Source organism: Sciurus vulgaris (assembly GCF_902686455.1).
Source record: "Sciurus vulgaris genome assembly, chromosome: 12".
NCBI lineage: Eukaryota > Metazoa > Chordata > Mammalia > Rodentia > Sciuridae > Sciurus > Sciurus vulgaris.
Window position 1 is genome coordinate 48,666,069 of NC_136473.1, and position 118,953 is coordinate 48,785,021.

General features: G+C 39.7%; 3 protein-coding genes, 1 long non-coding RNA gene and 5 pseudogenes across 22 annotated transcripts; 5 read left to right on the forward strand and 4 right to left on the reverse strand.

The window, feature by feature from the left end:
• Window positions 1-116: 116 nt before the first annotated feature.
• On the reverse strand, window positions 117-4,760 carry LOC306641189 (CREB-regulated transcription coactivator 3-like). The gene has a single exon (XM_079106136.1). It carries the CDS (start codon window positions 4,660-4,662, stop codon window positions 3,154-3,156), a length of 1,509 nt encoding a protein of 502 aa, XP_078962262.1. The 5' UTR covers window positions 4,663-4,760; the 3' UTR covers window positions 117-3,153.
• Window positions 4,761-28,078: 23,318 nt separating this feature from the next.
• LOC306641202 (protein downstream neighbor of Son-like) lies at window positions 28,079-106,964 on the forward strand. Of its 14 annotated transcripts, XR_013758056.1 has the most exons (10): window positions 28,081-30,367; window positions 31,025-31,096; window positions 32,065-32,268; window positions 34,983-35,079; window positions 37,071-37,181; window positions 84,070-84,677; window positions 85,222-85,405; window positions 99,907-100,102; window positions 100,304-100,361; window positions 106,831-106,964. XR_013758056.1 is itself a non-coding variant. In XM_079106164.1 (6 exons), the coding sequence occupies exons 1-5, from the start codon at window positions 29,885-29,887 to the stop codon at window positions 37,130-37,132; spliced, it is 918 nt and encodes a 305-aa protein (XP_078962290.1). In that variant the 5' UTR covers window positions 28,079-29,884; the 3' UTR covers window positions 37,133-37,181; window positions 74,003-74,202. The 14 variants fall into 14 exon arrangements, 9 of the variants coding, with proteins under 9 accessions (XP_078962290.1, XP_078962291.1, XP_078962292.1 ...); XR_013758058.1 differs by lacking the exon at window positions 34,983-35,079 and having other exon boundaries at window positions 28,342-30,367; XR_013758055.1 differs by lacking the exons at window positions 84,070-84,677; window positions 85,222-85,405 and having other exon boundaries at window positions 28,079-30,367.
• LOC306641194 (soluble calcium-activated nucleotidase 1-like) lies at window positions 41,532-45,613 on the forward strand (annotated as a pseudogene). Its single transcript has one exon. The product of its transcript is annotated as a soluble calcium-activated nucleotidase 1-like (transcript).
• Window positions 51,348-52,666, reverse strand: LOC306641219 (cytochrome c-like). Its single transcript, XM_079106196.1, has one exon. It carries the CDS (start codon window positions 51,718-51,720, stop codon window positions 51,403-51,405), a length of 318 nt encoding a protein of 105 aa, XP_078962322.1. The 5' UTR covers window positions 51,721-52,666; the 3' UTR covers window positions 51,348-51,402.
• Window positions 57,823-73,116, reverse strand: LOC306641226. The gene is made up of 2 exons (XR_013758069.1): window positions 72,677-73,116; window positions 57,823-58,664 (listed from the first exon to the last, which is right to left on the reverse strand). It is a non-coding gene; the product is annotated as an uncharacterized lncRNA (long non-coding RNA).
• Window positions 58,661-63,311, forward strand: LOC306641195 (testis-specific Y-encoded-like protein 4; annotated as a pseudogene). The gene has a single exon. The product of its transcript is annotated as a testis-specific Y-encoded-like protein 4 (transcript).
• Window positions 61,328-72,258, forward strand: LOC306641378 (eukaryotic translation initiation factor 3 subunit C-like; annotated as a pseudogene). Its single transcript has 2 exons — window positions 61,328-61,336; window positions 66,389-72,258. The product of its transcript is annotated as a eukaryotic translation initiation factor 3 subunit C-like (transcript).
• Window positions 101,055-103,630, forward strand: LOC306641214 (zinc finger matrin-type protein 2-like; annotated as a pseudogene). Its single transcript has one exon. The product of its transcript is annotated as a zinc finger matrin-type protein 2-like (transcript).
• LOC306641379 (protein CWC15 homolog) lies at window positions 106,529-107,205 on the reverse strand (annotated as a pseudogene). Its single transcript has one exon. The product of its transcript is annotated as a protein CWC15 homolog (transcript).
• Window positions 107,206-118,953: the final 11,748 nt, after the last annotated feature.

The window sequence follows — 118,953 nt, forward strand, 5'->3', positions numbered from 1 at the left end:
GAGAATTTATGTTGATCTTGATCTGACCAAGAAAATTTTCTCCTAACACCCTATGTCCTAAAAACCACAACCATACAGAAAGAAAAAAAATGGAAAGATAGGTTTTTAGTACTATGATTTTTAACTGCTAGTAAATGAGAGTATGATTGATGTCTTGTGACAAAACTAAATATTCAAATATAGTTTTGTTTGTTTGTTTGTTTGTTTGTTTTCTGAAGTTTATAGCCATTTCCAATGCTAAGGACCAAGACTGGCTTATTACAAAGGCAGCAGTGAGTACAGGCTTACACGCTGAGGGGCAGGCAACACCGTCCCCGGTGTCCCTAATACCATCTAGGCAAGGTGGGCTTTATAATGCCCAGGATCTTTTCACAAGAAAAGACCAGACTGATGGAGCTATGGGCAGATTTAATTCAGTTCTAAAACACATTGTCCTCATTATCGTCTTTCCCTGGGTGTCTACACTTCCATAGTAACCTGAAGAATGTCCCAGGGGCAGTGCAACTCATCCTGTGGGTCTTGGGGTCTCCGTTGCAAGGCAGGGCTGCTATGTAGAGTGAACTGGGACCCTGACACCATGATTCCCATGGGTAAGGCACTACGCAAGGAGTGGATTATGTTGGGACCCCCACTTTCTTCAAATAACACACTCTTATAACATCTGTGCCACTCCTGCCTGAAAGGCAAGATCTGATTTGGGGGCCTCTAACGTAGGAGCTGGCTTCTATTGGCACACTGGGTTATGGGTAGCTTTACAACTGGAAGGCTCTTTTATTGTAACAAAAAGTCACCCTTCTCTGAGATCTGCATAAAGGGATGTGAAAGTTTAATTGGGAATAAGGTTTGCCATGGGAAACCAAGAGCCCCTTCCTGAAGCAGAAATTGGACAAGGAGGACTTTGGTTGGTTTCCAACTTAACAGCAGATTCAGGGAAATGGGAGAACAAGAATTCTTGGGTTCCAGAGGAAGGTGGAATGAAGGCACTGTCAGGGTTGTTTGCAAGATCAGAGATAGGGCCAAAGATGAGGCCTGGAGAGCCATCCAGCCAGGATCCTGAAACCACAGAAGTGTCAGATTCAGACCCTCCTCATGCAGCCTCACTTCTTTGGGTGGGAGCAGTTCAAGCAAATGTTCTAGCAGCTCATCCCTCCTTCAGGGTTCTCCCCCCCACCCCATCTTCTCATTGCCTAGCTCTTCCCTTTTAGTGCTCTGTAGGCATCATCATGTTTTCTGTTTAGGAGCTAAGTCAGAGGAGGCAGGTAGAAATATGATCAAACTATTTCATGATAAGGTATTAATGAATAATGATGGTTGCATGAACCAAGCCTTCATTTACTATAAACTTATTTCTTTTACCTCAAAGCATGTTTAAAGCCATTTACAGCAAAACATGAATCTGAGAGGGAAGACCTTCTGAGGCGAAGGCCTAGTTATAATTCTTCAGGTACAAGCATTTGGGGACCTGGTTTGCTTAGCCACTCTGGATGCACCCAGGAGACAATTGCCTCTTACCTGCTATGGAACATGACCCTGAGTCTAGTGGTAGATTTGGTCACCTAGTGTTAAAAGCATATTAAAGTGCATGCTTAACTTAAGCACAGGCACAAGCATTAAAACAGCTAAACCTCTGAGACAATTTGGTAGGGAGTAGGGATAGTTACAGATTAGAATGCCTTATAGCATAGCAGATCCATTCATTCATTCATGCACACGCATACACATGCGTGTATTTAACACACAGTTATGAGGCACTTATTCCATACCAGGCACTTGTTGGGTACTAGCGGTTCGATGAGGAATAAGGCACAGCCCCTGCCCTCTAGGAGCTTATGATCTAGACCCACAGAGAAGCCACTCTGGGGAGGATAGGGAAATTCAGTTGCTGGGTGGGTGCAAAAACCTTCATCCGCTCCTTCCAGTTGGTATGTAGGGAGAACTGTGCTTGTCTGGAGTTTGTCTGGAGGTCACCCTGTGTCTGAGATACCTATAGTCCCTTCTCTTTCTTCCCCAGCCTCTAGGAAGGAACACTGTTTTACTCAGGCTCATCCATTACCAGGGACCTTTTCACAGTGACTGAATAAAATAATTGTCTTCCTTTTCCTCCTGTCCCTAAGGAAAAAGTGTATTGAAGCAGCAGAAAAGAGATTCCAAACTGGGAGAAAAACTAGCATTTGGTTTGCCAAACACAAGTCTGTCTTTGGACTTGGGGTTAAACTTCATATTATCATTAAGGCATCTGAGAGAAACATGGCTCTTGTCTAAGTCCTGGAATGTCCTCCAGCTGGAGGGTGCCTTGTCTGAACAGCCAGATCAAAGAGGACATTGTGGGGCTCTGGTACCGTTGCACGATGCTGAGCCAATGCTATGGGACCCATGGCCCCTGCCTGCCTCCCGTGTCTTCAGTCCCATGTCCTGTCTTCAGTGTTGATCGAGATCAGTGGTTCTGAGCACTACACAGTACTACTGAGGCCTCCCATTACATGATATTTTCTACTTTTACACACTGACCAACTAAATGGCCAATAAAAAGATGGAGGGGTCAGAGGATGAGCTTTCCATAATTCACTGGAAGCTCCAAAGCAGCCTGCCTGCAGCAGCACAACCTGTGCCACAGGCCTGGGAGGCAGGACATAGCTGTGTCTAGAAAAAGCCATGGAGTCTGAAACTGAACCTCAGCTGAAAGCCTGAAGCCATGGGGCTGGTTCCTTCTGTGTTGGGATAACTGAAGTCCAGGAGTGTTCACTGGCTCTTTTCTATTTCACTCTGTTTTGGTTGTTTCAGGGATTCTCCTGTCCCGTTGCTTTCTGCTCATAGTCTGTCAGCTCGAAACGTCTCTTCCACAGAGGGGTCCAGCAGGCCCATGCTGGAGTCACTCAACATGCTGAGTCCGTCCAGGCTCAGGGGTTCAGTTTGGAGCTCCTCTTCCAATGGAAATGGAGTGTCCACATTCAGGTTGACCTCAGGCATGCCTGCTAGTGCACTGCTGAGGTCTTTGAACAGGCTGGTGCTTGAATCTGTCAGGATTGTGTTTGGGAAGTTCCCACAGTTGGAATACAGGTTCGGTCTCAAATGAAATGAGTCCTGTTGTTCTCGATGACCTTGTTGCACCAGGGGCACCTGTTGAGGAAAGGCTGAGCCTGGCCTCATAGACTGCTAGTCAAAGCCCACATCTGGGAAGAAGTTGGTCAAAGACGAGCCCTGGGATGTGAGAAGCTGGAAGTCTGACTGTGGCAGGGATGAGGCTGCCTGGGGCTGCTGGGCAGGGGGCTCTTGAGTGTGGGGCTGCTGTAGGAGAGGCTGTGCGAGCTCCTGGGGCGTGGGGTAAGGGGGCGGTGGGGACACTTGAGCGTGAGCTTCGGTGGGCAGGAAGTTAAGTGGGCTTCTCTCTGAGGACACCATCTGGGAGGCAGGATATGGGTTCAGTGGGCTGGTTGAAGAGAGCTGTCTGCTGAAAACTTGATGTGCTTCAGGGTCAGGAGAAAGTGTGAGAGGGCTGACAGGTGGCTGCCTCCGCCGAGAAGGGCCACTTAGATTTGTGGTGGAAAGAGACGGGTTGCTAAGGGAAAACAGACGGAGCCAAGGGTGAAGGGCAGATGCATTCGCAACTGATGTCTGTGGGTGGCTATTTAGGGAAGAGGAAAGTGCGATCTTATTGAGCGTGGCTTGGATAGAGGGGTTACTCCGAGAACTCTGGAGACCAGAGGAGCTTCTTATCCCCAGGTGAGTCATAGCAGCTGGGAGGTTGCCCACACTATTCCCCACACTCATACTACCAAAATGGTGGTCACTGGTGTCCAGGGAGGTTGGCAGGGGCACCGAGTAATGGAGGTTGGTTAGATCTGGTAATGACCCTCCAGTGTTCAGGGTCCCCAGAAATGGTGTGAGGCCTATGTTTTGGCCATTATGTGGCAAAGCATTGCCACCTCCAACATCACAAGCTCGAGGACGCCCTGATAGGGACTGAATCTCCTTGGTCTCCCATAGTTGTTTTGGCAGTGGCTTTGGAACATTTAACAGAGTCTCTTCTTTCAATGGGCCAGGGAAAGAGGCTTCCCCGTGTCCATCATTCTCACCATCACAGAAACCGATGTATGGGACAGGCCAGGCTGACTGGCCCCCTCCTCCATAGGGGTCCTGGGGCTTGGTGCTCAGAGCACTTGTGTGAAGAGCAGAATCAGAATTGGTCCTGTTAAGTGCAGATGTTAGTCTGAACCCAGGATGCTTTTCTTCTTTCCAAGTAGGCTGCTGTTTTGGCCAACTCTCATCCAGGGGCTGTGAAGAGTAATTGGCTCCAAAAGCACTACCATCAACCTGCCGTCCTGGCTTGTCCCCAGACCTTCGGTGAAGGGGGTGGAAGCGATTCCTGGCTAGCCTGTCCACCAGCCCGTGGAGGCGGGTTCCACGAACATTATCAACTTGATGAAATGACGGCTGAAACTCCGAAGCACTGTTCCGCAGTTGGCTCACATTTGGTAAGGATCCTCCATGATACTGTGTAAGGCGCAGTTGTTGAAGCTTCTGAAATTGAACCCGCGACAGGGTGAGGTCGGTCATGAGCTGCTGGAAGGACCGTGTCTCCTCGGCCTGCCGCTGCGTGTGCAGCGCGATCTTCTCACTGAACTTCCGCGGGTTGGCGCTGCCCGAGCCCAGTGAGGCGGCCATGGCTCGGGCCCAGCGCTGGCAGGAGGCGAGATGGCAGGTGCGGGCCTGCGTCTCGACCCACCCGTCCGTCCGCAGGCCGCCCAAGCCGCCGCCCGAAGCCCGTCACCGGCGCAACCCGGCAGAGGAGCCGCCGCCAAGCTGTGCAGTCTTAAGAGCAGGTTTGACCTTTACAAATGCAGCCCTTGCTTCTGCTGTGAGCTGTCAAGGAAAGGCCAGAGAGATCTCCACACAAAATATCAAATAAAAGGCCAAAATCTGCAGTGGACAATTTTGTAGGCCAGGCTGTATCTAGTTAATATCCCCCAGCAACTTTTGAAAATCATTGAGAGTATGAAAAGCATGAGTTCTACTTATGTTCTGTGGACAAATCATGTGTCCTTCAATTAAGCTGCCTAAGTACCAAAAAGAAGACAACTTTTGTACTTTTTCAGGTTCTATGCACAAGCCCACTGTGGTAAGAGAGGTTTCCAAATATGCAAAACATTTTAAAGCATATCTGAATTAGGATGTGCCAAAAATTATGTCATCTGTGTAATGAATAAAATACGCATCAGGATCTTGCTCTTGCACCAGAGCAATGGCTTGATCTACAAAAGTCTGACCTAAGTTAGTACTACTAGCCATTCCCTGTGGCAAAACCTTCCAACAGTATCTTTTAACTGGCTGTTTAAAGTTAATGACTGGAACACTAAATGCAAAGCACTTACAATCAGTTGGATGTAAAGGTATAGTGAAAAACAGTCCCTTAAGTCCATTATGATTAAATAATAATCAAAAGGAATAGCTGTAGGAAAAGAAAGTCCAGGATGTAATGCATCCATTAATTCCATGGTCTGATTAATTGCTCAGAGATCTTGTTATAATCTCTATTTACCAGACTTTTTAATCACAAAACCATAAGTCCATAGACTTAAAGTAGATTCAATATGACCAGCTTGAAGCTGTTCTTGGACTAGTATGTGAACCACTTGAAGCTTTTCCTCTGTGAGGGACCATTGGTCAAGCCAGACCGGATCATCTGCCAGCCAATTAATTTTTTCTGCTGTCCTCTGGGTGGGAGAAGAGATCAATGCCCCAACAGAAAAGGATGATCAGGCATGTACCCTAATCCATGCTGTGCTTGTTGAGAGGATTGTGCACATGTGTACACCTTCCTTGTTGGTTTCCCCAACCCCTAGTGGGGATAAATCCTTGAATGTGTGATATCTAGTCTTTGTCAATAATTACTCTCAATATTCTTTGGTAGTGGCCCAAAACTTGACATGAACTGGTTTGTTAAGTTTGTATTGAAATGTGGAACTTCAAAATTATCAGTGAACTTCTTCAGTTCTGTTTCATTAAACCTATTGGTCTAAAATGCTTTTGATTGATTATTTTACTTAAGTCTGATTTTATAACCTCAAACATCCATTTTGTTATTGAATTGTGCAGATAGATATTCAATATATTGACTTATTTACTATACAGTATGCAAAAAATAAGTCATTAATATCACCAGAAGATTATAGATATCATTATAATAATAATAATATAATAATAATCTCATCAGAAGATTATAGATATCATTATCTTTAATGACAAGCTGTCAAATTACTGGTGGCTGTAAAAATTTTTTCAAAATTCTAATATTTTCTTGAAAGTTTGGAATTCTTATTGCATATACTGTTGGTTGCTTTCCTTGAAGTGACAAGCTCATTTTATTAAAATTTGAAGAGTTTTCTCCTAAATAAATACTCACGTTGGACTAACCAGTCTTTCTTTTAATTAAAAAGTGTTCCATGAAATACGGTGGTCAATGGTGCTCAGTTCAGTTGCACCAGTGCTTTTATCTCAAAATAGTCTTTGTGCAGCAGGAGTACTTTATGCACGCTTCTCAGTCACAGTAAATAGTAAAAGATACCTATTTGAGTTAATATTTAATAAAACTAAGAATGTTTACTGCTATACTGCTATGTAAAGATTCTCTCTCTTTCTGTCTTTCTCTCCATGGGTCTTGCTATGTTTCCCAGACTGGTCTCAAACTCCTGGGTTCAAGCAATCCTCCTACGTCAGCCTCCCAAGTAGGTGGGCCTATAGGTATATATCACCATGTCTCATTGGAGAGCATTCTTAAGTGAAAATGATGATTTCTTTTTCCTGTGATTGCCTGGCAAAAGAATATGACAACCAGCACAGTTGGATAACTACACTACCAGGGGTGCTCAGAGCCGGCAGTTTGACCCACCACTGTTTTTGTGTCATCGTGGTCAATGACACAAAAAACATCTCAGTATCATTATGAGCAGAATGTGTGTCCAGACTTCTTATGAACTAAATTGTAAGCTCCTTGATTCTTACTCTTTATTTCTCTAAGGTCTGTGTTTGGTGCACAATAGGTGGTCAAGAAATATAACGAATTGAACTAAACTGAATGAGGAAGATAACTAAGTCAAGCAATAGTTAATGTGGGAAAGTAGTGTGTAAATTAATAAGGCCAAGGCCAGAGGTGAACTCTTGAAAAACAAATAGAAATTTCTATAAGGTACTACTGTGTGTACTGCTCTTGAAACTCATTTTCCTCCTCCAACCCCACCTGCCCCAACTGGCACCATATTGGCCCACAGAATAAAATAACATAAAGCTAAGTCTTGCATGCATGCTCTGGCACCTAGCTAACACCAACATCTCTACTCACACCCCCTAAATTATTCATCTGGTCCTTTAAAATAGCTATTGATCCAATCCCCGCCCCTAGGTGGCATCTTGTCATTATTCCTTAGCCTACTTTTCACCTGCTATAACAGTCGATTAAAACCCAACATTTTCATGACCTATCTATCTCCTGGTGACCTGATTCCCTAGTGATATATTGCATTTCTGGCCAACTCTTTAAGAAAGTTTAGGTCACACTACTTAACTTTTTATAAGCAGATAATCATCAATTGTGTGATAATTGATTCACGTATGATACTCATATCTCCCTAGGTTTCAACTTTTTGGAGTGTAGAAATGATCTCTTCCATGATGAGTCTAAAGAGGAAACAAGTTCTAGGTGTAGTTTGTGAATCAGTAATTAAAATAAAATCTCATCATTTATTTTTCTTGCAGACTCTACAGTGTTTAATATGGAAGAGGCTCAGTGTTGGTCTTCAATACACCTTCAACCAATTTGTGGATTAGTTGAATGCAGAAAACAAGGAGTCTTATCTGGAAGAATGATTACTTACAACGTAGTTAGAAGACTTGAAAGTATATATCTGTTAAGTTCAAAAAAAGCAAAGCCACGAGAAGTTTGCCACATTCCAATTTTCCAACTGATTTTCATTCTTTTATTTGCCCATCATAATAGACCCAGGAGAAAGGTGCAAACAGCCTGCAGTTAAGAAAAACTTTTGGTACCACAGACAAACCTACTTCCCATTTCATAACTTTTTTAATAACATAAAATCAAATTTTCTCGGAATCATTTTTAATACCCTGAAAAGAGGATTTTATGAAAGAATACTTTGAGACACTTGCTGAAAACTGAGATTTTTGTCATTAGTTCTACAAAATAATCCTTCACTTAAGGAAAAAAAAAACCTCCCATAAGAACTTGAAATGCAAATATTTATTGTACACTTATCATTTGTCAGGCATGTTGATCGTATCACTCATTTAATCCTTCCAACAAATCGCCAGCATAGATATTAGTATCTCCATTTGAAGAAAAAGGAACTGATAATTTGAAAGAATGAAAAAGCTTATCCAAAATCACAGAGCCTCTGGGTTGTGAGTTCTGCACTGGGAACTATTGTGCTTTGAATCTCAGAGCCACTTTCTTTCCTGCCCCACTTTGCAAAGCTTCTTCTTGATTTAATAAGATGTCAGATAAATTGCTTAATGAAAAGTTGAATAATTAAATGTGTAGTGAGCTACCATGTGAATATTAAATAAAATTCTAGGCTTCTCGGTAGTTCTAAGATTCTTTACACAAAAGAAAGAAATGAAACATTCTCTGGATGAAGTGTGTGGGGCGTTGTGGTTATTTGGAAGCTAGGTGAGGCAATTACCACCTTGTTGCTGACTTGGAAATGTCCAGCAATGATAACTATAAACAGATGGTCCCAAAGCTCTATTCCTTTTGGGAACTCTATGACCTCAACTCAATCTACTGTCGTGGCATTGAATGCCCTTTTACCTTGTCGGCCTAAATTTTGAAATTACTGCAATTAAAAAAAGTCAGGATCACTCAGAAACTTTATAAGCAGTCCTGCCTCTGGGATACAATCATTCTGTACTCCCAGGGATTAGGATTCCTACGCTAACAGGTGGTGTCAGAACTCAAAACCTGATCCTCCAGGGGCTGCCTGGGGTTCAGTTTCCCCTTGCACTGTAGGTGTGATCCACACCATTAGTTTAGTATTTCTCTGTGGGAAAGACACCAAGAGACAGGATCCTGGGTAATGTCCTGGGATTTCCAGTATCTCTAGAGGAAATTATTTATATCTGACACAGGGCTTTCCTTTCAGGATTTACGCTAGAGACATTTGGGAAATTCTAGGGTTTAAGTGTGTATATGTGTTTGCATGCACAGAAACATTTCTTTTTAATTTAATGTCTCTCTACACATACACTGCACGTTGCTTAAAAATATGAAGCTTTGGTGTTTGTGGAGAACACAGTACTCCTCAGGCTAAATTTAGTGTGGATTGTCTTATGTCTGTTGCTGCATATAAAGGGTATAAAGTGAGTCAGCAAAAATCACTGTATGAACACACTCTGTAACATCAAGGCATAACAAATTGGTTCAGATAAGAACAGAATAGTTGAGGATGGAAAAAACATTTCTGTGCCCAGTTATTAATCCAAGTGTGGGATAGTGTTGCTACCTTTTGTCTGAGTTTCCCAGAATGTTATTTGAGGGGATCCATGTGAACCTTAGGTGGTCTCCATAGCAGCTGCTTAGGTGCTTGATGACTGACCAACAGTGGATAAAGTTCGCATGCCCGGGTGGACCTGGGATCCTAGGTCATTTTGCAAATCTCTGTTTAGCAGAAACAAATTTCTTGATGACATTTCTCAGTCCACCTATCCATATCTGATTGATTTGCTTCCTTTAACCTTCCTTCCTTTGTATGTTCCTGGGTTAAAACAACTTAAGGTCAGACATCACATTTTTAGCATTTAGGGCTATATTAAAGGTAAGATCTCCATGAGTACCCAGTGTTGAGGTGTTGAGAGTTACTTGTTCGGAGAAAGGTGGAGATGGGAAAATTTTCATGGTGCATGTACTTCCACCACATCCCCTCCCTTTCTTTCCTCAGAGATGGATTTGGGATAAAGCTGGTGAAGCTTAACTTCAAGGTTAATACAGTAACCTAGCAATACATTCACATGATCATATGTTTTTCTAATACCTATAAAAGTGAGGTGTATTGATTGCAATTGATTAATAATTAACATCTTTCCATTCTCATTTGCCCTACTGCACATTTTACTTTGCTTCAAGTAGAGCTCTGGGATCATGGACACATTTTGTACTTTTCATCTCTAGGGGACCTAAGTGGAGGTGCACTTGGTTTGGGTTTGGTAGAGTGTATGTATGTGGTTCAGTCAGTCTCGTTCATGGATGAGTTAGCTTTCCAGCATTAGAATGTCTATCAGGAAAACTGTGTTGACTTATTTTTTGTCAGAGTTATAGACTTGTAGTATTGGATTTTGTACCTCATAAAGGACCCCCAAATTGTATAAGTTTTAGACTCTACCAAACATGAATCTGCCCCTGACATTCTCTTATATGTTTCTTGGTATTTACCTTGTTAATATTTTATTCTGTATACCTGTCTGATTGTGAGATTTGGAGATTATCTGTATGGCATGTTTTGTCACATTCATACTTTTTAGTGGTTTTTTTGTTGTTGTTTTTTTAAGATCAAGACAAAGTTCTATTCAGGAGTTACAGATTGCCTCCATATATTCTGATCTCATAGTGTCATTCACTTATGAAATGGTAATAGCATCAAATTAGCAATATGAGTCACTAAAACTGAGAGCTCCTCAATTTGCCAATATTTGACAGTAATAATTTTGTTGTACTTTATTTTTTTCACTCACATTTTGCAAACGTAAAATGGTACAAACATTTTGGAAAACACTTGGGAAATTAAAAAAATTAAACCACCTATCAGATGATCCAGTCACTCCACTTTCAGGCATTTAACCAAGAGAGAGAATTCTCATAACAAGACTTGAACACAAGGTTTTGAAGGAAATTTATGTGTAACAATCCAGGCTTCTATCAGGAGGTAAGCGGACAAATAAATTGTAGTAGAGTCATACAAATAGAACACTACTTGGGAAAAAAATAAATAAATTATAGATACACAACAACATGAATGAATCTCAAAATAATAACCTTCAGTAAAGAAATCAGACATTCTGGATAATCTATTTGTACAAAATTCTAGAAAATGCAATTGGTTGGCAGAAGGGATAACAGGTGAAAGAGAAAACTTCTGGAGTGATGGCAACACTCACTGTCTTAATTGTGGTCACATATGTTAAAAATCATACTTTTTAACCAGAGTTTATTGTACCAATTATATATATCACCAAGGCTCCTAAAACTGCAATTGGAGCTTTTTCAATTCTATATTAGGATGTTTTTTCTTCTTGTAGGTTTCCTAGCAAGTACACAGATGTTTATTCTCCTACGTTCTTATAGTTCAGATGGAAATTCTTGTACTCTTTGGCTGCTTCAAGAGGCAGATGTACAAATGGAGACACTTGAGGTTTTCAAGATGGCGGCCTAGAGGGTGGCTGCATTTCATGTTGCTCCAGGACTCAGGATTCAAAAGAGGGGAAATAGAGAGAATTGGGACCAACTCAAAGCAGCCGGGAGAGTCTCTCCTGTTGGGGAGGCGTCCCGGATGGGACGGTAGACCCGGAATGCAGGGAACTTTGTGAAGTAGAGTTGCCCGGCGAGATACCCCTCCCCTCGCTGGAGCAGTGAACTCAGACAACTGGGAGCGTCGTAGAGGAGGCCGCTCAGCACAGCGCTGGAACTTGGAGCAACCACTGGGGCTCCGGGCGGCGGCCCAGAGGAGGGGCTGCGAGGAGAGGTGTGTGGACTCAGAACACAGGGGCCTGCCCTGAGGAGGAGGAGGAGGAGGAGCATGGCCACTTGGATTCGGAGTGACTGCACCAGAGCTACACGCGGTTGCCAGAGGAGGGGCTGCGTGGCAAGCTGTTTGGACTCAGACCACTTCTGAACACCGGGGCCTGCCTGGAGGAGTAAGAGGAGGAGGAGGAGGAGCGCAGTGGGTCGTTTGGACTCCCAGTGACTGCATTAGAGCTCCAGGCGGCTGCTCAGAGGAGAAGGCAAGTGGTGAGTAGTTTGGACTTAAAGCGACCGCTCTTGAACACAGGGGGGCTGCCTAGAGGAGAAGCGCGGTGGGTCGCTTGGTCTCGAGTGGCCGCACCAGAGCTCCGGGCGGTTGCCCAGAGCACGCATGCAGCGGGTCACATGGATTCAGAGCCACTTAGAGCAACTGCTCCTGAACACCCGGGGGGTTACCTGGAGGAGGAGGAGGAACGGGGAGGGTCATTTCGACTTGGAGTGATTAATTGCCCAGAGCTACGGGTGGTTGGTGGGAGGAGGCACACAGTGAGTTGCATGGACTCCTAGTGACCGCACCGGAATACTGGGCGGCTGTCTGGAGGAAGAGGTGTGTGGCGGGTCTCTGGGTCTCAGAGCGATTGTACGGGGTCCCCAGGTGGCTGCTCAGAGTAGGGGCTGCATTGCCAGGCAATTAGGTGCACAGCAGGGTCCCAGGATCTAGGAGGCTTCTTGGTGGAAGAGCCCCACAGAGACACACTTAGGAGCGGAGCGAAGGTTCCAGGACTGCGGGCAGATTCTCTGAGGAGGGGCAGCCTAAGGAGATTCATCTGCGAAGGGTGAGGCTCCCAGGCCCAGGAGGTAGGGCCGGGCCCCTGGGAACTTTGCAGAGGAAGGCAGCCCAGCCCAGGCAGTAGCTGTAAATTGAGGGGAACCTCTAGGAGGGAACGGACCAACGAGACCTCCCCACCGGGTGAGTCTTCCCTGCCGGGTGAGATTTCACTAGCAGGGAATATAACCCACCTGAAGGCCACCACTCCTAGAGAGGCAGCTTCCTTGTGGAGCACCACATTATCAACTTCCTCCAAGACTTCAGCCTACTGAAGGCTAAGAGGGGATATATATAGAAATCTTCAGTGACATTGTAAGTCAATAGAGGAAATCTACAATATCTCAGCGGTCCACTGATACCTGAACAATATGAGAAAACAAGGAAAGAAAATGCTGCAAACAAATCTAGATGTTACATCAATAAAACCCAATGACAGCATGGCAGAAGAAATGACAGAAAAGGAGTTCAGAATGTACATAATTAAAATGATCAGAGAAGCAAACGATGAGATGAAAGAGCAAATGCAAGCATTGAATGATCGCACCAATCGACAGTTAAAAGAGCAAATACAGGAAGCAAAAGATCATTTCAATAAAGAGTTAGAGATATTGAAAAAAAACCAAACAGAAATCCTTGACATGAAGGAAACAATAAACCAAATTAAGAACTCCATAGAAAGCATATCCAATAGGATAGAACACCTGGAAGACAGAACCTCAGTCATTGAAGACAAAATATTTAACCTTGAAAACAAAGTTGAACAAACAGAGAAGATGGTAAGAAATCATGAACAGAATCTACAAGAACTATGGGATATCATGAAAAGGCCAAATTTAAGAATTATTGGGATTAAGGAAGGCTTAGAGAAACAAACCAAAGGAATGAACAATCTATTCAATGAAATAATATCAGAAAATTTCCGAAATCTGAAGAATGAAATGGAAAATCAAGTTCAAGAGGGTTATAGGACTCCAAAAACACAAAATTACAACAGACCCAACCAAGGCACATTATAATGAAAATATCTAACATACAAAATAAAGACAGACTTTTAAAGGCTGTGAGAGAAAAGAACCAAATTACATTCAGGGCGAAACAAATACAGATATCAGATTTTTCAATCCAGACCCTAAAAGCTAGAAGGGCCTGGAACAACATTTTTCAAGCTCTGAAAGAAAATGGATGCCAACCAAGAATCTTATACCCAGCAAAACTTACCTTCAAATTTGACGATGAAATAAAATCCTTCCATGATAAACAAAAGCTAAAAGAATTTACAAAAAGAAAGCCAGCATTACAGAACATTCTCAGCAAAATATTCCATGAGGAAGAGGTTAAAAACAAAGAAGCAAATCAGCAAAGGGAGGAATTATCCTAAAGGAATTGTCAAATAAAGGAGGAACCAAGTTTTGTCAAACAAATAAATAAATAAAATTTAAAAAATGAACCAAATGACCGGGAAACGAAATCATATCTCAATAATAACCCTGAACGTTAATGGCCTGAATTCATCAATCAAAAGACATAGATTGGCAGATTGGATTAAAAAGAAAGATCCAACAATATGTTTCCTACAAGAGACTCACCTCATAGAAAAAGATACCCATAGACTAAAGGTGAAAGCATGGGGAAAAACATACCATGCACATGGACTCAGCAAAAAAGCTGGAGTGTCCATTCTCATTTCCGATAATGTGGACTTCAAGCCAAAGTTAGTCAGAAGGGATAAAGAAGGTCATTTCATACTGCTTAAGGGAAGCATAAATCAGCAAGATATAACAATCATAAACATCTATGCCCCAAACAGTGGCTCATCCATGTATGTCAAACAAATCCTTCTCAATTTCAGAAACCAAATAGACCATAACACAATAATACTAGGTGATTTTAACACGCCTCTCTCACCACTGGACAGATCTTCCAGACAAAAATTGAACAAAGAAACAATAGATCTCAATAACACAATCAATAATTTAGACCTAACAGACATTTATAGAATATACCATCCAACCAAGAGCGAATACACTTTCTTCTCAGCAGCACATGGATCCTTCTCTAAAATAGACCATATATTATGCCACAAAGCTAATGTTAGCAAATACAAGTAGAGACACTACCATGTATTCTATCAGATCATAATGGATTGAAGTTAGAAATAAATGAAAGAGTAAAACACAGAAACTATTCCAACATCTGGAGATTAAACAATATGCTATTATATGATGAATGGAAAACAGAAGATATTAGGAAGGAAAGTAAAAAATTCTTAGAGGTAAATGAGAACAAAGAGACATCATATCAAAATCTCTGGGACACTATGAAAGCAGTACTTAGAGGGAAATTTATTTCATGGAGCGCATTTAATAAAAGAAGTAAAACTCAACAAATAAATGACCTAACACTACAGCTCAAAGCCCTAGAAAAAGAAGAACAGACCAGCACCAAAAGTAGTAGAAGACAGGAAATAGTTAAACTCAGAGCTGAAATCAATGAAATTGAAACAAAAGAAACAATACAAAAAATTGACAAAATAAATAGTTGGTTCTTTGAAAAAATAAACAAATTTGATAAACCTTTAGCCACACTCACAAAGAGAAGACGAGAGAAAACCCAAATCACTAAAATTCGGAATGAACAAGGAAATATCACAACAGACAGGATTGAAATACAAAACATAATTAGAAGCTATTTTGAAAATCTATACTCCAACAAAATAGAAAATTTCGAAGACATCAACAGGTTTCTAGAGACATATGAATTGCCTAAACTGAACGAAGAGGACATACACAATTTACATAGACCAATTTCAAGTACTGAAATAGAAGAAGTCATCAAAAGCCTACCAACAAAGAAAAGTCTGGGACCACATGGGTTCTCAGCCGAGTTCTACAAAACCTTTAAAGAAGAGCTCATTCCAATACTTCTCAAAGTATTCCATAAGATAGAAGAGGAGGGAACCCTCCCAAACTCATTCTATGAAGCCAATATCACACTGATACCTAAACCAGACAGAGACTCATCAAGGAAAGAAAATTTCAGACCAATGTCCTTAATGAACATCAACGCAAAAATTCTCAACAAAATTTTAGCAAATCGCATACAAAAATATATTAAAAAGATAGTGCAGCATGATCAAGTGGGTTTCATCCCAGGGATGCAAGGTTGGTTCAACATCAGGAAATCAATAAACGTAATTCACCATATCAATAGACTTAAAGTCAAGAATCACATGATTATTTCAATAGATGCAGAAAAAGCATTTGATAAAATACAGCACCCCTTCATGCTCAAAGCACTAGAAAAAATAGGGATAGTGGGAACATTCCTTAACATTGTTAAGGCCATTTATGCTAAGCCCATGGCTAAAATCATTCTAAATGGTGAAATACTGAAAGCATTCCCCCTAAAAACTGGAACAAGGCAGGGATGCCCTCTTTCACCACTTCTATTCAACATCGTTCTTGAGACTCTGGCCAGAGCAATTAGACAAACCAAAGAAATTAAAGGGATACGAATTGGAAAAGAAGAACTCAAACTATCCCTGTTTGCTGATGACATGATTATATATTTAGAGGAACCTGGAAATTCCACCAGAAAACTCATAGAACTCATAAGTGAATTTAGTAAAGTAGCAGGTTACAAGATCAATGCTCATAAATCCAATGCATTTTTATACATAAGTGATGAATCTTCAGAAAGAGAAATTAGGACAACTACCCCATTCACAATAGTCTCGAAAAAAATAAAATACTTGGGAATCAATCTCACAAAAGAGGTGAAAGACCTCTACAACAAGAACTATACAACACTAAAGAAAGAAATTAAAGAACACCTTAGAAAATGGAAAGATCTTCCATGTTCTTGGATAGGAAGAATTAATATTGTCAAAATGGCCATACTTCCTAAAGTGCTATACATATTCAATGCAATTCCAATTAAAATCCCAATGACTTACCTTACAGAAATAGAGCAAGCAATTATGAAATTCATCTGGAAGAATAAGAAACCCAGAATAGCTAAAGCAATCCTTAGCAGGAAGAGTGAAACAGGGGGTATTGCAATACCAGATCTTCAACTCTACTACAAAGCAATAGTAACAAAAACGGCATGGTATCAGTACCAAAATAGAAAGGTAGATCAATGGTACAGAATAGAGGACACAGACACAAACCCAAATAAATACAATTTTCTCATACTAGACAAAGGTGCCAAAAATATGCAATGGAGAAAAGATAGCCTCTTCAACAAATGGTGCTGGGAGAATTGGGAATCCATATGCAGCAGAATGAAACTAAACCCATATCTCTCACCATGCATGAAACTAAACTCAAAATGGATTAAGGACCTCGGAATCAGACCAGAGACCCTGCAGATTATAGAAGAAAAAGTAGGTCCAGATCTTCAACATGTCGGCTTAGGTCCAGACTTCCTTAACAGGACTCCCATAGCAGAAGAAATAAAAGCTAGAATCAACCACTGGGATAGATTCAAACTAAAAAGCTTTCTCTCATCAAAGAAAACTATCAACAATGCGAAGAAAGAGCCTACAGAGTGGGAGAATATCTTTGCCAATCATACTTCAGATAGAGCACTAATCTCCAGAATCTATAAAGAACTCAAAAATCTCTACTCCAAGAATTCAAATAATCCAGTTGACAAATGGGCTAAGGAAATGAATAGACACTTCACAGAAGAAGATCTACAAGCAATCAACAAACATATGGAAAAATGTTCAACATCTCTAGTAATAAGAGAAATGCAAATCAAAACCACCCTAAGATTCCATCTCACCCCAATTAGAATGGCGATTATCAAGAACACAAGCAACAGTAGGTGTTGGAGATGATGTGGGGAAAAAGGTACACTCATACATTGCTGGTGGGGCTGCAAATTAGTGCAGCCACTCTGGAAAGCAGTGTGGAGATTCCTTAGAAAACTTGGAATGGACCCTCCATTTGACCCCGCTATCCCACTCCTTGGCCTATACCCAAAGGACTTAAAATCAGCATACTACAGAGATACAGCCACATCAATGTTCATAGCTGCTCAATTCACAATAGCCAGACTGTGGAACCAACGTAGATGCCCTTCAATTGACGAATAGATAAACTGTGGTATATATATACAATGGGATATTACTCAGCCATAAAGAATGATAAAATTATGGCATTTGCAGGCAAATGGATGAAATTGGAGGATAGCATGCTAAGTGAGATAAGCCAATCTCAAAAAGCCAAAGATCAAATGATATTGCTAATAAGTGGATGATGACACATAATGGGGGGAGGGAAGGGTTAGTGTTAGGGTTAGAGTTAGGGTTAGGGAGGGGGGCAAGTATGGAGGAAGGAAGGGCTGTATAGAGGAAAAAGAGGGGGGGAGGGGTGGGGGAAGGGGAAAAATAACAGAATGAATCAAACAACATTGTTCTATGTAAATTTATGATTACACAAATGGTATGCCTTTATGCCATGTACAAACAGAGAAACAATATGTATCCCATTTGTTTACAATAAAAGAAAAAAAAAAAAAACAAATGGAGACACTTAGTTGATTTTCATAGGCACCAAAATGCTTCTGCCTGAGAGTTTGGTGTTGTTAGGTCCATGCTATTATTATTGTTGTTTTTGGCAAGAGTGAAAGGAGTAGGATTTATTTAAGAGAGAAGAAAAGAGATAGAACTCTCTAAGGGCAAGCAGAGACCTGACAGGGGTTGCCCTCTATTGTCTTTTTAAAATTAATTAGAATGTGGGAAAATTGTGAACAAATTTCAGAAAGTAATGAAAACTGGCAAAGAATAAACATGACTCCTTTCAATATAAGATTGAAGACTTTTATTTTGCACATACAGCAATGCTGTGTTGATCAGACTGTTCAATAGAGTGAGTCCTTGAGGTATCATTCTGGAGAACAGGTCCTATTCAGTATAAACAGTTCTGTTTCATAATTTCACCTGTTTATTACCTCCATACAGTCATTCCCCAAAATGATGATTTTGGGTGAACATAATTTAAGTTATTGGGTATTTATAGGTCAAGTCACACATCTTTTCTGAATGAGTATATTAGCTAAATTAATATGTACCTACACATAATCATCTACATATGATAAAATCTTAAATTCCTTAAAGAAAGGTGGGGCAAGGGGATCTCATGAAAATAAAGGAAGATCAGCAGAGAAAAAGGACCAGAGAGTGGGAGAAGGGGAGGGAAGGGGGAAGTGCTGGGAAGTGACGTTGACCAAATTATAGTTATATTGTGTGCATGTATGAATATTTGACAACAAATCCCATCACCATGTACAACTCTAAGGCACCAATAAAAAAATTGTGAAAAGAAAAAAATTTTTAAATGTGAAAAGAGGAAAAAAAGTCCTTGTTTTCTTTTCATATGAAGTCACTATTCTGAGCTTGGTGATCTATTCTCTATGGGCTATAATGAACAGGAATTGACTGTGATTTATACAGGAAACAGTGCATTAAAGAACTGGAATATCCAGGTTAAATATCTATAAATCACCAATTTCAATCACATAGTATTTCAACACTTAATTTTAAGAATGTTTTTCTTTGATAAAGATGATTTTGATTATGAATTAATGTGTCTATAAAAGAAACATCCAAACTCTTTTCTCATCTAAAATTCATGTGAATATTTTTTCTAATTTGTATTAAGTACATTTTATTCCATGATTTTCTACTACATTCAACTTAACCAATAGCATTCCCTATAAGCAGGCAGAATCAAGTAGCAGAAAGAACTTGGGAACAGGAAGTTCATAGATTTGGGTTTTTTCTAAAAGTCTGAGTGATCTAGAAAATGTTTCCTCTTCTGTAAAAAGAGAACTGTTTGAATTGTCTGATTTCTAAACTTCCTCCTAATGCAAAAATATCTGATTTGAACAAATCTATAGATAAAGATTCAGATGAATTGCTCATTTGGCACACATTCATACCCTGTGATAAATGTTTTGGGAAGGATAAGTGCATCCTCAAATAGTAAAACTACTCTCTTCCCAGGTTTCAAATAGAGAAATTTGAAATTATTCACTTCATAGCAAGGAAGCATGGAAGCCAAATCTAGTACTGGGCAACCTCAATTCTCTCATTGTGAAGACATTGTGACCTACAGGACCAGCCACCTACATCAGCATGGCCGCTTGAAATTGGCTGATTCCAGAAGGGAGTCTGATTACACCCATGAGGCCCCATGAAGATTGTGGCACCTTTCTGTCCAACATGTAATTGATGCTGTACTAATGATACATAAGCATCTTCTTCTCTTTCTCTTGTCTTCTCTAGTTTTAATTGTAGCTGGAATATTCCAATGAATGTAGCAGAACCAAAGAAAGTCCAGCATTATTTTTCATATTAAAAATGTTTCCATATTTATACAATTCCTATGCTTTGCAGAAACCTACGAAAACTATGTTGCACAGTTTGTAGAAGAATTTCAAGTTGTAAACTAATTAGAAAATCCAGTTTATGCCATTGATGTGTTTCCCTCATTTCATGTCTCCAAGGTCTCTGAATCAATATTAGAACAGTATCAAAAATAGTTGACTCCGCTTGGAGGAGTGACTATTTGTATCCTTATTTTTCTGCACTCTAAGCAGTTAGACAAACCACTGGTAACTTAATTATCTTAAAAAGTGGAAAGTCTTCCCCATTTGCTGATGAATTACACTTATATGTCAAGAAAGGGAAATATGCAAATATCTAGTCCATTTTGTCTCCTGCTGGACTTTACCTTTGAACTAATAATTATAAGGAGTTAAGACTAAATTATTTTCTTTCTGTTGTAAGATATATATCTCCCCCAATTATTGTTCCTCATAGATAATTTCTGTTTTTTTCTTGGTGAATTGATTAAGAGGAAACCTTGCAGTTCAAAAAATGTGATGAAATAGCTTAAACATTTCAGGCACATAGTTGACTGAAGTAACTAGCAGGAGAGAGTCACTGGATAAAGCATTTGTTTTATCTACTTGTCATTAAGGTATATGCAAGGAAACACTCTGAAAAAGGATTATCAGTGTGACAGTGTAGTGCTAACTACACTAGTAACTAGCAGGAGAGAGTCACTGGATAAAGCATTTGTTTTATCTACTTGTCATTAAGGTATATGCAAGGAAACACTCTGAAAAAGGATTATCAGTGTGACAGTGTAGTGCTAACTGGCTCTGAACTTGTTTTATAGGTTCTATAAAATGATATCCCTCTTAACTCTTTAATTTTCTAGTCACTGGCCTTTGGAAGCAATGCTATCAAGACAGTACTAAATCTCAGATACAGCATTAATCTCTGGGATATATAAAGAACTAAAAAAAAAAAAAAAAACCTAATACCAAAAAAATAAATAAATAAATAAAACCCAATCAATAGATGGGCAAAGGAACTGAAGAGACACTTCACAGAAGAAAAAATACAATCAACAAATATATGAAAAAATGTTCAACATCTCTTGCAATTAGAGAAACTAATTATTAAAACTACACTGAGACTCCATCTCATTCCACTCAGAATGGCAATTATCAAGAATACAAGCAACAATAAATGTTGGAGAGAATGTGGGGAGAAAGGTACACTCATACATTGCTGGCAGGACTGCAAATTGGTGCAACCACTCTGAAGAACAATATGGAGATTCCTCAGAAAACTTGGAACCACCATTTGATCGAATTTAGGTGGGGCAAAGAGATACTCAGTAATCAAATAATAAATTAATATAAGAGGGAGAGAGGAAGGAAACACCAAATCAATGCAGTAAAAATTCTACAATGAGTAAAAGAGCAAAATTTTAAATGAAGATACAATCAGTATTACCCACTGATTTTTCCTTTTTTTCAGGTTTAGTATATATGGCTCCATGCAGCATTACTTCTGATGCTTTCCTAATTTAAAATTGTAATATTTTGATATTTCATTTATCATGAATTTTTTTGCTCTGTTTGATTTTAAAATATTGCCTTAAGGTTTTTGTTGTTGCTGTTGTTGTTGTTTAATCTTGATTACTTAGGTTTTGGCATCCTCATAAGTCTTGTGCCAGAGGTGTTCTGGCCTTTCTCTTGTTTCCACCCTGACTTTCTACAATCTCAGTGCCTAAAGTGAGTGTAAAATTCCAAGGTCACACAGCCTGTGGGTGGGGTGGGGTGGTTTGGGTTCAGCACAGGACTTCACTTGGCCTTCCTTTGAGGACATTTCTTACGGCGGAATCTAACAGTTCTGGGGACAGTTGTTTTGTTGCTTTCAAGTCTGGAATCTTCCATAGCCTGAGTTGGGATGGGGGTGATAACTCTGAGCTACAGATCTCAGAGTGGAAATTCATCTTTGATGGGCATTCAGGAATGAGTCAAAGGCTACAAATGAGAGAAATGTTTAAATTTTGTTTGTCCATTGTTAGATAAGATTCAACTCTACAGTGAACGGAAAAAAACTTATAATGTAAAAACATATCCTCTAAGTAGCAAATTCTGAGAAGAACCTATTCTTGTATAGCTCAACAGTGGAAAACAAGTTCTCTTACATGGTTTGAGTGCTGATCTGTTTATTTATGTGATACAATCAAAAATTGTGAGACACAAGTATAGATCTTGGAAGAGGAGCCATGTTTTCTGTCTGAGCAGGACAGTTCTGAAAAGGCAAAGGATATAGTAAGAAGGAAGATTTATTACAGAAGAGAAGAGGAGTATTGAAATCAGGTATTTGTAGGGAGGTCTAGTAAAGTTAAAAGAGCTCATGTCAATGAACCCATAACTCAGTGAAGCAGGACCCTGGGACTAGTGGTATGGTGAGGGTGGGGAAGGAAATGGCAAATACCAGTGGATGGTTTTGCAATATTCTTTGTGCTATGCTTTGGATCAGTGTCCCCCAAAGGCCCATGTACTAAAGGGTTGGTCTCCAGTCCTTAGTGCTGGCCTCCAGCACTGGAGGTGAAGCCCATTTGGAGATCTTCTGGCCATGTGTAGGCATGCCCTCCTGGCACCCTTTCCCCCCCCCCTTCCTTCCCAGCATCCATAAGGTGAGCAATTTCTTCTACCCACACCCTCCACCATGATGTGTTGCCTCAACACAGTCCCAAGCAACAGGTCAACCAACAATGGACTGAAACCTCCAGAACTGATCCAAAATAAACCTTTCCTTTCTTTAAGGTGATCCTTCTCAGGTATTTGTCACAGCAATGCAAAACTAACTAATATAGTATGTCTTATAGTCAACAAGATACAGACTCAAGAGTTCTCTAAAATATAAGATCCATCAATAGAAAAGTCAAAAATTAAAGTGATATTTTGATCACTATACTCTTACCCAACTCCTTGACCTGATTTCTGTCTTGTTTTATTTTTCTGTAACCATATTCACTCCTCTGCTTTAGTGAGGAGTCTTGGGCTCAAGATTGGTTCTACCCTCCACCTTTCTCCTTCACAGGTAAATGTTAGCCACAAATCTTGCACCTTCTGTTTCTAAAATGGAGGCTGCAAGTCAAATGATTCTGAAGAATCTGAAGGGTGCATTTGACAGGCTCGGGTGGGGCGGGTCACTGGGTTAAAGTGGAAATCTGGAAGTCAGGGACTTCCACAAAATGGGCAAAAGTGGACCTACTTTTGCCAGATCTGCTGCTGGGTGGGGAATCTTTCTGTCTGCCAAAGTATACCATCTAGAATTTTCCATGTTTTCTGATTTTTTTTTTTCTACAAAAACTGAGTTCAAGAGAACATATTCCCAATGGGAACAGATCTGAGATTGCATAGTGGGATGAATATGAATCTAAGATTTACTTAACCAAATGTCATTTTCTATAGCACACTGGGAGTTTTCTAAAGGGCAACCATTGCATTGCTGCATTTATAGTTTTAAAATTTTGTTAATTCTAAACACCATACTAGCTAGATTGTTAATTTAAAAACAAAACAAAGCAAAAAGCTTACATTGAAGGAGAATTGGGAACAACATCAGAGCTTGGGTGCTACTTGATATGCTGGAAAAAATAAAAGAGGAAAGAATCTATCCATATTTGTAAAGTCACAGAACACTGCCAATGGAAAAATCCAAGAGAAAGAATATTTGCCCAAAATAAAATGAATGATTAATCAAATCACTATATGTTCTATGAGAGTAACTTTTAAAAACATTTCTTTCAACTTCTGGTGGCAAACATTGCACATCTTGTAGGAAACGAATTTTCTGGAGAACACAGGCAACAGAGAAAGTCCATAAGCTCAGTGATGTACATCAGTTTATTTATCAAGGCAGCATAGAAGCTTAACTTAGAATTGGAATTCATAGGTAACTCAGTCTAACTTACAGGGTCCAGGAATAGAATCGTCTCTTTTCTCTGCACCTTGCTCTGTGGTTCCAGCTCCTTCCCAATGCAGCTTTTCACTAATCATGTAATTGAATCTGTCTTCGTTTTCTTCACTGATCATCCTGGTTTACCTAACTTTGGAAGTATAATGAAACCTGTTTGATAACTGGTCACATTATTACCATCAGCAGTCTATTTTCCCATTCAGATTTCAGGCAAGCCACGAACCTTTGAGAATCATAGCTTTGGTTTGGTTTGGTGACAAAACATTGAAAAAAAAAATGCAACCACACAAAAAGTCCATAGACCCAAAGGCTGCCAATAACCCTGGTTGACCTAGTTAGTACTGTAGTGGGAAAAGAGGGAGTGGGTACAGTTGAAGAACACAGTTCTAATTATTTAGAACACTGAAGTTTTAAAAATTCAACTCTTTGTTTGAAGTGAAAACAACTAATATTTGGCCCAGATAGAGACTATATCTGAAATTAAACAATTTCTTCTTTAAATTTCAGATACCCCAATTAAATTGACATTAAACTCAATGAGTTTAAACTCTATGAGTTAAGGTTTATTAAGTTCTGCCAGTTCCTTTTGCATTAGTTTATAGTATTTTATTTTTAAAACAACCACTCGTCAGTATTATAGAAAGTAGTAGACAATAAGAATTGACTTGGAAAGAGTTTTTAATTGTTTCCTATGTGTATTTTTTAGCAAAGTGCTACATGATGCTCCTTGTTCTTTTCTATTAGTTATGTAATAGGCAGATCAATGAGATTCATATTTGAAACATGTACACAAATTTTCCAAATTATTCTTTCCCTCTATTCACAGTAGATGCCAAGTAAGTCTTTGGTTCATAGTGAATCTTTGTGTTTCCTTTTATAGGGTCATGCAAAGCAAGGATCTTTTCTTTAACTGAGCTTTAAAAACATTCCTGGCAGTGTTGATATCAAAATAAATACAAGTTCCATTCCTGAAAATGAACGTGGAATTGAGTTGACTATAAAAGTGATGTTGCCCCAACTCATTTCAACAAAGAGAAGTCATAAAATGAAAAACATGTTTCTTCTGTCATGTGTCATACAAGAAAAAAAAATGGGAAAAAGAAAATTGTAAGGTGTTCCTAATGTAGATTCCTCTTCTTTACTATAAACATAACTTTCTCCAACAATGACACACACAAATATGTGTTGCCATTCTTGAGTACTGAAGATGTTTCTTTTTTCAGTTTTGGTTCTCACCACTGGACATAAAAAGAGAAATTTATGTATGCCTATATCTGAGCGATGATGGGAGATAGGTCTACTATTTACATGCATGTTTCTTGACCACAATTTTAATCCTGAAAGTAAAAGCATCAAGAAGTACATGAGATGTACTTCTGGAGGAATTAGGGTTGGAGATATTAGTCTTGGTGTCACGTTTTGGTCAATTCACAAACTGATGAATTGACTAGTTAACAATGTGAGCAATTTTCAAATCACAACTTGTGGTTACTTATATGTATATTCTGTACAAAATATTTTGTAATTTTAGCCAATAAATTTATGGAAATTCACAATGAAAATGAATCAATCTATGTGATAAAATCTACATTTTTAAAATAATGGAACTAAATTAATCACTTACTCGATAAAGACAAAATATCCAAGAATTCAGTCATCATTCCTGAGAGCAAGTCAGAAACCTCTGTGGACAAGCGGTACTGAGTTCAGGGAACAGGAAGCCTTGGGTGGAGGGGTGAGGGGAGGTGGGTTTCACTTTCTCTGCTCTCTGACCTGGCAGGGCCAGTCTTTCTCTTAGCTTGCTCATCTTAAAAATGATCTTAAGAGCACTTGCTATTCCAATATGTGGCCTCCCAGGGGCTTTCTGAACAATGTTGTTGATTAGTATGTCATATTTCCCAGTCAATTATTTTGTTTTGATTTGAGAGACTTCTCACTGAATGGACTTAAAGCCGTAGGCCTCCTTATTTATGCTTCTCTGTGTTAAGTGAATTCTCCAAGTGCAGAAATGTGTCCAGACTAAGCATGCTAGCAGAGGTTACCTAGTGCCTGACATGGTTTAAGAAAGGAAATGGAGGAAATGGACCTGGAGAGTGAGCTAGGAAAGCTACAAGAACCAGGTTCCCAACCCCAGAGGAAAAGAACAATAACCACACCCAATCTGTTCAGAGATTACAAAATTGGGACCTGTAGTATTTCATTCTTGTATCTCTGTTGCTTCTTTCACAGAGAACTGCAAAGGCATTAATGTTGCTATAAATAAGATCACTCTTACAGAATAAAGTTCAAAAGTGTTGATTTCAGTTCTTTACTCAGTTTCTGCTTAAGAAACCTCTGGCAAAGAAAATGCATAGTTGAGGGTGTGTTTACAGGGTTCTAGTCAGTCTTCTTCTTCTACCAAAAGTGAATTAAACTGGAAAAATTAGGGACTACAGCAAAATAAAAAAAAAAAAAAACTATATTTCTGGCATCAAAGCAATCAGCAGAAAACTCTTCAAAATGTGTATGTCATGTAGATATTTTTGTATTAAAGTGACTTTATTCTCAGTAAGATTATTTTATTGACCCTCCTTTGGGGTCTGATTATTTTGTCCTATTCTGAAACTGTGTTTTTTTAGTCATCCAAGTCTATTAGTAGAAAATTAGAAAATGCACATCAGCAGAAAATTAAAATCAAGGGTAAACCTATTCCCCAAAGACAAACCTTGCTAACATTTACATTGTGTATATAAATATTTTCTTCCAGATTTTTATGCATATTTACACACACCACTGTGTTCTAAAAATTTTATAACTTGTGTTTTCACTTCTGTGATCTTTTTCCATGTAAATCCTCAAATATTTTTTTTTTATTTTCTTATTTAAAAAGTTATGTCCCTAGGATAACATGAGATGAGAACAGTAGAAAACATCATACAGCTATTATGAATGATAGCCAGGCATGGTGGCATTCACCTACTCTTAGGGGCTCAGGGAGGCTATGGCTGGAGGATCACAAGTTCAAAGTCAGCCTCAGCAACTTAGGAAGACCCTAAGCAATTTAGCAAGACCTTTTCTCAAAATAAAAAATATACTGGGGATGTGGCTCTATGGTTAAGTGCCCCTGGGTTCAATTCCCAGTAACCCCCAAATTAACAAATACAATTAGTTAGCATGTTTTGAATCTTACATGTTAGAATATAGGCTGACTGTTTGTCCTGTGTTAATTCTCTCAAACCACCTCTACTCATCCCATGACAAGATGATTTTAATCTATTTGACAAATCCCTGGGTCAGGTTGAAATATGACATGTTTATATGTTATTTTATGATGCTGCCAAAGCAACATGCATTCAGTAGAAAACATACTTTGAATTTTTACCTTTTCCTGGTCTAGCCATATGCAGCACAATACTGATATTCTCTTGTAATGCTAGGCAGCAACAGTGAGATACAACTCCCAGTTAGCTGTAAGATCATGAGGAGAAATAACCAATACTCTGCAGTGTACTGTGTTGCTAAATAGGATATTTGTTTGGTAGGGTATTCAGTGCACTTTGATTTATGATATGTGTAAGGTAGAGTGCTTTTATTGGAACAAATCCCATCATAAGTCATGGATCATCTATATGTACACACATTCACAAATAGCAATTTCATTGCTTGTTTGGCAGTACTGGAGATTGCATCCAGAGACACTCTACCACTGAGCAACATCCTGCAGACTCGGTTTTTTGAGACAAGGCCTTGTTAAATTGCCCAGGTTGGCTTCAAACTTGTGATCCTCCTGCCTCAGCATCCTTAATCTCTGGCATTAAGGCATAAGCCACTGCACCCAGAGCAAATTCAGTAGCAGAAGTATAAAGAAAGTTTGCAGGGATGTGAATATGTGAATTAATGTTGTTTAGCTCATTCCTCTTTAACTTTTAAAAAGACTTATGATCGTATTTACATTTTCTGAAGTCCTGAATGAAACTTTAGTTCTCACTTGTGCAGAGGCCCCCTCACTCACTTCACACAAGCTTGATTTAACACAGACCTCTCCTTCCAATTTTTTGATTCCATGCCTTAAATAATTCTTCAGTATTAGCAATTACATAGACTGTTGATCTCAATATTATAATTTCACTTAAATTTCCAACAGATTTTTTTTTAATTTCACATAATTTTGATTCTGGTAGTGACACATATCACTTACATACTTGGGTCTGTAACCAACCAGATGTAACAGATGTAAAGTAAGTGCTAAATATGTCATTCTGTCATCATTCATTGGGTTAAAAGTGGTCATTCCTTAGTTGCTGCTCTTATCACTTGTGTTTAGAAGTTTAGGCTTAGTTATACCAACTGTCTCAAATCATTCCTGTTTTACAGGTACACTTGACAGTTTACAGAATTTCTGTAATAACAGTTTGAATCTCTGAGAGTATGAAAGTTGAAAGAAAATTGACCTGCCTAGTATCTTCTACCTATTGAGTGTTTGTAATTCTTTCTCTTTAATATTGTCACCTTAACAATCCTTCCAGCTTTGCATTTTAAAAGATGTGATGGAGAAGTTATCAGCTGGTGGTTTTAGGCATGCTAAAGTAACCAAATGATTTTTGTTTATTTTCTATTCTCAAGGAAATAATGTGGGCATTTCCATTTTTGTTTCAGTTTTTACAGTATACCTGTTGCCTCCATAGCTTATTTAGTTCAGATTAATAGCTCTTGTTTAATATTTCTCAAAGTGTATCTTTCGGTATACCACCAGAAGTGTTCTGTGAATTTCCTGCCCTCCATTCCTTTCTGTGCTTTGATCTTTGCTTTTTCTCATCTCCCCTCCCCCCAAAAAATCCATGGCTCGGAAAGAGGGGAAAATCCAATATGGTCATTACTTAGAATGGGTAAAGCAGGTATTTTTCCCCTTGAAAAATTGACCACTTTTAACAATGGAGATCCTAATGGACACATTTGACTTATTTTAAAGTAATGTGGCTGAACTATGGCAACTGTCAACTACTGCCCAGTGTGTTCTAAACATCTGTGATATTTGCAATATTTTTTTCTCTCCACATCTCAGTTGGATGAACCTATTCCACCGTATGAGGCAAAAGTTTCTGTGGAAGTTGTTCAGAAAAATCAAGGAAGAATAAAAGCAAGTTGTTCAATTTTAATCTTCTTTCTCAAACCTCAGCTGGATGAACCCTCCCACTATTTAAAGCCAGAGTTTTCCTTGGAAATTGGAAAAAAAAATCCAAAAAGATAAAAGCAAGTTCAGTTTTTAAGCATGTTTTTGACTTACAAGATGTTCAGTTATTTGACATTCAGTTATTTGAAAAATGTTTTCCAGATTACCCTGCAAATGATCAAGATAATTCTGTAATTAACATTTGAAGGGGTATTCTGAAAGCCATTTTTGTAATTTTTTTCTACACATCTGCCTCTCTTATGAAATTCTTCCCATGAGGAAAATTGCTTTCAGCAAAATCCACACCATTCTATTGATAAGTCTGTTACAGGCCTTGGTATACTGTCCAAATAATGTTATTAGTTACGTGTCAATTCCATTTTGAACATCTTAACGGTGTCTTTGCTGTCAGAATTTAAGCACTTGAATATATTTTCAGGTCCCCAAAAATCTAACTCATACACACTTAAATTTCGTTTTGAAATATCCATTTGCTTGGAGTTTCTTCAGGAACAAGGATCACGGTAACTTGTCCTGTGGGAGCTGCAGAGCATTTGCGTGAAGGGCTGGGACTGCCTGCATTGGTGAAGGGGGACTGAGCTTGAAGGGTGCTATCTTCTGAGTTCTCTCTTGGGGAAGGCGGGGTTGGGGTCGGCTCTGGCGCTGTCACCACCTCTAGATGTCACCACTGCTCCCCGAAAGCTCTATCTAAGCAGCAGTCCAGCACCGAGGCTCCAGACGCTGTACCCGCGGTGATGACATCCCTACTGCAGGCCTAGCAGCGTTCACCCATTTCGATGCCCAACGGGGTAGTGCACACCCGCCCGGGCCAAGTGCTGCCCACAGCCGCCTCGTCTCATGGCAGGATCGCGGCCAGAGCCTGGCAGGAGCGCAGGACCGCCCGGCCCCGAGGAACGCAGCCGGGGGCGGGACCTCGCGGGCCGCGTGCCCGCCACGCACGCCGCGCGGGGGCGGGGCCCTGGCGCGCGGGAAGTGCTGCGGGGCGGGCGGTCGGCCTCAGCCGCTTCGCTTCGTGGCCCTGTCGGTGGCCGGCTACTCGCCCACCTTCAAGAGGCCGCTGGACACAGTGCGGTTCCGACGGAAAAGGTCCCGGAGCCAAGAAGCCGCCGCCTCCCGGTCTCCCGAGCTGCGGAGCCGACGCCTCGCCGTGCCGCCCTGGCGGCCGTGCTGCCCCTCAGGCCCCTCCTGGCCGCCGGCGGCAGAGTGGGCGGTCCGACCGCGGCCCGCAGGAACCCCTTCGCCCGCCTGGACAAGCGGCTGCGGGTCGCCATGGACGCCCGGGACGGGCTGCCCCGCGGCCAGCAGGCGGCGCCGGGCTCGGTGAGTGTCTTCGTGCCTGCCGGGCGAAGGGCTTTCGTCCTTCATGGCGGGGCCAGCTGCGAGTTAGGGATGGAAAGTTAGGGCTCGGGGCAGGGAAATGGGCGCGAAGCGTTCCTGTCGCCGCGGCCTGAGGGAGCCCCGAGCCCTGGGGACGGCTGCTCCTGAAGGGCGGGGTTTGCCGAGGCTGCCCGGCTGCGGCTGTGCTGCCGCTGTGCGCCGCCTCCGCTCGGGAGACGTGACTGCAGGTCTGCGCGGACGTCCCTCCGCGGAAGGCATCCCGAGGGCAGCGTGGACGGACAAAGCCCCGACCGCCTTCCCCCCGTGCTTCTCGCGCAAAGCTGCGCGGAGTGGAGGAGTGTTGAGGATAAATCTGTTCAGACATTACCAGCATTTTTCTTGCCTTTTGGGTCTTTCGGCTTAAGGTTTGTATGGTCAGTTACTCAATGCGCAAAAACTGACCTTTTTCCCCTCTTAGTTTTAATATTAAAGTTCAGACCCAAAGTGAAAAACTGCTAGGATTGATTTGGGTGTGTATAAGTTTGTGTGCACTGGCATTTACTGAGAAGGTACTTTGCCAGGTGAGCCTGTCTACACATTTAAAGCAAACTTCAGCATCATTTACGTTTTAAAAGGACAATTTTCTTAACCTGTTTTTAGATACTAATCAAGAAAATGATTTGCCATGGGAAGAGACGTCATCTGAAAGAACAAGTTACTGAACTACCCCAGGTAATACTTTTTAAATATCATTAGCGTGTGTGTTCGTATGCTTCTCAGAAGCATTCTGCTTGAAAAATAGTTTTGCAGAGAAGCTTGAATCAAGTGATTCTCTTTACCAGAGTTGAATAGATGGCATCAGCCAAAATAAAGGACTTGGTATGTTACAGTAAGAATTGCTGTAATGGTCACCAGCAGGAAAGTAGGCATAGTAGGTGAGAGTCCTAGGTTGCCCTTTACCCTCATCAGTTTTTTTAACACACTTCTTTTTTGAGCTTATTACTCAGAGGAACCCCTCCATACTAAGGTACTTCTTCAACTTGATCCTTTATTAAAGCTTCAAAACAAATCCTACAGTTACCTCCACAAGTTGTGGCATAGCATCGAACCTTGCCGATCATTTGGTAAATGTATGATTGTTCCTAATGGGAACAGGCTATCAAAATGCCACAAGACTCAATCTCCCCTCTTTGCCTAAGAATACCTTGCCTAAAAGAATTCTTGTAATGTGAGTGATATTGACTTGAAAAGACGGCAAAATAAGTTAATGGCAGATTTTTGAGATCAGAAAATGTTTCTTAAATATGGCCTTTAAGGGTCCTACCTTAAGTTACCTGCAGGAAGAGCAGCTTAGCCCAAGTTCCAGTTTCAAAGGCTTTAGGTACTTTTTCAGACATTGGGAAGATTTGTACTTTGATAGCAACATCTGTAGTACTCTATAAAGTGTTAGTTCTTTTTAGTAAAACCTAAAAAGTGAAATATGCTCCATTCCAACAACATTTTTGCCTCTTAGAGGAAATTACTATTTATAGATTAATTTACCTCCTTCCAGAATTTTTCAGTATGTGCTATATTTTTAGTGATATTTAGTATACAGTTCATATAATTTTGCTATTCAGAGACTGTGACTATGTTAATAAAATCTTTAGATTGAAGGGTTTTTCTTGAAACACTGTTTTTGCATTGTTTTCTTTTGAAAGGCTTTACACCTATCCTTCTCTGAATCAGGTAGTCTGGCCTCAGAAAATACTGAGTTACTTGTGGACTGGAGTATTAAAACTGGACTCCTTGTCACCTCTTCTCAACCCTTTACCTGGGCAGATCATTTGAAAGTGCAGGAAGAGGCTCAAGGTCTTGTCCAGCATTTTAGAGCAACAGAAGTTACTTTGCCTCAAAGTATAAAGGTAATTCTGAAATAAATAAGTGTGTTTTAAAGTAGCAGATTAAGTATACAATGCTTCTGTAAAATATTAGATTTCTTTCTGTTAAGTTTTTCTTCTAATACCTAAAGACACAAAGAATTGGGGAATTTTGTTTCTTCCAAATGGTGCTTTCATACACATTGTTAATAGATTGTGTAACAGCCCTTTAAATTTAGATACCTGTCCTGAAAATTAGGCAGTGGTGCAGGTAGGAAGTGTTTGCACAGTTGTAGATGGACATAATCCCTTTATTTTATTTATTTGTTTTTATGTTGTGCTGAGGATGGAACCCAGGGCCTCCCACATGCTAAGTGAGCACTTTGCCCCTGAGCCACACCCCAGCCCCAAACCATTCTAAAGCATCTTAAAAAAAAAAAAAAAAAAAAAAAAAAAAAAAAAAAAAAAAGGAAATGAAAAGCAATTGACTTAGTTATAAGAGCAGATGGATTTCATTGAGTTTTTCTCATAGGATATAGTCTTTTTAAGTATGCACTCATGTTGCCGCCTAGACTGGTTCTAGAGAAATACTGGTTCTTTAACTTTAAAGCATATCATCAAATCAAACTAGGTGAAACAGGATTACTTAAAATTTGCTATATCTTTTTCAGTAAATTAGCATGAATTGTCATATCCATTATCAGTGTTCACTGACTACTTCTGAAAGTGTTTTTATGGGGTACAGGTATTAAATGTAGCATAGTGCTCTCTACACAAACATATTTCTACCACTTATGATAAAAAAGTTTTTGTTAAGGATAGTAGAGACGGAGACTGTTGTCATCTATGTTATTTGTGTGTTCCTTCTGATATGTGTTTTTATTTTGCTGCATATGAATTTCCAGTTTTGCCAGAACCATTTGCTGAAGAAGCTATCTTTTCTCCATTGTGTGTTTTTGGCACCTTTGTCTAGTATGAGATGACTGACTTATGTGGGTTTGTCTCTGTGTCTTCTATTCTGTACCATTGGTCTACCTGTCTATTTTGGTGCCAATACCATGCCATTTTTGTTACTGTGGCTTTGTATTATAGTTTAAGGTCTGGTATTGTGATGCCTCCTGCTAAGGATTGCTTTGGCAATTCTGGGTCTCTTATTTTTACAAATGAATTTCACTATTGGTTTCTCTATTTCTATGAAGGTCATTGGGATTTTAATTGGAATTGACTTGAATCTGTAGAATGCTTTTGGTAGTATGTCCATTTGGACAATATTAATTCTGCCAATCCAAGAACATGAGAGATCTTTCCATCTTCTAAGGTTTTCATTAATTTCTTTCTTTAGTGTTCTGTAGTTTTCATTGTAGGGGTATTTTACCTCTTTTGTTAGATTGATTCCCAACTATCTTTTTTTGTGTGTGTTTATTGCCTCTAATTTAAGATCCTCTTGGACCCAATTTTGATATGAACATTAAAGAAAAGCAAATATTTAGATTCTATAGCACACTCATTTCTCTGTAGCTATGCACAAATGAGTCTGTAGGTAAACCCACTAAAAATATGTAAGTGTAACCCAGGTATAGGGAAGTGTATATGAATTTACACAACTCAGATGTTTGTGCTTAGAAAAGATGGTTGACCCCATTCTACACATGGACATAAGAAACTCCATCACTTTTACTGTTTGCATGTTATACTCTCAGCTCTTTAGGATGCTTTCTATTGTGGTTTGAATCTGAAATAGATAAAGCTGGATATGAATAGATAAAACTGGATATAAACCTACTCTTATGTTCATACTGGATATAACATACTCTTCCCAGGAGTGTTGGAAAAGGAGATATTGGTGATTAATACTACCACATCCACAGTCTGCTTTTGCTCACCTGCTACATGTTGGTGGTTTCTGCAATGCAGTAATGTTCAGATATGAAAAATTGGATTATGCGAGCTCAGAACTCATCAGTGGATTAATTTATTTGATAGATTAATCATTTGAATGGGTGGCAGGTGGGACCGGTAGGCAGGGTGGAAGGTAGGACATGGCTGGAAGAAGTAGGTCACTCTTGTGGGCTTGGAAGTGATATCTGGCCCTGGCCCCTTCCTCTTCCTCTCTTCCTTCTTCCTGGCTGCCATAAGCTGAGCAGCTTTCCTCCTCCACACCCTTGCACCATTATGTTCTACCTCACCTCAGGCCCACAGCAAAGGATTTTGCTAACCACAGACTAAGACCTCTGAAACCAAGAATAGACTTTTCCTCTTGTAAGTTGTTCTTGTCAAGTGTTTTGGTCAAGTGATGAAAAGATGACATGCTTGCCTAATAAGTATGGGGTGACTTGTTGCTTCCCATGTACACACACAGTTCTTCACATTTCATTTCCTATATTACCGTATCGCTCTTACCCCTTTAATTTTATCAGCTGTCTGCATTACCATTTTCACTTCCTTGCACTTACATGGACACCAACCACTGCAGCCTGTTGTGTGTTAGTCCCTGCTCTTCCACTGAAATTTCACTTAATGAGATCCAAGAGATTGTCCCCTTGCCTTTCTAACCCCACCTCTTGTAATATTTGACCCTCCTGACATTTCTCTCCATGATCTCATGCATGTCTTGTGACATGACTATTTGTTCAACATGTACCTTTCTGGGTCCTCCTTATTTTTCTCATTGTATTAATGTCTCAGTGCCTCAAGAGAACAAAGACATGCTTCTGTTGCACTTGATATTGTGTTCCTCAATCTTGTATCCCCCCAACCAGGGCAGCTTCTCTGAGACACGTGGCAGAGGGAAAAAGAGAGTTCAACAGAGAATAAATATGTTCCTAAAGCTTTTGCCACTTTGTTCCATTGGCCAATGTAAGTCATATACCCAAGTCTGACTCCCACTTTGTAGGGATATAACATACTCTTCCCAGGAGTGTTGGAAAAGCAGGTATTGGTGATTAATACTACCATATCCACAGTCTCCTGTGCTCACCTGCTACATGTTGGTGGTTTCTGCCTGGACCTTGACTTCCTATTTCATAAATCATAAAGCACTGTGTGTGTGTGTGTATGTGTGTTTAATAACCAGGATCCAAAATCCTTTTGGAAGCTGAAGATTCCAAAATCTCTATGAACAATTTTAATCTCTCTTCTAAATAAGTCACTTTGTCTCAGAGTACTTTCTTCTGAATTTGGCAATTTCTGGGATAATTACCATTTGGCCATGTGGAAAAGTAAGGGAGATTGATGAGGCTGAACTAGCGATAGGCAAGAGAGGAATTGGGAGGTTCCAAGGAAACAAACAAATTCATCGGTTTGGCAGGATAACTTTCTAAGTGGAAATTATATTGTTTTATTCAGTCTTATCTGTAAAATTATAATAATAATGCCTACTTTTATAGAGTGTGCATGAGGATTAAATGAATTTGTGTATATAAATACTGGAATGATCCCTGGCTTACAGGGTATGATGTTACTCTTATATAGGCTATTTCAACCTCTGAATCATCAGAATCATATTCTGTAAATTGTTACGCACACATTTAGGGGAAAATATAATAAATAATTATTATTATAAGGGAAAATTTATTATCTTAAGGGAAAGAGATTTAAGTGATTAAATGAAATCACTGATTTTTTTTTTTTTTCACCTTGGAGTTTTCACATTGAAAATGTACTTAGGCATTATCTAATCTTACTATCTATGTCTTCATATGAGGAAAACAAGATCAGGAGAAGTGTAGCCACCTGTAAAGCCCATAGCTAGATGCAGCGTAAGCCAGTTCTAGCAGTTAGTGCTTACAGTGTTCCACCCATATACATTTCTCAGAGACCATATTGCCATTCTGTATATAAATCAAAAAATTCACAGGCGGAGATTCAAGCCACTGCCATCCAATCATAGCATAGGTTTTCTTCTGGAGATACTCCATCTCTGGAATTTGACATGTCTCATTATAAGTGTTACCTCAAATGGTGTCATGTGCTGGAGAGTTTGTACTGTATTGAAAGAGGCCAAGATCTTGTATCAGGATTTGGTCTATTGGTTTGATTTGGAAAATTACACATAGCTTTCTAGTGAGTTAATATAGCTTTCTATAGAGTTACTATAATTTAGTTCCTAAGAAAGCTGTATAAAATCAAATTATATTGCATTGGTATTGCTCTAGCTATCCTTAAAAATATTCCTTTTTTAAAAGAAAACCATATCAGTATATGGAAAAACTCAGAAATAGTCTTATGCAGCCCAATTTTCCATTTGTTATAAACAGAAAAGAATGTCTTGAATGTAATAAGTTGTTTGGGCAAATCCATTTTCATCTCCTATAACTGGCTGTGCATTATATCCCTGTATATTGTGAACAGCATATAATTTAAGAGCAGTGGTTTGTGAAGAAGGAGGCAAATGCCAAGGTTGGGAGGGAAGCCCAAGTTATCCTGTTAACCAAATATGTCTTAAAATACTTTTAATTTTTCAAGAACCTTCTAATCTTTACATATTTGACTTTGTAGTACTACAAAATCAAACTAATATATTTGACTTAAAATACACACTTCTTAATGAAGAAAGGAGTTTACTTAGGAATTTTGTGGTGAGAAGGTTTCAGAGAAATCTATCAGAATCCAAGACCAAGAATTCAGATCCAATAACTGAATTATCAAAGGCTAAAATGGAAACTTAGATAGCAGAAGGAAATTTTATTGAGATGTTAACATTTACTTTCTGTTCATTCCGATAAAATTTTCAAAGTCTATAAAATTAAGAATAAAAGGTCTTTGTACTTTTTTTTTTTAATTTTGACTTTTCCATTCCAAGTAAACATTGAGTCTTTGTTTATTCTTCGCCTCTTTTGCATTTATAGGGCTTAAAAGCATTTCTTGGAGGCAAGTCTTCCATCTTCCTAAGCAGGCACAGGAAGATTAGATACAGTGTGTGAGAATGGAAAACAGGAAGTTCTTTGTGGGGATGAGAGGTAAGAGCAGAAGAAAGATGTGACATTTTCCAAGGTTAGAAAAAGAACAGATGCCTGTCATTTTTCAAAGGGTTGGAGAACTGTTTCCATGCTATACTGCTTTTTATGTGCTGGTCCTCAGGGTCATGGCTACATGCATGAGGGATCTGGAAAGGTGTTTTCAAGGTACCCAACACTAAGCTTTAGCAAAATTTCCAGTGTTCAGTGCTAGACAGGATCAACAGAAGTTCTGAGCCTGCAGACTTGGACAAGAGACACAGTGGTCGTGATCCCTATGCCCCAGAGATCATATAGTCCTTTTTATATGTTCTGTTCTATCTTACACAATTGGGTTCAATCAGTCAATCAAACATCTTCAAAATAGAGAAGAAACCCCCAAAGTGACCGGGATTGAAATCCCCACCAGCCTAAGCTGGATTTGGAATTAAGTTCCCATCCAGTTTAAAGAGCATCTGTAAACAAGGACAGATATTTGCAAAATGAATGACACTCCCCTAATACATGCATAGCACTAATAAGTTTAACTCTTTAAATTATATTTATGGTGAGTTTGGGGGGTTAATTAGTAATGGATTCCTAGAAAAATAACTAAAAACAAAATATGTTAAAAGTTAATTAAGAATGTTGAAAATATTGATCTATCTAGTTTTATTTTTGTTAATATTTTATTGGTTTTATTAAATTATAGATTCAATAGAATGGTTTTCACCATTTCAAATGTATAGTTCAATGAGTTTTTTTTAAAACCTTTATTTTATTTATTTATTTATTTGTATGTGGTTCTGAGGATAAAACCCAATGCATCACATGTCCTAGGTGTTAGGTTCTTAGGCCAAAGTAACTCCATTTTGAAAATCAGCAGCTGCCCACCCAGGTACGACCCTCTCATTAGGCCTGCCCACAAAGAGTCCCTAAGTATGGAAACCACAACAAAGAGGCCAAACAACAATCACAGGACCAGATGGGTTATTTTTTAACTACTTCATTGTACATGACTATGTAGTTAAGTTTTTTTTTTTTTTTTTTTTTTTTTTTTTCCAGCAGGCTGCTGTGCCTTGCAGAAGGGCAGCCTGGCAGATATTCTCTGTCAATAAACCTTTGATTGAAAATAGAGCTGTGTTTCTCGTGGATATTTGTATCAGCTACCCTAACACTAGGCAAGTGCTCTACCACTGAGCTACAATGCCAGCCCTAGTTCAATGAGTTTTGATGAACATAAAACCACCACTACAATTAAGATATACATTTCGATTAGCCCCCCCAGATTTCTTCCTGCCTTTTTGTGTTCAGTCTGTTTACCCTACCCCTTTGTAACCTTGGATCTGCTGCCCATCACTAAGTAAGTCCTTTTTCTAGAATTTCATATGAAAGGAAACATACAATATGTGACTTATATCAGCACAATGCTTTGAAGATTTTTTTGTACATTTTATCAGTAGTTCAATGAAGACTTGTGAAGGATTTTGAATCTTGCACCACTTGCATACCAACAAGTGAACCTGCCACCATTTCACAGATTTCAGCAGAAGACACAAGTCTACTGGGTCAGCGATGGGTGTTATTGCTCATGATACAGCAGAAAGCATGGGATTCATCATGTTCTCTCTTGTTACCACGGCCTTCTCAGTCCCTAAGAGGAATGTGAGTTATGTCTGCCAGTGTGAAAAGGTACTGCTAGTGATACTACCAAGCTTTAACTATGTAGTGAGATGGTGTTTTTATTATTCTTGTGAGGAAATCAAGAGTGCCACAATACATTTCTGCTTCCCTGGGTTTCTTTTTTCATGCAGACATCTTAGAAAAGAGACTGAGACAAAAGCTGTCACAAGAAGTATAGAAACCAAGTTCATTCCTTTTTGTTGTTGCATGGTATTCCATTATATGGATTCACCACTGCAATTCATTTATCCATTTGCCAATCAGTGGACATTCTGGTTGCTCCCAGGTTTTGGCTAACAAAGCTACCTGAATTATTTGTGTAGGTTTATTTGAATGGACATATTTCCTTCATCTTTGTGAACATCCAGTTGTAGGATTGCTTGGTCACATAGCAAGTATATGTTTAACTTTTTAATAAAGTGTCAAAATAGTTTGCAAAGTGGCTACCATCTACCATTTTACACTGACAAAAAGTATTCAAATTTCAGTTGTTTCAGTTTTATGCCTGTACACATGTAAGTGATTTTCTTATTGTGGTTTTAATTTTATTTTCTTTAAGAACTGATGATGTTGAGTATCTTTTCATGTTTTTAGTTGCCAGCTTGTACCATCTTTGATTAAGTTTCTCTTTCAAATTCTTTTTTTTTTTTTTTTTTTTCTTTTTTAAAGCTGGTTAAATTTTTTTTTTTTTTTTTTTTTTTTTTTTTTGTGGTGCTGGGGATTTGGACCCAAGGCCTTGTGCTTACAAGGCAAGCACTCTACCAACTGATCTATATCCCCAGCCCTAAACTTTTTAAAAAATACTGAATTCTAAGTATTGACAGAACTCAATTCTAAGTATTGAACATGTCTCCTTCAACAGACTGTAGACAATTTCCTTTAAATACTTTTTCCCTTAGGCCTTGTCCTTAAGCCCTGTTTTTTGCCTGCCCTATCCAGTTGTAGCAATAAAACTGCTAAGGTAGTTTAGAGAGAATACTCCCGCTTGATGCATTGCCAAACTTTTCCTCCCCACCTTTGATATCTAAACCCTTGGTCTGCCTTCAGCAAGAATCTTGTTAAGTCCATTAGAAAGAATCCTCCTATTCTTGATGTCTCGTCTTAGTAATTTTCTATCCATTGACCATCACTCTGCTCATTGACTGCAAATCTCCACCTATCTTTTTTGTGTTTGGAGTTGAATATCTCTTCTCATTATGATAGTTCTGACACCTATTGCAGTGGGCTTGAATAAAGTCTTCCTTACTGTATTAACAGGTGTCAGAATAACTTTTTAAAACAGTTTTCTTTATATAATATGAATGAAAGTTCAATATCAGATGCATATTTTTGGAAATATTTTCTCCAGGTCTATTGCTTGCATTTTCTTTGCATTGGTTTCTGGAGTGTAAAACATTTTATTATACAGTCCAATTTATGGATATTTTCTCATATAGTTCAAGGTTTTTTGTGTCCTATGAGAAATATTTACCTAATTTGAATTCACAAAGATTTTTCTCCAGTTTTCTTAAAGAAATTTTGTAATTTTAATTCCTACATTTGGGTTTATAATCAAATTTTATATAGGATTTTATATTTATTTGTGGCCTAATTTTTATATGTGGTGTGAAGTAATATTTGAGATTCTTTCCTCTCTTTATTCTTTTCTCTTTATTTATATAGCTATCTAGTTCTTCCAGTGGTATTCAATAGAACATTTTTTTCCCCATTAAAGCACTTTAAAACTTGTGTCAAATAACAATGTAAGTATGGTCTGTTTCTGGACTCTTTTTTTGCTCCATTAATCTACTTGTTTTCTTGATTTTACTATTACACTGTCATGATTACTGTTGTATTCTGGTTTTAAAAGTCATTCACCATTGGTATTTCTCACTTTTTTTCAGCCACTTTAGGTTCAGTGAGTTGCCATAAAAAATTAAAAACAGCTTCTCATATTTCCTGCTGATATTATGATTGTAGTTGTATTGGATCAATTTTAAAGACATCTTTGCAGTATGTGCTAATATTTTTAAAATCATATTGATACTGAGTCCTTTGTCTAACATCTTGTAACATCATACATGTTAAAATACATAAGGAAATTAGAAGAAAATGAATTGATTAATAGATTCTAGAAGAAAAACTGAACACAACTTTCTGTTTTTAGTTTTTATTAATCTTTGAATTGTGAACAATGCTATATATTCACCATGTATTCACTAACCATTTACAAGGCTATGTATTCACTAACCATTTTCCTCTTACTCTGGACACACAAAAAGACTACGATTACAGGTGTCCCTTGAGGTTGATCATATGACCCATTCTGGCCATTGAAATATGAGTACAGTAGTCGCCACTTGAAACCACTTTGCATAGTTTGGGGTGGAAGAAGACTCCCACCAACTTGGACATGCTCATCTAGGAATTGCTATAGAGGAAATAGAGACACATCTGCCTTATTTAAGCCAATACATTTTGCATCTCTGATATAGCAGCAAAGTAATTAACTTAATAAATATATTATACATAAAGAAGGGGCAGTATTTTGTTTTTGTAACCCCACTATGCCTTAGCCCAGTGGTTTATATTGAATATGCTTTCAATGGCTATTAACTCAATATTGAAAAAATGAATTTCATATGTGTAATGTTAGCCTTGAGAGGAATATTTTTATTCATATTTAATTTGTTTTAAAGATGAATTGCCCAGGCTGGCCTTAAACTCCAGGGCTCAAACAATTCTCCTGCCTCAGCCTCCCAACCATTTGGGACTACAAATATGCATCAGTGCACCCAGTTCTGAGATAAATGTTTCAAGGCTTAAAATTCCATATAACTTTTGTTTTTTAAGTGGCATCAAATTAAATATGTCCTACTAATGTGGTGTTGACACATTATAATGTTTCTAAAATTGAAGTTGATAATATAAAAGTGCAAAAGGGGACTGATTTATAAAGGTAGTTTATAAAAACAAGTAATGCTTTATTTGTTTTTAGTTTTCTTCTTATAGAATCATAAAATAACACAATTAAAGGTGAATTGTGGATCAACCATTTTAACATTTGGTATTTCCTTCCAGGAAAAGTTATCAACTCCCAAGTAAGCTAAAACATAGCTATAGAAATTAACTGGATACATATGTTTCATGTAAATTAATCAATAGAATCATATTTAAAAGTTCAGATTCATTTTCCATTAAGGAAAAAAATTGATTCCTTGATGAGTATATCTGCTCAAGGCAATTTATAAATCCATCCTGTATTCCTTTGAAAATTAGCAGTGAGAAAAAATAGAATTATTTTTTTAAATGCAACTTACCATTAGTCACTGTAATTAACATAAAGAACTACTTCAAACTTTTTACAGCAGAGATATCAATAGAATTTCATATTGTTTCATAAATATGATTTTGAAATGTGTTGCTGCTCATGGCTAAATTACTACTTTAATGTCATTCTTTCTGATACCAAAGCTTTGGAGAAAAGTCTTTTTAAAAAATACAGGTGTGAGCGGGGTGCGGTGGTGCAGCCTGTAATCCCAGCAGCTAGGGAGGCTGAGAGAGAGGAGAAAATCGAGTTCAAAGCTAGCTCAGCAATGGTGAGGTGCTAAGCAACTTAGTGAGACCCTGTCTCTAAATAAAATACAAAATAAGACTGGGGATGTGGCTCAGTGGTAAAGTGCCCGTAAGTTCAATCCCCAGTAAAAAAAAAAAAATACAGTTGTAGACCCCTGTCCGTCCAGCCCCGTGTAGCAAGGCGGCCACCCACAGCTACTGGAGCCAGGCCCGCAGCTGGTTCCGCCTGGTGCTCAGTCTGATGCCCATCCAGCCCACTGACCACCTGGAATGGAATGAGCAGATGCACTCCCTCTGGATAAGTGTGTGTGTGGGACTTCCTGTGCTGATGCCCCTGACCAAGGCTGCAGACCACCCCTCCTCACCCCTCATCCCCTAGCCCCCGCTTCTGCTCCCGATGGGGGGTGATCCTGACAGCCTTCGTAGGTGCTGCCCTCTTCTGGCTGCTGTACTCCTACTGCCCGGCCCCAGGCAGGTCCCTCACTCATAATGGACCCAACTGGGGACTTGGCCAGACACCTGCTGTCCACTACAATGACACCTACCCTCTGTCGGCCCCCCAGAGGACACCAGACGGGCTTAGGTACCGAATTGCAGTCATTGCTGACCTGGACATAGAGTCCAAGGCCCTGGAGGAAAACACCTGGTTCAGTGACCTGAAGAAGGGCTAGCTGACCCTGTCAGGCAGCGGGGACAAAGTGACCATGCAGTGGGACAAAGACCATGGGATCCTGGAGTCCCACCTGGCACAAAAGGTACGGGCATGGAGCTCTCCGATCTGGTCGTCATTAATGGGAAACTTTACTCCATGGACGACCACACCGGGGTCATCTATCAGATCAAAGGCACCGAGGCTGTGCCCTCGGTGATTGTGTCCGATGGCAATGGGACTGTGGAGAAAGGCTTCAAAGCTGAGCAGCTGGCAGTGAAGGGTGAGCACATATATGTAGGCGGCCTGCGCAAGGGGTGGACCACCTCACCAACAGGGAGGTGATGCGCGAGAACCCCAAGTGGGTGAAGGTGGTGGACCACAGGGACAGCGTGGACCATGAGAACTGGGTGTCCACCTACAACGCTCTGAGGGCCGCTGCTGGGATCCCACCACCAGGCTACCTCATTCATGAACCTGCCTACTGGGGCGACACCCTGCGGCCCTGGTTCTTCCTGCCGCACAGGGCCAGCCACGGATTACAGCGAGAAGGAGGATGAGCGCAGGGCACCAACCTCCTCCTGAGCGCGGCCCGGGACTTCGGGGACATCTCTATCAGCCGCATCGGGGACGTGGTCCCCACACATAGCTTCTCACCCTTCAAGTTCATCCCCAACACTGATGACCTGATCATTGTGGCCCTCAGGTCTGAAGAAGACAGGGTATCATCGCCAGCTACATCATGGCCTTCACGCTTGACGAGTGTGTCCTCCTCCCAGAGACCAAGATTGGAAGTGTGAAGTACGAAGGAATAGAGTTCCTATAGGTTAAAACAATCCCGACCCCAAGCGAGGCAAAGGAGCGGCCTCAGGTTCTGTAAAACCTGGAGGATGGCACTTCTGTCTTTTCTTTGTTACCATGAGGTGTGTGCCTGGCTTAGGTGTCTCCAGAGCAGGGGGTTCAGTCCCGGGTCTGGAGCAGCCCGAGTGGTGTGAGCAGCAGGGAGGCCTCCCCAGCCACGGCCAGGTCCTGGCTCTGCACTGCCCACTGCAGGCGTCATGATCTGTCTCCAGGTTCTGCCACCTTCTCGTCCGTCTGATCTCCCTTTCTGTGCAGTCAGTGTGCTTCAGGAGCACCTAGGGCAGGTTAAGCAGGTGGCTGTCCTGGAAACCATGGTAAGCGTGAGGTGGGCCTGCCCACAAGGAGCCCAGCTACCCCTCATCTTCCTCTCAAACCCTGGGCATTCATTCTGTGCGCCCCACAGACCCCTGGAAAGCCAATGTTTACACTGCAGGACACAGGGAGCACAGCCGCCTCTGGGGACACCTGCCCACTGCTGACTGGCACCCTGCAAGGTTCCTCCCAGCCATCCCCTCAGCCAAGGACCCTACTTCCTTCCTTCAGGAATGTTCTGTGGCTGTGTAGCACTGTGACATTTTAAAATTATTAACTTATTTGTGTTAAGCAGTATCCTCTCTTACCAAACAGAATTGCCAAATCTCGTCCCATAGAGCAAAGTCACAGTGAATAAACTAATGGCCAGCAGCAGGAGATTGTCACTACCAGCCACAGGCAGCAAAGCCAGCTTGCAGTGCTGAGTCCTGGCTCGAGGCCATTCCCTCGCAGCTCTGAGAAGGCTCCCTGCCCTTCAGGACTCTCACAGATGACTTGAATGTTTTATTCCCTGACCCAGGAGGCTCCTAGGTTCTGGCAGGCCAACCACAGGATCCTTGACCAAGCTGCTTTGTCCTGGAGATTGTCCTCCACTTCCTAGGTTTCTCCATGGCCTTCTTTTTCCTCCCTGGGGGAGTTTTGCAGCCTCTTCTGGATGGAAGTTTCACACAGACCTTGGTTCTTCCTTGGTCCCTGTTTTTTCTTCTTAGTGCTCCGGAGGTGTTGGGGACAGGTTAGGCAGGACTAAGCCAGGAAGGGATGAGTCCATTCGTCATGCCATTCCCCACCTGGCTGCCTCACCCTGTGACATGCCCCAAAGCAGTACAGAAACTCCATGGTGGGTGGGAGGGATTCTTGACTGCCCCTGGCCCTGTGCTGACCCTTACAGATGACTTCTACTTGGAAACTGGGACGGCCACCGGGCAGGACTCTGGTGAGACCATGTGGCACAGGTTGGTCCTCTTGCTGTAGAAGAAGCAGCAGAGCAAAGACACATGACTGAATGTGATGTTCTCCAGAGCTGGGCTTCCATGGGCAGAATAGAGTTCCAGCAACCCCAGCCTCTTCTGCCTTTGCCTGGTGACCCTCATGAGCATCAGTGCCATTAGAGCTGTTATTTAAGACATAGAATCAGAAATTTTTTATCTTAGGAAAACAACTCATTTCTCCCACTGGTGTTGTTTAAATATATTGATTGATTAGCATTCTTTTAGTTTAATAAACTGTAAATGTTATGCCTGCATTGCACTTACATTAACATCTTAAAATACTCACCATTTAGGATAATGAAAAATCACTTATGGTCACTTACATAACTGGCATGTAAATTTAATGTAGTTAACCATCACTACAATATTACATGGAATTATTAAAATGGCATTTCAATGTACTAAAATAGTTGTCCTAGTGTGAATTTTAAGTAAGTTAAATACATTCTCCAAATAATTTCTTCAAAAAAGACTTGTTATTTGAAGCAGAATTTCAACATATAACATTTGCTCTACAATAAAAACTAGAATGACTGTTTGACATCTAGAATTGAAAATGGAAACTTCTTTTTATCCCCCTGCCTCCCTTAGGGATTGCATTTTTCTTCATATTTTATTTTTCTGTGAGGGATTCAGCCAGTTTTCCTGACTTGGGGTCACAGGGACTTGGAAAACTATTATGTAATGCAGTAAATCACAGTGGAAAGGATTTGCTGGAGGGTCTTCCTCTATTTGCCTTTACCTCTACTTGTCTCTTGGATGAGGAAGAGGAAGAGAAATAATAGTTGGAAGGGATGGGAGTGGAGACATGCCAGAAAGAGATTAAGAGCAAAGATGTATGGCTGCTGGCTTTCAGAATGTCACCTGTATGTCTTTGTACAACCAGATGCTTTCTTGAATGCACCAGATTAATTCCAGGCCCAAGAAGCACAAGAATCCTAGAACAGAGTCATAGGATGTAAAGAGTGAAAGCAACTAGGGATGTTGGTGCCCTGATATTTGGAAGCTCAGATAGTTCACAAGCTCAGATAGTTCAGCAAGGAGCTGAGCTGGGAATTCAAGCCTCATGACCCTAAGTCCACATCCGCGTGAGGCACAGTGTTCCTAACCAGGTCCCAACCTCAGCGTTGTCTGGCTCTGTATTCATGCAAGGGCAACAGGTGAACTCTTTCCTCCATGCATTGTCACTGTATTCTTTGCTCCCTGGCTCAATCCTTCTGAGAAAGCTTGTTCTGAACTTGAAAGCTCTTCTGTCCCTTTCCTTTTCACTGTCCCTCACACAGGCATCAAGGGAGTGGACAGAGAGAAATCTATGAAAAGATGGTGTGTAGAGATTACAGCCACTAAATGGCTTTAGAATTATTCGCCTAAGTGGAAGGAAGGAAGGAAGAAAGGGAGGGAGGGAGGAAGGAAGGAGGGAAGGAGGGAAGGGAAAGGAGGGAGGGAAGGGAAAGGAGGGAGGGAAGGGAGGGAGGGAGAAAGGAAGGAGGGAAGGAAGGAAGGGAGGGAGGGAGGGAGGAAGGAAGGGAGGAAGGGAGGGAGGGAGGGAGGAAGGAAGGAAGGAAGGAAGGAAGGAAGGAAGGAAGGAAGGAAGGAAGGAAGGAAGGAAGGAAGGAAGGAATGAACGAACGCTGGCACTGCAATCAGTCCTTACAAATTCCACCCCCCTACTTCCACTAATGGTGGCTTATTGAGACCTGCACTGAACTTACCGTACTTCCACTAATGGTGGCTTATTGAGACCTGCACTGAACTTACCGTAACAATTCTGCCCAAGTTAACAAGTCTTCAAGTTATTTGAAATTTGTGTCTTTTCTCATTAATAAACATACATGGCAACCAATGAAATTGGCTAAAAAAAGAGACTGTCTTATACCAGTGTTCCAATATCTATTCTCCAATGTCTTACAATACCTCTCTCCCTATGTGGGATTTTTAGAAATTACTAAAAATTTCTATTGACTGCTTCCTCTGTGAGACATTATTTAAAATATTTTTTCATGTAAAATTCACTTATAACTTGCAATAAAATTCTGTGGTAAGCTATGATTTGCTCCAATTTTACAGTGGAATAAACTGAGAAACAGAGAAACTTAACAGTTAAGTTCAGTTATTTGTCCACTGCCCCACACCTAGTGATGAAAAGAGCCAGAGTCTGAATAGGGGCAGCTTAGGTCTGCATCTGTTTCTTACTCATTACTTTGTACTTCCTCTCTGAAGCCAGTTAGCCTGCCTCAGCTGCATACATGTGTGTCCCTGTGTGTATAATATAGTATAGTAAGAATAAGTTTATTCTAGCTTGTACCCTATATGCTATGTAGCCTTGGGCAAATCCTAAATGACTTGATTTCCTCACCAATAAAATGAGAACAAAAATGACTCTGTCACTGAGTTTGAAAAATTAAAAGAAAACATCTGGAAAGTGCCTAGGTGTGTGAGATTCATAGGAGGCACCCAGTCTGAATTAGCACCTTCTCTTCCTGCTGGTTCTGACCTGATCACTTAATCTGACTGATCTGGTCAGTCCATTCACATTAATGTACATTCTAAGGGACAAGAAGAGTTAGAATACACCATGGGAATACACCATCAGACCTTCTTTTAGTTTGTTTCTGTGGTTTCCAGACAGCTGTTTCACGGTTTCAAAAATAAAAGCAGTCTTGAGGAACTGTATTTTCAAAGACAAAGGGATGAGGTAGGATGAAGAAAGAGATGACCAGTATTTTAAGTTTCCATTGTGTATTTTTGCTTCTTTCTATTTCTATACTCTCAAAATCTTAAAATGTTTGTCCTGGATGGCTTCCTTTCTGTGACATATTCTCAGGGCCACAAGAATAACACAGTCCACTTCTTCACTGCCTCTTCTTTTTTTCATTTACCAAAAAATTTTAAAAGATTCATAAAGGTGAAAAAGACCAATTTGCTTTCTACTCAATCTAATTTATGTTACTATTTCTAGTTCAAATGCTGTCTGTAATGGACCTATCCAAAGTGTGTCCAAGATTGTCAAAAAAGAGAACATTGCAGTTCCAAAATTAGAATTGAAACCTATCGTACTCTGCCCAGCATTCCACACTCCTCAGCAGAAGGAGCTGGTTCTACCAGGGTGAGGTCTGAGGATCTCAAAGATATTCTTCACTCACAGTTCTTGGTCACCACATGGGGACATTTCAGGAGAGCTGCAAGAGACTAACCTTGGTGTGGCTGATAGGGAAAATGTATTTACTGCCTGCATAATCACAAACACAACTGTTTCATTTGGGAAAATGTCCTAAAGCACACAGATAGCCAAACTCTTTGCTTCAGATGGCTTGTTTCAACACATGCCACATACATCAATTAGCAATGCTTTCCGTGTACCACTGATGGAAAGCCACCACAGCCTTCATTTATCCAAAGTCTGATCTTTCTTTGATGCCATGAATTAACATAGGTTAAAAACGCACTGTTCCAGTCTGTCTCCACACAGCAAGCATTTAACTAACTCAGAGCAGAGTATCTTCTACGTGCTTTTTGTCTTCAAGGAAGTTCATGATCTCCTTTATTGAGGTAACTCCATATTAACTGTACACACTATTGTCCTTTGGGGGAAAAAAAATGGCCTAGAGAGAAAAAACAGGACCACCCTCACTAGTGGTAGAAAGAGCATGTTCTTTGGGGTCAGAAAAGCTGGTTCCAGCTCTGCCACCTACTTGCTAGCTGTATCACCTTATACAGGTAATTTAGACTCTTTGGGCCTCTAATTCCTCCTCTCTAAAATGAGGACAATACTAGTCACATAAAATGGGACTCAAAGGAGTTCATAAATAGTGATAAAAATATGATTTATTCAGCACTGACTACAGTATAGCACATAAATACAATATAGTATATATAATGATATTTGCTCCCAGTGCTTTATGCTACCACTTATTTAATATTAAAAATAATACTAAGAGAGCTATTGTGATTCTGATTTTACAATGAAGATCCTGACCCATAGTGATAGCTGTACTAGGAACCATTACTATTAATAACCATAATTTCATTAATATTGTGATTTAAAAACATTAAAGGCTATAAAAGAAACTAAAACCAACAGGAATTTCCTCACAAAATATTATAAAAGCAAGATTTATATAGGAAAACACTGAGTAGGGGTAAGATGAACCATTGTTCAGGTTGTTTTCTTTCGCTAGGCTTCTCTCTTCATAAGGATAGGTAGTCAAGAAAACTATTTACTGTAAATGAGCCTTCTGATCTAAACAGCTCTATAAAGATATTATTAGAAGCTAAAATTATTTGCAAGACCCAGATAGAAGAGAGAAAATGGAGAGAGGAAAGAATAAACAATTTTTTTTCAAATGCCCCAATATTCAAGGATATGTTTCCAAATTGAAATATAATGAACAAGGAAAGACTCATGCCAGGACACATGAATGGTGAAGTTTAGGAACACCAAAAAGATGGTAAGATCCTGAAAACTTCCCAAAGGGAACAAACTAGTGAAGAAAAACTGCTAACATAAAAAGAGATAACAAAAAGCATCAAATTTCCCAAAAGCAATACAGGAAACTAGAAGGCAATAGACAAACATCTTTGAAATGTTAAAGCTAAGTTATTTCAAATGTAAAATATCACACCCAGACATGTTATCAATTGTTAATATTTTATCACATTCAAAGCCTAAAAAAGTAACCTCCTATGAATGCTGTTTCTCAGGAAACTACTAGAGAAGGTGCTTCACATAACAGAGGAAGTTTTTGAAGAAAAAGGAAGTCTCAAGGTACAGGAAACTGAAAATGTAGAAGACAATGGAAATTCTCTGGCTACAATGAAAGAATGTTCCAGGATGACAGCTGTGCAGTATCCCTGGATAGCAAGTCTCTACCTGAGCAAAAGAATTGAAAGCTGTGGGAGAGAACACTCCAAAGACAAGAAAAATGGAATCGGTCGATTGGCTGTGCTTAGTTTTTATTACTTTTAGTTGTATGATGGATACGTTCCAGCATTCAGAAAAAAAGACAGTGATAGATAGACAGAAACTAAGCAAATAGAACTAAAAGGAAGACAATTATTAATTCTAGGAAGAATGAAAAATTTTGCCAAAAAAAGAAAATAAAGTATACTGAGTGAATGAGTAATGAAAGCTGTATAAAATCCAACTTATAATGCCTTCAAATTTAGCCAAATATTGAGAACTAACTATTGGGCAGATGGGAATGGGGAATAGAAGACCCCCACAATACCAAGTTGACATTGCTAAAATTCGTAAAGCAAGAAACAGTATTGTATGTATTGTTTAAAATATGGCAAGACTGATAAAATAGTTGAACTTGGCTGCCTCTGGGTAAAAAATTACTGGTAGAGGAAAGGGACCAAGGAGTGGAAAGTGGGTAGGGGAAGAGAAAAGTGCTGGGGAGAGATATTGGACACATTATATGGTTACATTGTGTATTGTGTGCATGTATGAACGTAACAACACATCCCATCAGTATGAACAACTGCAATGCACCAATAAGAAAAGGTGGGAAAAATACATTTTAAAAAATGAAAAAAAATTACTGGTGAGTGATATAAAACTGGCTACTTAAAGAGATTTAATTTTTCCCTTTTGAGTCTTCCAAAAGAAATCTATGAAAATATATTTTTGTGAGAAGTGTTAAATATTCTTTATTTAATATTACACATAAATCACACTAAAATGCCTTTCCATAAGGATAAGACAGCATTTGAGATATAGGGAATTCTAATTAAATTGGCATGGTCAACAAAAATATAGACACTGCTTCCTTATCTTCAATCATTGCCTTTAATAGGCTAACAAACACAAATTGAAACACATGTGAATCATGCTTGGTTCTGAGAGAGTGAAGGGATTTCCCCCATATTTAAACATATTCACATAATTCGTTATATAAACAATATAAAACCAGTTTCAAAATGTCATTCACCAATTTTGTGAAATACTGAATATTACTAATTAAGTCCAACCACAACTTTAAAAAGGGGAACAGTGATAGAATTTACTGAAGTGGGAGTATAATCAAAATATTAATTTAACTACAAGTCAATTTTACTTGTATCAGGACTGTCCAACAAAAATAATTTTGTCAGTCATTCATGATCTGAATTCTGGTGTATCACATCAGTTAAATTATGGTGCACATAAAAAAGCCATGAAACACTTGTTTGGTAATAAACAAGGTGGTGGCTATTACTCATTAGTAGCTTTTTTGGGGTAAGCTATTAAGTCTGCCCTTCCTTCCTTCTTCTTAATGCCAGCAAAGATCATTTTTGTTCCAGGGATGAACTTTTTGGGATTCTCCAAATACTCCCTCAGTGCATCCTCTCCCCAGGTGATGCCTTTGTTCTTGTTGGCATCTGTGTAAGAGAATCCCGCAGCCTGACCTGTCTTCTGCCCAAGCAGTCCATGGAGATTTGGCCCAGTCTTGTGTTTGCCTCCCTTTTCCACAGTGTGGCATTGGGCACACTTCTGAACAAAGATCTTCTTGCGTTTCTCAACATCACCCATTTTTAATTCATTCTTTCATCGCTAGTGCAAAGAAGGTTCCCGCTTAGAAGCTGGACGTCCCACTCTCTAGCCCATGGACTCGCTGGTGTACCGGTGTTGGTGCAACTGCACTCACTCCATCTCCACTGAAAATACATATCTTAAAAAACAAAACGAATAATACACCTTGGTGGGGCAAAGAACGTTTGCAGAGTCTGACAGCTCTTTCCTCATGTGTAATGGGATTCACAGCTGGACACTGTCTTTGTGGGGTAGATCACCATCAGGGCAATTAAAGAACTGGGAACAAGGTGACTCGGAATTGGAGGGTTCTATTTTTTCCAAATTAGAAACAGGTTTTGATTCTAAATTAATATTGTTTTTTTCTTCTATACTTTAATGCACTTGTGTCACATACATTTCCAAGTATTCTAAGTTTCTGGTAAAGTATATATAGCCTCATTTCCATTTGTCTAATGCATTGTGAAACTTGAAAGCTTGTGCATCCCTGTGGAAACTATAGGTTGCAGGTAGATCATGCTGAAGCTAAACATGCCATTTGGATGCCACCATTGTTTATGGTACCAGAAGTTTGCAGTTTCTTAAACTGAAAAGAAGAAAAAAAATGCACTATCTTGTCTATAAGGCAAGTATAGACATTGACTTCTTATTCCACAATTCACATGGGATTTATTTTTTAAACATTTCTAATTATATTCACAAGAATTCTAGGACTAACACAGCCCAGATCTAGAGTATTGTTTTCCCTTAATTCTGGACCCAATTACAGCTTCTGTTCTCTGAAGAGGAAGGGCAAGTCAAGAGTAACTTCCTAGAGTTCCTACTGCTCTCCTCACTCAGCTTTTGTCTTGCCATTGCTTTTCACCAGCTGGCCAGCTGGCTGAGCTCCTCTCTACTGACAACCTGGTGGGGACTAATTATTGCAAAAATTACCACACAAGTTAACTGCTTTTGTTGATTGAAAACAAACATGAACATAGGAAGTGCATAAAATAGCTTTCCTCTAGATGCACACACATGTTCTGTGCAATATATACCTACTTAGGAACCCCCTGGTTATAAGTGGAGAAACCTAGGTCAATTTTTGTATATTTAGCTTAGCATGTAATGTAGATGATTGAGTTATTTCTAAGATCCATCCCATGTTCTTCCTGAGAATTGGTTCTTACTTAAACAGACAATGTTCCTTGTTTGTCATAGAGGTTACTTAGGCAATTCAACCAATTTTATTCCCCTCTCCCTTCATGGGAAGACCTTGCTAATAAAGTGTTAGAAAAAGTACCTGTATTCAACAAGTATTTGTTAAGCCCCTTCTTGTAGACCAGAATATCTAGAAAGCTCTACCCTCATGAAATCTTTGGTTATAAGATACTGAGAAAAGGAAAGTTGATATCAAAGTAGATTTCTTTTTATAGAAATGTGCTGGTCAGGCTGGGCATGGTGGCACCCACCTTTAATCCCAGAAGCTCATTAGGCTGACTCAGGCGGATTGTGAGTTAAAAGCCAGCCTCAGCAACAGGGAGGTGCTAAGGAACTCAGTGAGACACTGTTTCTAATTTAAAAAAAAGGGGGGGGGGGCTGGCAATGTGGTTCAGTGGTTCAGTGCCCCTAAATTCAATCTCTGGTACTGCCTATCCCCTGCTAAAAAAATAAAAAATAAAAAAAAAAAAATAAAAAAATAAAGAAGAAAAAGAAGAAGAAGAAGAAAGAAAAGAAAAATGTGCTGGTCAGCAAATTTTGCAAGGTTTTGTTTTGTTTTAAATAAAATGAAGAAAATTTACGTTTGATTTTTAAAATGTTTCTTGATTTGGAAAACTTTAGGTTGGAGATAGGTTTATTTATATGGTTAAAATTTCATGAAAGCATCATGAAATTCAGTTAGTCAGCAACTCAACTATATTATATATTTCACTGTGGATCAAACAAATGTAGTGTTTGTATCTAACTTTCTTTACCATGGATAGCCAGAAATAAAGGGTTATCTTATACTCCAATTTCTATGTTTTAACACAGGAATAGGTTCTATTTAGCTGTAGCCAAATCTCTCTTTTTTGACATGGGTTTTTTTATAATTTCAGTGTTAATATTTGAGATTAATTAATATCAGTTTTAGGAGATGTCATAGTTACTGCATGAAGATTATCCACTTATTTCCACATGGCAATGTTAACAACAATAACAAAAAAAAAAAAAAAAAAGGACAGTAAACCCAGAGTCAGGACAATCATTCAGATACTAAAAGAGGGTAAAGAGTTAGGAAGTGATGGGAAGAGAATCACCCAATTAATCCAGTTATTTTATAATCCACATGATTGTTACTGTATCTTTTTTTTGCTATGAAAATGAAAACAAGGATAAGAGGGTGAAAGAGGGGCTGTCGGGGGTGAGAGTCCATATGAGAGAGCCCCAGCATGACAAATTTGGAAATCTATGTTCCTTCTGAGTTCCTCATTAACTGAGGATTAAGACATCTAGTAGAATATGGTAATCCTTGTTTTTTTCCTATGTTTTGTCTTTAATCAAGCTATCAAATAGAGGAATTACTTATGGTATATAACTAAAATAAAAGTCCAATGTGTAAGGCAGTGGTTCTTAAACTTTAATGTGGTTTAAATCACCCAGAGGGGTTGTTAAAACAGTTTGCTGGACTTCCAAAGTTTCCAACATAAGACACCTGGAGTGGAGCCTGAGGGTTTGTATTTCAGATGATGCTGATGCTGATAGTTCAGGCATCACATTTTGACAATCATTTCAGTAAGCATATAAAAAAGAAACAAAAAAGGGAGAAGGATATAATAGGCAGAATACTAAAATGGTTCCCACTATCTTTGGGTTCTTCCCTTGAGTATAGTCAAAACCTATAAATATGGTAGGATATCACTACCACAATTTAGATGTTGACTTTGCATAATCAAAACAGATTATCTTGGGTGATATTTAAAATATCCATATATATGTGTAGATATATACACATATATGTATCTCGTGATATTTCAATACCTGTATACATTGTATAATATTTAAATCAGAATATTTATATCCTTAAAAATGTATCATTTCTTTATGGCAAAATATTAAAACCACTTTCTTCTAATTTTTTTGGAAATATATTGTATATTATCAGGATCTGTATCCAGATCCTTACTATCCAGAAATTCTTGTTGCTGTTTCAATATAACAGTATCAACATTTCCCCATTCTGTCTTCCTCCAGGCTCTCTCCCAGCAAAGGTAACCACCATTTCATTTTCAATTTTTATGAGATCAACATTTTTAGATGCTAGATAAGAGTGAGATCATGTGGAACTTGTCTTTCTATCTTGGCTTATTTCACTTAACATCATGACCTTCAGTTCTATCCTTATTTTTGCAAATAATAGGATTTCATATTTTTATGGCTGAATAGTACTCCATGGTGTAAATATCCATTTTCTTTATCTATTCATCAGTTGGCGAATACTTAGCTGGTTTCTATTTGTTGGCTATTGTGAATGGTGCCGCAATACCCATGGGGAGAAGATGTTTCCTTTGAATGTATACTTAATAGTGGAATATCTATCTTGGATTTTTTGGGTACCTCCATACTGTTTTCCATAATGGCTGTACTAATTTACTTTACCACTAACAGTATGTAACTGTTCCCTTTTCTCTATATTCTCCTTGGCACTTACTATCTTTTGTCATTTTGATAACAGCAAGAGCTAGAAAGAGGTGATATCTCATTGTGGTTTTAATTTGCATTTCCTTGTTATTAGTGATGTTGAGAATTTTCATATATGTTTAGTCATTGGCATGTCTTTTAGAAATATCTATTTAGGGCTACTGTATATTTTGCAGTTTTGAATTTTTCACTGTTGATTTATGATCCAATTTATTCTGTCAGATGTATAGTTTTCTAATATTTCAAATGTTTTTTACAGGTGAGCATTTAAAGAAAGGTGAAGAGTCGGAGGGGATATGGTCCACCTGGCCTGGGAGAAAACAGATGTCCATATTGTAAAGCTGCCTATGGGAGCCACATGTCATTCATGTTTAACTGAATAAGTATTAACTAACATTTGCAAGACTCTGGTGAGCTTATCTGTGGATTTAAAAAGTCACAGTTATATTCTTTAGAGCTGAATGTCTAATAAGAGGGATAACACAGGAACACAAACAAATTTTCTTCAAAGCATATTACACTAAAAATCCTAGGAGAGATACAAGCAAAGTGTTGTAACAGTTTAAAGGAAGAACAGGTCAAATCTGGCTGGGATTGGAAATATTTAATAAAGGAAGAGACATGAGAGAGTGTGTTAAAAATAAGTAATATTATCATAAACAGAGAGATAGGGAAAAGAAGAGCAAAGGGGCAGGATAAAATAGGATAAATGTTTCAGGGAGAGGGTCACCAAATAAACAAAGTCACAGAGATGTAAAAAAAAAAAAAAAATACAAGGCACATTTACATTTTTAGACTTGCAAGTGCAGTTGTTTCTTAGTATCTTCTGGGGATTGGTTCCAGGAAGCCCTGCAGATAAAATCCACATATACTCAAGTCCCTATGCATTCTATTTGCATATAACCTAAGCACATCCTCCTGTTAACTTTAAGTCATCTCTGATTACCCATAACTAATACAATGTAAATGCTCTTTAAATAGTTGCCATACTGCATTATTTATAGAATAATGATAAGAAAAATGTCTGCATATGTGCAGCACAGATGCAACTTTTTTTGAGTATTTTTAATCTGTGGCTGGTGAATCTGCGGATAAGAACCTGTGAATACAGAAAACCAACAATAGACTAACATGGACTGACTGGAGTTTGGGTAGCAGCAGAGGAGCTGGGGAGGGATAGCCAGGAAAGGAAATCATAAAGACTTCTGAATGTAAAAGAAGGACCCATGACTGGAAGAAGCGAGTGGGAATCAGTGACAGGAGCTGTGGTGTGGGACTACAGTTCACTGACTGGATATTAAGTTGGTGACTTACCAACCTCAAATTCTTCCTTTTCTGCTAACAGGCCCAGGATTGTTCCAGAGCCTTACATTACCTTGACTTTAAATATAAATGTGTGAGGGCTGCAGTGAGTGCGTTCTTATCATGTGCAAGGCCCTTGGTTTGATCTCTGGCACTGGAAAAAAAAAGTAAAATGATATTACCATGCGTTTGAGTCATGGTACTCCATATACTTAGATAAACTTCTTGACAAATCTGAAATTTCTCATGTATTTCTCTAGCTGTTTACATGTACTAAAAACAGTTTATTCTAACCTTTAATGCTTATACTTTAGTCTAACTTGATATCTACATTCAGTAACATCTTTATTGCAAAGTTGGTCTCCCAGTGAAGAGGGATTTTTATTCTCTTGGCTCTCCCTTAATAAGGACAGCAAAATCTCATACTGCATCTTCTACACTGGTCATTAGAAATACAGCTACTCCTATGAGTCAGCTGACTTCTTTATCTTTCTGCAACTGGTCAGATGTTCCCTGTCCCTAAGCCTAGGAGGTACTACATGGAGGAAATGAGATAATGTTGAGTAGCTCTGCTTCCTGTAACATACGGAGATTTTCTTATATTATTGATAATTTCCAAAACATGTTAAAGGGCCTTGTTTGAATTATAAACCTTAAAAACATTACAATCTTTCCTTTAAGAATTACTTCTAGACCCGTTTCAAATTACTTATAATGTGTCTGCCATAAAGTACTTAGTATTTAATAGTGTTAACTGACCTCACTCAGCAGCACACTGAGTTCTCTTAAGTGACAATGTGTAATGTGAAAATCAACTTCCATTTCAGAACATGATAGAGTAGCTTAGAGTAGAGCAATGCAACCCTTGGCAGGAGCATGGAAAAAGCTGTAGAGATAACATAAAACATCTATTTAAATGTATCAGTGATCTACTGAAGCAATCACGAAGGGAATTCAAGATTCTGGAGAAAAAGCCAACCATTGAGGGAATAGCTGAGAATATGCAGCTGCATTTATCTTGGGTAAATTTGACAGTTCTGGGTCCTGGAATCTGAGAAAACCCATAAGCAGGTTTGGGGTGATTTTGCAGTACTGGAGATAGAAAATTAGAGATTTGAAGGGCTCATATTTGATTGGGAAGGAGTGAGTGAAGCACTAGAGTTGGCATATAGTAGGTTCTGCCCAGAATGTTTGCTAAGTAGTGAAGCTGCAGGGAGTGAGAAGCTACAAAACTGAGAATGAAGTCTCAGAAAAGAAAATCTGTTTCTGATTGAGCAGGAAAATAATAATAATAAAATTAAGGACTTTGGAGGGTTCCACTCTGGAGAAGCAGTAGAGCCTGACTCTGGGTGAGCAAAGTCTAGCATCTGCTTTTATTTATGTGATCAGCCTTCGTTCTGCCTGCCCAGAGAGGAAAGGTAAAACTTCTCTAGAGAAACATGTAACCTGGAGCCACTATGATTTTTTCATGTATTATGTCCAGAATTTGGTTAAAAAGCTACTTAAGGTAACAAGAGAATGATCCTATGACCAGAAATCAAGGGGGTAAAAATACTATGATTAGTGATTGGACTTAGCCAATGAGGATTTTGAAATAATTATTCTTAATATGTTCAATGAAATGGAAAAAGGGAAAGAAAAATGTAATACTCAAAAAGGCAAGAACTGAAATTAAGAATCAAAATGTAGATTTAACAATGAGTTATATACATGAGATTCAAGGTCGTTGTCAGACACTAATACTGAAGAACAGAGTAAGAAAAAAGGAATGGAAGACACAGAAAAGCATGAAATATACGTGTAGCATAGTGAAAATATCTAGGAAACGTGAAATTGGAATCTCAGAAGGAGCAGGGAGGGAGAACAAAACAGAAGCAACATTTGAGGAGAGAAATGACCATTCCAAATGATGAAAGGCAAAAGACACAGACCATTAAGCTCTGCAAACTTCAAGAAGGAAACATGAAGAGGTATCAATATTCCTGGAACATCAGAAGAAAATGTCTTGAAAAAGATAAAAACAGCCAGGCAGGGTGGTGCCCACTGATAAACCAGCAACTGGGGAGACTGAGGCAGAACCTGAGGCCAGCCTGGGCAGGTTAGTGAGACCCTGCCTCAAAATCCAAACTGAGAAGAGCTGGGAATGTGGCTCAGTGGGAAAGGCTCCTGGGCTCAACTTCCAGTCCCAAGAAAAAAATGTCTTGAGAGCAACCAGAAAAAACCTTTATCTTCAAATGAGAGATTGGTTGACAATTTCTCAACAGAAATAACAAAACAAGAAATAATAGTATGAGGTAACTAAGAATGCTGAAAGATAATAACTGCTGTTCTAGACCTGTGACCCCCAAAGTCCCAAAAAATAAAGTTAAATGAAGACTTTTAAGGAAAACAAAAACTGACTCTGAGATAAATTGTTGTCAGTAGTCCTGCAGTTCAAGAAATACAGGAGTTCTTCAAAGAAAAAGAAAATAACCACAAGATGAAAACATCAGACATCAAAAAAGTCTTGACAATGAAGAGAACAGAGAAGTATTTTATATGAATACAATTGAATATTGACTTACAGAATGAGTTGATGGTGGTGGTGGTGTTGGTGATATGCCTTTTAGAGTTTAAACTCTATGAAGAATTAAATGCTTATAAAAATAAAGCAGAAGGGGATAAATGGAATTTAAAAGACATTAGGTCTTAGCATTACCTGGAAAGCATTAAAGATAATAATTTAGTTTGGGTTGTAATAAATCAAGAACATGAATTCCAATCTCTAGGATAGTCAAAGAAGAGTTAAAAAGTGAATAACTAACAAATTAAAGATAAAGCATAATAATAAAACTGATTAATATAAAAGTGAACAAAAAAGAAGAACATAACACAGGTGGGTCAAATAGAAGAAACAGAAAGGGAAGATATTTAACCCAGCAATGTAAGTAATTATTTTAATGTTACATTGACTGAATATTTCAAGTAGAAGGCCGAAACTATTAGATCAGGAAACAAAACAAACAAATCTAATTATATTCCAGTTATGAGAGATATATTTAAATATAAGAGCATAGGTTGAAAGCAAAGTACTGAAAAACAGCAGTTTTAAGTTATACTAATATCAGATGAATAGGCTTTACTACAAGAAGCGAGAGGTAAAGAGAGACATCTTCTACAAAGGACAGTCCACAGGAAATATTAAAACTCTAAATCTGTGTGCACTCAAAAGGGCTAAAAATAGACACATCAGAAATGAATAGGACTTCTATCAAAACGAGCGGCCCGGAGGTGGACAACAAGCTCCCTCTCGCCCCAACCGCCACTCTGGGCCAGGCCCCAGGAGTTCTGGCCCTAAATCAGCGCCGGGGACTCCGCGAGGGAACCAAGTCGGCACAAGCGATGGCGGACACGGTGAGGGCAGTTTGGAGGCCACTGCAGAGGGAGGTGTACTCTGAGTCCGAGTCACCTGGAACCTTAGCCTGCAGTCCCCGGAGGGGGACTCCAAGATGCTCTGCCTCCTTTGAAGGCCCGGTAGCAGCCTCGGTCTCTGTGGGAGCTGAGAACGGCCAGAAAAATGTCTGTCAGCTCGTAGAGCTGCGTAGCCCTGAGGAGCAGAAGGCTCTGGAAGGCTGTGGCGCAGGGCCCACGGGTCTCAGGGGCAGCCTGGGGCGAAGGCCAAGGAAGTGGGGACTAAGAAATGCGCCATCTCGGCAGCAGGGGAAAAGGAAGGAGTAGCAGAGGCGGTGATACAGGAAAAGAAGGTGGTACAGAAGGAAAAAAAGGCAGCTGGTGGAGGGAAAGAGGAGGGCCGACCCAAGGCCCCGAAGATCAGTAACCGCATGGACTTGCCATTGACCAAGAGCTGTCAAATGTAAATGCCCAGGCTGACAGGGCCTTCCCCAGTTAGCGCAAATTTGGTTGAATGCAAGGCTCCATATGCAGTGCAGGAGTTTCCTTATCCAAAATATTCCAGGTTTCTGGGTCACCGCTTTTTGTAACCACCCTCAGCTGTCACCTATGATCAGTGGTCAAGACGAAGATATAATGAGGCACATGATCAATTTGGAGGTGGAGGAACTTGAACACCTGAGAGCAGGCTGTAAATTCAAGTTCATCTTTCAGAGCAACCCATACTTCTGAAAGGAAGGGCTCGTCAAGGCGTAAACACACAGATCCTCTGGCCCAAGTTGTGTCTCTTTTCACTCCAATTCCCTGGCACTGGACCAAGACCCCCAGGCCCTTCTCCACAGGAACTGGAAAGGGAACACTATCCCCAGTTTCTTCAACCTGTTCTCAGACCACAGCCTTCTAGAATTTGATAGAATTGCTGAGATTATCAAAGGGCAACTGTGGTCCAGTCCCCTACAATACTACCTGATGGGTGAAGAACCCTGAAGAGAAATTCGAGGTCCATCACGACAGCCTGTGCAGAGCCCCAGGTCCTTCCGGTTCCAGTCTGGCTAACTTCTGCCCTGTGAAAAGTTCCTGCACAAGTTTCCTTACCATGGTCTATTCTTGGTCAGCAGCATGTGCCTTCTGTCTGCCTTTTCATTGTACTGAATTAGTTTGTCCTTCAGTTCTAGGTTTTCAGCAATTTATAGATGGTTGCTTACATGCCTATGCTATTCTTCTGGCCCTTCAAGCTGTTCTGCATTGTGTGAACATGTTTCAAGTGAGTGGCCTTCTGCTTCTATGCCACGCTCATCATGTTGTAGATATGTACTTCCTTCTCTGCATGGCTTGGGTTCTGTCTGTTACATGGTCTTCTCCCAGAACTTTAAGTGGTTCTCTCACAAGGAAGCCTGACACTTCTTTACCAATAACTAGCCTCACTTTATGCTCGTGCTCCTAATATCCATGTACTATGTGTTCTTGAGTTTCACCACTGCAAGATGAAACTGAAATCCCAACCCAGCCGTCAACCCAAACTGAACGTTCCAGGCTACCACTTACTGGATCCCCGCTGCTTTCCTGGGCCTGTGCTATCTAACCTGCTGGTTATCTGGTAGAACAAACAAGTGGCTGGTTGGTAACTGCTAGTCACAAATGAAGTAACCTAAGAGGAATGGTCTTCTTGTACTTTTGGTTACTGTGCATTGCCATCAGCTACTGGTGAGTATGAAGACCTGTGCCGACGGGCACTACTTGCTCTCTGCTGGTGCAGCTCTGCACAGGCCACCATGCCTCATCATGAGCTATCTATTGATCTAAGCTCCTAAGCAACACATAGCAACCCCCATACTCACCATGATTACCCACAAACCCAATTAGTTGTCAAGTTGAGCAGAGATGTGGTAGTGCCCAAAGCACGGTGGAATGGTCCTTTCTGGGCCCTAGCCAATAAACCACCATTAATACAGGTGACTTTGTAGACTACCCCTCTTTCCCCTCCACACCTCCTCCAGACATGGTGAAGCTGCCAGGGCAAGGGCACTGAGGAAGGGGTTTTTCTGGAATGTGGGTCCTGTTATGCCTCTCACTCTTCCCCCATCTCTCCTTTTCTCCTCCCTCCCTCTCTGAAGCAGTTACCACTCAGAGACCGAAAACAAACTGGCAGAGTAGGCTTTTTGGTTGTGTCCAGACAGAGAAAGATTTGTAAAACAGACTTCAGTTCTCTGCCCTTATTTCTTGACCTCACTTTTGGCAAGGTCTCAAAGTCCTAAAGGGAGACCTGTAGGGTTACTGCTTATTTGGGCACAGTGTTCTCTGTGAGGCTAATTGACATCCCCACCCTTTTCCTCCTATCTATTCTACCAAATTCTGTGCATTAGTTTGAGAAGTGGGAGGAGGGAGAAAAGGGCTTTAGTGATGGGTTGAAGACAGACAGTGCTGGTTGTGTGCCTAGCAACTAGAATTTGCTTTACCTTGCGTTTTTTTTACACATGACAGTTCTCTTTTGGGCCTTGGATTGTTTAAGAAATGATTTGAAAATAGCATTTTGTGGGTCACCTGCCTCTACACCAATTTGTTCCTGCCCTTATATTCCATAGGATCTGTTGCACTGCCCAATCCTCTTGTCCTCACTTCACTTCTTAGTGTCAGCACTTCCTTCCCTGCTCTGTCCTTCCAAATGAGGGAGTAGGCTGTAGTCTACACTGTGGGAGATCCCAAGCTTTTTCTGGGAATAAGGAGCTGTGTGGAGTCTGCATTTCCAGGACAAGTTCCAGCACAGTGATGCTGTAGAGCTGTCTCAGTTGTGAGGGTGTGTGGTGGTGTGAAGACCATTGGCCCTCACCCTTTTCCTTTGCAATGAAGTCCTTCCCCTAAGCTCCCTGAGGGCTAAGGAGCTCTGACATAGTCAGTGCTCTAGGCTGGGAATTTAATTATAGGCCCAGAAGTAGACGCCTGCTGTGAAGCGAACTTTTCAAGGCCCACAGTAAAGATCCTTACAGGATCAGGGGTGGAGAGCAAGGCCTGAGGCAGTTCCTCAGGTGGAGGTGAGAGAATCAAAGTAGTTGTGATTCAGTTAGGATGCTTGGAGAAGGGCTTTCTTCCAATTTTTCCCAACTCCTTAAATTCATGAATAGAGTTTTGTAAACAAAAATACAAGTGTGGGTGTCTTCTATTATTTTAGGAGTAACCTTTATATAAGTGGGAGATTAATGGTATGTGTTCCTTATCTCACTGTGTTTGAATAACATAATTCCTTTCTCCATTTCAGCCTATTGGCAAAATTGATGTTTACAGGTCTGCTTTTTCTTGTAATTGAGAACATGTGCAAAAATATCAAATTTGTGTCCTGTGCAGTATGAAGAAGTCTGTGAATATTCATTAACAGATTAGCTTGTTATGCTCTCTCTTCTACATTAGTTCTATTCTTAGACATAATTTGAATATCTGAAGACTTTTAAAATCGTTGCTGTCTTGTGAAAATAATCTCAAAAAGAAAAACAAAACTGTTATCTTACTTGATATTTCTTGCCCTAATAGTAATGTACTTGACATTATCTTCCTAGTCAGTATAACTACTAGCAGAATTGCTGTCAATAAGGACTATTAGTATTTTTGTCTTCTATGTGCTTGAAAGAAAAGTAAAATATCACTGCTATAATTGTTGTTGTCACCAAAAAATAAAAAGAAATTAAAAAAATTAATAGCACTAAAGAAAGAAACTGACCAACATATTATCATCTGAGGATTTTTTTTGTCAGATACTCTTTTTCTTTTTGGTGGATATAATTGTACATAAGATGGAATTCATTGTTACATATTCATATAACATAATTCAATCAAATAATTATGCAGAAATTTTAATACATTCACCTAAATAGCTGACAGAGCAAGCAACTCCAACCTTAGACTTGCTTAGCCTATAGAAAATCTAAATGCAATTAACTTATAGTAAAAGAGATAAAATTCACATTACTTTCAAATGTGCATGGAATATTTACCAAATGCAACCATATTGAGTCTCAAAGAATAAACAAATATGAAAACACAAAAATCATTTATAATATTTTTTACTACAGTGGAATTCAGTTAGAAATTGATATTGATCCCAACTATACATTAATAAACAATAACAAATTACACTACCAAATAATGTATAGAAAAAGTGTAAAAAATATAAAATATTTTGAACTTAATTATAATTAAGAAATAACATCAAAACTCATGGGTTCATGCTAAAACTTTAGTGGGAAACTACATCTTTAATGCGTTTATAAGAAAAGAAAAATGCCGCAAAGCAATATTTTAAGCTAAAAACCTCAAGAAACTTGAAAAAGAAAAAATATCAAGACTTAGTAAAGTAAAAAGGTGAAAATAACAAATGTAAGCACAAAATCAATTAAATAAAGTGATGAAAACCTATGAAAGCTCATCATAGAAAAGAGCATACACAGGCTGGGGATGTAGCTTAGCTCAGTGTGAAATACTTGCCTAACCTGTGTAAAGTCCTGTGTTCAATTCTCAATAATAATAATAATAATAATAATAATAATAAATAATGTAAGCACATATGCAAATTAAAGCATTAGGAATAAAAAAATGGACATCCATAATCTAAACAACTTCATGCCATAAAATGTGGCAGTTCTGATGAAATAACCAAATTCTTCAAAAAATAGAACTTACCAAGGCCAACAAAAAATAAGTTCAAAAATCTGAAAAATCTGAATATATGTGTGTATAAAATTATTTAAGAGATATAACAATTCAATCTTTATATATATATGCATATATATACATGTATACATATGTGTATATGTGGTTGTTTTTTTTTTAAGAATTAAGTCTATTATCTCAAATCTTCCCAGAAGAAAACTCCAAATCCATATGGCTTCACTGGTAAAGTCTTCCAAAATATGTAGGACTTTTCATCAATAAACAAATTCTTCTAGAGCATAGAAAAAGTGGAAGCATATCATGACTCTTTTGTGAGACTAGAATAATCTTTTTTTACTTTTTTTTTTTTTTTTGCAATACTAGGGATTGAATCCAGGGCCTTGTGCTTGCGAGTCAAGCACTCTACCAACTGAGCTATATCCCCAGCCCTAGAATAATCTTGATACTAAAATTCAAAATCCAACAAGGACATTATAGGAAAATTACAAACCATCTCTTGAAATTGCAAATCATTTCTTGAAATGAGATGCAAAATTTCTAAGCCACATAATAGCTAGTCTAATCCAGTTAGTATGAAATAAAAATAAAGTATTACTATGTAGAGTTTATTAGAGGACAGCAGGGCTCACATACTATTTGAAAATCAATTTATGTAATTTACCCCATTAACAGAAAAAACGGAGAAAAATGATATAGTTATTTCAATAGATAACCGAAAAGGCATCTGATAAAATTCAAAACTCATTTATGACAGCAACTGGGAATAAAAGGGAATTTCATTCATCTAAAAGTGAGTATTTAAAAAAATGTATAACAAGCACCATACTTAATGGTGAATTACTGAAAGCACTCTGAGATTAGAAATGGGATAAGGATGCCCTTTTCCATTTTTTATATTAGAGCCTGCAGTGAAAATCTTAGTTGATGTGATAAGGTAAGAAAAATATAGATATTTGTAACACCATATCTGACCAAAAACCATAACATAAAAGAACTTCTGTGAATACAAAAATCTAAAAAGACAATTGAAGGAAACTTACTTAAGCAATAATATTAAGTGTAATATACAACATGCGTGAGAAGAAATATGAGGCTTCAGACAGGGCTTGACCAAGTTTCAGTTTTTGTCACTCTATCTTACACAATGTCAACTTCATCCAAAGGCTGGCTCTCATTTTGGTCAACACCTTCACTAACTACATGCTTTTTCAGGCAGAAAGAGAATGATGGAGGGAAGAGAAAAAGAGAGAAATTGGTTGATTGAGATCATTCTAGCATTTACTCTAGTTTGGCTGAAATGGATCACATTTTCATATTTTAACAAGTCATATGATCATTCCTAATAAGTTCACTTATTAACAAGGCCAGAGGACAGACTGCACTGATTAATTTATCTTGATCCTATGCATCATCTCCCAAATCTGGAGGCAAATGCAGTGTCCCACACTTCCACGGATCCCCACAGAAACATTAGAATTGTTGGGAGGGGTAATGCAGAGGTTCCCAGACTTCATCTGTTCACAGTGCCCTTAATGCCTCAGTAATATTCTCATGGTGCCCCTGGATAGAAAGTAACATTAAAGGCCGTGTAGGTGACTCTCGAGCTCTGCTGGTCCCGCCGCGCCAGCCACAGTCCCTCGGCACCAACACCATGTAGCGGTTTCTCACCACAGGTTTGGAAAGGAATCCGAGTCCTCCCTGTCTGGGGAGGAGCTTGTCACCAAACCTGTCCGGGGTAACTACGGCAAACGCCATTGTTACTGAGCGAGGATGAAGAAGATACCAAGAGAGTTGTTCGAAGTGCCAAGGACAAGAGGTTTGAGGAACTGACGAACCTTATGCGGACCATTCATACTGCCAGGAAGATTCGGGATGTCACCAAGTGCCTGGAAGAGTTTCAGCTCCTGGGAAAAGCATATGGGAAGGCCAAGAGTATTGTGGACAAGGAAGGTGTCCCCTGGTTCTGTATCCACGTCCTGGCTGACATGGAGGACTGTCTTAATGACTTTGGGAAGATAAAGAAGGGCAGAAGAAGATGAACAAGAATAATGCCAAGGCTCTGAGCACCATGCACCAGAAGATACGAAAATACAACCGAGATTTTGAGTCTCACATCACAAACTAAAAGCAGCACCCTGAGCAGTCTGCAGATGAAGATGCAGAGAAGAATGAGGAGGATTCCGAAGGCGCATCAGATGAGGATGAAGATGAGGATGGTGTCAGTGCTGCAGCATTCTTGAAGAAGAAATCAGAAGCTCCTTCTGGGGAGAGTCAAAAGTTCCTCAAAAGGATGGATGATGAAGATGAGGACTCAGAAGATTCTGAAGATGATGAAGTCAGGGACACAGGTTCTACATCGTGTGATTCAGACTCAGAGGAGGAAGAAGGGAAACAAGCGGCACTGGCCTCAAGAATCCTTTAAAAGGCCTCCACCACAGAGGAAGACAAAAAGGCAGCTGAAAAGAAGCATGATAGGAAATCTAAGCACCTGGACGAGGAGGAAGAAGACAATGAAAGCAGGGGGTGGGAAAGGGTTCGAGGTGGAGTGCCCCCTTGTTAAGGAGAAGCCAAAAATATTTGCCAAGGGAACTGAGATCACCCATGCTGTTGTCACCAAGAAATTGAATGAGATCCTACAGGCACGAGGCAAGAAGGGAACCAATCATGCTACCAGATCGAACTGCTACAACTGCTGGTTCAGATTGCCTCTGAAATCAACCTAGGGGAGAGCGTCATTGTCAAGATCAAGTTCAATATCATTGCTTCTCTCTGTAACTATAACCCCAAACTGGTTACATGCATGAAGCACGAGATGTGGCAGAAATGCCTGGGCATCTTGTTTGCAAATCTCAACATCTTTGTTGGAGAGATTATTTTAGAAGAAAGCAAGAACCTTCAAAATATGCACCAGCCACTGCATGTCCGTGGCTGTCTCCTACCTCTGGTGGAACAAATGCATGAAGAATTTATCAAAATAATGCAAAATACTGATCCTCACAGCCCAGAGTATGTGGAGCACCTGAAGGATGAGGCACAAGTATGTGCCATCATTGAGGGCTTGCAATGCTACCTGGAGGAGAAGGGCACCACTAAAGAAATCTGCCACATCTACCTGAGGCGCATCCTTCACACCTATTACAAGTTTGATTATAAAGCCCATCGGCAGCAGCTTACCTCTCCTGAGGGTTCCTCAAAGTCTGAACAAGACCAGGCTGAAAATGAGGGGGAGGACTCAGCCATGCTGATGGAGAGGCTCTGCAAGTACATCTATGCCAAGGATCACACAGACTAGATCCGTACATGTGCCATCCTCTGCCACAACTACCATAATGCTCTGCACTCCCATTGTTATCAAGCCCGTGACCTCATGCTCATGAGCCACATACAAGACAATATTCAGCAGGCAGACCCACCAGTGCAGATCATGTACAACTGTTCCATGGTACAGCTGGGCCTTCTGCCAAGGCCTGACCAAGGATGCGCACAATGCGCTGTTGGACATTCACTCAAGTGGCTGGACCAAGGATCTTCTGGGCCAGGGTCTGCTGCTGTGTAGCCTACAGGAGTGCAACCAAGAGCAGGAGAAGGTGGAGCGGTGTTGGCAGGTGCCCTTTCACCTGCACATTAGTCTGGAGCTGCTGGAGTGTGTGTATCTGGTGTCTGCCATGTTTCTGGAGATCCCCCAGATGGCTGCTCATGACAATGATGCTCACCAACGCATGATCAGCAAGCAGCTTCATCACCAGCTGCAGGTGGGTGAACAGTGGTCCATGCTGGGTCCCCCTGAGTCTGTGAGGGAACATGTGGTTGCTGCCTCCAAGGCCATGAAAATGGGTGACTGGAAGACCTGCCACAGTTTTATCATTAATGAGAAGATGAATGGGAAGTTGTGGGACTTGTTCCCCGAGGCTGACAAAGTCCGCAAAATGCTAGTTAGGAAGATCCAGGAAGAGTCACTAAAGACCTACGTCTTCACCTACAGCAGTGTCTATAATTCCATCAGCATGGGTCTTCCCACTGTGCACTCCATCATCAGCAAGATGATCATTAGTGAAGAGGTGATAACCTCCATAGACCAGCCAACACAGACCGTGGTGATGCACCGCACTGAGCCCGCTGCCCAGCAGAACCTGGCTCTGCAGCTGGCCCAGAAACTGGGCAGCCGGGTGGAGAATAATGAACGGGTGTTTGACCACGAACAGGATACTTATGGTGGCTACTTCCGCGACCAGAAGAATGGCTACCAAAAGAATGAGGGCTACACGCACTGGGGTGGCTACCACCAGCAGCAGTCTCGGACAACCTACTGAGCTCTCCACTTTTGCCTCAATGACCTAGACCATTCAGACTTTTAGTCCTAAACCCACCCCAGTCACTAAAGTTCTGTTTAAAGTTGTAAAAACAAAACCAAAAAAAGTAACGTTAAACGGGTCTTTTATTCCTTATGTTAAATAGTCAAGTCCAAGCCACTCAGTATTATAGCTAATGGGCAGTGTCCCACAAATGTAGCATGTTTCTCTTGAAATCTAAAATATCCCACAGAGCTTCTGTGAGCTCTCTATGTTTCCCCCAGGGCACCTCAGTGCACAGTTTTGGAATTGGGGGAGGTGGATAATGGTTGACGGGATGACAATCTTACATACCCACTGGCTTCCTAAGTCAACGCTAATGAAACTGCCAAACCAATTTTTCAGGAACAAAGGATTTAATCTTCCATAAAGGAGAAACTAATGAAGCATAGTTGCAAAAATCATTTGTCAACATCACATTTTGAACATACATGACCCCTAACAAGACCCTAACATATTGAGGAAGAAGTGGTCTTTTGGAAGGGAGAGAAAAAAATGGTAAAGTTTGAACTCTGCCTTCTCCTCACTGAGCCAACAACACTGAAAAGATGGTGAGAATTCCCATGCTTGGATTTGAAACTCACAAGTCCTTGGTTCTCTTCTACAGTGGATCCTAAGATGATTGAACCACTTTGTTAATTTGTGATTAAATAAAACAACTGGATAAATGGTTAATAAGGATATTCAAATGTCAAAAATAGACAAAAATAAGAGATGATATTTAATGCTACTATTTTAAAGACTATGTTTTTTTTTTTAAATTTTTTGCGTACTGGTGATTGAACTCAGAGGCACTTAACCACTAAGCCACATCCCCAGCACTTTCTATATTTTATTTAGAGACAGAGTCTCACTGAGTTGCCTAGAACCTTGCTATGTTGCTGAGGCTGGCTTTGAACTCATGATCCTCCTGCCTCAGCCTCCTGAGCTGCTGGGATTACAGATGCATGCCACCGTGCCTAGCAAGGCTATGGCTTTTGACACTAAAATTTAAAGTTTATTTATGGCTAACTATAGTAATCTGATTTCAATGAATCTGTCACTTGCTAATACAGCATCCAAGTTATATATGATCTTACCCCAAGAGAGTCTGGGAGTTCCTAAAGGCTGTCGCACATAAGCTTACTAACAAATCTGGTTAATTTTTACCCAGATCAGTAAGGGAATTCATCATGTATGATTTCAATCCCTTTTACTCTGTTGGGCTCCCTCCACTGGGTAGCAGCACACCCAGTGGGTACTGCTGCATCTGCTGGGTTCAGCCAGGCCTGCCACTATTCTATGTGGATATAAAAGGACTCTGTTGCCACTTTCCTCAGGTGTTCTCTCCTCTACAATATATAGATGCATAGTTAACCATGAGAAGAGATACAGAATGCCTCTTGGCCTATCAATATCAGAGCCGGGAACCAAAGGAGTACTTTTGGTGTCATGTTATATTGTGATTTTGGTGAAATGGTTTGTATCAGTTGGGGTGTGCTTAGGAAACTAACTGTTCCAGTTGTTTGACCAAAGAGATCTAAAAAGAATTTCTTCCATGGTCTGAATATTTGTGCACCGACCCCACCAATTCATGTGTTGAAACCTAATCCCTGACATGATGGTATTAGGAGGTGGGGGCCACAGGGAGGTGATTAGATCGTGAGGACAGAGCCCTCATGAATTGGATTAGTTCTGTTATCAAAGAGATCATGGAGAGTTGCCTTTCCCCTTTCACTATGTAAGGACACAGTGAGAAGGTGCCATCTATGAACCAGAAGGTGGGCCCTCACCAGACACTGAATTGGCTGGCACCTTGATTGTGGACGTCTCAACTGCCAGAACTGTAAGAAATACATAAATTTCTGTTGTTTGTAAGCCACCCAGTGTGTGGTATTTTGCTATCCAGTCTTCCAATCTTCCAACTTCTCCATCATTCCAGCCCCGCAGTAGCACCTCCTGTCACAAAGCACACTAGGAGTGTAGGTCTGGTGTTTAAGAACTGGCACACAGCTCATTTAGTTAATTTACATGTAGATCTAATATCTATGTAGAACCTAAGTTCACAGAGCTCTAAGGTTGAGAGTAACAAATCATCTGCTATATTTAATATTTCCCTTCTCTCAATAACTAAGTTTTGGTTACTGAGGCAGCTTCCCTACCTGACGCTATCCTTTTCTGAGTCTCTTCTCTTCAAATGAATTCTTTTCCAGGAACTTCCTCAGTTATTTACATAAAGGAACCTCTGTTGGGCCTAACCCACCCTCACCCTAGAACTCTCAGCCCTCCAGGGGAGGACACAACTAGGTCAAGTTAGGAACCTCTCTCACATTAGCATCCTGGAAGATGCTGGTTCATGGATCATCTGAGAAGAATTGAATGAGTTTGTTTGCTACTCACCAATGACATGGTTCCAGCTTTATATTTACAGAATTAGATCATCCTTCTGGAGCATTCCTTCAGAAGTGATAAGAAGTAGACAGTGGCATGGGCATAAATGGAATGAAATGGATTTGAGAGAGATTTAGGATAGTATTGGTAGGCCTCGGGGTTAAACTGGAGTGAGGGGTAAGGAAGAGAAATCAAGGTTGACATTCAGTTTTCTGGGTTGAGAACTAGGGTACATCTTGGTGCCATTCACATAGAAAGGGAACATGGGAGCAGAAACATCCCATTTTTAGACAAGTCGAATGCAAGTTCTTGAAGAACGTAATCATGAAACTGAATATACATATAGCTTAGGAGAGAAATACAAGTGGAGTAATAGATTTGTGAGTGATCAGCATTTAGATGGAATCAACACTATGTGAATATATATGATCACCCAAAAGAAAAGTTAGGTACTATGCAAAGAGAAGCTGCCCACAGATAGAACCCTAAAAGATAGAGAAATTTAATATACTGAAAGTAAAAGAGGGACCAAGACTAAGTATTCTGAACTAGTCAACCAGGGAATTAGCAGGAAAAATGGGAAGCTATGTCATCTCATTTTCTGAGAAAATGTGATCCTTGATCTCCTATGGCAGTGGTTCAAAATGTGAGGTCAAACACTGGCAACATCAGCCTCATCTGGTAACTTGTGAGAAATGCAAATTATTGGGCTTTGCCTCAGCTCCACTGAGTCAAAAAGCCTGAGGTTGGGGCTCAGCAATCTGAATGTTAACAAGTCTTCTGGATGATTCTGAGATGCATGCTGAAGTTTGAGAACCCTTGTTCTGGTTACACATGGAAGCTGAGTGTATGTGTGTGTATGTGTGTGTGTGTGTGTGTGTGTGTGTGTGTGTGTGTGTAGTTGGGGAGGGGAAGCAATGCTGGCATCAACATTTAAATAAGTAAATAACCAAAAATTTAGAAATTTTCCAAACATGCAGCCAAAATTAAGAACCTTCATTTTGATGGCAACATTTCCTCACTGTGTATTATTAGCAAAATGACAGGACTTCACATTTGTGAAAAATAAAAACAAGTTTAAAGCTACTACCTGGTTTGGGGGCTGGGGTTGTGGCTCAGTGGTAGAGTGCTTGCCTAGCATGTGTGAGGAGCTGGGTTTGATTCTCAGCACCATGAATAAATAAATGAATAAAATAAAGGTCTATTAACATCAAAAAAGATACTACCTGGTATGATCTTAATTTATCCAAGATTCTTACTGCAACCTAATCCCATTGTGGTGGTATTAAGATATGAGGTTTTTTTAGGTAGTGACTGAATCATGAGGGTGGAACCTTCACGAATGGGATTAGTGCCCTTATGCAAGGTTGAAGGGATCTCCGTGATCTTTTTCCACGTGAGGGCACAGAAAGAGGAGCCATCTGTGAAGCAAGAGTGGGCCTTTATCAGACCCAGAATCTATTGGTGGCATGATCATGGATTTCTCAGACATTAGAACTGAAAGAAATAAATTTCTATTACTTATAAATGACCCAGTATTTTGTTTTAGAGACTACAGTGGACTAATACACTTCCTAAATTTGGTGAAATTATGTGTGCCTCCTCACCATGCTGTGAAAGAAAAGGGCTTGAAAGTTGTAACTATCATTCTTACCAGAAAAAAACTGAACAAACTGAAAATCAACAACCCTTCTTAGATTCTTCAGAAAATGTAAGGTGCAGGGCAATCCACTGCCTCAAAAACTGGAGAGACAGTTATATTGCACAGAGGATTATACTTTATTAGAAATAGAAGTCACTGAACTGGGTACTGCAGCACATGCCCATAATCCCAGCAACTGAGGAGGCTGAGGCAGGAGAATCACAATTTTGAAGCTAGTTGCAGCAACTTAGTGAGGCCCTAAGCAACTAAAAGGGGCTGTGGATGTAGCTCAGTGGTTAAGCACCCCAGTATCAAAAAAAAAAAAAGAATTAGAAGTCACTGTAATAACTAGTTACAGACAGTTCTTGACTTATGATGGTTCATCATAGGAATGTTTGACTTTATCATGATGTAAAAGCAATACGCATTCAGCAGAAACCATTTTTTAAGTTCTTATTATTTTTAGTGCCACATATTAACTGTACACATTAATGGGATTCAGTGTAATATTACCATAGGTGTATACAGCATGCATTGACCATATCCTACTAATCACTATTCTACTTTCAGGTTGACTTTTTTTTAATTTGTATATATGAAAGAGAACATATAGCACTAAGCTTTTTGCATGATTTTCTCCAAATTCATCCATTTTGCTGAAAATAACAGGGTCTGGATGAATAATATTCCACCATGTATACATACCATATGTTCTTTACTGGTTCATCTGTGGATGGGCACTTAGTCTGATTCCATATCTTAGCTATTGTGACTAGTGCCACAGTGAATGTGGGCATGCAGGTATTCCTTCTGCATGATGATTTCATGTCCTTTGGATATATATTCTCAGGAGTGGGACAGCTAGATCACAGGGTAGTTCTATTTTTTAGTTTTTTTTTTTTTTTTGGAGGAATCTCCATACTGTTCACCACAGTGGCTCTACTAACTTAAATTCCCACAAGAATGTGTAAGAGTTCCCTTATTTTACAGCCTTATCAGCATGTTATTTTTTGTTCATTTGTTTGTTTGAGGATAGCTTCTCTAACTGAGGTAAGATAGTACCTCAATATAGTTTTAATTTGCATTTCCCTGGTGGCTAAATCTATTAAATATTTTAATATATATGTTGGCTATTTATATTTTTTATTTTGAAAAGCACCTATGCAGATCATTTGCCCTTTTTTAGCTGAATTAATTTTAGTTGTTGAGTCTTTATATATTCTGGATATTAACCCTCTGTCAGAAAGATATTTGGCAAAGATTTTCTCCTATTCTGTAGGTTATTTCTTCACTCTGTTGAGTGTTTCCTTTGCTGTGCAAAGCTTTTTGTTTGGTATAATCCTATTTGTTAACTTTTGGTTTTATTTCCTGTGCTTCTGGATCCTGTGCAGTAAATCATTGCCTGTACTAATACCTTGAAGTGTTTCCATTATGTTTTTTTCTAGTACATTCAAAATTTCAAGTTTTACATCAAAGTTTCAATCCATTTTGAAGTTTGATGTTTTCCAAGATTAGTACTATGCACATTAACTCTCTCATAATGCCAAATTACAAACTAGTGTAAGTATTCTGGCCACGTAGGCTAGGTTACTATGATGTTAAATACATTAAATCCTTATTTTACATTGTGCATGTTCAGTTTATGATGGGTTTATCAGAATGCATCCCTGTTGTAAGTCCAGGAACATCTGTACTAGGAGCATTGAAATGATAATTGACAAATCACTAGAAGCTGAGCATGGACTAGCTTGAGAGGTAAATATTCCTGGGGACCCAGTCTTAGGTATGGGCTTCCTCAAACCTTCCTGAGTTTTAATTCCTGGAATCTCACCAGGATCTCACTGTGAAGATCAGATAAAAATTCTCTGTTCCTTCGGGCAGGAGGAAGGGGCAAGTAAGTACTTTGGAATATCCCCATAACCATTTTAAAATACACTTCAAGTGTTCTATTACTCCTCAATGGAGGCCTACTCTCAAGGAAACACTTACTACTGTACTAGAGCCTTACTCACCTAGGGAAGGCAATTGGACTGCTTGAGCACCAAAAGTCAAAAATCGAAACCTAGAGGAAATCACTGTGTGTGCTGGTACAGCAACAGCAACATCAAACATAGTCCAGTTCCTTCAGATTAACATAGTACTTCACAGAAAAAGCCTGATTATCTTAATTCCTGTTACCAGATATAGTATATCTGGCTTTCAGCAAAAAATAAAAACACATGCTGAAAGGCAAGATTTAGACACAACTTTCACTGACACATACATATCTACCTTTGCTCAAGTCCCCTTCTCAAAGAGGTAGGGGGATCTTAGGACCAACTGAGACTGTTTTCCAAAGTGAGCAAAGGAGGAAAATATGTGAAACCTGAGGTTCCACAAATTTACAACCCAACAAAACCTTAACCAAATCCAACAGGTTCATTTCTTGGTGAGTGCAAAGTCAATAAGCACAACAGGAGATAAAAGACTGAAGAAAGTTTTATATTGTAGCCAAGTAGGGTGAACACTGGGACATTTCCAAAGCAGTGTCCCTCCCAGAAGAAAAGAAGCTGTGTATTTTATTATGGAGACCTAAGCATATTCAGAGTGGACGTATCATCACATGCACAAGTGTGAACATTCTGGCATGTGTGCAGTTCATGGTTTTTGCTGATTCATACATAAAATGTTGAAAAACAGAAGACAGGAAAGACCGCAGGGGAGAGAATTTAGTGCCATGAGAATATAATGTACAAAATTTACACTGGGTTACCTAGAAGATGGGCTGGGTGACTTTCTCTGTTTTAAAATTATTCTTTGTGGTCTTTGGAGGGCCTGATCTGAAAGAAAAAACAACTTGAAGAGATAGAAGCAGCCATCATGGCGGGAAGCAGCTTCTGCTCCCATGAGGACAGGCGTTTGACACTACAACTTCCTGCCTAGCAGCTAACAAAGCCTCATTCTAGTGAAATGGTAGAGGGGACTAACTGGTTAGAGAGATTACCTGGATGTGACTACTAGCCATGCTATTTGCCAGTGGTTCACCAGGCTGGGCCTTTCTACACTTTTTAGTCCTAACCTGTAGAATGGTGCTTATTTTCCATCCATAGTGTTCTTATGAAAAATGAAATAATATAAATTAGGCACACATAAGTGCACCAAGCCCAAAATAAGCAATCAAACATTAGCCATTATTATCCACAAAGGCTAAAAGTCATTGGGCTACCTAGATTTCCAGTATATCCCCTGTTCTCTTACTATTAACCATCCTGTATATGCAAGGAAAAGTTTTATTCTGATGCACGAAGTTGGTAACTAGGAGCCAGAATACTAATTCATTTACTATAAATTTTATTCCTATGTTCAACTATTTTTAGAGCATATTGATACATATAATGTCTACTGCTTCATTTCTATTTAGATGCTTTCATGTCCTGGTGTTAAACTAAAAATCACTATCAGCAGTAGGTGTAGACTTAAATGATCAACAACCCTCCATTAGAAGAAATACTCAGTTGTCAGAACAGCATGGCTCAAGGATGATGCCTTTTCAGAGTAAATGTGATCTAATTTTGGTGTGAAATTTTCTTGTTTTAAGTGATCAAGGAGAAAGTATTTTACTTGACTATTAGCATTATAAATGGATGATTAAATTATATAGTGTCATAATTCTTATTAGTAAATGCAATCTATAATTTGTCCATTTGATATTTGATATAATATTTTTAAAATTTATTGGTTCTTTGACATGACACCAGAATTCATTTTGATATAATTATACAAGCATGGAGTATATCTTGTTCTACTTAGAGTCCCATTTTAATGGATGTACGTGGTGGTGGCATTCTTTGTGTTGTACATGAGAAAACCATGACAGATTTATTCCACTGTCTTTCCTTTTCCTATGCCTTCTTCCCTCCATTCCCCACTGTCTAGTCTATTGGGCTTCTATTCTTCCTCTCATTCCACTGGTCTTATTGTGATTTAGTTTCCATCTATCAGAGAAAACATTTGACCTTTGATTTTTTGGGACTGGTTTACATCACTTAGCATGGTAACATTTTAAATGACTACTTAAGGGGAATGGGTTCTATGGATAGAGGCTTAGGGCAGTGGTAAAGTTTTTCATTCCACTAAAGTCTCACATTATCATCATTTAATGTATTCTGCCTCCTTTCAAAGACTCATTGACTCCCATTTTGGTGCCTTACTTTAATTCCCAATGAAATTATTTTTCTTTCTCTTATGATATATACAATTCTCAAGGACTATTCAGGAGGTTTGAGGGCCGCCTTGACAGTCGCAACTTGCTGCAGGCAATGGGTCCCCTGCCAGTGCGCAATGACCCGGCATAGCACTGACCCCAGCGGCATTGCCCTCTAGCCCCACTCCTCCAGGCCCTGGCTAGGCCAAGATATCATCCAGTTAAGGCACTGGTTAGGGCCCAACCACCCACATGGAGTGAGGGACATTGACATCTGATGGTGGTGGATAATCCCAAGGAGCTAGGTGGTGTTAGGATAAGTTGGAGTTGGAAAACATCACACAAACTCTGGTGGGGTGCCCCTCTATTCCTAGAAAGCCACTACGGGTGACATCTGAATCCTGTCAAGTATGATCACTAAGGGGAGCTGGGTGGCGGCTGTGCTCCCTAGTGAGGGTGGGAGGCAGTGTCAGTGAGAATGTGTGTGGCAGGCAAGGAGCCAGCAAGCCAGCGATCATCCAGGCACCTGCACACACTGCACCTGTCAGGTCCCCTGCATCTGCCACTGCCCCACACCAGGCCTGGCCACAAACTCCCTTGCCTGAGTCTGTCTCTGAGATACAAGCCCTCTGTGACAATGCCTTTAATGTACTGATGAGATTGGCATGATTGGGGGATTGAGAAGTACCTCTGGAAGAGTAGGGGCTGGACCTGAGGTGACACTACTTGTCAACCTTCCGAAATTTATTGTCTTATTTTCAAGAAGCTGACCATGTACAGGAGACCGAGAGTCCCAAACTTCAGGAACTTTCTGTCTATGCAGGCCCAGAACAACCTTAGAATGACAGCCTTAGAAACTCTGCCCTGGGTGACTTCACTGGGGACTGTGGGGGAGGGTACCACAATGCCTGGCCATTGGATGCCTGGACCTTCAGAGGAGTCCCTGCCACTTAGAGTGCATTCACTGCTGCATCTGGTGTGGTCTCATATTTGGGGGACCACAGAAACCATCCCTGGCTGGCCACCAGTGCTGACCCCGCCCCGCTCACCAGGGAGCCTTCCCTACTGCTGCTCCTTGGGTGGATTTCCAGGAATGACAGTCACCATGGTTGCATGTGGCCATGGTGGAGGGGGCCCGTGTCCCTAAGGCGGCCCTCGAGGGTGTTCATCGCTTGCAGGACTGCTCTGCAGTCAGGGCTGTCAGTAGCGATGCAGGGCAGACGCCATGCTGTCCACTCTCCTGCGCTGGGAACCTGGGACCTGGGCCGTGCCCTTTTGCAAGGAGCTTGAATCTCTCCCTCCCAGCTGGTTCAGTGCTGTCACAGGCTGGGCTGTGGGTTAGAAACCTAGAGCTCCAGGAATGGCGAGGGAGGGGCAGGAGAGGGGCATGGCCGCCTAGGGCCACCCGCGATTTTGGCGGGACTGGAAGCCCAGGCCTCGCCCAGACATCACCTGCAGGGTAGGTCAGTGCAGAAGCCCAGAGAAGAAAAGGAATTCAGGCAAGATCACACAGCGACTTTTACAAAGGGAACTGAAGCAGCCTCCACGCACATCCTCATACCAGCTCCCTGCCTGCAAGACTCCCTGGGTGACACCTACTGGCCAGAATCACCATAACTTCACAAAGTGCGGGCAGTCATTTCCAGGGCATGTTGTAACACCCACAGCCCTAGCATGGCCCCCAAGGCTGAGAGGATGGGCCCTGTTCCTCTGGCTGATGATCTCCAGCTGCCTTCCTCCCCATGCCCTGCTCCCTCACTAGCAGCCTTGCTCAACCTCTGCACACAAGGGTGTGCACATCACAGACTTTGGACCCACAGAGGCCTTCCACTTGTGTTGTCAAGCCTTCCAGCTCAGATTTTCTACTTAAAACTGCCAAAAATATAAAACTGCAGAAGGACCGAGAAACTGTGAAATTCCTATTTCAGTGTTCATTAAAAATCATTATTGGAGCATACCTGCACCTGGTCATTGAGGGCTTGTTAAGGCCTCCTCTGCTATGAATGTAACAAAGTGGAGCAGTCTCAGCAAGGGGCCTGTGGCCCTCAATAGCTGCGGTACTAACTCTCTTGGTTTGAACAAGAAAGGGTTGACACCCTGTTGAATGGGAAGGGCATGTTTGCTCCCACTTCAGGAGCCCTGCAATAGCTGCCCTCTGCTGGTTCGCCCTCCCTCTGATGACATGTGACCTGTCCCTTATTACCAATCATGGCATCCTCATAGGGTCTGTCTCTGCCCACCTCCCTGCAACTCTATGAACCTTCTCAGATCCATTTACTGAATTTAACATTTTCCCTGGGAGCTACCCACCTGCCTTGTCTTTCCAATTTTTCAGGATTCTCCCTAGAGTCTCAGTTCCTGCCCTCCTGGGGAATGTTCCTGCATCATGCCTAGTGATGCCCGGATGCAGGATCAATCCAGGGCCTGCCACATAGCAGGGGTTCACTGAATGTCTGTTGACTGAATACTGACTGAAATATAACACAAGGAGCAGGCCTAGAAGCCAGGAGCAAACCCCAAATTCACACTCACACAGGAAGCCTTACTACAATTTTTAGGGAAATGGACATGGAAGGGAAATAGTTTCCATCAGGAATCCCTCTTCGAACAGAGGACAGTGGAGGTTAGAAGGATGGTGTGAAAGAGCACAGCCCAGGAAACACGAACAGAGGTTACAGTATCTCCACCCTGAAGCCTGCTCCCCTGCCTGGCAGGATCCCTACCTGGAAACAGGGTCAGCTGCTTCCAAGGCTCCTCGTATAAATGAGTCACATGACTGCAATGTGTCCTATTTGCAGATGCAGTTCTCCCAGGCCACTTTGCTTGTCTGTGACATATCAGAGTACATAGGTGAGGTCTCAGAGTTGGATTCATGGGGGAGGTTTGCAGAGAGATTTGGTGCCCTTTCTGTTACCCTGAAGGCAGAGCCCTCCAGAGAATCATACCCACTCGGAAACAGTATTTAGTTCAGGAGAGGTTATTCCTGCCAACGTCCCCCAAAACCAGACGAGGCCTTTCTTGAAGGTCATTCTCCCTGCTTTCTTTACTTGCACTTCCATGAAAATTCACAAGTTTTTCTGTCATTGTCCGTCCAATCAATTCTTGCAGTTCCAAAAAGCTGACTGGATGGAGAAACCTGGAAGTGCAAGAGAATTGATTTATGCAAGCTTCCAGGATGATCTTCCTGGTAACACTCTGTGACCCCTAGATGGCTATTCACAGGACATGAATAGGAAGATTCAATAAATACAAGCAATACTGCCATGGCATGGCTAAATGATGGCCCACTCATGTTGTCCTTGTACACCTTCAGGGGGTGCACCCTGTTAAGATGCCAACCAACATCACCACTTTAAGGAACAAAAATGAGGTTCAAAGAAGGAAGAAATGAGGCCAGAGCCAGCAAGTATGTAGCAGGACTATAAACTCAGCTAGTATTCTGCAGTCCCAAGGACTGTGGGACTGTGTGTGTTTAATGGGGACTCAGGCATCTGGTCCACTCCCCACACTGTGTTTATCTAAGCCTTGCGCCACCACTGAACTTGGTTGAGATGCCCAATGCACCCATACTGTAAGAAGGCAGGAAGAGATGGATGTGATGCCCCTCCATGCCATTTCTTTCCTGTCCTGCCTTCTCAGCCACCCACACCCAGCACCCCTTTATCTTACTTTTCTGGACTATGATAGAGTGATGCTCATGTAACCACAGGGCACCAGAGGCTTCATTCCCTAGGAGATATGGGGACACCCTCTCCTTCTGGGCCTTATGGACACAGTGCCCCATGGTAATGGCTTAGCCCTGTTGCCGACTGTGCAGAGAACCAACTGGGAAGGGCATGAGCTCTCCCTTCGCTTCCACATCTGTCTTGACATTCAGCTCAGGTGCACCCTTCCCTGCATGGCAGCTGCTGCAGTTGCCTCAAGAGACCCTGAGCTGATGGGAAATCAGTCCCCATAGGGATGAAGGGGGCAAGAACTGCCAGCCAGGAGGTTCCAGGGAGGCACATTTCATGCTGACTCATCTGCAGAAGACTCTGGAGTCAAGATCCAGTCATTGGGCCTCAGGGGACCCAGAGGCCGTGGAACGTGGAGGCTTGTGTTGATGGGGGAGTGCAACAAGTCTCTGAGGAGAATGTATAAATATGTGTGTGTATATGTAAATGCGGTGTGTTACTTTTGAAAGGAAAATTCAAGGTTTTTGGTTTTGGTGGGGGTGGAGTAGAGGGTGTGGGTGTTAATTATTATTTCAGTAACCGTTTTATTTTGTAATAAATTTAGGTTTACAGCAAAGTTGCTGCAGAGAATTCCTGTATATCCTGTACCCACTTCAGTTTCCATTTCAGTTTCCTCTAGTGATATTTTATATCGCTGTGGTATTTCTCTGCAAACCACAGAATCAACTTTGGCGCATCAGTGTTAACCTAACTCCAGGCTTTCTTTTGTCTTTACTGTCCTTTTTCTGATCCAGGGACTAATCTAGGCTCCCACAGTGTGCTCGGTCATTATGGTTCCTTAGTTTCCTCTTGTCTGCTTCTGGTTTCCCGTCTTCTTGTTTCTCATGACCTTGACAGTGTTAAAGAATATCTGTCAGGAGTTTTGTGTAAAGTCCTTCAGTTTGGCTGGAAAGAAAGTGAGGGAGCTCTCTGGAGTCCATTTTATAGGAGCACTAATTCCATCTGAGGGCTCCACGCTCTGATGTGATCCCCTCCAAGACCTTGCATCAGGGGATAGGATTCCAAGGTAAGAATTATAGGAGAACACCAACACCAGGCGAAGTATTCTTAGAACCCAGAACTGTACCTGGCCTAGGACAGGCTCCAAGTATGCATGTCCTGAACAAAGGAATGAATGAAGAAGCTGAGGCAAGAGACAGACACAACGAGCAAGTGCTGAGCTGCATCTTGATCCAGGCCAGTGTGATACTGGAGCCAAAGTTCTCAATGACTACTACGGTCCTAACTGCTACACCTGTACCAGCCAGTCTCGTGGATGTAAAAGGTAAATCTATTCTGCACAATAAGACCAAGAATATATTTGCCTGGTTCCTTCTCATTCTCACATGAGTACATGGTGGGACCTTCCAGAGGCTCCATGATCTGTGATATCTCAGTTGATCACAGGCAGAAGCAAATATGATCGTTCACCTTTTTTCTTTTCAGTCATACATTTGAGAGCTTTTGTGAATATGTCAAATTATATTCTTCTCATGGAATCGTTTTCAATTTAAAAAGCATCTAGTTGCTAGTGTAAAGTAAAGGTGACATGCTCACCTTGTCTGCTAAGCCATGCAGCTGGCCTCTTGGTCCCTGTCAAAAAGTGGCAGCCAACAAGGGAGTGGCAGAGTGTCAGCCCAGATGTGGCCTGGGTGGTTCAGATGGCAAGTGGCAAGCACAGCCTGCAGCCTGGTGGAGCCTGCCATATAGGTGCAGCCACAGTGCCCAGGATGCCCAGGAGAGTCACGGTGCACCAACCTATCTCCTTTGGAGGTTGGGTCCAGACACGATATGGACATCTGCTACAGATGCGCAGTCCACTCATTGCTGCAGCCCCATCCCACCACCTCAACCTCCCACTTTCTGACCTTCCATGGGAAAATAAAAATGGGGGACAACTTGATGAAAATTGGGCTTCAAGAACTGACCAATATGCACTTATACATCGCTGGCACGAATGCAGATTGGTACAAACACTCTGGAAAGCAGTATGGAGAATCCTCAGAAAACTTGGAAAGGAACCACTTTTTCACACAGTTGTCTCACACCTCGGTATATGTTGATGCTTATAAAATCAGCATCCCTCAGTAACACACCACACCCATGTGGAGAGCAACTCAATTGACAATAGCTGAGATATGCAACCAACCGAGGTGCCCTTCAATACAAGAGTGGATAAAGAAAATGTGTATATATATAGACAATGGAGTATTACTCAGCCGTAAAGAAGAATGGCTTTATGACATTTGTCAGCATGTGGATGGACATGCTAAGTGAAGTAAGCCATTCCAAAGACCCCAGAGGTCGAATGTTTTCTCTGAAAGGTGGACGCTAACCCACAATAAGAGGAGTGGGGAGAGGAGAATAGAAATGTGTAGATTAGACAATGGGAATGAACAGAAAGGATGGGGGGGTAAGCAAAGAAAAGAGCATGGAATGAATCTGATATAGTTTTCCCATATACATACATGAAAACAACACAGTGAATCCCACCATTACCTACATGTAAGACTGGCACTCTAACTAGAATAAGATGTATTCCATGCTTCTGTAATTATATCAAAATCAATTCTGCTGTCATATATAACTAAAAACAACCAATAAAAAATTTACAAAGAACGCTCAGCATACAACATGAGTTATTTATGCAGTGTTCATGGATAGAAAGAAAAGTTCACTCAAAAAATGAATTGCTGCCAAATTAATGCATAGAATATATAGATGCTTTTAAAATCAAAATCCCAACAAGGGTTTTCAAGACACATGGAAAACATACTAGCATTGGAGACAAGACCATTATGGATAGAGTAGCACTGGCATTTACCAACATTTTTTAGAATCTAAATAGTTTAAAGAAAATGTTCAGTTATATTGAAATTTAATGAGCATAATATATTGTTTATTATTTTTAGTTGTATTGTTCTCCGGATTTTTACAAACCATGCATGTTGTAAGACTATGAAAAATAAGATATAGAAGCATTTGATTACCCTAACATATTTCCACATGCACCTGTTCAGTTTCCTCCAACCATTCTAAATCCCTTACAAGCCTTACTCTTTTTTTTTTTTTTTTTTTTAGGTAGTGACTTATGAAATATCTTGCAAATGGAAGCATGCTGGTGGACTAGGGCTCGACCCTGTGTCTGACAGTTGGGAGAGGGCACCACACTAATGAGTTTGTGATCCTGTTGGGTACTCCTTCTGGATCTTGCTGATGAGGAGGCTGCCCATCCCAGACCCAGTCCCTCCACCAAGGCAGTGGGCCATTTGGAAATCCGGCAGGCAGTCAGAGCTCTCTGCCTCCTTCTCACAGCAAGCAGCGCGAAGTCCACCCGCTCCATGCTTTCTGTGTAGTGCCCCTTGGCTCAGTCGTTCCCAGCACCACTCAGACCAAAGACGAAGTTGTCAGGCCTGAAGATCTGCCCAAAGGGGCCCAAGCGCATCAAGTCCATGGAGCTGGTCTCTAGGTCCATGAGCACAGCAAGGTGCACATACATGCCATCGGTGTCCCTGCTGTAGTACACATCGATGCGCTCCAAGTGCAGATGACTGTCCCCGTAGTATATGCCGGTAGGATCAATGCCATCCTCCTGGCTGATCACCTCCTAGAAGTTAACACCGAGCTGGTTGCCATACTGCCCACCCTGCAGATGCAAGATCTCCCTTCTGGTGGTGGCGGCACATCAAGTAAGATGAACTAAGGTGGCAGGGGGTGAGTAGACCCGCAGAGTGTCTTGAGTAAGGTTTTATGTATTGATAAAAGTTGCTTTTTCATGCGTTCTCCTTTACTTATTGTTTCTTGATGCTTTTTTGTCTTTTCTCTTTTGGAACTGGGAATTGAACCCAAGGCTTGATGAGTTCAAGGCTAGTGCTTTGCGGCTGAGCACATCCAGCCCATTCATGCACGTGTTGATGAACTGTTATGAATGAATCTACAATAAATATTCAAAAAACTGACCAATAGCATTAGTACATTTCCACGCACTAATTAGCATAAATTTGGACCAATAGCGTTAGTACGTTTCCACGCACTAGTTAACATAAATTTGGACCAATAGCGTTAGTACGTTTCCACGCACTAGTTAACATAAATTTGGACCAATATCATTGGTCCTTCTTTTAAACCCTAATTAGCATAAGATTGGACCAATCGCAGGGAGTCAAGGGCTATATAAACCCCTAAGCACGGTGGGGTGTGTGGTGCTGTTTTATCTGTTCTTTTGTTTCGGAGTTATTCTTTCCGAATGGAAGCGGTGGCTGGTGAGCGGCTGGGGTGTCCTTCTCCGCTTGAAGGCGTGGACCGTCGTTAGGACCTGCGACATTTCTGGGCAACAGAGACATGCGGCTTGCGCAGATCCCCCCACTCGCCTGCAGAAGCCGGGAACAGTGTTTCATCGCGGAATTCCGTAACACAGGTATTGTTACGTTAGATAACTTGAAACTTTCTAAATTTCTCAGTTTTAACTCCTGGTAGCTAGCACCCTACCTCTTAATACGTTTTTCCTAAGGCATGGGCGTTTCACACATTCTGCTCTTGACTCTCGCCTGATCTTCTGTGGGTGTTCGGAGTTTGCACTCTAATTCCCTGACTGTCCAGGTTTCTCTGTAGTTTCCACTCGGGGACTGTGATTCTGGACGCTGATGTGACGTCATGTCACAGCTCACGCTTAGGGCCAAGAGAACAACGACCACGCATCCCTTGTGTCCTTGAGCTTGTTTCCTGCCTGGCACTGCTTTCCCGACTTGTCCCTGGTGCCAGTAGGTCTCCTCAGTGGGTGAAGGTGACTGCGCGTGAGGACAGGCTGAGTGTGGGGGGAGGGACGAAATTGAGAAAGATGTTTTCCTGTAAAAATTAGTGGACTTTTATTTTTAGTATCTCTGGCAGATTAGGTAGTAAATTTTTTTCATGATGTAGTACCTATTTAAAGAATTACGTTATTTGTTCTGTGTTTAATAGATGTTATAGAAAAGGTTACAAGAGGGTACTGCGATGTGAAAGTAGGATAATTTAAATAGTTTACAGTCCACCGTTCAGATACACTGTGTGTGTGTGCGTGTGCACTGGAACTGACAGCATATTTGTATTTTGTTAATGCCAAGTAGGGTCAACTACTACTGTGTTGGGTGTAATTTTTATTTAGTAAAAATTGAATGTACTACTACATTTTCTTAATAGAATTTTGACCATAGATTAATATTCCGTTACAAGGATTACTGATAATCAGTTGAGCCACTTAATGTTGGAGTATTTAGCTTATTTTTTTCTGGTAAAAACATTTTGTCTCTAAATATTTCTGTGCATTGCTGACTGAAACCTTTTGTGGCCCCGAGGAATGCGTTCCAGAGAACAAGCTGGGGGACTGGACGAGGAGCTCAGTGGCAGAGCATGTGCCCAGCACGTGTGGCTGTGGTGGTTTTCAGCACTGCTTTGTGGGCCTTCGCACTCTTCACTTTGACTTCCCTCACTTTTGGAGCCACATTCGTGAAACTCCAAAGCCAGTGTGTTAATCCAGAGATAGAGTGGACCCAGGGTCACGGACCTTCACTGTCCATCTCTTGGCTGGCTGCCAATTGCCATAGCGAGATGGCTGCAGGGCTCTAGTTATTCTGTCCAGACAGGACAGTATCCAGAGAAAGAAGGGAGACCACTAGAAGAATATGTTTCCAGAACCTCTCTCCACACCAGAGTATTTGCCTCATTAACCAGAGTTTGGTCAAATGCCCACTCCTAATATAATGATTGAGAGAAAAAATAACCACTGCAGCTTGGAGTGGGATGGCTCCCCCTGGGGCACCTGGCTGTGTGGCAAAGACCTGCACAACCGTGAGGTCCTACTGCAAAGGAGAAAGGGGGGAAGGCATGTGCAGCCCTTCTCTCAGATGGCCTGGGAATGTTGGGGGAATACAGCCTGCAGCTCACAGGCTGTCTACTGAGACAGGCACTCAAGACCAGCACCGTCATTATGAATTTGACAGAGTATGAGACTGGCCTCTGGTGCACTTTTTGATTTGCATAGGTTAAACCAGCCTTTCATCTTGGATAGAAACAAGTTTGTCATGATGTACAGTCTTCTTAACATGCTATTGTTAAATACAATTTGCTAATATTAAGAGTATTTTCTTCTGAGTTCATTAGGGATGTTGGTTGGTAGTTTTCTTCATGTGCTTTATCTGGTTTTGATATGAGTGAGATACTGGGTTTATAGAATGAATTTAAAGTGTTCAGTCCTTTCTTTTTCATGGAGTAACTTGAGAAGCTTTGGAATTAGTTCTTGAAATTTCTGGGAGATTCAGGTGAGAATCTCTCTGGTCCTGTCTTTTCCTCATTGGAAGAGTTTTTACTACTGCTTCTATTTCATTTCTAGTTACTGAGGTGCTTAAGTTTTCTGTGTCCTCCTTATTCAATTTAGTCAAGTCACATGTATCCAGAAACGTTTCCATTTCTTCTAGATTTTCCAATTTGTTGGAGTGTAAGTTTCTGAAATAGTTCCCAATGGTCCTCTGGATCTGTGATGTCTGGTGATTTTTCTTCTGTAACTTTATTAATTTGCATCCTTTCCTTTGGTTAGTTTGGTTTAGGGCTTCTCAATCTTGATTAACCTTTTGAAAAACCAACACTTTCATTGATTCTTTTTTATTGATTGTTTTTATTCTTGAATACATTGATTTCAAATCTAATCAATTACATCTTCCCTTTTACTGGTTTTGGAGTATTTTTTAATTGTCTCTGTTTTCAAGGGTCTTGAGATGCATTGTTATGTTGATTTTCAGTTTTTTATTTTTTTGACATTTCTGGTTTTCTTATGTATGCGCTTATACCTGTAAACTTTCCTTTTACAGTTGGCTTTATAGTGTCCTATAATGGTATTTTGTATCATTATTCTCATTTGATTCCAGGTACTTTTTAATTTCTCCTCTGATTTCTTCTATTACCCATTGATTATTCAAAATTGTATTGTTCAATCTCTATGTTTATATTGTTTCTGTAGGTCTTTTGGTGTTAATTTTTATTCCATTGTGATCAGAATTTATGTAATGAATTACATCTTGTGTGCATGTGTATGTGTGTGCACGTTCACATGTTTGGTAAATGTTGCTTTGTGACTTAAAGTATGGTCTGTTTTAGAGAAGCTTTCATGAGCAGCTGGGAAGAAATTATATTCAAATATTATTGAATGAAATATTCTATAGATGCCTGTTAAATTCTTTTTTTAAATATTTTTTAGGTTTGAAGAGTCTTTACTGAATTTCTTTGTGACTGGTGCGAGGGGTGTGTTGTAATCACCTTTATTTGTACTGAGAGCTATCTGAGATTCTAATCAGTGTTACCAGTTTTATGCAGTTAGGCTAACCAATGTTTGGGGCATAAATATTGTTGTATTTTATCATTTTGCTGGATTGTTCTCTTTGCCAGTATGAAGTGACCTTTCTGATCTCTTTTGGTTAATTAAGGGTTGAATTCTGCTTCTTTGGAAATGAAAATGGCTAGTTTGCTGGTTTTCAGACTCTTTCGCATGGTAATCAATTTCCATCCTTTCACTGTCAGCCCATGCCTGTGTTTGCCTGTAAAGTGTGTCTGTTGCAAATAGCACAGTTCTTGTTTTTTAAACCATTCTACCAGCCTACATCTTTTAGAGAGTTGAGACCATTTACATTCAATGTTATTACAAGGAGATGTTTATTAGTTTTTGCTTTATTTATTTTGATTTATTTCTTATGTTAAATTTGGTCCTGTTTCTCATTTTCTTAACTACTCTTCAAATGAGATTTTTTTCATTTGCAAGTGCTAGAGTTTTCTAAAATTTTTACCGTGTGGAATATTTTTGTAATTTTTTTTGTAGTGATGACTTCGTAGTTATGAATTCTTTGTCTTGCTGCTCATCTTAGAAGGTTCTTATTTCTTTTCTGATTCTGAGAGAGAGCTTTGCTGAATTTAGCAGTCTTGTTTGACAGTTATTTTGTTTCAGGGCTTGGGACACATCATTCCTAAGCATTCCTTGATTTTAAAGTTCATGCCGAGAAGTCAGAAGTAATGCTGATTGGCTTGCCTCTAAATGTGGCATGACATCTTCCTCTTGAAGCTTTTAAAATTCTATTATTTTTTTGTTAGGTGTTTTAATTACAATGCATTATGGAGAATTTTTTTTTTTATCTTGCCTATTTGGGGTTCTGTATTTGGATGTCCATCTCATTGTCAAGGTTTGGAAGTTTTTCTGTTGTTATCTCCCTGAAGTAGTTGTCCGTGCCATTAGTTGTATCTCATAACCCACTTTAATTCCAATGATTCTTCAATTTTATCCCTTAATATCCCAGACTTCTTGTTATTCCTATCATGTTTATTTTCTTACCTTAAATAGTGTCTGAATGTTCAATGCTGGCACTTTGTCTTCCAGCTCTGAAATTGTGTCTGCAACATGGTCTACACTAACAGACATTTAGATGAATATTATTGGATTTATTGTGTCTTTCACTTCTAGGATTTATGATTGGTGATTTTTCATGATGTACAACTCCTTATTGAATTTCTCACCCATATCCTTTATTAACTTCCTAATTTGCTCAGATGATATTTGTGTTTTCTTGGAATTCATTGATCACTTTTCTAGTCATTCTTTTGAATTTTTTGTGATATTTTATTTCAGTAACTTTAGGGTCAGTTGCTGTTGAATCATGAACATGAGGAGGTATTGTATTACCTTGTTTATTCATATTTCATGTTTTTCTGGGTTGGGTTTTATGTATCTTTTGGGATTGACTTACATATGGGATTTTTTAGGGCATGGCCTTCTCTTGCCACATTTTCTTCTGTTTTTCTGTAGAAGTAAAGGTCCAGGAGTGAAAACTAAGGGTCCTATCAATTGTTCCTATTGGGACCTAATCATTTGTTCTAGGGGTTTGACTTTTCTGTGACTTTTAGGTACAGTATTGTTGAAGTTTGTGGACCTTTAATTTGGGTGTAGATCAAGGTGAACTGTCTTTTGACTGGGTTTGATTTAGTTTAGTAGCAGAATTAATTCCCTGTGAACTTGTAGTTTCTCTGTAGATTACTAGCACTTCACAGAAGAGGCAGGGGAAAAAAATTAAAAAACATCTGAAGCAAACTGCATACAGAATTATAATAAATAACCCAGTACCTACTGTGACATCTACAACCCTAATTACCCAAAAACACAAATGGCAAGGTCAGCAATTGCCTGCAGCAAAAACAATAACTCTGGGAACAAGAAGTGACATTATAGTGAGTGGCAGGTGTCAACTATGCCATCCATATAATTAATAACCACAATAGCATGAATGGTAGGGGCAGCAGTGACATGGACCAAATAGTTCTAAAAGATAGTAGAAATACAGTTCATTAAGAAAAAAAAAGAAAATATGATAGGAAGGTTAAAAAAAAGTTGAGAATGCTTAAAACTTGATTTGAGAGAACATAGATATAGCAACTGAAGGTTATCAATAAGGAGAAAAAAGAAAAAGTGGAGGAAAGAACAAAGAAACTTACTTGTTAATGGGAGAAGGAAGAAGAGAGCAAGAAATGAGAAACAAGCAAACAAAATAAAACAAAACAAAAATGTCAGAACCCTCAAACAAGGCAAGGAAAAAAACTGCATTAAAAATGCTAAGGATGAGAAACAAGAAATATGTGTGTGTATGATACACACACACACACACACACACACAAACACACAGTGAATCAATCAGCACAGCAGGAACACCAAGAAGAAAAGAAGGGAAAAAAGATTTCATAATACAAAATGAAAGAATTGTATCTATTAAGTTAGTTAAAACTGTCCAGGAAAGATAGATAGTTAACAATAGACTGCCATTTATGATGGACTCATTTAGCCTAGCCTTAAATCATACAAACACAATTGTACAATGAGTATTTTTATGTAATTCTTCCTTTCCCCTTTGAAAATGGCACTCAGTATTTGAAGTCACTTGAATTATTTGAAGAACATTTTATTTCCTGTGCGACTATCTATCTTCCAGTCCTTTAAATAAGCCTTCTCAATTTTCTTTATGATTAACAGACAACACTGTGAGCCAGACTTACTTCCTTAAGTCAGATTAGCATATTCTTTATGACAGTGGGTGGTATCTGATGGGGATTCTTTACCTTCCAGGAAATAATAAGCCTCGTGCTGGAGTGCATCAACCAACTGCACGTCTGCAGCAGTGCCACGTACTTGTCTGGTGTAACACCACTGGGCAAGAAGCCAATGAGTTTTGGAAAACCATCCCAAATTGTCTGTATGAGTTGCTGGGTAAGGACCTTGAAATTCCCAAAAAAATGGAATTAGTATGTTTAACAGGCTAAGAGCAGTTTTATAACATGTTCCCGATCAGGACTAAATCTTTACTAATTTACTAATAACTAATGATGTTAATCTAAATCTGTCTGAGTGAGCAAAGTAGCTGGAGTGATAGATTGGCTTGTGTAAAGGCAGAGGCTGTCCACGCTGGCGTTTGTGAGGTGAGAGGTCTCTTTGTGGATGTGGATTAAATATTTCCATTTTGTTCTAAAGTCAGTGTCACAAGTCCCCCTCTTTTCACAGTCCCATCGAGGCAGGAATCTGCTCTAATCTCCTTCTGTGGTCTTGATGGGATCAGCTTTTCTCAGTTTCTAAGTGTGCTCAACCTAAGTTGTGATGCTTGGGGTGGTTTCTGCCATGTTCCTGTTGGACCATTATAAAAATTATTATGGGCCCGAAGTATTGCAGTAGCTTCTACTTAGCTCTTACTCAGAACTGGAAGGGCCTCAGATTTTACCCTGTTTGCAAGTGAGTAAGCAGCTGTCTGGGTAGTGGGCCTTCATCTGTACTGTAGCACTTACCACATTTCTTACTTCGTTGTATGGTCCTGGTTTTGAAGGCAAGAACAACTTCTTTCTGGTTTTTGCAGCTCTGTCATCTAACTTAGCATCTGGCATAGAGAGGATATCCCGTACATGTGCATTGATGAAAGGACTGGATTCTGATGGAATAGGAAGATGTACCAGAGCAGAGAAAAGAAATAATGCATTTTTACTATGAAGAATGTAGAGCACTCAGAATATTTGAAACTTCTTTGTAATGTCTTTGACCTTTGTTACACTTTATAAAGTCACAACACTACTTAGCAAATAAAACTCTCGTGCCTCTTAGACATAGGGGGTAACATATGGCTAGAATTTCTGTGAGCACAATCAAGGACACTGAAGCTTTATAGGTGTTTGGATTCATTATTTTACCCACAGCATCATTAGGATGAGAATGTTGTTGTGGTGCCAAAATCCTAAATAGAATTTTTTTCTGAGTGCAGAAGTTATAGCACTGAATTTCTGAATGAGGGACAGACTGGATTGGGTATTTTCTTTTAAACAGCACAGTGTAACTTGACCTGGTGTGACACCAGATGAATTCCTCAAAGGAGGTGGTTTGTGCAGAGGTATGTCATCTGTGGGTCATGTTCAGAGAGAAGGTTGTTGTGGGTAAACTGAAATAATATGCATCTTACCTTTTCCTGTCACCTAGTCCCACAGTCTCTGTTGGTCCCTTCTGCAGGACCTATGCTCCTGTGTCCATGAGCAATGAACTTGAGCAGAAGGATTTATGATGATTTTTCATGTGGTCATAGAAAAGTCCATTCAGCTAAGTTCACACTTCAGCCTTATCCTTCTAAGCTACTTACCCTACAGCCTGTGCCCCACAGAACTCAACAGAGTTACTTGGGATTTATTGTAATCATTTTAGAACCTATAGAAGTAGTGTTAATGTACTCTACCAAGTGCTGTGGCTAGGGTGTGAGCCCAACTCCTCACTGTGAGTAGTTTTGTGGTTTGGTTTTATGGAACATGGCTAGAGATGTGATTTTAAAATGGCTCAGTCAAATAGAAAGAGAGGGAACAGCTGCAGTTGGAATGGTGTTTCTGTTAGGGTGTGTTCAGTCTGCAGCAACTGAGTACCCTAACCCTAATTGCCTTTAGCCACAGAGGGGGCTTATGGGCTCATATGACTGGCATTCTGCCTTCTGCAGTGCTAGCTCCCTTTTATGGCCTCTGCTGTCTTTTGTTAGTTCCTGGAGCTGTGTGCTTCCCTGATGTCGGAGGGGGAAGTGGAAGAAGGCTGCTTCAAGTAGCTGTCTTTTGAGAAAGAGCATGCAAGTTCCCAAACCACCCGATAAACTACTGCTCATATTTCATTAGCCAGAAAGTGCCTGACCTTGAAACCAGTCATTCTGGCAGGGGAGGGAATTTTCCCACTACTGGGTTGATCTGGCCAGGGACCCATTCCTGAAACTGCACTCAAACCCCCAGCTGTCCAGGTCCACTACTAGTGGACATGGTAACAGGTTAGTGTCCCATTTCCTGATCTGCAAAGTGGAGGGAGTAAAAGTATATTCTTTTAGGGTAGTAGTGCTGATTCCTTGACTTAACATAAGGCACTTGGAAACATACTAGACCAGGTAGCCAGTGACACCTGTATTCATAACAAATTATATAAAGTGGCCATAGTGATTCCCCTTGTCATCAGGTGCTTTAAATTTGATAAAGTTGTCAAATGCTTCACATCCCATTATTTTGCTCTTCTAACCATTATGCCCATTTCTTTGGATACTTATGTCATCATTTTTTCCCTGTTGATATTATTTCCTTCTCCAAATTCTACTTTTATTTTTCTCATTATTTTCTTTCAAAAGAAATTTTTTTTTTAGTGTAAATTTTCTTTTTTCTCCTTATTGAAAAATTTTAAGTTTTTATTTCTTTACTTTTTTTTTATTGTAAACAACTGGGATACATGTTGTTTCTCTGTTTGTACATGGCGTAAAGGCATACCATTTGTGTAAACATAAATTTACATAGGGTAATGTTGTTTGATTCATTCTGTTATTTTTGGCCTTCCCGCCACCCCTCCCACCCCTCTTTTCCCTCTATACAGTCCTTCCTTCCTCCATTCTTACCCCCCTCCCTAACCCTAACTCTAACCCTAACACTAACCCCTCCCTCCCCCCTTTATGTGTCCTCATCCACTTATTAGCGATATCATTCGACCTTTGGTTTTTTGAGATTGGCTTATCTCACTTAGCATAATATTCTCCAATTTCATCCATTTGCCTGCAAATGCCATAATTTTATCATTCTTTATGGCTGAGTAATATTTCATTGTATATATACCACAGTTTCTTTATCCACTCATCAATTGAAGGGCATCTAGGTTGGTTCCACAGTCTGGCTATTGTGAATTGAGCAGCTATGAACATTGATGTGGCTGTATCTCTGTAGTATGCTGATTTTAAGTCCTTTGGGTATAGGCCAAGGAGTGGGATAGCTGGGTCAAATGGTGGTTCCATTCCAAGTTTTCTAAGGAATCTCCACACTGCTTTCCAGAGTGGCTGCACTAATTTGCAACCCCACCAGCAATGTATGAGTGTACCTTTCTCCCCACATCCTCACCAACACCTGTTGTTTGTATTCTTGATAATCACCATTCTAATTGGGGTTTGATGGAATCTTAGGGTAGTTTTGATTTGCATTTCTCTTATTACTAGAGATGTTGAACATTTTTCCATATGTTTGTTGATTGCTTGTAGATCTTCTGTGAAGTGTCTATTCATTTCCTTAGCCCATTTGTCGACTGGATTATTTGCATTATTCGTGTAGAGTTTTTTGAGTTCTTTATTCCTCTGGAAGAATAAGAAACCCAGAATAGCTAAAGCAATCCTTAGCAGGAAGAGTGAAACAGGGGGTATTGCAATACCAGATCTTCAACTCTACTACAAAGCAACAGTAACAAAAACGGCATGGTATTGGTACCAAAATTGAAAGGTAGATCAATGGTACAAAACAGAGGACACGGACACAAACCCAAGTAAATACAATTTTCTCATACTAGACAAAGGGGCCAAAAATATGCAATGGAGAAAAGATAGCCTCTTCAACAAGTGGTGCTGGGAGAATTGGAAATCCATATGCAACAGAATGAAACTGAAACCATATCTCTCGCCATGCAGGAAACTAAACTCAAAATGTATTAAGGACCTCAGAATCAGACCAGAGACCCTGCAAATTATAGAAGAAAAAGTAGGTCCAGATCTTCAACACGTCGGCTTAGGACCAGACTTCCTCAACAGGACTCCCATAGCACAAGAAATAAAAGCAAGAATCAATAACTGGGATAGATTCAAACTAAAAAGCTTTCTCTCAGAAAAGGAAACTATCAGCAATGCGAAGAAAGAGCCTACAGAGTGGGAGAAAATCTTTGCCAATTATATTTCAGATAGAGCAAAATACAGTTTTAAATAACAAATTTCAAATAGAACTAGTGGATACAACAATGTAAGTTCTGGATTACCTCGTAGACATTGGATCATGAGTCTGGTTGGTCCATGTGAGGAAGTACAGCTTTCTGTATAGTTGTCTCCAGTCTGAAACTTTTACATTCTGCAATCGTACCCCTTCCCTGAAGACACCATCTCCATTTCACAATTATGTACCCGACATACTTTAAATACAGTCATCTCACCACAGTCATAGGATCTGCCTCTGTGGATTCAACTAGACATGGACGGAAACATTCAGAAGCTTAGCATCTGTGCCAAACCCTGAATGATACAGCAGGTCAACTATCTATATGATATTCTCCTTGTGTTGTGCATTATAAGTAATCTGGCAAAAATTTAAAGTCTGAGGGAAGACATTTGTAGATAATATGCAAAAGTGATGCCATTTTACACAGGGGGCTTCAGCATCTGAGGGTTTTTGTTCCTGTCATTTTGTCCACACTGGATATGGAGGGAGGGAGCTGTGTTTGAGACCTGAGTGATGTGTAGTTCCGTAAGGTCTCTGGATGCTCTCTCTGCCTTCTTCCTTCTCTCCTTCAATCTTAATTTCAGACTGCAGAGAGCCTCACACTCTTCCCCACTAAAGTCCATGGCCTCTGATGCCTGTCTGCTCACCTCTGAGTCTGGCATCTAGAGCACCCCAGCCCACATCTGGCCTTTTCCCAACCTTTCCTCCCTTGCTCACTATTGGGCTGCTCTGCCTGTGTCTTCCTTGCAATCCAGAATTGCACCTTCAGAATATCTGGTTTTATTCTGTATAAACATTTATTAAAACAATAAATGTTAATAAACCTGAACATTTATTACAAATGTTTATTCCCTTAACTGTTTACATCTCATTTGATTAAGAAAGGATTTGATGTTAACTATTATTTAATCTTGATGTAGTTAGAATTCCCTGAAACCTTATGAGATGATAATACTATAATAACCATGTATGTCTCTAAGAACACAATGATTTCAGGCACACAAATATTTTTTACTTTTAAAGTAATTGTTTTATGGAACAAGAGAGTAATTTGAAGCGTACTTCCCCCAAGATGAAAATGCTGCAGTATGTAAATACATTTTGCCTTCACATTTGCACATTGCTACTCTCTGCAGTTTTGGTTAATTGCCCATCCCACTCCTGGTTCTTCCAGGTAATTCAGAATGTTCGTGTATTTAAATACCTCACCTCAAGAAAGCTTACTTTTCACTTCTGTCCACTTTCTTAAGCATCATAATTCCTTGCGTGGTTTCTTGGTGGGACATCTTCATGTAATAGAGGCTGTCATGCTGGGGACACATGAACTTGGGAACTCAAGAATCTTGGTATTGCTAGAAGCTCTTTTTCTATTTGGATATGTATAACAGAAGGCCATAATACATGTGTCTTATAATCACAGATGTTTTATTCTCTTCATTCTGAAGCTTGGGATGTCCAAGTTCAAAACTCCAGCACTACCTGTCTGGTTTGGTGGCACCTTTTCACTGTGTCCTCCCGTGGCAAAAGGGGAGAGGATGACTATTAAAGGGTTTAGTTGCATTGCTGAAGTCCCTGCTCTTAAGACCTAATCCTCTCTCAAAGCCCCCACCTCCAAGGCTGGGGGCATAGCATTTCAGCATATAAATCTTGCAGTGGGGAACCCAGACTTTGAGACTATAAAAGAATCTTAATCCATTCATCTAAGATGAATTGAATGCCTGCCATGGGACAGGCCCTGACCCAGGTGTTGAAGGACAGTGGTGGCCAGGGTATGGTGCCTGTTCTTGTAGAGCTCATGGTGGCATGAGAGGTACTGGTAGCAAGGATAACAGAGCCAGCCACAGTGCTATGTGGTTGTGTTGCAGTGCCTGTCATGGAGCTGAGGTGACCACACATTCCTTTCTCACTGGTTGTTGCCATCACACCAGATGGACTTGTGACATGTCATTCAGAGTAGAGGGATGAGGTTGGAGGCCAGCCAGTAGAATGCCCATTTTTCATCATTGGCCAGCTAGTATCCATCCTTCACTTCACTGTTATTTTCCTTATTCTTCTAGCTGTCAGCTTACTCGAAAACAAGCTCCTTAAATGAAGAGCCCTAATAATGTAAATATTACCTTGATCTTGTAAACCAAAAGAGAAGTCTTAAACTTACCTAACTTCTTAGAGAAAAATTCAGGGAAGAAACAAATTCTACCTTCAGCTCCCAAAGCTGATATTACTAACTTAAAACTATTCCCTGCACTAACACTCAACCAGTTCCTCCAATTTGACTTCTGTCACTATTAATTACTTTACTGTTTACAAAATTACCTCTGTGTATAATGTGCATGAATGCTTGCTCCCATACAATAATGTATATCCATAAAAACTTTTAATAAGTACCTAGTACATTCTATGTTTAATCAACATTAAATCCCATCCCTGTGCATATAAGCAACACATCAATCTCACATAGTACACATAAAACATCATATTAATTATCCCACATAGCTAATTCTTTGAGGATATGGATATTCTTCACTGACACAAATTCTAGTATTACACAGCACATCCAATTTACTGGTGGCACATATCCCATAGTTGTTTCACAGTCCAAATGGATAGTCCCTTCCAACAGAGGTCTCTGTCTACTGTCCTCCATGAAACCATCAGCCAGCCCAGTATGTGTCCCTCTTCTTGCTCTGATCCCATGAAACTCGGGGTTAGCTAATCTGAAATGTTATCTGGCATTTGGTTCCTACCTCAGGGGCATAACTTGTAACTCACTCTCAAGTTCCCCTTAAATAAGGCATCACAATGGATTAGTGTCATATTTGAAGGTGATCCAACAGAACTAACTCTCATGCCTTTAGTGGTTTTTATTTTTTAGGTATGCTTCCACTCACCACTGGCTGTCAGCCTTGACACAATCAATTCAATTGTAGCTGGACTTATGATAATGTCAGTATTCTCATTTAGAATATTAACCATAGAGTGTTAATATGGTTATGCTTGATGGACAGAAAAAAAATACAGAATTTCACGAGAACCCCTCACATTCCCTACACAATGTTTGGCCCCTTATCCCTACCCCTGGATAATGTTGTTCTTATGTGATCTAAAATTTATTAACTTTTATCCCAGGATGTCCGTACTAATATATAAAAATTTAATCTTCTTTTATACTAAAGTCCCACTAATGAACACAAGCAACTAGAAATCTTCCTATACCCTTACTAATTAACATAATACTTACATAGTACTTTATTTTACCCACCCTATATAAGATATGTCTTATTTCAAGTCAATACACAGTTATATAAGTTTATAATCAGTTGATGTAGCTTAAACACTGACAATGCTTAGATGAGTATTTATCCTTCATAAACACAAAGGTTTGGTCCTGATCTCTTTATTAGCTTATAGTAAATTTATGTATGCAAGGATCTCTGCCCCAGTGAGAATGCCCTCTATATCAAGATATGATCAATAGGTGCAGGTATCAAGTTCACTAATAATAAGTAGCTCACAAGGCTTTGCTCAACTACACCCCAGTGATTGCTCACACATGCAGCAATGATTAAAATTGACATATAAATGAAAGTTAGACTGTTATACTACAACAGGACTGGTAAATTTTGTGCCCACCACCACGGTCATATAATGAAACCTAGTTAATACAATGTGATGTAAAGTGTGATTAAGATAATCATTAAATAAGACTGAGCTCTAAGCTGTAGAAAGCCTTAATCATAATAAAAATAACATAAGAAAGTAGTCTTAGAACACCTGACTTCACTATAGCTAAGTCCCAAACTGTGATTAGATACCTCACTATGCTCAGCCCTAAACATAAATATTCAATTAACAAGGCTGTCTACCATAGATATCTACTAGCAACTGCTTAAAACTCAAAGGACTTGGTGGTGCCTTACATTCCTCCAGAGGATCCTGTTCTATAATTGATAAACCTTACCACCTTTGCAATATCAATCTATATACTGCCATCTTCAGCAAATCCTAACAAGGCCTTTGAGCAAGCACAAGAATTATACATAAAAATGTTAGGCCAAGGGTGTAGCCTATAAGGTGAAAAGCAGTGGGCTACATTTTTTGTTTTCTAGAACGGTATTCATGATAGCTCTTATGAAATCTCAAAGCCTAAGGCCAATGTAGTAGTAAGCTAAGAATAGAGAGCTTAGTTGAGTTGGGTGTCTCTCCATCAATATGGGTTTATGTATTGATAAAATTTGCTTATTCACATTTTTTTTCTTAGTTTTTTGGTAGGGTTCTCTTTCTCTTTTCTTTTGGAGTTGGGGGGGGGGGGGGTTGATGCCAGAGCTTGGCCACTGCGAGGCAAGTGCTTTGACCCTGAGCTATATCCCAGCACGTTTGCTCATGTGTTGATTAAGGTTGGGTTATTTTCAGCTTGGGGCTGCTATGCATAAATCTATAAGTACTAAAAAAAACAAAGAAAAAGCAAAAGAACTGACCAATAGCAGTTAGTGTGGTCCAAGTCCTAATTAGCATAAATCTGGACCAAAAGCAGTGAACCAAGATCTATGTAAACCCCTAGCAGAGCGACCTAATGAGGGAAACGTGCCATGGAGTCTGGTGTTGCAATGCTAGGGTTCCGCTCTGCAGAGTAAATTCTTCAACTTCATAAGACAAGAATTCAGAAAGAAGGAGAAATGGATGTGCAGCGCTTGATGGGATGGACCGACATTAGGAGGTGGAGATGCAGGCCTCTGCAGCCAAGAGAAGTGTTGCAACTTGTGCAGACCCTCACCTTCATGCAGAGCAGCAAACTGAGTTTCATCACAGAACTCCAGTTTCAAAGGTAGCATTAAATATTAATCAGTAACTATTTTTATATTTCTCAGGTTTAATTCCTGTTAGTGAAAATTCTGAGATGTTTTGGCTGAGATGAGAAAGTTTGGCAAAATGATTTTATGCCATAAGGATTAAAGGGAGTGTGTCTGCGGGGTGCTGTCCCTCGTGGACATAAGTTAGAAGAATAAGGTGAATCTACTCTTTGCAGGATGGAAGGAAAGAAGAACAAATGAGATTAGATGGAAGAAATTAGGGAATATGCTTAAGTCAGTGTTTATTTTTTTTTTTGGCCATTTTTATTTCCATCTATGTTTTCTTCTGTCAAAAAGTATGTCCCTTTACTCTCAAGCTGTCCCGTTTGTGTTGTTCTTTTAATTCACTTGAAAAAGAGTCCACAAAGAATGAAACATGGCAAGAGTGAAAATAGACCCTTTTTGTTTCACCTGAACTGTCACTATGAAAGCAGTGTTTTCTCTGGTCCCTCTGGAGACTAGAGATGCTAAGAGTTTCATAGGTAGAATGTCTCAACCCAGACCCAGGCTCCTGTGCAACAAGAAACAGCCTGAGTGGCAGGACAAGAGGTGTGTCTGGTGGTCACTGTCTTTATTTACAGAGAGTCAATAGCTGAGTAAGAAATCTAGACTGTAACAAAAGTCACAAATACTCATTATACTAATAAGAATTGATAAAGACTTACACAGTTCTGGTCAGTTCAAAGGCTGTCTGAAGATTGCCTTTAAGTCCTTTAAATACAGTATGATAAAGGTGTGGTGTTGAGCTGTGTTAAATAGAATTAAAGGGTCTCTCTTCACACAAGCGCTTCCTCGCGGAGAGCTTGGAGCTGCAGCTCCTCAGGCCTGGGCCGCCGCTTACCTGCAGCCTCCTTCTCCTTCTCAGGGCTCTCGGTCCGCTTGCCCCCCGACGCTGCTCAGAACAGGCTATATGACTTCGCTGTGAAGATGGCATCAGGCAGAGGGACAAAAACTTGGACTTTCGCCGAAAGTGGGACAAAGATGAATACGAGAAGCTTGCTGAGAAAGAGGCTCATGGAAGAGAGAGAAAAGAAGGATGGAAAACCAGTGCAGGCAGTCAAGCAGGAACTCCTGCGGCACAGGGACTACAAAGTGGACTTGGAATCTAAGCTTGGGAAGACAATTGTCATTACCAAGACCACCCCACAGTCTGAGATGGGAGGATATTACTGCAATGTCTGTGACTGTGTGGTGAAAGACTCTATCAACTTCCTGGATCACATTAATGGAAAGAAACATCAGCGAAACCTGGGTATGTCTGTGCGTGTGGAAGGTTCCACCCGGGATCAAGTGAAGAAACGTTTTGAAGTCAACAAGAAGAAGATGGAAGAGAAGCAGAAAGATTATGATTCTGAGGAAAGGATGAAGGAGCTCAGAGAAGAGGAGGAAAAGGCTAAAGCATATAAGAAAGAGAAACAGGAGAAGAAGAGGAGGGCCAAGGAAGACTTGACATTTGAAGAGGATGATGAGATGGCAGCTGTGATGGGCTTCTCAGGCTTTGGTTCCACCAAGAAGAGTTACTGAGGTTTTCTGTGCTTGGCCTAACTTTGGCCTATGCTGGACCTAACTGTGTGTGTTGGGGGGGTCATTTCTTTTTGGGTACTAGGGAAAGTCCTTAAGAGTGTTAATGGGCAGGACTAAGGGGTGGGTGTTTGTTGATTCCCTCTACCATGGGAGAGGGCACAGGATGCAGAGGTAATGCTGTGGCATATTCCTTTAGCTTCATTATATCACTGGAGTCACAAGATCTTTGCCCATCTGAGTTCCCAATAAAGAAAAGCCTTCCCTTCTGAGACTGCTTTCCCAAAACTCACTCTGCATCTTTCGGTCTTCATCTATCTAACCTGTTGTCTGAGCATCCTACTTTTATTCTGTGTTCTGCCTTTGTTTTAATTCTGACTTGTTCAACCTGCAACAGAAGGGTTCTCTGAGTCCCCATTTTCCAGCTGATGGCATATTCTTGACCAGCCCTGCCTCCCATCCTGCTCTGTGGTTCTCTAGCCGCCTCCTGTGCATGCGTGTGTACTTCTGCCTGGGTCAGTGGTTTGTGTGGATTGTGTGCATGAATCTGTCACAGAGGGGAGACTGAGCTAGAATCTCAGAGCATTGCTGCCCTGGGGCCTGATGTTCTTGGTTTCCTTTAGCGCATGTAACAGGAAATTAAATGGGATGAGTGTTTGGTGTGGTTTGTGTCTGGTGAGTTCTTTAACATTGTTCTTCAGATGTGGACTGTTCTACCTTCTCCAGTTTGTTTCATTTTACTGAAGATTTCTTTGTTTTTGTCTTCCTTGTGAGCAGGCTCTTGGAAGAACCTGTTTGATGCAAAAAAGAAAATGGGAAAAGAAAAAGAAAAAAGAAAACCACCAAAACCCAAAAAATACAACCAAGCACACAAACTCACAGTGGGAGCCCTTGGGTCTCAGAGGTTATTCAACGTGTATAATAAATGGCATTGACTTGGGCCTATTTAAAAAAGAAAAAGACCAGGCTATATTTAAGAAAGTACTTGTTACAGACATTTTGTATTTGATTGTACAGATTTGATAGGGATAGACAAATTCCTATAATTGAAGATTTTAAAGAAGTTTGTATAGGTGCAATGTAGAAGACCTGGAAGGCTAAGAGCAGTAGGTGTTTTTTTGTTAATGTTCATTCTTTAATGTGTTCATTCTTTAATGTGTGTTTAATGTGTTCCTGCTTGGGTATGGCTCCCTTTTTGTCTGAAGTTGATTTGTCAGTGGTCCAAAAGCTAACACCTCCTTAAGCTACATTATTTTGAAGCATGTTGTTTAAAACACAGTTAATTATCCCTTTCTAGTCTTCATCTTTGATTTTGATTTTCTTGGCCACATTTTAAAGAAGACGTAGGTGAATAGTGTATTCAGAGAAGAATAATAAGAATGAAGTAATGTGTACAAAATAGGACTGGAGTTATGGCTCAGTAGTCGAGTGCCCCTAGTTCAATCCCCGGTACAAAAAAAAAAGAAAAGAAAAAGAAAAAAGAAAGAAAGATAGAAGGTTAAAGGAAGGGGATATATTGGTTCATAAACAAATAGAAATAGCTCTTTCTGACAATTGAAATGAAAATGGGACTGGAGATCAAAGCATGTACTCAGTAGGGGTTTAATCAAACTGTCGTCCTCTAAGGACTTTAAATTCGAGGTTTTTTTTTTTTAATTACTTCATTAGTTATAATTCCATTTTGTAAAAATTTCTTTTGGGCATTAATTCTAAACTACCTTACAACTTCACATAGTATCAAATGTTTGTAGGAAAAACTATTCTTCCTTGATTATCAACCTCTGAAATTAGAATATGAAATAACTTACATGAGAATTTTAAAAAGTTTATTTGCAGGTCCAAAGGAAATGAGATTTTAGTTTTCTTTTAGAAGTGCCACAGACTATTTGCAGTTGCTTTTACATGTGATGGCATAAGTACTGTTATATTCAAATACTTAAACTTTGTCTCCTGCATTTGTACAAAATAATGTAATGCCAAAATCTGAAACAAAGGTTAACTTCTAAATGATTCAGTTGTTTAAATTCATACTGAAACAATAAACTCTTATTTACTGCCTCTTGAACAAACCAGGAATCCAGAAATGGTCCCCCCCCCCCCCTTTTAGAGTAGGGGGGACTTTGTGACCTTTTTTTTTAAAGAGGAAAAAAAATTTATTTGGTGCTCATGGTTTCAGAAGTCTCAGCCCATAGACGACCAACTCCATATCTGGGCCTGAGGTTAGGCAGAACATCAAGGCAGAGGGACATGACAAAGGCAAGCAGCTCAGGACATTCCCACCAAGAAACAACTCTGCTCACCAGGGACAAAATGTATACCTGCAAAGACATGCCCCCAATGACCCACCTCTCCCAGCCACACCCTATCTGTCTTGCCCAAAAGTCCAAGTCCAAAATCTTATCTGTGACTCAAGGCAAACTCTCAGTATGAGCCCCTGTAAAAATCAAAAGCAAGTTACATATATTCAGTATATAAAGGCACAGAGTAAACATTTCTTTCCACAAGAGAGAAATAGGAGCATAGAAAGAGGGGATGGAACCAAGGTAAGACTGAAATCCAGCTGGACAAACAAGTCCTGTAGCTCTGCTGAGTGCAGCCTACATGGCCTCTGTCTTGGCATTTTTCTGCTTTATTCCTGCAGCTTTCATCAGCAGAACTTTCATAGTATTGGCTTTTCTTAATCTCAGGGTCTCCACTGCATTTTTGGCTTTCTTCTCACATCTTCACATTGTCCTGTCAGGGGCTGCTCACAGGTATTCTGATCTTGCCACTTTGCTTAGGCTCCCAGGATTCCTGGGAAATCTTGGTGGAAGCCTCCCTGACTCTCTAACTCCAGTATCCTGTAATCCTGCAGAACTGTCTTCAGGTGGTTGATGCCAAAGTCTGCTGCCATCTCAAGCAGCAGCCAAACCTGGCTGTGCAGAAAGGGTGAGAAATGGCCAGAGTCCCCTACACCCCTGAGTCTTTATGAATTGAACTTTTTATCGCCATAGCCCGTTGGCGTGCCCCCAACCACCCTGAAGTCGGTCGAGGAAAATTTCTTAACTAAATAAGCTCCAAAGAGCCAAAGTATCAACTTATAGATCATTTTTTTTAAAGCTTAAATTTATTAATCACCTTTGCAGTAAACAATGAATTATGAATACCTCAGGGGCAGCCTTCTTAAGTGACATGTAAAAAAAAAAGACAGAGAGAGTTTGTGCAGTGAATTGTTATTCTACTCTCTGTGATTTATCTTAATTTCAAAACCTTGCTGTTACAAATTGGACCTTTGTACTGTTTTCTGAAAATATTGAAAACAGCATATTTATCCCATCCTGACTGTAATTGGTTAACTGCTGTAACTGTTGTGTACCCAAGGTGTGCATGTCCTGCATTATGTACAATTGTTCTCAGTGCTTCCAAGAATGAATCTAAATGGTTCTGGAAAATTAGCGAATGTTGTTGCAGACAAAGCCAATAAAAAATTTTGGACTTCTTTTGGGGACAAGTTTGAAAGAGAAATGCAGTCCACATGCACAGACAACCAAGATTTTGAAAAAGGTATACATAGCGACATGTTTGGTGCATTGGTTTTGAGGAAGGCTTTTTGTCAAAAAGGAGGTGTGTGACCTTTCCCCACAGACCTGAGAGATGTGCCTTTTCTATGTAGTATTACAGATGTCGGAACCCAGAGGGCTGTGTTCAATGTAGGTTTGGGCTGTAATCAAAACAATTAGACAGATTAAATGTACCTGGAAATGAGCAGTCTTATTTTTGTGGTTTTATATTATACAATAAACACTTAAAAGATGAAAAAAAAATACAATTAAAGTATCAGAATTTTTTTTAAAAATTAGAAGGTTCAGTCCTTTGAAAACCATTCAAGTTTTGAAAAACTATATATATATATATATATATATATATATATATATACATATATTAGTTGTTAATGGGTCCAATACCTTTCTTTTTATGTGGTGCTGAGGATCAAACACAGGGCCTCACAGGTACTAGTTGAGTGCTCTGCTGTTGAGCCACAACCCCAGCCCCTCAAGTTAAGGTGTACCACACTCTGAGGAAAGTACTGAGGATCACAGTCCCCAGGGGCTCTTCCTCCCCATGGGCAGTATCTTCCTCCAATTGCTGCCTTTATGGATTTTTTTTCTGTGAGATTAGAGCGTATGGAATGACGATTAAAATAGTTTCGTGGTCTTCTGTTGGTTTTGGCTAGATATCCCACATGGTAATTTTGTAGACATTTCTACCTCTTTTGAACATTGGAAGGTGGACAGGAATTTTTCCGTGTTTAGTTTAGATAGGTTCATGGAAGATAACTTCCAGTGTACTAAAGGAGTGACATTTTACAATGGCACCACCACTCCTTTCAAAGTATCCATTGGAAAATGCTGTTGTGATTTCATTCTCACTTTATTTTAAAAATATTTGACCTTATCTCATTTAACAGTAAGAAAAACCAATGTGTATGAATCCTCTTCTCATTTCAGTTACCCTCTCATTATAGAATGCTAACCCAAGGTAGTATATTTTTGTGCTGGAAGACTTTTCCTCCTCACCACACCCTTTGCAACAAAATGTTTATATACATTTATATATTTATTTTTTTTATAATTTGAAGTTTTTCTTTTAGTGTTAATTATTAATGATAATAATATTTCATTGAATATGAATATACAGTTGATCAAATCCACCTAAATATTAAAACTTGATAAATATTGAGTTTAAAGGTAAAATTTGGGGCTGGGGAAATAGCTCAGTTGGTCGAGTGCTTGTCTTGCAAGCACAAGGCCCTGGGTTCCATCCCCAGCACTGCAAAAAAAAAAATTTGTCAGGCATAGTTTTTTTTAACCTTTTACAGTATTTAAGCACACAATACTGTATTACTGAATATACTTTTTCCATGACCTTTTGTGAAATTCAGATGGCAGGGTATCATTTACCACCCTTTTGTCTTTCTTTTGATCATCTTAACATTTTGCGCAGTTCTCCAACACAGTATCATCAGCCCACCTTCTTTGAACTTTGAAATTTCATGAGGCTGGGATGGGACAGTGAGATTAAGAAGAGGGTTTCCACTCGGAATGTTCTCCATATGAATTTTCCCTTCAGTTTTTTGTTCTTGTTCCTTCCTGGCCTACTCTTCTGCCCTTTTTTTTTTTTTTTTTTTTTTTTTTCTCCCCAGTTCTGCAAGAACAGCAGTATCAACACCATCACTCTTCTCTTCAAAAATCTTCATCTTCCTCATCTGTTGAAGAGTTTGGCAGCAGGAATCTGATCTACAGAGGCTTCTTTGACACTGAAGAGGATCTTGATTGTTCTAAGTTTGGATGAACCCTATTTTTTATACCTTGCAAGCAGCTTTCTTTTTCTTCTGAGTCCCTCCTAGAGTCAGGTGTTAGGAACCTCTTTTAGGGGCATCCTGAGTAGTCTGTCTGTGATTTATCTTTGTATAAGAGGGAAGATCTCTGCTTGAATACTGCTTTGAGAGTTGGCTCAAATCACCTTCTTCTTTTCCTCTTCCGCCTCTTGCAGGTTCAGAAGTCAGCTTGGCTGCCATGTCATCTTTTATGCTGTCTCTTGATTTTCATAAAGGGTACAGGCTGTGTCCAAAGAGGGATAAACAGAGTTTTCTGCTGCTTGGAAAACAGGGTTTTCCAAGTCCAGCACACCTCGTGATTTGTTATTCCGGGAGTGTGCCCTTGGATGTTCACGAGGAACTCTTGTCTTTGCTTTGGTGCGGGATTTGTGGGTGAGGGGACCTGAGCCCACTTAAGCTATAGGCAAAGCTTCCTTCTTGCAGTTTTCTCCATGGCACTCAGAGAGCTCCACAGGCCCCACCCTGCCCACAGCTCTGGAGCTCCAGGTGCTGCTGACTCTGACCCTGGCTTTCCTTTCCTGTCCCACCTGCATAAGGAAGATAAGGTGTTAGCCTCTCGTAGCTCACTTTGGCCAGGTCTGATGAACACCCTCTAGAGATCACACAGAAACCCTTGCCACTCTTGGCCCCCAGAATCCTCTGCTCCTGGCGTACATTATTCTTTTTTTCATCCAGTGGAAAAGGAAGCAGTAGACTGGAGCAGATGGAGTAAACTCATAGTTTTTACAAAACTTCACAATTCAGAAAATTTAGGAATAGTATAGTACTAGAAATAGGTATAGTATATAGGTGTATTTCCTTTTCCTCATGTGTTATAAAGATGGCAGCTTAATTATATATGTGTACACTTGTATTTAATATAGTGCAACCCGCATGTTTTAATTTCTGCTGCTCCTGTGATGCTGTTGGACCAAGTTCTGCTGTTTCCTTAGGTGGAGTGGGAGCAACAGAAGATGGGGCCAGCTGTCCAACTATGCCACATCACAACAGGAAAATACTTAAGTCTCATGGAAGAGAAAAGCCTTCTACTCATGGACAAGAAAAGGCAGATTTAAAATCAACTATTTACATTCCGGTCTTCTAAGGTAAGGAGGAAAATAAAATTTTGGACTCCCTGTAAATCTCATTTTCTTTGATGTTAGAAATGCATGTAAAAAGGCTGACAGGTTTTCCATGTGTTTCTAAATTTCCAATTTCTCTTCTATTCTTTCTTCTCCATTACCTCAATTTCCTGAAGTGCTGAAACCCACCCAGAAGTTTCTCTGGGTGTATAGTTCTTTGGTTACTTGGATACCACCCACCCATCAGGCTCCTTCCTGGTTTCCCAGGCATGTGCAATGACAGTTATCACAAACCTTGTCACATTGCATAACATCATGAAGATGGAGCATAGTAGAATTTTTCTCTAATGTACATTACTTCTCTAATTTTCTATGCAGACTTTTCTTCTGAGCTCCTTTGGATCATTTTATGATAATTGCATGATTATGTCTGTAATGAAAGTGGTGAAATTTGGCACAATGATAGGAATGATATTGAGCTGCTGGCTAGTTTAAGACTTCATGCTCCTGTCATAACTAAGGATTTGCTTTTGTGTTTCTGAGATTAGTTTGCACAGGCACCTTCAGAATGCTGTCCAGCTCCTGCACCTGCCTTTTTAACTTACTTCTGTTGCACTAATAGAAAACTAAGAATTCTATCCTCCTTCTGCATGTTTTGAATTATGCCTGCATTCAAGTTGCCTCTATGATAGTAGAGTTACAGGATGAGGAAAAGATAAAAAAGTCCTGTGTATGACATATTAGGTCAAGGTTTGGGTTAGTAGGATTCTATTTCCTAAAATGTTTCTTGTAAGATTTTGGATTAGATTTTATTTTTATACTTCTCCTCTTTGTAGAGATCTACATGTTAGGTGATCATTTTCTAAGTATTTTGTGAGAATAAATAAATACAATTTTTCCAAGTTCAATTACATTTTATTGATCTTATAATTGCATCTTTTCATGGCATAGGGTTGATAGCATAAATGTAAATATTTATTGAAGTTTGGGGGTTTTCCATGGAACTTGTGTGTGTGTGTGTTTTTTTTTTTTTTTTTTTTTTTTTGTACATTAATCTGTGTGGTACAGACGTCTCCCATGGGTGCAGACAAGAGAAAACATTAATTTTGCTGATTAGGGAAAGTTGTTTTACTAAACTCTTCATAATTTATTTCATATTAATATTAAACTTAGAAGAAAACATGTTAATTATAACGAACAAGACTTGGTCATTTATGATTGCTTATGTTCAACATACATATTAGTCTTTTAATAGTATTTCGTTTGTTCTAATTTTGAAAGCAATGCAAGTTTGTGTTAGAAAATACAGAAAAATGCATTGTTCTAAGAATCTATAATTATGGAAGTATTGGTGTTTTTTATTTTGAATTCATGCACATTTATAAAATGTAGTTTTATATCCTACTTTCTTCATTTGACATTTTATAATTGATATTTTTCTGTTTCGTATTTTTGATGACCCCATACTACTTAAAATGTGTAGGTATGTTGTACAATTTATTATCCTTTATTGTACACCTAGCTTGTTTCTACGGTTCATATAGTCATTTGTAGATTTATATGTGTTGGTACATGTATGTTAACTCTCATAAGTAATAGTAAAAGATGGGTAAGTCGTGGGGAGACCAGAAGTAACTCTGAAAAGATAGCAGCCCGCTTGCCCTTTACTTGTGCTTTTCTCTTATTTCTCCTGCTCTGGAGTCCTCAGGGTGCCAGAAGATGCTCTGCGTTCACTGGAGGTCTCTAGAAAAGATGACCCGTGTAGGTCTTTATTTTCCAGGGTGAAGTTGGTGGAGTGCAGTGGGCAGCCGCAAAAGGGATATGCATCTGTATTTTCCCTGCAGGCCCATTCAGGGCATCTCCAATATGGTGCTTCAGTGGATTGGAGGTAGACAGGAGTGTGGGGCCAAGTTTCTCATTATTTTAGTATTAGGAAAGCACAGTTGATATTGCTAGGAAATCCTTACCCCAGGGACATTGTTCCTCAGCCTAAGGGTGGTAAGATTTTGCTAGTTTATTCAGATAGCACCCCAGTCCAGAAAGAAAATATCTAACCCACAGAGAGTGAATACACAGTTATCTCTGCCCCCACACACCCAGCCAGGGTGGGACCAGTCTATAGTTCCCAGCCTGGACTCCTGGGCAGGTTGGTACATTCATTCATCCCAGGATGAAAGGGCTGTCATGGGAGCCCAGAGGTGTGTTCTTGTCCTCTCAGGGTGTCAGACAACCGAAGTGCCACCTCTCCTCTCCATGGACTCTCAGTTGCTGCATGATGATACCGTCCAGCTGTGGCCTCCCAAAATTCTTCTTTTGCTGTAAAAAGTTGAATACTGAGTTCATCTTTCTTCATTTTTTTCTAGTATAATCTGAATCCTCCCTGATGAAAATGGATACCTTTGGAAAAACAGGAGCTAGGTTCTGTAAATACAAACACAAATACAAGAGAGAAGGGTATATTAACACACTTCAAAATATTCTTGCTATAGATAGCCTTTGAGAGAGTAGGCTTTTTTTCAAAAATGATATGTGGTTTTTATCTTACATAAATAAAGTAAAACATGTAGGAAGAAATGCATGGGCAGATTAATTTTATCATTCTTTGTCATAACCCAAAACTAGAAAAGACTCAAATATTTAACAAAATTGTTATAACATTAACTGGAATTAGCTGCCAAAATATATTGATATGGAAAGATATCCATGAAAATACTGTGGAATGAAAGCAAGTTGTAATGCAATATGGGTATTTCAAATCTTATTTTAATAGAAAAGAAATCCTTCCACATGTTAGTACATGCTAATACAACAGCTGTTGGAGAGATGTACCATCTTTTAACTTCCAAGTACTTGAGATGGATCAAAAGGGATAATGCATAGGAATTTGAAAATAAGACTTTTCTTTTGTTGTTTAACTTTGAAAAAGTAAGCCCCGTATTATTTTCTGCATTACGATGGATAGGTTTCTTTTATTATCAAAACCAACTGGAGAAACACTACTATTGCTCTGACATTCTGGGGCACAAGTTTTATGCACTTTTTTATTTCTCTAGGATGGATTCCTATAAATGAAAATACTGACTGAAGAACTATGAATATTTGGTACCTCTTCATCTATTTTTCCCAAAGCAGTCACGTTTGACTCATTCTTCTCTGACTCTCTTGCCTAATATCCTGTCAGTTTTAGAGTTTGCATTCTAATTCTCTTTACTGTCTAGTTCCCTCTGTGGTTTCCACTCAGGCACTCTGATTGTGGAAGCTGATATGGCATCGTAACAGCTCATCCTAGGGCATTGTCATATGCTATGAATCCATCCTTTTCCTCTGGAATACCCAGTCGTTGCCATCTTTTATTTATTTTGTCCTGCTGTAGAATTGCACAGTATTATATTGTTATTTTCTCATCTTCAGTTTTGTTATTTTATTTATCTTCTCAAAGAATCAAATTTTGTGTATTCATCCTTCATAGTACTTTATTTCTAGATTATTAATCCCTTTTATCTTTAAAGCTCTCATTGAAATGAAGGATAAAGAAATGTGCTTTTAGAAGTTGTGCATGTGCATTTGTAATTGAGAGGTACAGGTCTGGATTTCCCTGCAAATTGTTTTTGTGCTATACTGGGTGACTTTCCTTTTCAGAGGAATAATGAAGCGTAGATGCTTGATGAGTTTTGCACTACATTAAAAAAAACAGTGGCCCTTGTAATAACTGATTTTTCCACCTAATGATTGAAACAGTTGCATATTCACACAATAATCAAACCTGGTGACCAATGTGTTTTCTGATAACATTATATCAGTACACCATGTGACCTGTACAGGATGGCTACCTCTCTCCTGAAATTTGCAAATTTGATGAGAGGAAAATTTTCTTGAAATATCCAGATTTTATATATACAGATAAATCAGTATACATAAGATGTTAAAAGCAAGGTATATATTTTTACTAATTTGCACACATATCTGGTTTTTTAAAATTTGCCTTTGTAAATTTTGGGAATGAATGTGTTTTATGTTGATTATATTTCTCCATTTTTGTTGATTTATTCTACTAATATTTCTAAGAGGCCTTTAGTGATCTTTTATGTTATTATCATCATCTATAAATTGCAAATACTTCTCACAATATATTAGTTTGGAAAAGAATTATAAAGTATTTTCTCAAAAGGGTAGCTAAATTTATAAACCATATTGGCTTTCTAATGTAAGAAAGTTTGTCCCTACCCAATATTTTTATCCACTTAATCATTATCTCCTTCTTTCATAAACCACTCCACTCGGGTGTGTGTGTGTGTGTGTGTGTGTGTGTGTGTGTGTGTGTCTGTGTGTGTGTTGGGAGGGCTTTTATGTGATTTGAAGAATGTGCATAACATGCAGCTTGATAGAATCCCTAGTGTTTTTGTCCCATTTCTCTGCCTCATTTAAACCTTAAACTTCATTTTATGGAGTAAGGCTTAGAGACTTAGAGATGAGAAGGTGTCATTTTCATATTGTATTGTATTTGTATTACTTACATTAATATTAATCCCCTAAGGACCAGGTGGCAAAGCTCTTCCATGATTCAGTAGGCTTTCTTTTCACATTCTTTTTTGCTTTGCAGAATCTTTTCAGTTTGATGCCATCTTAATTTAGTAACTCATTTCCTGAGCTTTGGGGTACTGTGGAGAAAATGATTGCCTATGTCTATAAATGTTGCAGTGTTGAGTCTATATTTTCTTTTAGAAGTTCCATAATTTCTGGTTCAATTTGTATGTCTTTGATCCATTTTGAGTTGACTTTTATGCAGGGTGAGAGATAAGGGTCTAGTCTAATTTTTCTACAGATGAATAACTGGTTTTCTGAGAATCCTTTTTTAAAAAGGTTGTCTTTTCTCCAGTGTGTGTTTTTGGCACCTCTGTCAAAGACGTATGGGTTTGTCTCTTGTTTTCTATTCTGTTCCTTTGGGCTATGTGCCTGTTTTTATACTAGTACCATGCAGTTTTGGGTACTTTATCTCTGTAGGATAATTTGAATTCAGGTATTGTGATGCCTCCAGCATTTCTCTTTTGGCTTAGAATTGCTCTGGCTCTTGGTTCTTCAGGGCCTTTTATTCTTCCAAATGAATTGTAGGATTTTTTTCTCTAGTTTTATGAAGAATATTTTTGGTATTTTGATGGGCATTGCTTTGGATCTGTCTGTTGCTTTTGGTAGTATGGTCATTTTAACAATACCAGTTCTGCCAATTCATGAACATGGGAGGACGCTCCATCTTCTAAAGTCGTCTTTGGTTTCTTTCTTCTATGTTCTGAGTTTTAATTGTAGAGGTTTCTCACCTCTTCAGATTTAATTCTAATTTTATTTTAAATTTTTGAGGCTACTTGATTGTTTTGCTGATTTATTTCTGATACATAGGAAAGCTGTTGACTTTATATTGATTTTGTAACTTGCAACTTTACTGAATTTGTTTTGACTCTAGCAATTTTCTGGTGAATTTACATCAACAGAATGTATTTTTTAACTACTAGAAATTAAACAGTATAAGAATTCCTCTTCCGAAACAAACTACAAGCACATTTCAATATTATGAATCTGGAAAGATGTGGCTTCCAGCCATTAAAGTATGCAGTACTTTAAAATGAAGTGTGTTGGTTTCTAAATAACCAGTTTGGTCAGCATTGATCCTGTGCCTCTAGGTGAGGGGCTCCTGACAGGGGCTTCTATAAGACGACGTGGCACCTACATGTGGCAATGCAGTTGCCAATGGATGTGTTCCTCATCATTGTTGCTGGAGGACAGGAGGCCCTTTCTTCCATATGCCTTTCACAATGTTAGAGGAAATGCATAACTCTGTAAAGTTATCTGTAAATCAAAAGCAGTAACATTAAATCATGGGTCAGTGACAGAAAGATGTTTGCTGTGATTTCAGGGGCCTGGATGAATCTCAGCAAGAAGGCTAAGTCTCCCTTGGCTGACCTGCCCTTTCAGTCAGTGAGCCTGAGTCTGCAGGACCTCATTGGCTACTTCCACCCACCCAATGAGCACTTGGAGCATGAGGACAAGGAGAACGGGGCGCGTGTCCTGAAGAATTGGCAGAACCTCCTCCAGGAAGAGGTGAGTCTGCCCATTTCTTCTCCTTTGTTTTCTTGGGAAGAGAATTTCTTGGTGGGGAAAATTCTCCTTTAATTCTCCATTTTTGCACTTTGAGGTAGAGGACAGCAGGTATGCCACTGCACTGGGAAACACACCTGGGAGGTACATAGTCGTTACTTTTATTTCTGTCATTGTCAATTTTACAGGATGAAACTTGCCATTCCCCTGGGCAGGGGCATGTACTGTTACCTCAGCTCTCACCAGGCCATTTGTGAGCACTGCGGTTTGCTTCACATTGGTTACATAAATAACAGAACCTTAAAGAAAATAGAGGCATTGGAAAGCATTAGAGCTTTCTCACAGCTTGCAAGTGATAGTTCAGGACCACAGGAGCTTTGTGTGCAGAGGGGATCTGCACTGGAGATGGCCGGTACCCCCAGGAGGAGGCTGAGTTCTGTGTTCCTGTGGGAACAGGGCACACCCAGACTTTTGGTTTTAGTGGCATAAATTACATTTCTCTGGCTAATTTTATTTCACCAAACTTGTACTGTTATAAAGAGTTTGTGAGCTATACTTTATAAACAGAGTAAAAGAAGCACCAAATGATAGGGCAGATGTTCCAATGCTGTCATCCTGGTACCACATATTCCAGAGTTTTAGGGGAGGCTTTCAGGGTTGATAGGAAGACCTGGGGTCAGAAAGACTGGAAGTTCTTCTCCTTGTTCCCTGGATGGGGAACAGTATTTTCTTTTTACGACTGAAAGTATGTTTGCTAAAGTATCTAAGAACAAAGATTTTGAGGACATTGCTGAGAGCCCATAATCCCTAAAGCTGTTGTTGAGTTTTAAAGCTGTTTTCTGATACCTTTGAAATTGACATGAATTTTTGAGATTTTTTTTCCTACTAGAAATGAAAAGACAAAATATACAATGTAATGGAGACCACAAAGCCATGAAAACAAAGAAAATGTCAACATAAACTAGTAACATTGTGGAGTGATGTCTTGGGAGCTTTTAACTTTACATATGCCAAGTCATTGTTTAGTTCCTTGAAGAATTAAACCTAGATTTTAAATGTTGATTTAAATATTATTGACCTCATTGGATTAGGTTATTTTTGCTTTCCTTTTTCAGTTTCTCATTTAAGACAGTCTGGATAGAACCTAGAAATGTTTTTAGGTGCATGGCACCTCTTGAACTCTCTGCATGAAATAAAACTAATTCAATTAGTCCTTTATTGCTTGTCCTTTCATTCACCCCATTTTGAAAACCTTGGTCTAGGAATAATAATAACATATTTTCAAATTTAGGTTTCTTCCTATGGAATTGTATAATGAAATTACTATGGTACTTTTTTCTTTTTAATTGGTGCATTATAGTTTTACTTAATGGTGGGATTTTTTTTTTACATATTCATACATGCACACAGTTAAATCATATAATTTGACCAGTATAATTCCCCAGTATTTCCCCCTTCCCTCTCTTCTTCCCTGCCCCTGGTTCATATATAATAAATACAGACACACGTATATTTCTACTATACTGATGTCCCTTTGATTCTAATAAGAGTCCCCCCATATTTCTTTTCATTTTCATTCTTTAGCTCCCACATATGAGAGAAAACATACTAACTACCCTTGGCTTTCTGAATTGACATTTCATTTAACACAATTTTCTCAAGTTTTATCCATTTTCCTGCAAATGACGTATTTTATTTTTTCTTTATGGATAAATAAAACTCCATCTGTGTGTGTGTGTGTGTGTGTGTGAGAGAGAGAGAGAGAGAGAGAGAGAGAGAGAGAGAGAGAGAGAGAGAATATCACATTTTCTTTATCCATTAATTCATTGATGAACACCTAGGCTGGTTCCCTGGTTTGGCTATTATGAATTGTGCTGCTGTAAACATAGGTTTGCTACACTGTGCTGACTCTGAATTTTTAGGGTAAATACGAAGTAGTGGTTTAACTGGGTTATAAAGTGATTCTGTTCCTAATATTTTGACGAGCCTCTATGTTGACTTCCATGGATATACTAATTTCTGATCCCATCAACAGTGTAAATGTGTTCATTTTTTTCCAAATCCTTTGCGGCATTTATTATTATTTTTAAATTCATTTTTATTGTAAACAAATGGGATACATCTTGTTTCTCCGTACATGAAGTAGAGGCATACTGTTTTTGTAATCATACATTTACCTAGGATAATAGTTTTTGATTCATTGTTATTTTTTTTTCTTCCCCTCACCCCTCCCACCCCTCTTGTCCCTCTATACAGTCCCTCCTTCCTCCATTCTTGCCTCCCTCCCACTCCCATTATGTGTCATCATCTGCTTATCAGCCAGATAGCATTTATTATTGTGTTTTTAATGGCTGCTATTCTATCTGGAGATGAAATCTCAGTGTAATTGATTTGCATTTCTCTAATTGCTAAAGATACTGAACACTTTTTTCATATATTTGTTGATCCTTTGTTTCTTCTTTTGAAAAAAGTCTGTTTAATTCATTTGCATGTTTATTAATTGGGTGTTTTGTTTTTTGGTTGGTGTTCTAAGTTTTTTGAGTTAAAGTATTCTGAATGTACAAATCTAATCTTAATCATTTCCTTCATTTTACTGGTTTTGGAATTTTGTTGTTGTTGCTCTTGTTTGTTTTGTTTTTCAAGGGCCTTGAGATGGATTTTTTTTTTTTTTTTTTTTGGACCTTTCTGATTTTCTTACTTATGTACTCACAGCTATAAATTTCCTTTTAGAGCTGACTTTATAGTGTATAGTGTCCCAGAGCTTCTGGTATGTTGTGTCATTATTCTCATTTGATTCCAGGAGCTTTTTAATTTCTTCCCTGATTTCTTCTATTACTTATTCATTATTCAAGAGTGTATTGTTCAATGCCTATATATTTATATAGTTTGTGTAGGGCTTTTGGTGTTGGTTTTTAATTTTATTCCATTATATTTAGAATTATATGGTTTTCTTTGTGTGTGTGTTGTCTGGTAAATGTTGTTTTGTGACCTAAAATATGATCTTCTTTGGAGAAGGTTCATGAGCAGGTGAGAAGAAAGTATATTTTGACTATTGTTGAAGGAAATATTCTATAGATGTCCGTTAAGATCTTTTTTATAATATTTTTTTAGGTTTGAAGAGTCTTTACTGAGTTTGAATGACTGTCTGTGAGAGGGGTGTGTCATAATCACCTAATACTGTACTGGGATCTATCAGAGGCTTTAGTTGGAGTAGTATCTGTTTTATGTAATTAGGTTGACCAATGTTTGGGGCATGAATATTTATTACTGTTATATCATCTTGCAGGATTGTTCCCTTTACCAGTATGAAGTGATCTTTCTGATCTCTTTGATTAATTTTGACTTGAATGCTGCTTTATTGGATATGAAAATGGCTAGTTCCGCTGGTTTTCAGACTCTCTTCACATGGTATATCAATTTCCATCCTTTCACTTTAAGCCTGTGGCTGTCCTTGCCTGTAAGGTATGTCTCTTGCAAAGAGCACATAGTTAGTTTTTGTTTTTAATCCATTCTACCAGCCTACATCTTTTAATTGGAGAGTTGAGACCATTTACATTCAATGTTATTACAGAGAGATGTTTATTGATTTGCCATTTTGATTTATTTCTTATGCTTAATTTGGTCCTATTTCTCATTTGCTTAACTATTCTTTAAATGAGATTTGGTCATTTGTGAGCTCTAGGGTAGTTTTTTTATTTCTGCTGTGTGGAATATTTTTGTATTAAGTATTTTCTGTAGTGATGGCTCAGTCATGAATTCTTTTAGATTCTGCTTATCTTAGAAGGTTTTTATTTTCTGATTCTGAGGGATAGTTTTGCTGTTATAGCAATCTTGTTTGATAAGTTATTTTTCTTTCAGGACTTGGGACACATCATTTTAAGCATTCCTGGATTTTAGAGTTTGTACTGAGAATTCAGAAATAATTCTGATTGGCTTGCCTCTAAATGTTGCCTCTAATTGTCCTCTTGAGGCTTTTTATGATATTAGTCTTTCTCTTTATGTTAGGAATTTTAATTACAGTGCATCGTGGAGAAGTTCCTTTTTGATCTTGTCTGTTTGGGGTTCTGTATTTGAATGTCCATCTCATTGTCAAGGTTCGGAAAATTTTCTGTTCTTTTCCCTGAAGAGGTTTTCCATGCCATTAGCTGTATCTCATAACCCACTTTAATTCCAATGATTCTTAAATTTGGCCTCCTAGTGTTGTCCCAGAATTCTTGTTATCCCTATCATGGCTCCGTATTTTCTTTCCTTAAATAGCGTGTGAATGTTCAAGGCAACTTGCCTTCTACCTCTGAGATTCTGTCTGCAGCATGGTCTACTCTAGCAGAGAGACTTTCAAGTGAATATTGAATTTTGATTTATTGTGTCTTTCATTTCCAGGATTTATGTTTGGTTCTTTTGCAACATGTGTAACTCCTTATTGAATTTCTCACCCATATCCTTTATTAACTTCCTAATTCATTCAGGTGTTGTTTGTGTTCTCTTGGAATTCATTGATCATTTTTTATAATTCTTTTAAATTCTTTGATATTTCTTTCATTTCAATATCCTTGGGGTCAGTCGCTGGGAGATTATGAACTTGAGAAGGCATTTTGTTACCTGGTTTATTCATATTTTATGTATTCCTGGGTTTGGATTTTATGTATCTTTTGGAATTCATTTCTCTTCCAGTATTACGTGTGGGTTTTTTTAGGGCATGACCACCTCTTGCCAAGTTGTTTTCTCTCTGGTGTTTTTTGTTTGGTTTTGTTTTGTTTTGTTTTGTATATGTGAATGTCCA

What these genes read in the sequence shown, in the direction of transcription:
- LOC306641202 (XM_079106164.1), top strand. Translation starts at nt 29,885, where the DNA reads ATGGCAGGATCGCGGCCAGAGCCTGGCAGGAGCGCAGGACCGCCCGGC. An exon ending in AAGTTACTGAACTACCCCAG is followed by an intron (nt 31,097 to 32,064) that starts GTAATACTTTTT and finishes TTCTTTTGAAAG; the next exon opens with GCTTTACACCTATCCTTCTC. An exon ending in ACTTTGTTCCATTGGCCAAT is followed by an intron (nt 35,080 to 37,070) that starts GTAAGTCATATA and finishes TTGCATTTATAG; the next exon opens with GGCTTAAAAGCATTTCTTGG.
- LOC306641219 (XM_079106196.1), bottom strand. Translation starts at nt 51,720, where the DNA reads ATGGGTGATGTTGAGAAACGCAAGAAGATCTTTGTTCAGAAGTGTGCC.
- LOC306641189 (XM_079106136.1), bottom strand. Translation starts at nt 4,662, where the DNA reads ATGGCCGCCTCACTGGGCTCGGGCAGCGCCAACCCGCGGAAGTTCAGT.